General features: G+C 37.8%; 1 protein-coding gene across 14 annotated transcripts; it reads left to right on the top strand.

The window, feature by feature from the left end:
- Nucleotides 1-41,306: 41,306 nt before the first annotated feature.
- LOC105059651 (probable cyclic nucleotide-gated ion channel 6) lies at nt 41,307-76,827 on the top strand. Of its 14 annotated transcripts, XM_010943148.3 has the most exons (12): nt 41,307-41,612; nt 41,993-42,407; nt 43,439-43,590; nt 45,103-45,231; nt 45,365-45,379; nt 45,463-45,557; nt 54,152-54,728; nt 65,448-65,660; nt 73,036-73,337; nt 75,191-75,302; nt 75,444-75,680; nt 75,808-76,827. In XM_010943148.3, exons 6-12 carry the CDS (start codon nt 45,496-45,498, stop codon nt 76,483-76,485), a joined length of 2,181 nt encoding a protein of 726 aa, XP_010941450.1. In that variant the 5' UTR covers nt 41,307-41,612; nt 41,993-42,407; nt 43,439-43,590; nt 45,103-45,231; nt 45,365-45,379; nt 45,463-45,495; the 3' UTR covers nt 76,486-76,827. The 14 variants fall into 14 exon arrangements, with proteins under 14 accessions (XP_010941450.1, XP_010941403.1, XP_010941421.1 ...); XM_010943101.3 differs by lacking the exon at nt 43,439-43,590; XM_010943119.3 differs by lacking the exon at nt 43,439-43,590 and having other exon boundaries at nt 45,456-45,557.
- Nucleotides 76,828-144,179: the final 67,352 nt, after the last annotated feature.

Below are 144,179 nucleotides of genomic sequence, written 5' to 3'. Positions count from 1 at the left end.
AAGATAAGGGGCGCCCAACTCTTGAGCACCTCCTCCTTATTTTCATGCATGGATCACCAGAAAAGGATACACAATATATATCCTAAAAGCCATAAAAATTCTAAAAAAAATTTGGATAAATTTGGTGCAAAATTGAAAGAGTTTTGGATTTCTAAAACTCTATCTCATAGAATTTAAAATCCAAACTTATTCCTCTTTGATTTGTTCCAAACCACCTTCCATGTAAGAAAGAAGAGAGGAAACCTTTTGTGAATATGGGAGAGACCTGGGAGAGGGCTTTTGTCACACAAAATAAGAGGAGATTGGCGTTGAATGAGAGAGAGGGCGTGGGGAAGGCTTATGTGGCGCAAGGTGGAATCCTAGTCTTACTAGGATTCTATTTTATGACATGTTTTAATTTGGTTTCTCAAACCAAATCAAACCAAAATTAGATCAACCTAATTAAAATAGGTCTTTACTCAATTAAGAATCTAATTTAATTAGATTAAATTATATTTAAATCTGATTTAATTTTCTAATCAAATTAAAAATTAGATTGACCCAAGTCCTAGTTGAACTAGGACTAGTTTTTCCTTGCACTTGGCTTATCCAATAAACCAATTGAACTTGATCCAATCAAGCTCAAACCAAATCTAACTAAATCATATTTAATTAAACTTAATCTCAGCCCATTGGCTTAATCAAATTAAGCCAATTAATAATCGAATTGCTAATCAATCCTCCTGCAACACTTGCACTGGGTTAAATATCAATCGTATTGATCATTTAACCCTAAAATGATTCTTAATCATTGATCAACCATCCGATCGGATCATGAACTCTAATGTATGTGACATCATAGGTCTGAACCTAAGCTGGTAGTACAGAAATAAATTTCTGTACCAATCGAAGTGACCATCTAGTAATGGTACCCGATGACCGGATAGGTCGAATGTGTAGAACAATATCCTTAGAATCCATGCGGATATAGTTTTCATATAATTCATCCCCTTGATCAAAATGATCATAGGATACCTCAGAGTTCAACTGTCAACTCTGATCAGGTTGTCCACATTGTATTTCAAAATATCAAATCCATCTGATGGATTATCCTGACCAAAGTTTTGCTAAATTGAAATACAGCGACTCATTCTTCTCCAACTCTTGGGGTGGTCTATCCCATCTCGATCACACTCTGACTTCGCAAGTACTTGACTGTGCCCAAAAACTTTTCGTTCCTGAATTAGAAATTCAGTTAGTCCAGTACCAAAGCACAGTGAGTTGCTTGCAAGTCACTGAGGCAATCTCAGGTCTAAGGGATACTTATACCTATATCCCATCAGAGACATTCTCGACAGCAGAATACTCTGAAGTTGGTCATGTTCAATGATGATGTATCAGTACATCTCACCTGTATGCCATACCAATGTCTCCACACTCTTTGGTTAAGAGGACAACCAACCCATATGGCCTACAGCGACCTATGCTCGATAAAAGCTGTCGTCCTTATTAACAGCCTATCATTTGATCGTGAACTATTTTAAGGACTAATCGATAAATCCTCTCTTTATCGAATCTAAATAGTCCTAAGGACTTCATCATAACAACGGAGTTCATTTGAAGATGAAAGCTTATGATGAAAATACCAAATATATTTTATTTATTAACAAATCAATTATAATACTTGGTTGCTCAACCGTCAACAGCTTGACGATTGACTTTTTGGGACACATTTTTCAACACTACCGACTTAGGTTCGAACCTATGGATCATACTCAAAAAAAATTTCTGACTAATCATGTGGCTGATCAATGATTGAGAATCGTTTAAGGACTTAATCGTCAATTCGATTGATGGTTAACCTCATGCAAAAGTCATAATAAATTAATTCATCAAGTGTTAGTGAATTAATAAAGAATTAATTAGTAATTGGATTGCTGATTAGCTCAATTTGATTGAGCAAAAAGAATTAAATAAAATTTAATTGAATTAGATTCAATTAAGTTTGACCTGATTAGATTATGAGATGACCTAATCGCTAAGGGAGAATTATCCCTGATTTGATCAGGACTTTGGTTCAATTAATTTTTAATTTGATTAAAATTTGATTAAAAATTTATAAATCTAATTAAATTAAATTTTATATATTTTATTGGGCTAAACCAGATGTGATTGGATTTGGATTCAAATAAGAAAACTTAGAGTCCATATTGGACTAGGAGTCTTCTCCCTGCACCAACCCAATTTGCATGCCATATATCTTCATGCATAAATTTATTTTATGTGAGATCTCTTCACACCAAAGAGTCCTTTCTATTCTATATGTCACATTGAATTCTGATTTAGTTTTTATAAAAGAAAGGTTCTTAAATTGGATTTCAAAATATTTCTTATCAGGAAAATCTATTCTCATCCAGATCAATCTCTCCATGCCAATAAATTCTTTTCTCCTCATATGTATGACATTTTAAGGAGACATTTTTTGGAAGATTAGTTGGAGAACTGATTTACCATAAAAAATATGAGAAGAGGTATCTCATATTTTTTTTGGCATGTTTTGAGATATGAAATTGTGAAGGGAGGTGGAATCCTATAAGAGTCCAGGATCACTAGGACTTTTCACCCCACCTCCTTATATGCCTATAAAAGAGGCTTTTGTGATTTCTTTTGTGTGTGTAAGATATCAGAAGAGAGATCTTCATGTGAAGGAGGTTTGGGCATGGTTCATAATATAAAAAATAGAGAGGAGGGTCCTCTCTCTTTGAATGTGCACAAAAATCTGAATTTTAAGTTTTTGATTCTAAGGGTTTGGGAAGAGAGCATAAATTAGAAAAAAATTATTTTCTTCTTTATCTTTCTTTCACCTCTTCATCTCCTCTAGAAGTTCATCTTCAATCTTTGAAAAGGTTTGAAAAATTTGAAGAAAGGATCTAGATCAGCTAAGAAAAAAGTTTTTACGCGAGCTAGCACTTCCAAGAAGATCGATCAGATCGGAGCTTTAAGTGAATTTTTTATAGAAACTGGATGTATGTGTGGCTATGAGCAACTAGCAAGGATCCTCTCTACCATGTCTTTTAGTAGTAAAAATCATCGATCCATGATCAGATATGGAGTTCTGAACTTAGATTAGAGATCTACTGCTCACATGCATGCATGCTGATTTTATCTTCGATATTTTTTAGATTTTATATGCAACATTATATGTTATAGATCCTAGAATAGGTTAATTTGATGATTAGATCATATTCATATTAGATTAATTTGATTAATCTAATAGTCTTTCACTGTAATTTTTGAAAAAAATTTTGAAATACATGCATGAAATCGTCTACATTCTCTAACATCTTTCTCATTGGGACTCACTAAGTCGTGTGATACGCCCAAGGTATGTGATATAATTTTTTGACCCATAACCCTTTAGCTTGTACTAAACGGGCCTTGAGTCCTTGTATCAAGGTCCTATTTGTTATCTCAGCCTCACCATTGCTTTGGGAATGAGCTACCGAAGTCAGTCTGTGGGAGATGCCCAGCTCTTTACAAAATTCTATAAATTTCAAATTATCGATCTGGCACCCATTGTCGATGATGATGGCTCGAGGTAGGCCAAATCAATAGATGATTGACTTCCACATGAAATCAAGAACCTTGGCCTCAGTGATGGTCACCAATGCTTCCACCTCTATCCATTTGGTGAAGCAGTTGATCGCAATGAGCAAAAATTTTTTCTGTACCACCGCAATGGGAAAGGTCAAAGGATGTCTGTCTCCCATTGGGCGAAGGGCTAGGGTGTGGTGATCAAAGCTAGAGGGGTCGAAGGTCGGCATTGAATGTTTGAGTTTCTCTAACATTGATCGCATTTGCTCACTAGGTTGGCAGCATCCTTCTGTATGGTTGGCCAAAAATATCCTTACCATAGTATCTTATGGGTGAGTGCCTTGCCCCCCAAGTGATTGCCACAAATCTTCTCATGAACTTTTCGTAAGGCATATTCCACTTTCAAGGGACGAAGACACTGAAGCAAAGATAGAGTAAAGGATCTTTTATACAACCAACCATGATATATGAGGTATTGTGGCACGAGATGCCTTAGCCTCTTGGCTTTGTCTCAATCAGCTGGCAGCACTCTATCTTATAGATATTGAAAGATTGGGTCTATCAAACTTAGCTTAGGATCTGTTTGCATCACCCGGGGCTCCTTAATACTCAGCTTCTCAAGGATTTCTAGATATGGACTTCTTTTAGGTCAGTCGTATCGAGCATCGTGAGCTTAGACAAGAGGTCGGCCCTCACATTTTTTGATCTCATTATTTATTGGATATTCATGGTGATGAAATTCGGGGCAAGATCCTTGACCTTTTGTAGATATTTCACCATATTCGGCTCTCATGCCTCATACTCTCGCTATGCTTATCCGATGATGAGCTAGGAGTGACTATGAACTCTTAGATGTCGAACTCTCAATTTCTTTGCCATTCTCAGACCAATCACCATCGCCTCGTACTCAGCTTTATTATTTGAGGTGGAAAATTCAAAATGCAATGCATACTCTACGACTACTCCATTTAGACTAGTTAAAATTAGTCCAGCTCCAGAATTCATGGTATTTAAGAAATCATCCACATGAAGAATCCAACATTCTTCGGGTGTCGGAGCCGTCAACCCATCGCTCTGTTCTTCGTCTGGGATGGTGCATTCCAAAATAAAATTGACCAATGCTTGAGCTTTAATAGATGGCCTTGAGAGATACTTTATGTCGAATTCTCATAGCTCGATGGCCCTTTTAGCCAGCCACCCCAAGGTATCAGACCGATAAAGTATGGACCTAATCGGTTGGTCGGTAAGGACAACAATTGTATGTGCTTTGGACATACGGGCGTAACTTCTTGGAAGATATCACAAAAGCATAAACTACCTTTTTTAGTCTAATATATCTCAACTCGACATCATGCAGAACTCGACTGACATAATAGACTGGCTTTTACACCTTAGCCTCCTATTGGACAAGGACCAAGCTAATCATCAAGGGTGAAAGTGCAAGGTGTAGGTACAGCACTTCTCCAAACTCTGATTTACTTGAGAGGAGAGGTGAGCCAATGTATCTTTTTAGTTCATCAAATGTGAACTGACACTCATCTGACCATTAAAAGTTCTTTGCTTATTTGAGAGCTTTGAAGAATGAAAGACTCTTTTCTATTGATCTCGAGAGGAATCTATTGAGAGCCTCAATCCTTCCAATTAGGTGCTGTACCTCTTTGATCATCTTTGGAGATTTTATCCCTTGGAGAGCTTGAATCTTCTCAAGGTTTTCTTCAATCCCACACTATGATACCATGAAATCTAGGAATTTACTAGAGGTGATGCCCAATGTGCACTTGCTGAGGTTGAGATTCATTTGAAAATGCCATAGTGTGATGAACGTCTCTTTAAGATTGGCGATGTGGTACTTGGTGACTCTGCTTTTAACAAGCATGTCATTCACATATACCTCCATATGTCTATCGATCTGCTCCTTGAAGACTTTATTAATGAGTTGTTGGTAAGTTGTACTTGCATTCTTTAGACTGAATGGTATGATCTTGTAGCAAAAAAGACCTTGATCAGTGACAAAAGAGATCTTCTCCTCATCTTTGGGGGTCATCCAAGTCTGGTTATATCCGGAGAACGTGTCCATGAAAGATAAGAGCTGATACCCTGTGGTTGCATCTACCAGTTGATCAATCTGAGGTAAAAGGTAGCTATCCTTGGTAGAGTTGTCAAAACAGGTTGGCCTGCCCTGATCCGCCATACCCTGCCTCTAAACGGGATGGAGTGGGCTGGCCCATTTAACTGGCAGATTAGAAAAATCTCAACCAACCCAATCCATCATGGACTGCGGGTTAAACGGGCCAATCTGCAAAATTTCCAAAACAAAAAAAAATTATGAAACAACTATATAAATAGAATTTCATATTCAATTCAAGTTCCAATCAACCTGTCAAAGTGTCACATCTCAATTCATAATTTCACATTCACAATGACAAAGTAAAAGACTCTAATTCTAAGTCTTAACTATTCAAAGCAAGTGCCAAGCATCATTGTTTGTGTTCTTCTTCAAACTTAAGAGTCATAAAATGAAGTTGTCAACTTAAATACTTAATACAACCGAAACTTAAAAGACCTAAAGTCCTGATTTTTAAACTAATTTAGAGGTAAATCAAAGTCCCAAACAATTATCCTTCATATCATCATTGTGGTCCTCATCATTCAATTCTTCATCCTCTTCCTCTTCTTCATCAGTTATCTCTTCAATAACAATAGAACCCTCCTTTGAAAGAGATGTTTTCACTTTTATAGCTAAATCATCATCTTCATCTACAAGTACCACAATAAGAAGTCAAGAATCAACATCAAAGCAATTAAAATCATAAAAAGCTAGAGTAACCAAAATGAGAAGCATTAGGCTGCCAAAAAGTCAAGCTAAACACAAGCCAAAAATAAGAAATCAACTATCAAAAAAAAATAGCAGGGAGTAAAAATCAAGTAACATTTAAAGTATGAGACAAGCTTACCATTAGAAATAAAACCATGCAGTCAATTATGAATACAAAGAAGAATCTGTACTTTCTCTGGAAGCATGCTACTTCTATATTTGTTGAGCACTCAAGCGCTAATGGAAAAGGCCGATTTTGATGCAACAGTAGTAATGTGAATAGCCAAAACATCACTTGCCATTATTGAAAGAATTAAAAACTGATGCTTATAACTCTTCCAATAGTACAATACATCCAATTCTTCATAGAATCCAAACTCAAGGTTTGGCCCCTCCAAATAGAGATCCAATTGAGATTTTCTAGCATTTGTAATAGTTTGGCTCTCAAACATTTTAATTTTCTACATCAATTTCAAACACAAGTTAGATATATAATTAATAAAATAAATATGAATATGAAAAAAAAACTTAAAAAAGAGCATAAGATGGGACACTTACATCAAGTATTTTCTTGCCTTTGTTTCCAATTAATCCTCCACTTAGCATTGGCATATATGCATGTGTTATGGATGGAGATTGGGAAGAACTAGTTAGTGTTTTTATAGAGTTGGCATATTACTCAAAAAACTTATTTAACTTTGTCCTCACCTCCTTCACCAAATCTTTTGCTTTACTTGCATCAATCCATGAGTAAAAGTACTCCAACATTGTAAGTTTGATGCATGGGTCAAGAACAGTCCCAAATGCAAGTGTAACACTATGTTGACTCCAATATTTATCAAACTTGTCTTTCATCCTCTTGCACATTCTACTTATCACCACATCTTCATTCCTCTCATTTTCCAACAACAAGCACTCAATCTTCCAATCTTGCATGAAATAAAGATCGGAGGTAGGGTAAGAAGAATTAAAAATCAAGTTCCTAGTCTTATAAAACGGCTCTAGAAACTCACATATTTTCTCTCCTCTTGTCCACTCAAGGGATGTAGGACAAAATTTATAGTTCTTACCAACCAATTGGAGAAAAGCAAAAACTTTCTTGTATTTGATTGCACTCTCCAACATCAAATATATGAAATTTCAATGGATAGATACATCCAAACATAAGCCAATAGAAGTGTCAATACCACCAACCCGCTTAATATATTCATCAAATTTTTGCATCCTACTCTTTGAACCCTTCATATACTTGACTGATTCTCTAATCTTAACCAAAGCATCATTCTCTATTTTCAACACTTCTTGAACAATGAGGTTAAGAATGTAAGCACAATACCATACATGAAAAAACTCACCACCACACAATAAACTATCATTCAAACAAAGCTACTCTTTTAAAATATCTTACATATTATTATTACTGGAGGCATTATCTAAAGTCAGAGAAAAAACTTTGCTCTTAATTTTTCAATCATTCAAAAATTGATACAACTTTGCAGCTATTTCAACCCCTATGTGTGGAGGAGGCATATAAGCAAAATTCAAAATTTTACTATTTAATTTTTAACTATCATCAACATAATAAGCAGTCAGAGTAATATAATCCTCACTAGTGCATGCAATCCATACATCAGAAGTCAAGCAAACTCTATTGGGAATCTTAGTTAAGAGTTGTTTCAACTTCTCTTTCTTCCTCAAATAAATTTTTTGAATATCACTACAAATAGTATTTCTAGAAATATGAACAATATCAAGATTGATATACTTCACCCATGCCCTAATCTCAGGATACTCAATAAATAAAAAGGGCAAATCATGTTGAATAATGACAGATGCACACAATTCATAAGAAATTTTTTGATCTATTTTTCTAGATCTTTATTTTCTATCAGCATCAATTATCATTTGTCCTACATCACGAAACTTTCTCATAGGACATTTTAGAAGATGACAGATCATAGAAGAGGTCCCATATTTTTTCCCATCATATTTATACTGTCTTTTACATCCATTACAGGCTGCCCTTTCTACACCATCTTTGCCTTTCCCTATTTTTGTGAAATAATTCTAAACATCAGAATATTCCCTCATCCTCTTATGTGATTTCTCAACCCTAGGTTTACTTTTTCTTTTACTATTTAATTTGGATTTTTCAGGCACTTCATCATCATCCACATTTACAACTTAATTCATTATACTCATAGACCCAATCATAATGCAAGGAATCAGCCACAGGCCCACACAATAGAGAAACAAGATAATAATCTACCAACCAACAAAAAAAAATCAATTAAGATAATAATCAAACAAAATAAAAGCATAAATAAGAGATTCAAATAGCAAAATCAGCAGCAAGTCCAAAGATTCATAGCAGGTACCAGGTTGTAAAATAAGCAGATAATGGAAATTGGGTGATGATGTCCAGATGCGACAGCACCAATAGCAGCTCTCTCGATCTCTCCTCTCTTTCTCACATAGATGCACTATAGAGGGGCTGCTAGTATGGATAAGACTCGATAGTTGGTATGGCTCACACAGGCAAAAAAGTTGAAGGAGATCTGATTTTAGATTTGAAAATAATTTTGATATATAAAAAAGAGAGATGGGCTAGTCCGCCCCGACCCGCCCCCAACCCGTCACAACCCACAACCCAAATGGGATAAGTTATTTAATCCACTTTTAGATGGATTGCTAAAACATGAACCCAACCTGTCTCATTTATATAACAGGGTAGGCCAACTCGATGGGCCCAACCCAAATTGACAGCTTTAGTCCTCGGGTCACATATTGTTGAGGTCGGTGTAATCAATGTATACATGCCACTTTTCGTTCATCTTTTTGATCAGGACAACATTGGCTAACTACTTCGGATAGTATACTTCTCGAATGAACCCTACCTTTAGAAGCTTATCAACATCTTCTTGTGTGGTCTTTTATCACTCAGAGGCAAAGCTGTGTTTCTTTTGTCTAATCGAATAGTGCTTCGTATCTACATTGAGCTGATATACTATGACCTCTAGATCGATACCTGACATATCAGAAGCTGATCAAGCAAATACATCTGCATTAGCTTGAAGAAAAGAGGTGAGGTGCCGATGATCCTTTTCACGTAAGTTTAAGCCGATCTTAACAATTTTGCTTGGATCCTTATCAATTGGCACTGGGATTTGATCTTCGATCATATGGCCTCTTTGTTCAGTTAGCTCATCCCATACATCAAGCTCATCTATCGATTGTTCCGCTGGTGATGCTCCATGTAAAGTTGTCATGTAACATTCTCTTGCTAATTGTTGATTTTCTTGGAGCTCGTCGATCTCATGAGGAGTAGAAAATTTTACTGTCAAGTAATAGATCGACACTATAACTCAGAGGGTATTTAACCCAAGCCGACCTAAGATGACATTGTATACTGATAGACTCTTTGTTACAAAGTAGTTTATTTCAATAACAATCTATTTTGGAGCTTGTTCGACTATCGTGATGAGAGAGATGGTTCCTTCTATAGGGATCATACTATCCAAGAATTCGATTAGGGGTGAGTTCCTCTTCACCAATCATTCGAAAGTTAAGTTCATTCAAACAAATACATCATAAAATAAAATATCTACTAAACTTTCATTATCAATCAAGAGCCAATGTACATCATCATTTGAAATGTTTAAGGACACAATTATGGGATCATCATGTGAACATTTTATTTCCTTCAGATCGGCTTTGGAGAAGGTGATTTCATCATAGATCTTTCTTTTCTTCGACTCCTTTTCTTCAGTTCGATCAGCTTGGTTTGGAGGTACTGTGGCTGAGCTGCCCTCCAGATAGAGTACGGATCTCCCTACTACTGGTTGATTCCTGTGGAGGTCTTCTTGCTATGGAGGCTCACTGCATGGGTTCTCTGAGATTCGTCATTCATCAATATAATGCCAAAGATGTCCCCATCAGATCAATGCTTCTATTTTTTTGTTGAGCTACTAGCATTCCTTTGTATCATGTCTGTGGTGCCGGTGGTACCTATAATACTTTCTTGGTTTTCTTGCTCGCACCGGTGTAGTCATCCTCCTCAGACGGGGGAGCTCTTCTTGGTATTCTATCTTTATTAGTATCTAAGCTCAGAAGGTGTTCAATGGAGTAAAGTAGTAAAATCTCCATGAGGAGGGGGGGCATTCTAGATCGGTGTTGTCCTGCGGAAGTCCTAGCTCGATTTTTTCAAGGTGGAGTCCAAGAGCGATGAGGCCTCTCCTCAATGCATCGATGCTACACATGTCGATAATCTTTCTTTTTTCCTTATTCAGTGTTTGACCATGATCCGCCACCACGGTTCTCTCCTTGTTGATCTTAGACTTCTTCTACTTGGGCATACCTTTCCATTCACTCCAACATTTCGGCAAAATCCTTCGGATATTTTTTGTTAAGCAAGAAGAGGAGGTCATTTTGAAGAAGTTCAGCCTTTAGTGCAGTCATTACCACAGATTGATCTAAGTTCCGCACTTTCGAGGTTGCAACGTTGAAATAATTGATATAGTCCTGAAGTGGCTCATTCTTCCGCTGCTTTATACTGACAAGAAAATCTGAGTTGCGACACTGCCGGCGACTGCTGACAAAGTACGCAACGAACATCTGACTTAGCTGATGAAAGGAGTCCATGGTGTTTGATTGCAGGCTCGAATACCAATGATGAGCGGCCTTTCTTAGAGTCAAAGAAAAAGCTCAATAGAGGGTCGCATCAGTTGCTCCTTGTAGGTACAAGAGAGATTTAAAATTTTTTAAGTGGTCCACCGGATCAGCAGTTCCATTGTATAGCTCCAACTGCAGCATCTTGAATCAAAACGACAAGGGTTCGCTCATGATCTTCTGGGTGAACGATGGGTCGGTGTTAAAACCTAGATTGACATCTGACCATTATGGTGCCTGTAGCGCATCGATCCATTATTGCATCTCCTGATGCCTCTTTTTCAAGTCATCCTCTCGAGTTGGAGGGTGATGAGGAGAAAAATGATCAGATATCGAGTTTCTTCTCAAGATTAGAGTGGGCGATCGTCTACGCCTGTGCTAGGTCAGGATATCAGGATGGCTTGGACGGCTGGCACCCACCCTTGGGCTATGGAGAGGTCAATCAGCCGATCTTTAGTCAGTTGTGGATTTTTTGGGGAACTTAGTGTTCTGCTGCAACTCCCTCATGATGGTTGAAAGGTCTTGCACCTACTGGATGAGATTATTGTACTGATCTTGAGAGATCGCTGGCATAGCGGATGGATTCTCTAGGATCGACGGTGGCGGCACGTTCTCTGATGCAGCATTGTTGGCCTGCCTACCATTAGAGCGGTGTGACACATTTGACGCATCCCTTCGTGTCTTCATCACGATCTATGGCAAACTCTCTTCTCTCAGAATAGAGCCCCGAAGTTAGTCGGGGCCCTTCCTCTAGCACCAAGTGTAGCTCCTGATCTCTGTGCTCGATGTCGGATCACTGAGGTGAGGATGGTCGAGGTGATACTATCACTGAAGCTTTATCCGAATATCTGCAAAAAGTCCTCACCGAGATGTTCTCTAGTGAAGATCCTCCAATGCTCAAGTCAGAAGATAGAGAACAATGAGAAAGAGAGAGTGGGAGTCAAAAACTTACTTTTAAGGATCTCTGTGCCCCTTTATTTATAGGGAAGGAATTGAAATCATATACATCTCAGAGTCGTGATGGCTTTTTGGATTTGGCATGCAGATTGATTTGGAGAAGTTATTTCATGTTGTACGAGACTCGATCGGGGAGGAATCCTTCTTTATCTGAATTTTTTCAATTTAGGAGAGAGGTGGACTCTATCGAAAGAAACTGTAGCTCGATCATAGACCAGTGAAAATAGTTCATCCACAGCTGAGGTGAAATCCTAAGCACAAATCGAGGATTGAGAACTATTGTTGCTAGCTTGATGGGGTGTATTTGGCAACTTTCATGTCTATTACATGTGCATGATTTGACCAGTGCCCATCTTCCATAGTTTGGCCAGTGTCGAGGATGCATGTAGCCGAGACCGAGGTGGAGACCCACAACAGCAATTGTATATAAATTGCATTGCAATTCAAAAAAATTAGTTGAGAATTATCCCATTCCAAGTTTTTCAGCACCAGAGGATCAACAAAACTGTTACATCATCAAAAAAGTCAGATGGAACTCCCTATATCTCAATTCATAAACAAGTGGTAACTATGCTACCATTGGATCATGCATCTATCTGCTTCTAGCTTTTCCAAGTCCCTCTCAAAGCTGAATAGAGAATTCTTGGATTTTACACTCTTCTTCTATTGATTTCTTCTATCAAGATGTTAATTATTTCATCAATCTTGCTGCGATCAATCCCCACGGGCGTTTGACTTCGATGGAGAGCTACCTGCAAAATAAATCCACCGACTGAAATTTATTCGATGGAGACCCTTTGATGTCTAAGTCCATGGAGAGTGGTAAATAAGAGATTGAGAACGAAATTTGACAGAATTTTTGCCCAAAAATTTTCCTTACCATCGTTGCTCAGTTACCTTCCATTTATAGGCGATTCATGAGTCGTGATTAAGCACATGGGGTCTCCCTTATTATGGCACTATAGGGTAGTTAATCTCTATTATCGGGTCATAATTATGGAGTTAGTGGGTAGTTTATGTCCACTAACGGTCATGGTATGCAGTTGTTGGTCGGTGATTCTGATATACCGATCGGCCATCGACTTCTCATATTTTATACTGAAGGATCATCGATAGTACAGTGTATCGGATCGTTTGGACTGATTGTCGTCTAGAAAGGTGATCGAGAGTTATCGATAGGCAGTCAGCTTACTGATAGACTGTCGGCCATTCTTCATGTTCTATGATATCGATAGGATATTAGGGTGATGAATCCTGTAGATGCTATAGTTGAATCGATAACTCTCGTGGTGGTCTTGTTTTGATGACTGGTTGGACTTTTCGGTCTGGTATCCATTGCCGATATGGAATCGGAGGTCGAACTCGAATCAGGGGGAGTAGTTCCAATTATCCCAATAGTTGCCCTCCCACTCCCAAGTCCAAGATGACCTGACATATTGGATGATGGGAGTCAGCCTATCTTTTGTCACGACTTCGAGCTTTGATTCTATGGTCATTTCGATTGCAGACATTAATGATACTCTCAAAAATAGAAAATCTTTAACCATTTTGTCATTTCGATGATTGTGTGATCATCGTAGGATATCAAATCGAGAGGATGGTTATTTAATATTGTAGTCGATCAAACAATGGGATGATTCAATTGATTTGATTTTGATCTATCAGCTGTCGCTATATGTCTGACGATCATTGGTTAATGATGATTCATGCGGATCATGCCGATGTATCTTGATCAGGTGGTAGGTGCATCGAAAGGTCTGGATGATGATCAGTCCTAACATTGCTATGTGTTAGGATTCGAGAGAATCTTGATTTGAACGAACGTATCTCAACCATTGGTGGGTTCTATATAAAGGTCGCTTTCTTCCTTCATTTGAGACTTCTGCAACTCTAAGTATAACACCTTATCCCTAAAATCGGACGAGCATACTACACCCCACTCTTAAATAATAAGGGTGAAGTAATTTACTTTTCTGATTATCTACTCCTTTATAAATATAACTCAATCAATAACTCAAATTTACTAGTTCAAGTATCTCTATTTACTCATTTTCTTTTGGAGATCAAACCCTTAATTTCATTCATCAAACTGTACTTAATACATATAAATCAACAATATAATACATCTAACTTTTACTGATTTATACAACTCAAAATATATAATACATCCCAAAATATAACCATAAGTAAGCTCCCCCCAAGTTAGCATAGACAATCCAAAATACTGCTACTAATGTTCTTTATGCTGAGCCATGATACTCCAGTCTGTTAGAAAAATAAAAAGAGCAACATAATGAGACTAAAGTCCCAGTGGGTGTGTATCCATCTAACAATAGAGAAATAAGATAGCTATAATACTTATAATATCATATATAGCATGCTGTTGATAAGTTTTCAAACATGTGCATATTAAATAGGAATAAACCATGTAAAAGAATATTTTAAAATACAAGTAACTTTTAACATCAACTATGCCATGCCACACTATCTTATACCATTAGGACAACACACTCTCGTAGATGGACCACTCTTATGGGTAGCCTGCCTCATCACCAATAGGACAACACATCCCATAGATGGACCACTCCTATGGACAGCCTGCCTTATTATTATTCAGATAACACACTCTCATAGGATTCTTTATGAGTAGCCTGTCTTATCATCCATAGGACAACACACTCTCGTAGCATTTCTATGAGCAGCCAGTCTTATTATTATCTCGACAACACATTCTCATAGGTTAATGATTCCTACGAGTAACCTGTCCTCACTGATATCAGTAAGCCCCCATGGATATTTAAACAAGAATCAACCATGTGAAAAATCAAACCATCTAAGAGATCACTGTAAAACATATTTAAAATCACAAAAACCATGCTAGTTAAACCATATGCACTTATACTTGCATATGCAATATACTAAAAGCTGTTAAGAAATATTATTTTTGTTTCCATGTTTGTCCACAAGTATATAAGCTGTCAAATATTAAAAGACTATCTTGTTTTTTTTTTAAAATAACCCTTTTTACACAACAATAGTATATTGAAAACACCATATTAGATGGAATCCACTCACCTCAACCAGTAATTGAACTACCTTGCTGTTTGGCTTACTCAAGGCACTCTTTGAGTTCCCTTTTTCCTTTCCTATCAAGTTAATACATGCTAATTAATACTACGCTAACATGATATAATAATATGAGAACACACACTTTGCTTTCAAGGCTGATTCTTAGCTCTTCTAGCTCTTATTTCAATCTATCTACTTGCTTTCTTACCTTTCTAGCTTTCATTTTTTCCCATGCTGTTTGCCTTACTTAAAGTTAGCTAGTTCTTTAACATAGCTTAAGAGTTTATCATAATTCGATCCATTTTACTTTGCTAGGGTTAGCTAGACTTCTGCATTAGTCAAGATTCCAACAAACTAACCATATTTCACTCTTACCAGTGATCTTAAGTTCAACTGATATAATATCAACTAATTGCTAAAATACTTTAGACTAGATTCCTTAAAATTAATAGTAGCAACTAATCCTTTCAATTTAGATTTAACCCATGATTTAATCCACCAAAATATCAAGTCTTGTAGCTATTATTCAAGGTTCAATTCCAATTTAACGTAAAGAATAAAATTTTTACCTCAATCGATTAGAATCATGCTGCCAGCAAGACAGATTCTTCCTTTTCACCCAGCGGCGCTTCTTCTCCTTCAACTTGATTTTCACTAGAGCTTCTATTCTTAGCTGAATTTTTCCTTAAATTCAACTGAAAAACCTAACTTCTTCAGCTCCTTTCCCTCCTCTATTCTTTCTGCTATCTTCTCTATTTTTATTGAAATCCAGAACAACAAAACTAAAGAAAAATCGATGAACAGCCCTTTAGAAAATAAAAAATTAATAAAATATCTTACTAGGTGTCAATCCCTTGAATTAGCCAGCAATTTACTTAGCTTTCCTATCCTTTAATTTATATCAAATAGCTACTGAATCATCTCCATGAAAATATTTTTAAAATCCAAAGTTCAGCCACTCAGTAGAACCCCATCGTTTAAGCCTTCCCACAGAATTAGCCGACTCACTTAGAGACTTAGTTGGCTCAGTCCAAACTTAGTCGACTTAGTATAAAACTTAATCGATCCAGCTACATACCGATGCAATATTTTCTGATATACTTTCTATTATCTGTGACTTAGCCGATCTTTCTTAAAATTTTGTCGACTCAGTCCCCTAAGTTTAAAAATTTACTGTAAATCATTAATTTATACTTCAAAATTGCCATACTCTCAAATATTATCTTAATTATCCTCCAAAATCTCATTCATTTTATGCTTAACCACCATAATTTAGCTTCCATACCACCATTATCAACCTAATTTTTTTTAGTCATTATCCTTCTTCATTCACAACTAAATTTAGACTTTATTACTATGAATCTACTAACATTCAAATACTTACATATAATATGACTAATATGCTAGGCCATATGCATTAATCATACTAACTATAAATGAAATTTTCTCTAGCTCTACATTCATGATTTAGGATATTATATTTCTCCTTCTTTTAAGAAATTTCATCCTCAAAATTTGCATACTACAAGATCAAAATATTAAAAATACAAAACTCTTATTTTATCCTTAAGCTCCATATAAATATAATCATTCATTCAGTTATTGATATCATACCTAACTCCTCATCAAGAGTAGCCTGCACCATCTGTTGCCATTCTTGTTTTAACATTTGATCTTGCTGACATAGCATCTTACCTATTGATACCAGTCTCCACCTTACTTGCTTGTACATCAGTAATATAATTGTCATCCTCAATCTAAAATCCCAATGAAGTACTAGGCCTTGATTGGAGACCTCTAGATGAAGCCTTATTAGGATAATTCCTCCTCCGATGACCCATCTATCCACACCGATAACATCCTCTAACTCTTTCCGATACTCTGCTTCCTACAGGTTGAGACACCACCCTCTGTTCCATTCTTTTCTATTTTTGGCTGATGGAAGTAAAAGAACCCATGTCCGACCCTACTGGTATTCCGAAATTTTGATTGGATTGCTTAAAAATATTAATTTTCTTTGATAGCTGACTTTCTCTTATACTCAGAAAAAAACTCTATACACTTCTTTTCCTTTTTTTTTGTCTATGATTATAAAATTCTTTTTCAACTTCCTCTACCCTGCTAGCTCCCATAACTAGCTCTGCAAAACTACTATAGTTGTGCATCTTTATCTTTGCCTTGATCTCAAGACGCAACCCATCCTGAAGCAATCAATATTTTTTTTTCATCCACAACAAATACTGGAGCAAAGTGGGATAGCTCAACAAACTTGGCTTCATACTTAGCCACTGTCATTCTTTCCTGAGTCAAATGGAGGAACTCTCTTCTTTTTTGATCCTGATATACCACCGAGTAATACTATTGATAAAATTTTCTTCAAAATCATTCCAAGAGATAACATAGCCTTGCGGCTGTCTATCGACATAGGATTTCTATCAATACTGAGCCCGACCTTCTAAAAGAAAGGTAGCAATACTCACTTTCTGCTTATTAGTACTTTTCATTAAGGCAAACACCCTTTCCATTCTCTGGATCCATTTTTCTGCTTCTATTGGATTTGTAGTATCCGAAAATTCTGTAGCCCCCAACTTTCTAGCTCTCTCAAAATTTTTTTCTATACCTACACTTTGAGATTGGAGGCTAAGAGCAAAAGTTATTGCACTAGTGACAGTCTTGATAATTATACCCACCAATTCTTGTAGTCCAGGAATGGGTGCCTGAGCTTGAGATAGGGATACTGATGCTGGGGTACTGGATGGAAACTCAAAAACATGATCATACATTTGTGAAGCTCTTATCTCAACTCTCAGGGCAACAGATGAAGCATAAGATGATGCCCTATAAGGTCCGCCACTCTTATCAACTCCTCTTGATCTACCCTGACCTCGACCTCTACCCCTACCTGGGGTAGTTGCCCTCCACCAAGTCTTGATCTCATCTGCACCATCTTCCTATAAGATGCAATTAATATAATTAAATTTATTAACCTTTAAAATACCCCAATGATAAGCAAATCTTAAAATAAAACATCTACTATTATTCTTTTAAATTCTTCCTCTAGAATGCTCTTATAGATAAAAAATACCATTAAAATGAGACTAAGACCAATTAAGAACATCCCAAATAAAAATATAAATTTAGAAACAAATACTGCTGAAAAGAGTCTTTAAAAGACATTGAGTCGACCCATAAATCAATCAATCGAGTTAACCACTCAACCCACCTTACACTATTTGCCAAGCAACCAAAGTGAACTAATAATGCTATGCACAAGCCCAAGTATATCCTTAATAATCCAGCAAATTATCCATTCTCAATAATCATATCCTTAAATTCTGCTACTATGCCATCACATCCCTAATGATTATAGTCTTAAGTCTTAATTTCATCCATACCATAAGCCCTAGTGGTCGTAAACCATGGCTTATCATGATTCTCAAATGATCCTTTGCTTTCTCCCAATTGATCACAAATTTTTGCTCTGAATAATACTTTATTACAAATATAACCCCAAATAATCATAATCCTTATTCTGATACCAAACTTGTAATACCCCATCTCTAAAATTGAGCGAGCATGCTACACCCCACCCTTAAATAATAAGGATGAAGGGAATTACTTTATGATTATCTACTCATATATAAATATAACTCAATGAATAGCTAAAATTTGCTAGTTCAAGTATCTCTATTTACTCATCATCTTTTGAAAATCAAATCCTTAATTTCGTTCATCAAACTGGCTTAATACATATAAATCAACAATATAATACATCTAACTTTTACTGATTTATACAGCTTAAAATATATAATATATCTCAAAATATAACCATAAATAAGCCCCCCATAAGTTAGCATAGACAATCCAAAATGCTGGTACTAATGTTCTTTATGCTGAGCCATGATACTCCAGTCTGTCAGAAAAATAAAAAGAGCAACATAATGAGACTAAAGTCTCAGTAAGTGTGTATCCATCTAACAATGGAGAAACAGAATAGTTGTAATGCTCATAATATCATACATAGCATGCTGCTGATAAACTTTCAAACATGTGCATATTAAATAGGAATAAATTGTGTAAAAGAATATTTGAAAATACAAGTAACTTTTAACATCAACTATGCCATGCCACACCATCTTATACCATGAGGGCAACACACTTTCATAGATGGACCACTCCCATGGGCAATCTGCCTCATCACCAATAGGGCAACATATCTCATAGATGGACTGCTCCTATGGACAGCCTGCCTCATCATCATTCAAACAACACATTCTCATAACATTTCTTATGAGCAGCTTGCTTTATTATCTATAGGACAACACACTCTCATAATATTTCTATGAGTAGTCTGTGTTATTATTATTATCCAGACAATATATTCTCATAGGTAAATCATTCCTACGAGCAGTCTGCTCTCACTGATATCAGTAAGCCTCCACGAGCATCTAAATAAGAATCAACCATGTGAAATATCAAATCATGTAAGAGATCACTATAAAATATATTTAAAATCACAAAAGCCATGCTAGTTAAACCATGTGCACTTATACTTGCAGATGCAATATACCAAAAGCTATTAAGAAATACCATTCCTATTTCCATGTTTGTTTACGGGTATATAAGCTGTAAAATATTAAAAGACTATCTTGTTTGTTTCAAAATAACCCTTTTTACACAACAACAACACATTGAAAATACCACAATTAGATGCAATCACTCATCTCAACCAGCAATTGAACTACATTGCTGTTTGGCTTACCCAAGGTACTCCTTGAGTTTCTTTTTTTCTTTTCTATCAAGTTAATACATGCTGATTAATACTATGCTAACATGATACAATAATATGAGAACACACACTTTGCTTTCAAGACTGATTCTTAGCTCTTCTAGCTCATATTTCAATTTATTTGCTTACTTTCTGACCTTTCTAGCTTTCATTTTTATCCCATGCTGCTCGTCTTACTTAGAGTTAGCTAGTTCTTTAATATAGCTCAAGGGTTTATCATAATTCTATCCATTTTACTTTGTTAGGGTTATCTAGACTTCTGCATTAGTCAAGAATTCCAACAAACTAACCATATTTCACCCTTACCAGTGATCTTAGGTTCAGTTGATGCAATATCAACTAATTGCTGAAATACTTTAGACTAGTTTCATTAAAATTAACAGCAGCAACTAATCCTTTCAATTCAGGTTTAACCCATGATTTAATCTATTGAAATATCAAATCTTGTAACTGTTATTCAAGGTTCAATTCCAATTTAATGTAGGGGACAAAATCCTTGCCTCAACCGATTAGAATCATGCTACCAACAAGATAGATTCTTCCTTTCTACCCAACAGTACTTCTTCTCCTTCAACTTGACTTTCACTAGGGCCTCTATTCTTAGCTGAATTTTCTCTTAAATTCAACTAAAAAATCTACCTTCTTCAGCTCCTTTCCCTCCTCTATTCTTTCTGCTATCTTCTCAATTTTTACTGAAAACCAAAACAGCATAACTAAAGAAAAATCGATGAACAGCCCTTTAGAAAATAAAAAATTAATAAAATACCTTACTAGGTGTCAATCTCTTGAATTAGCCAACAATTTACTTGGTTTTCCAACCCTTTAATTTATATCAAATAGCTATTGAATCATTCCCACAAAAATATTTTTAAAATCTTAAAGTTCAGCCACTTAGTTGAACCCCACCGTTTAAGCCTTCTTGTAGATTTAGTCGACTCACTCAAAGACTTAGCCGGCTCAGTCTAAACTTAGTTGACTCGGTATAAAACTTAGTCAACCCAACTGCATGCTGACACAGTATTTTCTGATACACTTTCTATTCTCTGCAACTTAGCTGATCCATCTTAAAACTTAATCGACTCAGTCTCTTGGATTTAGAAATTTACTATAAATCATCAATTTATACTTCAAAATTACCATACCTCTAAATATTAGCTTAATTATCCTTCAAAATATCATTCATTCTATGCTTAACCACCACAATTTAGCTTCCATGCCACCATTATCAATCTAATTTTTTTTTTCAATCATTATCCTTCTTTATTCACAACTAAATTTAGACTTTATTACTACTAACCCATTAATATTCAAATACTTATATATAACATGACTAATATACTAGGCCACATGCATTAATCATACTAACTATAAATAAAATTTTCTATAGCTCCACATTCATGATTCGAGATGTTACACTAAGAACCTGAGAATTCTCTCATGAGTGTCAAGAGCTTCAAGGGGATCACCTTCTTCTTCTTCATATTTTTGGGATCTTCAAGATTTCTTTTGGCTTCCATGTTGGCCTTCATTTTCTCTTTCCCTTCTTCACTTTTTTTTTCGATTTTCTTCACTACTGTTATGGCTAGTAGTAGTAGGAAGGATAAGGATAAGGTTAGGAAAGACAAGGATAGACCTATAGCTTGGGTCTCTAGTCCAAATTTTCTTCGCTACTGTTATGGCTAGTAGTATTAAGAAGGATAAGGATAAGGTTAGAAAAGATAAGGATAGACCTATAGATTGGGTCTCTAATCTAAAACCCTCTTGAGATAGTTGATTAGTTAGTCCGGTTGACGACTCCCTTCCGGGTCCAATCATGGAAGCTTCTTTTATAACCAAATCTGGAGTTCTTCAGCTCTAGGAATGATATTGTATCCCGAAGTAATTTTGATTTTATGCGCCTAATCTAGATGACTGGATGAACTCCCCTCCTCTTGGCCAAGTGGCTATTTACATAGAGAACCTTCAGATTGGTCTTTGTTTTTCGATTTCGGATTTTGTTCGAAATATTTTTGATTATTATAAGATCTATCCTATCCAACTCACCTCAAATTTTATTTTGATCATTATTAGTTTTGCTTTGTTGTGTCATCTGATTCAAACCAATCCTAGAGTGTCTATTTTTTTTATCTTTCTTCATACTTCATCCACACAATAAGGCCAAGGGTTGGTGGTTCTTTGGCCCGAGGCAGGGTCAGCATTTTATATCTGGGCTCCCTTCTTTCATTCATGGATGGAAAACTTAGTTCTTATTTGTTTCTTCCTTTTCGGCCTGGGGCTTTCCTTCTTCTTGGGGGGAACCAAAGGTGAGCCCTAACAAGAATAACAAAGTTGATATTGACAACTAAGAAGACTTTCAATATTTGAAAGACATGGAAATCCCTCCATAATGAGAGCTGCTGATGGAGCAGAGCCTATATGATGCTGAACTTAGTTTGGCACCTTCCGTAGGTATAGCATAGTACTTGTCTTTAATCTTTTGTTTTTTCCATTTAGCTTCAAAAATTTGTGGCTAAATCATTGTCACTTTCTATCTATAGGTATGCCGCTATTGGTGGATGAGATTCGATGGAATGCCATAAGAAAGAGGCCAGCTGCCAGTGCAGGTCCATCTCGGGATTCGAAAAAGACTCAACCCGATGCTTCTTCGGTGGGTATTTTTGAAGCCCGCATGGATCCCATCATTGCACTATCAGCTCCGGGGGTCCTACTATTAGCGGAAGCTCCTCCATCGATTGAGCATTCTAGCGATCATCATGATGACGATGTCACAATCATTGATCCACCACAAACCAGTGTGGTGCCACCGATGTCTTAGGTGCCATCATCATCCTAGTGGTCCTCTACACCCAAATGGATGGCGGCGCCAGTCGATCAGCCGTCTGCTCAGGAGCATGGAAAGATGCCACAGATTTCGACTAGCGGTGAGGCTCTGAAAGATTTTATAGAACATTTTGACATTTAGGTACCCGCAGACGAGTCGGCCCTGAGGAACCTGAAACTGGCCAAGTGGCTTTTGGAGGTTGCACTTCTCTCGACAGACTGGGAGAGTAGAAAGGATCGGACCATATCTAATACCTTTTCTTCATTTTACCCCACCATTCTTAGCGTAAGTCGATATTTCATTATCTATTCGCTTTTATTCTATCGACCTTGTAATTCTAACTGTTATCTTTTTCAATTGGTGCATGATGCATCGACATTAGAGACAGGAGTCTGGGGCTACTAAAACTCGATCGGACATTGACCGATCAGGTTGCAAATACAAATGCCAACAAGAAAATCACCAACAAGCTTCTTCAGATGGTGATCAATCGAGAAAAGAAATATAAGGAAGAAATCTCTCACTTGAAGGCTAAGTTAGCATCGGCTCAACAAAACATTGCCTCCCAAGAAACTTGAATTCAACAAAAGAAGAGTACAATCAGTCGACTTCGAGGAAAACATGATGACTACTTTCATGAACTAGAGAATGAGCAAAAAAGGTATCAGACGATCGAAGCAAGGTTGGCACTGATCGATGTCGGGTCGGCAACCGCAAAGGAAGTGGTGAAGACCACTCAGGAGGCTCTTAGTCAGGCTATCAAGGACTATAAGAAATCTGAAAGTTTCAAACAAGAAGTCCGTGAAGAAAGTGATGAAGCATATTGGATAGGGTTCAGGGATGGTAGAGATGCTATTGCAGAGCTTTATCCAAACCTAGATCTGAGTAGCATCACTGTCCCGACTCCAAAAAAAGAGGCGATAGGGGCAACACCGATTGCCGAAGAAACTACTCCAATTGCTGAAGAAATCGCACCGACATCTATCCAAGTAGAATCGGTTACTATCAGAGTCCAGAAGGTCGAAGCGATAGCGGTGACTGAAGCAGCAGCATCGAAAATTACTTAGTGAAGTCGAGTGGCAGTCGGTGAAGTTTTCTTTTTCTTTTTGTCACCGAACTTTAGTCTGATTTTTGTACCCTTCAATTAATAATGAAGAAAAATTTTCAAGTATTGAATATTTTTAGACGTGATCATCATTATTTGTTTTTTTTTTGGATGACCGACTAGTTCACCAGACATGACTGTTGCTAAGTTAGATGAATAACAATCAGTGATCCATCAACCGATGTCGTAAAGTTTGCCTTTTAGTCGTGCATTAACCAACTAATCTTTGGGCATAATTTTTGTAACCAGACATCAACCGATTAGCTTTATGAATGTTTGATATATGAAAATCAATTGAATATCCTTCGATCGATCGAAGTCGGGTCGGATTGTAAATTAACCAACGGGTCATCGGTCAAATATAATATTTTTGTAATAAGATATCAATCGATTAACTTTATAAATATTTGATATATGAAAATCAATCAAATATTCTTTGACTGATCAGAGTCGGATCGATATGTAAATTAATCGATGGATCATCGATCAAATATCATATTTATAGCTAGACGAATATTCAACTAAAATCTGTTGGAAACCAAATATGTCATTTCGAATATATTATATCATAAAGATAATTTTACTGATAATACATTCGTAGAGTGTTGGCATTCCATGTTCGGAAGATAGTCATTTCGTCGAGGGTCTCAAGTCCATTTGCACCCAGACAAAAGATTTCGGTTACCCTGTATTGGCCATTCCAATTAGAAGATAATTTTTCTTATTTCAAAGATTTTGAAACTTCTGCTTTTCTTAGAACCAAGTCTCTGGGTCGGAAGAACTTCAGTTTAACCTTTGCATTGTAATACTGGGCCACTCTTTGTCGGTATATAGCCATCCTTATTTAAGCTTGTAATCGAGCCTCAGGGAGTAAGTCCAAGTCAGCTCTTTAGCGACCAGAGTTACTTGGCTCTGCATATTGTTCGACTCTCATTGATGGTAGTCTGATCTCTAATGAAATCATTGCTTTCATTCTGTATGCTAGATTAAACGGTGACTCTCCCGTTGGGATGCAAGGAATCGTTTGATAAGTCTATAAGATTGGATATAATTCTTCTACCCATAAACCTTTAGTTTCATTCAATCTGGTTTTGAGACTATATAGAATTGTTCGGTTTGTCACTTCTACTTCTCCATTTGACTGCGGATGACCGATAGAGGTGAGTTTGTGGATAATATAGAATTTTGCATAAAATTTTTTAAACCTTTGATTGTCGAATTGTCAGCCATTATTGGTAATAATAATGTGTGATAATTCGAATTGATATATAATAGACTTTTGAATGAAGTCTTTCATTTTGTCTTCAGTAATTTATGCTAGAGGTTCAGCTTTCATCCATTTGATAAAGTAGTATACAGCAATAATTAGAAACTTTCTTTGACCAGTTGTCAGAGGAAAAGAATCAAGTATATTGATTCTCCATTGTGCGAAGGGCCACGGTGCAATGATTGATATTAACTGGCTGGTCGGTTAATATCGAATGTTGGTATACTTTTGACATACTTCATACTTTCGATCAAACTCGATAGTATCTTTCCTCATGGTGGGCCAGTAATACCCCTATTGTAAGACTTTATAAACTAGTGATTTATCCCCCAGGTGATTTTCGTAAATCTCTTCATGGACTTCTCGGAGAGCATAATCAGCTTTGGTAGATCTTAAGCACTTGAGCAATGGAAGAGAAAATGACATTTTATACAATTATCCATTCATCAACACATATTACGAAGCTATCCATCTTAATTGTTTAGCTTCTAATGAGTCTCTGGATAGAGTTTCTTTGGTCAAATATTGAATAATTGGATCCATCCAGCTTGGTTCTTCATTTATTTGTTGCACTTCTTCGACTTTGTCGATATTTGGTTGTTTGAGATATTCGATAAACATTCGATTGAGCAAACTTAAAGAAGTAGTCGCCAGTCGAAAAAGTATATCGATGCATATATTTTTTGTTCTAGGGATGTGAGAGATCTCAAAATACTTGAAGGTTTGGGTGAGATCTCTCAATTTTTGAAGGTACTTTACCATGATCGAGTCTCGGGCCTCAAATTCATCTTTACCTTGTTCAGTGATCAATTGTAAATCGATGAAAATCTTCAATTTATCCACACCAAGTTCTTTTGCAATCTTTAAGCCGGCTATCAAGCCTTCATATTTGATTTCATTATTTGAAGCTTTAAAGCTGAATCGAAGGACATATTCAGTCACTATCCCTTCCAAATTAGTGAGTATAAGGTCAGTTTCACTTTCTTGAGCATTGGACGCTCCATCAATGTGCAATATCCAAACAGAATCTGGTTCGATTGTCGTGCTCTCAATTTGCTCAAATTTGTCATCAGATTTATCGTCGGACGTGGTACACTCAGTGATAAAGTCAGTCAAAATTTGAACTTTAATTGATGGTCGTGGATGATACTGTATATCAAATTTATCGAGTTTAATTATCCACTTCATCATCCGATCGGAGGTATCTGGTCACTGCAAGATTGCCTTCAACGATTGATCTGTTAAAATGACTACTGAATGTACTTGAAAGTATGGTCGAAGTCATTGGATTGATATAACAAAGGCATAGACCATCTTCTCTACCTTCGAATATCTGATCTCAGCATCGTGGATCACTCTACTTGTGTAATAAATCGGCTTTTGAATTTGATTTTTATCTTTCTTGATGAGAATCAAACTAACCACTTCTGAAGATGTAGCTAAGTAGAGATACAGTATTTCTCCCTCCTTTGATTTTGTAAATAGTAGAGGAGAAGCCAAGTACCTTTTCAAGTCTTCAAAAGTCTATTGGCATTCATCCAACCATAATAAGTTCTTTGTCTACCGTAAGGTCTTAAAGAAGGATAGACACCTTTGTGCCGATTTTAAAATGAATCGACTAAGTACGGCGATTCTTTTATTCAGCTAATGTACCATCTTTTTAGAGTTAGGATGCTTCATGTTAAGGATGGCCTTTATCTTCTCTGGGTTAGCATCAATTCTTCACTAGGTCACAAAAAATCTAAAGAATTTTTTGACTGTTACATCAAAAGCACACTTAGTCGGATTCAGCTTCATCTATTGTTGTCAAAGTATGTCGAAAGTTTTTTTCAAGTCTTAGATGTGATCATGTGTTTAGACGCTTTTCATAAGCATATCGTCGATATAGAATTCCATATTCTATCTGATTTATTCCTTAAAGATTTTGTTGACCAGTCGTTGATAAGTTACTCTGATATTTTTTAAGCCGAATGGCATCACTTTGTAATAGTAGATACCTTTATCATTCGCAAAGGCTATGTTCTCTTCATCTTCAGACATTATTTGGATCTAGTTGTATCTCGAGAAAGCATCCACAAAGTTTAAGAGTTTATGCTCCGATGTTGCATCAACTAGTTGATCAATCTTTAATAAAGAAAAACTATCCTTTGGACAAGCTTTATTCAAATCGGTATAATCAATGTAGATTCACCACTTTTCGTTGGCTTTCTTCACCGTCACGATATTGGCTAGTCAATTCGGATGGTTGGCTTCCCTGATGAAGTTTGCCATAAGAAGCTTATCAACTTCTTCGTTGATGATCTTTTGCCTTTCAGAGACAAAACTTCTTTTCTTTTGTCTCACCGGTTTAAATTTTAGATCAATATTTAATCGATGAGTTATCACATCCGATGGAATTCCAAGCATGTCGGCCATCGATCAGGTGAAGATATCGGCATTCCTTCTTAGTAAATCTAGTAATGGCTCTCGTACCGACTCAGGTAGAAGTGATCCAATTTGAATAGTTTTTATCAGATCATTTTCTCTTAGTAGGATCGAAACTAATTGTTCAACTAGCTTACCACTTCCTTCATTATCTCTTTGATATAGTTTGTCAATCGAGAGAGGGTCTTCAAATTTGCTGTCGTCGACAGAGACCACGAAGCAGCATTGGGCCAGTTGTTGAACTCCTCGCATTTCTCCGATCCTTTTTCTTATTGAAAATCGGATAAGAAGATGGTATGTCGAAACAACCGCTCTCAACGCATTAAGTCTCAATCGTTCGAGTATGGCGTCATAAGCAGAAGGCACTTGGACAATAGTAAATGTTAAGAAAATAGTGCTTTGTCATGATTTGGTTCTGATAGTTACAGAAAGAGTAATTTCTCTTTCTACATTAACTGCATCTCCTGTGAAGCCGACTAAAGGGATAGAACTTTATTGAGTTGGTTAGTAAGTAAACGCATTTAAGAGAAGATGTGATAAAATAAAATATTTGTAGAGCTTTCATTATCTATAAGTAGTAATTTACTATCATCATAGATATGATGATAGCATCATCATGAGGAGTTTGTACTCCTCGAGCATCATCATCCGAAAAGAAAATTATGTTGTCTTGTCATTGTTTCTTAGATGATTCCTCTTTAGAACTTACCCCCCAGTCTGTTGGTCATCTTGAGATTATATTGATGACTCCCTCTATTGGTTGATTATTGTTAACCTCTTCAGATTGAAGTTGAGGTTGTTGGTCGGTAGGAGGCTGAGTCGGACAATCGTGTCGATATTTTTCGAGATAGCTCCATCGGATTAGGACTTTTATTTCATTTTTGAGTTGAATGCACTGTTCGATATTATGATCATGATCATGATAGAACCGACAATATTTTTTCTTGTTGTGACTCGTCGGTGGTGCTTTCATCGATGGTAGACGATGAAGATAATCGTCTCTCTTAATCTCTATTAGAATCTGCATACAAGGAGCAGAAAGAAGAGTATAGGAGTCATACCTATAACTGAAGTTATTCGATTTTGGACTCTGTCGGTTGGGTGAAGTTCTCTTATCGGCTGATATCCGACTTGGTCCGACTAGGGCTTCATTCATTTTTTATTTTTTTTCTAATTTTTTTCTTTCGATTAACATCGATCAATAGCGCTCTCATATACGTGGATATATTTGTACGTGCACTCGAGAAGTTTTGCATATGTCCAAGGGAGCATCTTATCCAGAGAGTATGAGAATCTGAAACTTCTAAGCCCCTTCTTCAGAGCTGAGATGGCCATGTCCTCATTGAGGTCTTAGACTTCAAGCGTGGTAGTGTTGAAACGTGCCACGAAGCTTTTTAAAGTCTCTCCTTCATTTTGTTTCATGGAGAAGAGACTGTCGGATGTTTGCAGTATTCTTCTACTGATACTAAAATGAGCGACAAACAACTGCTCCACCTGCTCAAATGAATGAATGCTTCGCAGCTGGAGCCCAGAATACCAAGCATGAGCAGCTTTTCGAATGGTGGTCGGAAAACCTAAATATAAGAGGATGTCGGCTGCTCCCTAAGTCATCATGAGAGCTTTATAGCTCTCTAAATGATCAATAGGATCGATGGAGCCATTGTAAGGCTCCATTTGTGGCATCTTAAGTCGAGTCGAGATCGACTTGTCCAAAATGAGTTGGGAGAAAGGTGGAGAGGTGTGGATACTGAGGTTATTTATAGGATCTCCATTATCCAGTTGAAGTTGATCAAGACGACGGTCTATTTTTTTGAGCTTGCGCTCATAGTCATTGAGCCGTTGTTGTTGAAAAATTTCAAGAGTAGAATCCTCTCCCAAAGAGCTCGAAGGTGAGTGGGGCTGTTTTCCTTTATTTGAGTGGTGATGAAGGGAATGGGGAGGAGACTATCGATGATGGTGAGTACCACGATGAGAGTGTCGGGATGGTTGTGACTCGACATGGTGGGAATGTCAAGCATGTCATCATTTTGGGGGTGGAGAAGGAGATCGCTGTGGAACACGGCAACTTTGCCTAGACGGTATTATACACGGTGCTAGTTCCTCCACCGTAGGCTATTGCTGTTACTGTTGGAGATTATGCACTGCCTTCTTCTGGATTTTCACATGCTGCATCAATGCAGCAAATTATTAGACATCTATAATGATGACCGGATGCAAGGCACTGGGCTCTGTCGATGGTGGTGGAAGGTCTCCTCAGCAGAAAGACTGCCTGGTAGAATCGGTGGAGAGATTCTGTGCTCTCATTTTTGGCATGATGATTATGGGATTGTGCATCTGCCCTCTACTTGACGTGCCAATTTGTTACGACTAATCTCCATAGGCATCTGACTCCGATGGAGAGCTACTTGCAAAACAAGTTCACTGGCCAAAATTTGTTTAGCGGGGATCCTCCGATGTCTAAGTCAGTGGAGAGTGGTGAATAGGAGATTGAGAATAAAATGTGATAGAATTTTTATCCAGGAATTGTCCTTGCCATCGCTGCTCCCTTACCTCTCATTTATAGGCGATTCTTGAGTCGTGGTTGAACACGTGGGATCCCGCTTATTATGGCACTATAGGGTAGTTAATCCCTAATTTCCTATTATCAGGCCATAATCATAGAGCTAGTGGGCAGTTTATACCCACTAACAGTCGTGGTATGCAAGTTGTTGGTCGGTAATTCTGATATACCGATTGGCCATTGGCTTCTCATATTTTATATCAAAAGGTCATCGGTAGTATAGTACATTGAGTCGTTTGGATTGGTTGCTGTTTGGAAAGGCGATCGGGAGTTATCGATAGACAATCAGCCATTCTTTGTGTTTTGTGACGTCGATAGGATATCTGGATGATGAACCCTGTAGATGTTATAGTCGAATTCGTAACTCCTGTGGCGGTCTTGTTTTGATGACTGGTTGGACTTTTTGGTTCGACATCCGTTGCCAACATGAAATCGAGGGGCTAATCTCAGATCGGAGGGAGCAGATCTGATTATCCCAATAAATCTCAATAAAAATTTTTAGATATATATCTATATAAAAGCTAATAGTACCATTGGTTGGATGATAGCTCTCATATGACCAATTATATTGAAATTACATTATAGAATTTCGTTACAGGTCCTTTGCTCAATTTTTGAATATTTTATTTTTTAATTTTTATGGATATACATATACTTGAATGGTTTAATTCATTTATTTATCAAAAAATATCTCAGCCTCTCACCAACGGTGGTGTGGACAATGTCCCATCCTTTGTACTTTGAAACCTCTTGCTTCAACATCTTCCGAGTTCTTTTCCTAATTAATATAAAAAAAAATTTATTTACCTAAATAATGTCATTTTAAACTTATTTACCAGAATGATGCAAAATCGATAAAACATCATTTTGAATGATATTTTTTCATGGCCACGTCACCCCCTATTTTTCACGTAAACCAGGAAAAAAAAATTTAAAAATAGAAATGCCAAAAAATATGGTGATTTTAAAAATGCCATTTGAAATGGTATTTTTAAAAACACCATTCCAAATGGCCTTTTTAAAGCGCCATATTTTTTGGCATTTTTCCCCCCCACAACAAAAAAAATGATAAAAAATGAAAAAAAATAAAAATAAAATTTAAATTTATAAAAAAATAAAAATTTTAATAAAAATAAAAATAAAAAATATCATTTAAAATTAGTATCTCCATTTTAAATTATATTTTTAAAAAATATCTAAAAAAATTGGTGTAAAAAAATTAAAAATACAATTAAAAAAATAAAAAAGAAATAAAAATTATAATTTTAAAATTATTTAAAAATTAATTTTTAAAAAAAATATCCCAAAAAACATCTTAAAAATAGCATAAAATAAAAAATACCATAAAATTAATTTTGTCAAATTAATTTTTTTTAAAAAATATTATTAAAGAAGAAAAAATGAGAATAAATTGAGAAAAAAATAAAAATTATAATTTTGAATGAATTTTAAAAAATAAAAATTTTAATTCTAATTCAAATAAAAAATATAATTTTAAATTATTTTGTCCATTTAAAATTAATTTTTTAAAAAAATATCTAAAAAAACTTAAAAAATTTAAAAAATAAATAATACCATAAAAAATAAAAATGAGAAAAAAATGAAAAAAAAATGAGAAAAAAATAAAAATAAAAATTTTGAATTTTAAAAAATTAAAATTTTAATTTTAATTCAAATAAAAACCATCATTTCAAATTAGTTTCCCAATTTCAAATTAATTTTTAAAAAAATTCAAAAAAATAAAAAATTAAAAAAATAAAAGTGCCATAAAGAAGTAAAAAATTTAAAAAAATAAAAAAATAAAAATTATAATTTTAAATTTAAAAAAATTATAATTTTTAATTTTAAAAATCAAATTACTTTCTCTATTTCAAATTAACTTTTTTAAAAATATTCCAAACAAATAAAAAATAACCTCAAACAAATTTTATAAAAACAAAAAATGGTAAAAATGAGAAAAAAATAAAAATTAGAATTTGAAGTAATAAAAAAAATTAAAAATTTAATTTAAATTCAAGAAAATAAAAAAAAAATGTCATACGAAAAGTGAAAAAAAAAAACAAATATGAAAAAAAATAAAAATTATAAATTAAAATTTAAAAAAATTTAAAATTTTAACTTTAATAAAAGTAAAAAATATCATTTCAAATTACTTTTCCCATTTTAAATTAATTTTTTAAGAAAATATCTAAAAAAAGAAAAAAATTGGTGTAAAAAAAATAAAAAACACCATAAAAAAAGAAAAAAGGGAAAAGAATTGAATTAAAAAAATAGAAATTATAATTCTAATTTAAAAATAAAAATTATAATTTTAAATTTAAAAAATTAAAAATTCTAATTATAATTCAAAAAAGTGGTAAAAAAATAAAATTTGTAATTATTACTTAAAAAAATTATAACTTTAATTCAAATAAAAAATTATCATTTCAAACTACTATGCCCATTTTAAATTAATTTTATTTATTAAAAAATTATAGTAAAAATAAGGAAAAAAAAATAAAAAAAATTATAAAAAATAAAAAAAAAATGGATGAAAACGCCATTCCCTTTGGCATTTTTTAGGCTTAAATTTCAAAAAAAAAATCTCTTCTCTCCTTCTCCCTCTTCTCCGGCTATCTCTGGTATTTTCTCCTCTCCGGTGGCACGGCGGCGACCTCCCGACGGCGGTGAGCTCCCTCCTCTCTCTTTCCTCTTCCTCTCTCCCTCCCTCTTCCTCTCTTCCTCTTCCTCTCTCTCTCTCCCTCTTTCTCTCTCTCTCTCCCTCTTTTTCCTTGGCTGCCGGTGACAGAGGGCCAGCGGCGGGCCGGCGTGCCTCGGCGACGACCCCGACGGCGGGCTCCAGCCCTCCCCTTCCCTTGGCCGGCCCCCTCCTCTCCCTCTTCCTCTCTCTGTCCCTCTTCCTCTCTCTCCCTCTCCCTCTTTTTCCTTGGCCGTCTGCGACAGAGGGCCGGCGGTGGGCCGGTGCGCCCCGATAGTGGCCCCGACGGTGGGCCCCGACCCTCCCCTTTCCTTGGCCGGCCCCCTCCTCTCCCTCTTCCTCTCTCTCTCTCTCTCCCTCTTCCTCTCTCTCTTTCTCCCTCTTTTTCCTTGGCCGCCAGCGATAGAGGGCCGGCGTGCCCCAGCAGTGGCCCCGACGGCGGGCACCGGCCCTCCCCTTCCCTTGGTCGGCCCCCTCTTCTCCCTCTTCCTCTCTCTCTCTCTCCCTCTTTTTCCTTGGCCGCCGGTGATAGAGGGCCGGCGGCTGGCCGGTGCGCCCTGACGGTGGCCTTGGCGGTGGGCCCTGGCCCTCCCCTTCCCTTGGCCGACCCCCTCCTCTCCCTCTTCCTCTCTCTCCCTCTTCCTCTCTCTCTCTCCCTCTTTTTCCTTGGCCGTCAGCGACAGACGGCCGGCGGCGGGTGGCGGGCCCCGACGGCGGCCCGACGGCTGCTCCCCATGGCGGCCCGACGGTGGCTCCCCACGGCAGGCCCTGATGGTGGCCCCCCCGGTGGCCCCCCGGCGATGGGCTGCGGCGGCCTCCTGGCGACTGGCCGCGGTGGACCCCGACGGCAGACCCGACGACGAGCCCCGGCGGCCCTCCGGTGGTGGGCTCGTGCGGCCCTGTAGTGCCCTTCTCTTTCGATCCGCGGCGGTGAGCTCCGGTGGCCCTCCGACGGTGGGTCCGTGCGGCCCTGCGGCACCCTTCTCTTTCGATCCGCGGCGGCGGGCCCGGTGGCGGGCCCCGGCGGCCCTCCAGCGGTGGGTCCGTGTGGCCCTGTGACACCCTTCTCTTTCGATCCACGACGGCGAACCCCGGTGGCGGGCCCCGACGGCGGGCTCCGGCAGCCCTCCGGCGGCGGGTCCGTGCGGCGCTGAGGCACCCTTCTATTTCAGTCTTTTTAATTTTTATTTTTATCTCATTATTTTTTATTTTTTATTTTTATCTCATTAGATTAAGATTTATTTTAAAATTCGATTTGATCATAATTTAAAAATTTTATGTATTTCATGAAAACGTAAACCTGTCAGTTGAGCAATGTAGGATATTCTACGATATCCGTATAAAATATATATTTGATTATATATTTTTGTACGGATACCGTAAAATATATACATTGGTCAATTGATTGTCCAGTTTGGATAGTTTGGGAATTGCATTTAATTATATAGGTAATTACATTATTCGAATGATATACGGAGGGTTCGAGAGAAATTTTGGACAGTATTTTTCTTTAGTTCTCCTCACACATTTTCAGTCGTGTAGGGAGAACTAAGAAAAAATACTGTCGAAATTTCTTTTGGTTCCTTTTGCATATCATTTGATTAATATAGTTAATCTATAGAATTAATGCAATTTTCGAATGGGATAGGATCTATTTATACCTATTTGTTAATGATATGATGCATTTATCATGTAAATCTTTTGAAACGATAAAATAATTAGTAATACTAAATATTTTGATTTTAATTTTGTCATAGATTTTTTTGAGAAAATGGCCAGTACTCGAGTTCGTGTATTATTGTATTATAATGGCATGATACAGAATGATGAAACTGGTATGCAGTACAATCACCCTGCAAATCGGATGATTAGAGTATCGTCATCATTATTACGTCAAGAATTATTGGACCATTTATACAGCAGTATTCCTGTAGACAAAAAAAAATATGAAATAAAATTAAAATAAAAATCTCCTAATATGTCAGGATAGTTAATGCAGAGCAATTATATCTTAGTTCCAATTGATGACGATGAAGATGTCGAAGAAATGCTGACCTTTCTTTTAAAATATGCAGAATATCGATTTTTAGAATTATATATTGAAAAGGAAGATGTACCGAGCTTTGGATACTATAGTCGGCTTTTAACTCAAACGGACAATAATGTTGGGCCTTCCTCACCTTTCGTAACTCCTATGGTGCAAATCGATAGTGTTGAGGCCATATTTGTAGAACAATATTCCACTACTGTCGGTCCTAGTTGTCCAATTATTTAAAGTCTTATAGTGACTTCTCTTGTATCTTCTGCTATGGTGACTTCTCCTTTGTTAGAAGTAGTGGTAAGTGTAGGAGACGACACTCATATAGAGAACGATGACTGGATAGTCGGTGGAATAAATTCTGATAATCTAGATTTTGAATCAGATGAAAGCGGAGATGAAGACTATTGGATGGATGAGGACAGTAGCAGTAATGATAATGATGGTGAAGATGAGAATGATGATGAAGATGTTTAGGCTAATATTAATATGGGAGAACCTTAACCTCGTTTGCACGAACCCCCATAATTTTTTAATGATATAAATTTAGATGATGGTGGTTGTGTTAGTGCTGGTCGAAGATTGAACTCTGACTATCAGTTTTGGGACTCCTCGATAACTGAATTTTCTAAAAGTTTAATATTTGAGAGTAAAGATTATGTAAAGAGAGCTGTTGATCTTTATCACATTATGAAGCATCGGACATATAATGTAGTTCAGTCGCATTCGAAATTATGGTCCGTACGATGTGCATCATCAGATAATACTCAAAATTGTAAATGGAGGCTTCGTGCTGCATTGTTGAAAAAATATGAATATTTTCAAATCATAAAATATGAGGGTCCTCACACTTGTTTGTTTATGGGGTAGAGTCGATACCACAAACATGTCAGTAGAAGGATGATTGGCACACTAGTCTGACATATTGTTGAGAAAGATCTCGATGTCAAAGTTGAAGCTATTGTGGTAGCCGTTAATGATCAATTTTAATATACAGTGTCATACAGGAAAGCATGGTGTGGAAAGCAGAAGGTATTGGTTGATATTTTTGGAGAATGAGAGCCGTCTTATACTAAATTATCTTATTATATGGCTGCACTTCAACATGCAAATCCTAGTACAGTTGTTTCATGAAATTTTTTTCAAACTGTAAATTTTAATGTTCGAGTTTTAAATTATATTTTCTGGACTTTCAAACTATCTATCCAGGATTTTACGCACTGCCGTCTTGTAATCAGCATTGATGGCATGCACTTGTATGGAAAGTTTAAAGGTAAGATATTAATTGCCATAGGAATTGATGCAGAGAATGTGATATTTTTATTAGCATATGCAATTATAGATGAGGAGACGACTGCAAGTTGGAGTTAGTTTCTTTTTCAGCTCAGAACACATATCGTCAAAGATAGAAATAGAATATGCTTAATTTCTGACAGGCATCCAGGTATATTAAATACCATCGCAGATGAGTCTATTGGACGGAGTCCACTACATGCTTATCACCGATACTGCTTAAGATATATCTGCAGTAATTTCAACACTCATTTTAAAAATGTGCAGTTGAAAAGAGTAGTATGGTAAGCAGGAAGTGCTCATCAAGTTCGCAAGTTCAACTTTATCATGGGTAGGATCAGAATAGTGAATGAAGAGGCTTGGAGCTGGTTGTTCGAGATAGAAAAGGAGAAGTGGACGTTGGTACATGATGATGGCCTGCGCTATGGTGTCTTAACTACAAAATTGTCGGAGGTTTTTAATAGTATTTTATGAGGAGCTAGAGATGTACCAATTACAGCTTGTATTCAAATGATATTTTATCGTCTGGTGAAATACTTCAATACGAGGCATGCCCAAGCTTTGAGATATGTAGAGGAGAATTCAAATAATCTTTTTACTCCTCATATTACAATTAAGATTGCTGAAGATCAAGTTAAAGCTAACCAGTATCGAGTAACAGCATTCAACCTTCAAAGAGGTATATATGAAGTGCTTACGAAGAGAGCAAGTGTAGGGTTACGAGGTGGAAAAAATTCTCATACTGTTACTTTAGCTAAAAGAAAATGTTCTTGTAGAAAGTGGAACATGTACAAATATCCATGTTCACACATTTTAGCTGTGTGTCAAGAAATTACTGTACATTTTAGTGATTTTGTGGATGATACATATATAATTACAGCATATATGAATGCTTGAAGCGGTGACTTTAATCCATTACCACATGAAAATTATTGGATGCATACACGTATGTTCAAATGTATTTCTGATCATCATCGTTTAAGACCCAAGCAGAAAGGCAGACTAAAGTCAACAAGACTATGAAATGAGATGGATGATAGGCAAATAAGAAGTAAGAACCATTGTGGCATTTGTAAGGAACAGGGTCATGATCGCCGCCGCCGTCCTAGGATACTTCAACACACTTCAACTTCAAGCAGTGGAAGAAATTAAAGACTCCGAAGATGTATTTTCGTCATTATTTTATGTATTCCTGTGAGATGAACTAAATTTTTTGTTTCAGTTGTATTGTGTGATAATATTGTGTTTAAAATATATTTCTCATAAAATGAATAGCTATCATATCATATTTCTTATTTTTTAATACACTTGTGATAATATCATTATTTTAGATTCATTAGCGTATTATGGCTTACGATCTATGGTATCTCGATCCTCGAGACAGCAGTATTCTTACATTGCAGGAGCACCATCGATCACAGACTATTTTAGATGACGGCGTAAGCATTCAAATCCTATTTACTATTTAAATTTTTTTTAATAGTCATATACATTATCTAATTATTATATTTTATTGCAAGAGTCCAGACACCTTTGTCTATGACGATCTGATGCTGACTTCTGGAGGACAAAGGACATCCCACATAGAGTGCTGGATTATTTACGATATCTTAGATTCTATGGAGTATATCGGATCGATCGTATACAAATAGATGTTGGTCTTATTACTGCTTTGCTTGAGAGATGACATCCAGAGACACACACATTTCATCTTCCATTTGGTGAGACGACCATCACTTTACAGGATGTCAGCATCCTTACTGGACTACCAGTTGATGGCGATCCAGTTACCGGAGTTGATCCCATGCTTACCATTCTGGAGTGGCAGGCTTTGTGCTTGCGATTGCTAGGGTTTGAGCCCGACGTATATTTTTTCGATCATTCACGACTTAGGATTGAATGTTTGGATGATCGTTATCGACATTTTCATATTGTGGATGATGCATCAGAGGAGATGGTGCAGCAGTATGTTAGGGGTCAGGTGCTGCGGTTGTTAGGTGGTGTCCTGTTATTCGATACTTCATCAAATAAGATGAAGTTGATGTTTTTGCCATTATTAGAGGATTTAGACTTCGCTCGTAGACTCAATTGTGGCAGTGCAGTACTAGCTTGCCTATACAGAGCTATGTATCGGGATTCTTATGCTAATCAGAGCGAGATTGGTAGTTATCTTGTATTATTACAGGTATGTGAATTATAAATTTTTATTTTTAATATTCATATTTCACATTGGGTATATCATGTATGATTTTTTTGAAATTTACAGATTTGGGTATGGTAGCGTATGCCGACTATCAGTCCATTACGACGCCAGTTGCTCGAGATGCCATCAGAGCAGCATGATTCTGATATTCCATTCAGACTAGACGGATTATTGGGATATAGGTATAAAAATATTATTTTTATTATTTAAAACTTATTATTTTAAATTTGATAAAATTTATTTAACATGAGTAGATTATGAAACAGATGGAACGTTGCATTCAACGTTCGTCACGTATCGACGAGAGTGGCACGGGTTTATAGGTGCCAGTTGGATACATTAGTTGATACATATAGACGGATAAATTTTAAATTTTTTATAAATATCATTTTACAGTTGTCGTAATCTATTAAAATTTTAGCTTACTAATTTTTTTTTATTTTAACTCTATCAATTTTTGTGGGAGCCATATACAGATGAGATATTAGCTATATTACCGTAGATGTGTACAGTTGGACATGACATATGGACTGCTAGGGTGCCACTTATTTATTTTGATGTGGTAGAGTGGCATCTTTTCAATCATGTCCTGCGGCAGTTTGGTCAGATTCAGGGTATACCAGAGCAGTTTGATACCAGTTAGGGACTTCATCGTATTGATCGACGAGGTAGAGCTCGTATTGACTGACGTATCAGACATGCAGCATATATCGTTCCCGGATATGAGGGCGAGTCATTGGACAGTCTTGGTATACAGTTTTCGGATATGAGGACGAGAGTTCTGCTGTGCGTCTTTTGATAAGACTACAAAAATTAGTTTATGTTGTTTATGTTATATTTTTGTTTTATATTTTACAGTATATTGACTGTTTTATTTTTATTTTGTAGACTGATTCTATGTCGGGTCTTGTGTTGGATGCTCGTCATGCTTTATCTACGACTAATGAGGACGAACGGATTCGGATACTATATGAGATAGAGAGAACAAGTTCTAAAATATTAGTGGCGATTGGTGTTGATCCATATAGCTGTGCATCTTGGTATGGAGCAACCGATGCGTCAGATATGAGATATACGCCGTCATCATATGTTCCACATATGCCATCACCGCATATTCCGCAGATGTCATCATTAGATACTGTACAGATGCCACCGCCTTTTGATCCATAGATGGCAGCGTCTTCTTCTTTCTACAACCCCCAGATGACATCACCGCGTACCAGTTGGCCACATGAGTATGATACTTTCTTTTCAGGCCCATCCGTTTATCTAGATGAGAGGGTTGAGCGGGTCGTTCAGTCCGTAGATGATCCGACAGCATCAGTTATTCCTGAGCAATATGACCAGCAGACCTCCTCCACTGATATAAGGGAGGAGCCGTCACAGCAGGAGCAGGAGCAGCCGGCGAGGACCTTCCTGAGAAGGTCCAAGCGACCACAGGCACCACGACGTCCTTGTGGGACTTAATCTTTTTTAAATTTATACTTAGTATTTTTGTAACATTTATTGTACTATTTTTTGTATGCTTGATATTTTTATTCTATTTAATATTATTAAATATTAATTTTATTTTATATTATTTAATTTTAAGTGATCGGATATTATGTTTTGTGGATATGAATACACATACTCGAATGTGTCTTAGAACATTAGGAAGGAAAAAGTTATGCTAAAAGGGCTATAGAAATTATAACGTAAAGTTATGCTAAAGTTATTTCAAGTGAAGAATATTTTCTCATTTTTTACTTCTTTGTTTGAAATATTTTTTTAAAAAAATAATTTGAAATGGAGAAAGTAATTTGAAATGATATTTTTTATTTCAAATAAAATTAAAAATTTTATTTTTTTAAATTAAAAATTATAATTATAATTTTTTTTAATTTTTTAAAATATTTTACTTTTTTATGCTATTTATTTTTAATTTTTTATTTTTTTACATATTTTTTTAAAAAAATTAATTTGAAATGGAGAAAGTAATTTGAAATGATGGTTTTTATTTGAATTAAAATTAAAATTTTTATTTCTTTATATTCAAAATTATAATTTTTATTTTTTTTATTTTTTGTGGTATTCTTTATTTTTTAAATTTTTTAAGATTTTTTTAAAATATTTTTTTAAAATTAATTTTGAATGAATAAAATAATTTAAAATTATTTTTTATTTTAATTAAAATTTAAAATTTTATTTTTGAAAATATATTTAAAATTGATATTTTTATTTTTTTAAATTTTTTTATGATATTTTTTAAAAAAATTAATTTGAAAAGGAGATTGTAATTTGAAATGATGATTTTTATCTGAATTAAAATTAAAATTTTTATTTTCTTAAAATTTTGAATTATAATTTTTATTTTTTTTAATTCTTTTTTATGATATTTTTAATTTTTTTATAATAATTTTTTCATATATTTTTTTAAAAAGATAATTTGAAATAAAAAATTAATTTTTATTTTTATCAAAATCATAATTTTTATTTTTTAAAAAATTTAAAATTAAAATTTTTATTTTTTGACCATTTTTTTATTTTTTTTTAAAAAAATTTAAAAATGTCAAATAATATGGTGTTTTTAAAAATACCATTTGGAATGACGTTTCTAAAAACGTCATATCGAATGGTGTTTTTAATTTTTTTTTTTTTACGTGATCTACATGAAAAATGGAGGTGGATGACGTGGACGATAAAACATCATTCAAAATGACGTTTTATCATTTTTACATCAAATCAATAAATAAATTAAAATTTATATTATTTATATAAATAAATTTTTTTATATTATTAAAAAAAAAGCACTCAACATCTTTCTGATGACCTCCAATCATTTAGAAGAAAGCCGCAAGTCCCATGGGAGGAGTGAAGGCTGTCTCTCTCTCCGCCTCTCTCTTGCAATTGAGACCTCTCGATGCATCCGCTATTCATTTTCATTAACACGTCCCTTCAGAGCCGACTTGCATCGAGTCCTAGCCTTTTCTCCATTTTATCATGTGCAAAAGACCTAATCCGAACTGGCACAAAAACAATTTGCACCGGGTTCGGGTTGTCTTTTGCACGAATGAATGACTCACGTTCGTGACTTCAACCGTTGGATCCCGCAATGATCAGTTCATGATCTTCGCTAGCTTTGACTTCAACCGTTCGATCTTGGGGGTTTCTTCGGGTGGCCGTCAACGAGCGGTGACCGTTCCGTTCCCTCTTCCCCCACGTCCATTCTCGCACACATCTCGATTCAATCTTCCCCCACGTCCATTCTGATTCAATCTCGTCCCCGAGAGGAATCGAGAAGAAGGGAGGGGATTTGCTTCCAAAATCTCTTCGGATGATCGATTGATAGAACGGTAACGATTAATCAATTTTTTTTTCTTTTTCCTTTAATTTCTTGCTTTTTAGGGCTAGTCTTTAGTTTCTTCTTTCCTTGCGATCATCGTGATCGTTTCTTCTGAGTTCGTGCTTCGATTGGTTTTGGTTTCTCAATCAAGAAAGCATCCCCCAAAAAAGTCCAGTTCATGAAGCCTGGATGATCCTTTCCTCTTGTTTCTTTTATTTTTGGTTTTTTAATTTAGGGCATTCAAAGATTTGAGGGAAAGGAAAAATAAATGGAGATTGGTAAGGGAATCACTCTCTTTTAGATTGCTACTAGATTTTATTGTTTTCTTCGGATATAATTCGAAGCGCCTACGTGAAAAGTAATAATGTTTTATTTTAATTATGGAAACAGGGCATCTTATGAATGCGTGAGAGTGAGTCATTATACATCTGAATTAGACCAGATCGCGGCATATGGAATCTTTATGATTTATTTACTGATAAACACGTTGATGCAAATTTTGTCGAAATGATATCTTCCACATACATGCATGCTATTTCCAGTGACGACGTGCGCAACATCGCCCTCTGGTTTCTACCTGATGACTGCATGAAATCAAGCTTTAGGAAAATGACCTGATCTTCCGTTAAATGGTTTTGGTGTGGGGTTTGGTTCATTTAGGTTGGGTTCATGTTTGGGTCGAGATTCATTGTCTTACATGTGGTGGTTTTTCTATTCTCTTCTGTTGATCTACTTCAGCTTATTAGGCAAACGCGTGTATGAGGCAAGGAGTTGGGATAATAATCAGGATTGTCAGGATGAGATGGTAAGAACAACTCTTTCATTGCTTCTTGTTCTCAATATCATCATGTTTGTGATATCATTCCCTCTTGATTTCGTGCTGTGTTTTACCCGTAGAAAAATCTGCCATTTCAAATGGATTACAAGTTGCAGGTTCACAAAGCACTTGAGCTTTCTCTTTCATATATTTAAATTTCTGATTGTTTCTTCTTTACCTTTTAAGGGTTGCTTTTTTGTGTCATGTGCAAGATGATGATTCTCCTTGTTTATGAGACCATTTGATGTGCTACAAATCTGATGGTAGACTCTATCTAATTTTTGTTTTTAAAGAATTTTGTCCAGATCTTGAGATTAGGTCATGCTTATAGTATGGTTAGCAGTTTGTTGGAACATTTTCTTGCATGACACCTATCCTTATTGACTGTGTCTTAGAAACCCCTTGCTTGAAAAGTGACAAGAAGCTTGCCCCATTGTTGATACTATTCATTCTGATTTTTAACTCAACATGTGTGTACCTAGGCAATTCAAGGATGAAGCCATTTGATATTGTCTGTTTGAGCAATTACTCTTTCTTCTTTGCTCTGCTCAGTTGACCTGCTACCTGCTTCTGTTTATGAGAACTGTGACACCTCTTAGGCATGTTTAATTCCTTGCCTTTCTACAGAAAGCAATGAACTACTCTTTTAACTTTTAAGTTTGCACATCTGACATCTATGCCATGACTTGAGCATAAGGTTATTAATTTACACACACATGTATACATATATATATATTATCAACATATACATGTATGTGCATGCTTAGATCTATGTATGTATGTATGGATGTACATATTTTAGGCCCACTTTTGTTTCTCTAGCTGTGTCCCAATCTTCAATCAAGGCCTATACTACTTTTGCCTCTGCCTAGGATTGTCCTTTCATGTATCTTCTTAAGAAATATCATCCTATTGCAGTAGTTCTTGCTAAGAACAATGCTCATATGGTAGCAATTGTAGCAATTCAATGCAGAAGGTCATGGATTACTCATACATCGTTCCCTTGTTCGATATTGAAGGCTGCAGGTTGAGTAGAACTTGGAACTTTTAATTTCTTATGAGCCCAAATGCGTTTTATGTTTTCTTGCCAATGAATGATGGCCCTTGTATGGACACATTAAATTGAAAGCCTAGACAAAGTCAGCACCTAAGAAGAAAAGACCATATGCAGGTAATGCTTAAATAGTCTTTGTGTTTTGGGATCTTATTTTCTCTCAAAGCCTTATCCCTTTCCTCTCTTTACCTTGTCCAACTCATTTCTTTGTTTGTCTTTAGCTCTAAGGGCCAAGCATCCTCATTCATTCATTGGTTTTAATAAGTTTCTTAAGTGATCCATTGCATCTCTTGAGCCCTTGTCTACTCTTGTTTCCTTTCTTTTAAGACTCTGATGTGCTAATGAGTGTAATTGCTTGAGTTATTGTTTGCTTTTGTTGCCTTGTCTTTTAAGACTTTTGCAGTGCTAATGAGCATACTATAGTGATATTCTGTTAGAAGTTCAATTTTCAGTTTTCTTGTTACGGTCACCAGTATAAGATATCTGCAATTACTTTTGTCCAAGGATCACGATCTTGGTGCATCCCAATGCATCTTACCACTACCATATTTTTTTGATGAGAGAATGGGATCTGGGATGCACCCAAGACATTGGTTCTCCCATGAATTGGAACAAGCCAATTATCCCTGTTGGTACTGGTCAAGATTGACTAGTTCACTAGTTAGATTGCCTGCTACCAAGTACCAACTAGGATAGCTGGGTCCCACTCAAAGAAAGAGAGAGCCCCACTGGCTCTCTTTTGTATATCTTGATTTAGGCGCGGGAGAGAGGAAAGGAGAGGGAGGAGGGAAATCATGCTTTTTTTTTGTTTGGCCATGAAATTTGATTAAAAAAGGTCATTACCTTGTTATATTTGTGATAATATGGGTCTTGGGAGGGGCGAATTGGGGACACACCTAGTCTTTGGCATTTTTTTTGACCAAGTGGTTGCCCTAGGACTTGAACCCATTCCACTACACTTGTCAGCCCAAGCCTCTTAATGAAATTTGCTTATTTAATAGAAAACAAGAAGGGGTCTTGGAGGATTACCTACTCGAGAGGCTCAAAACCTATTTAAGAGCCTAAGAAGTCTTAAAAATCATTGAAATCAACGAATATTAAACAATAGACAAACCAAAAAAATTGAAAAATGGGATTTGAAGGTGTTTCGGTATTGTACTGGCCACTGGGGCACCAGCCCATCTTGAGTGTTGGATGAGAGCATCCTGGTAGCATACTAGCTCGGGGCCAGATGAGGGTGGATATAGGTGCCAGGTCTTAAATCCTTGCTCTTGTCACAATTGGTACATCACTTTCTGATTTCTTTTGGATGTTTATCGATGAACATGTCTGCGTTAAGATAATTGCTAGATCGAACTCAAGGAAATTGACCTGATGTTTCAGGTGAAGGTTTTCACTTTATTGGAAGTAGTTTGGCATCATGGGAGTTCTTTTCTTTTCTTTTTTTTTTAATTTAAATTACATGCATGTTTTGCCATGTTTTAGATATCTCATCATGACCATTTGACTTTAATGGTGGTCTGTTTTGCTTAACTTTAAGCTTCAGCTGTTTCAATTGTGGGTCTGATTCCGAGGTTACATGTGCTTTCATCATTCAAGTTCCTTTTCTTGTTGCTGACAAAAATTCAGGTTTAATCATCGAATGTAGTCTCCCAAGTCTCAAGTTCAGCCCAAGCTTTAAGTCAGGCAATGTTGCATGGTTACTTCTGCAGCATATCAAGAAAGTGATTTCTATCTTGTTCCACCAGAACATTATAGGTAAGACAATAAGTGAGGCTGCATGTTGAAATGTCAAGGCAAGATAGACATGTTCATAGGATTATCAGTTAATATTTTAATTTGTTAGAGATGCCTTGATCTTGTTGAAACTTCTTATTTGTTTGCTGCGCAGGAGCCGTCATACAGGGTACTGGATGCTTCTTTGATCTGATTTAGCTCAAGTTGTGTATTAAAATCTCTTTTTAATGGGCACAACTTGGTAGTTTGCAGTTTTCTGTCTTCGTGATACATTGGTGATACAAGATGTTTGACTGTACTAGTTACAAGTCTCAGTATATGGATGGGCAGAGAGAGAAATTTGTAAGGTGTGGTTATTCAGTGGCCAAATTCCTTTTTACTAATTTTATCCCACTACTTCATGTAGTGATTTATTATAGTAGCTGTATCTGTCTTTTATATATGAGTAAGTGGCCTTTGAACAGACCAATAGTTTAGATTTCTTTTTCTTTTCATCGGTAGTTTATGTTATTCTTTCTTGCATTGCTGGTCTATTTTCTACCAAATATTCCTTTATTATGTAACAAAAATAATTGATTATATTGTTTGCATTAAAGAAAGGGCTTGCATTCAAACTTGCATCTAGTTATGTTATTAATTTACATATATTGGATTACTTATACGCATTTTATCTATGTGATACTGTGTGATTGAGATTCTATGCTTTTTTTTTCTTTTTGGTGCTCCTCATAATGGATTTATTTAGTCATCCCCAGATTGCTACACTTGCTGAATAAATTATGTCATATCAAAGATGATAAGCTTCAAGAGTTATTGTGATGGATTTAGAGGCTTGCAGTAAATCAGTAGCCAAGATTTCTTATGCACTACCAACCCTTACTATAACCATTTTCGTTTCTTTCCGACCTTATTTTGTTCTGCATGGGATCTGCGAGATGACAATTGGGACAATGTATAGATGTTGGGGGATGTATGATTTAGAGAATATTCATGTATCACTTTGTGATGTACGTTCCTCGTCTTCTTTTTGCTTTTATCTATTTAATTTTTTGAATTTTGTTGTATCATTTTCTTGACATGTCAGACTTTCAAAATTGGACTTCGTTCCAATTGGTGTTTTGGCCAATGTTGCCAATGTATCTTTTTCCTTGTCAAATGGTTCGTAACTTAACAAAAATGCACTTTACTATCCTTTTTATGGTCTAATAGAACAAAATGTTTGGCTTTGTTTGGTAATGTTTATTCTACTTCTTGGGTGGTATTCTATGGTTCAGCTTTCTTATAATTTATGCTACTAAAATCAGGTTTCCCACTTACTTGACTCATGATACATTGATTTGACATAGGTCGTGTCCTTGATGACTTTGCTAAATCCACATATACCATAATTGTGAATATCTGACTCGATGTACTTGATGCCATTCTCTAAAGAATCCTGAGTCATGAGTCAAGCCATCACATATCTTTATATAAGTTTGTCACTATGAGGAGAAATATCATGGGCCCTTCTTGGAATTGTAATTTTCTCCTTGATTTGATCTTAAAGTTATTCAACTTTTCTTTTTTATTTTTTATGCATGTCTACTTGTGTTTCATTTCTTTTTTAGCGAGGTACTCACTTTTTTGATGGTTTCCATTTGCTCCTTCTTATGTTATATGATTTACATATCTTATTTTCTTCAATTGAACACATAGTGTTTTTCCTGTAGACTACTTGTTTGTTATTTTAGGGTACAGGGACATAGGGTTACTGTTGCTGATTTCTTTTTGCAAGAACTTTTCTAGCTCTAAACATGCCATATTTTTGAAAGTAAGAAATTCTTTACTGCTTCCATATTTACTTGGAGTCATTTTGCTTGTATTTATTGAACCTTCCAGTCCATCAATTTCATCTTCTTTTTTCGTCCGATGCTTTCTTGTTCTTTCTTTTTTCTTTTTCATCTCGATGTTCCTACACTATCTTCTAAGCCTATCTTTGAACTAGGGATCTATGATGACCTTATTTTGCCATTTCTTGTAAGCTGGCTTGTTATTTAACACTTTCATCATTCTTTAGCATCCCATCTGTACTCATCAACTTTTGTTGCCATATTTTAAGAATATTCTCTTTACATTATTCTAATTTTATCTATTAGTAGGTTGAATTTCTACATAGCATGGTTAGCTTGGGCTTGGTAGCTGGCTATGAAACTTAGGGTTTGGACTTGGCCCAAGTCCATAACAGGCATTACTAACTAAGTCTACCATTTGCTAAGGTCCAAGCCTGGATTATTTTATTAATAACAAAATAAAAGTGATTTATGTAATTGCTCCTTTGTTTATTATGTTTTAAAAAAATGATAGAACTTTATTTTCCATTGAGGTGCAACAACAATGATGATTTTGCAATTAAAAAAATCACCAGCTATAAGCATGAAACTTAGTAGCTAAAAGTTACTAGTTACTAGTTAATGATTAATATGTATACATTTTATGTGTATACACAACCATGTACACACATGTGCATATACATATATGTATGTGCATTCAAGCATGCATGTATGTATGTAGACATAGTTCGCTGTGTGAATTTTGGTTTTATACTAGTTTGAGCCTGTTGGGCTCTGGGCCTTGTCCATTCCCATCCTTACTTTTGGTGTACTCCATCTTTGGCCGTAGCTTGCATATGGCCGATTATACTGCTACCTTGTAGGTTTGCAACAGAATTGGTTGCAACACCCTTGCAAGATAAGAAGAGAGAGTTCTCACAAATTTGTGCACTGTAATAATGGAGTTCATGTGGGTTTGTAACAGACTTGTTTTACTTCATTCCATTGCTGTATAAAATGCGTTATGTCTTAGCATTCCATCTTCTTGCCTTCTCTTATGGAAAACGTCCATGCTTTATAGTCCTATTTCTTTGTTGTAATTTTTCATGTGCAGTACGAGTCTTAGTCTTTTCATGAGGCAATGTAATATTCTGTGTCAAATTGCCATTGCCAAGCAACTCCAAACCCTTCAAGAGACCCCATACATGGCTTTTCTTCTTCTTTGAGGAAGAAAGTTTTCCAAAACTTGCAGTGAGATCTACTAAATTGATGTTTACTTAAATGGGTTGGTTAATTGCAAGGAACGATGTATAGTTGCATGGAGCAGCAATACCTTTACCCTTCTGGTGTACATAACTTGCCATGGTTGATTGTAATTGTCTTTCTATGTGGCTACATTTGTTAGGTATTAGTAAACAATGCTTCCATGGAATGTCCGCATGTAGTCTCTTTGTTGTTTCATGTCCTTGTCATTCCTTTCACCTACATTATGCTGTTTATGTGCTTAAATAGGCTCTTCAAGCTGAGGACCTTAGCCTCTCCACCTTGATGCTGCCTTTGGGTTGGCCATTATGATTATACTCTATTCACTTAATAGTCCTCATTCGGCATGGTGGTAATTATGTATGTTAATGATATGATTTTTGGTTTATCATGTCATTATGATTTTTTTGGTTAATAGAAGATGAACCTTGGTGCAATGGTAAGGTTGCGACGCTATGACCCTAGAGGTCATGGGTTCGAAACACGGAAAGAGCCTCTCCACACATGGGTAAGGCTATGTACATATGACCCTCCCCTGACCTTGCAAATAGCGGGAACCTCGTGACTAACCCCCTTTTTTAATGATATGATTTTTTTGTTAAAGATGATTCTTTGGTTGCAGCTCTTTTGGGACCATTTTTTATGCTAGCTGTTTGGAGATTTTTGTGATTATACTTTTGTCACCTGAGAAAAGTTCACACGATATGGTGGTTCCTTTGATGTATCTCACTAGGATGATCTACATTAATGATGACCTTTTTCCCCATTGCTCAGTTGGTGCACCAATTTTGTGAGTATGAGTTGAAGGATGTTAGACGGTTTTGAAGGTTGCTTCCCCTACCAGTTTCAGCAATACTATGCCCACATCTTGATCAATTGTTTTAATTAATAGATACATGAGGATATCCTAATAGAGTTTAATTTGGATTAATTTCACTAATCTAAATGTTTTGGATTAATTTCACTTATCTAAATGTTGTTGAGTTCTTTAGAATATGACTTAGCATTTTTATCATGTGCGTCTTATTATCATTTCCCAGCATAGCATCACTTATTGTGGAGATCTAGTTTATTAGGATGGCTTGCTTTTTTAACCAAGGTTCACACTCTCGTTACTGAACTGCATGCTGGTAGGAGACCAATATGGTATGATACTAGTATTGTACCATGAGACCAATTTTTTTTTGTTTTTTATTGTCAAGGTTTTAAAGATTTTTTTATTTAGTTTTGGATGGACAATTGGGTTTTATGAGTTTGTTTTTGATGCTTAAATGTAATATACTTTAATTTTGTATGTTACATGCTCAAAGGATGGTCTGACTATATAATACATGTTAAATTAACTAAGTATATCTTTGAATATGTAAAGTATTTATACTAATATCGGAAATGTGCTGTACATGCATCTGTTAAATTCCAAGTTGAGTGTTGATATCCCTTATTTATGTTTGAGTCACATTCATAGTCGGGCTTTAGGACTTGAGTCCAGCCTTGGTATTGTGCCCACCTAGAATTCTAGTTTCCTGTTTATACTGGATAGGCATGCTAGACCTCAAGCATGATACTAATTTTTGAATCTAACTTCTCCATTATTTTTTCTATTAATTTTTATCAAAAAATATATTTTTTAATAAAATAAAATAAATATAAAAATAAAAAAATCATTGCATAGATCTAACTAAGATTTATGACATATCAAGAAATCATGCCAAATACAAAATTTTGACATGGTGTTCCTGTATTTTTCAATTTCTGTCCATTCATAAGATGTAATAGAAAAGGTAAGATGAAGGTAGAAAAATCTGGGTCAGACCTCTTGCTCACCCCAGACCTCTCGCTCACCCTTCCATTTCTCACTCTTTTTTTCCTCTGTTCCTCTCTTATCTTGAAACAAAGGGAGAAAAAGGCTTTGGATCCTTTCTCCCTCAATCATTGAGGCCTCGAACTAGTATAGGACCCATACTCGGCTGAATTGCTTGAAATTAAGAGGTTTCATGCGGTTCAGCCTAGTAAGGACTGGTATGTACCGGTTCAGGTGTAATTTTGTATTGAGGCCATGAATTGTCTCATTTTATGGTTGGTACGGTATGGTATCAACTCGGCGGTTCGATCCGTTGTTGCATATCATATTTTTGCTAGTGTGCACTTATGCACATTCTTTGATATCTTCTAAGGACCATCATCTACTTCTTGCTCTCTTTATCTTCTTCTTTGAAGCATTGGTCTTTGTTGATCAAAATGAAGGTGCTTGAATCATGTTCTACGATGATTTCTACATCCTCCATTATAATTCACTCATCAATTAGAGTGCAAAGATATGTTCTTCTTTCATATAGTCAAAATTATCTATTGACTCACAATTTTGATGTTTTTTTGGCTTCATTGCCTTCCATTTTATTTGGCTAGTGCATTCAGTAATACCAATTTATTTCGGCCATTATCTCCCTCATAGATTAGACATGCTAAGATAGATTGCCACTACATCTACCACCTCTATTCACATTTCTTTTCTTGCTTCTGCTCTAGTAAGTAGCTAATAGATTTCTTCATAAAGACTCATGCGTGTAGCTGGTATTTGAAATTTAAACTCTTTGTAAGGACCCATGCGGATGTGTTTAGTCCCTTATTGGTTATATGTTAGGTAGATCTTGGGTATTTAAAAGGATCCCAAATATTACTTTATGGCTAGCCTTTCTGGATCAGGTTGTGGGTCCATATAGACCTTGCTCATGGTCCATATGGAGTAGGGACACTATAGTACACATGGATTGCCAAACTGACTCGCATAGGATGGTTTGACCTATATCAGACCAAATTGATGCCTAGACAGAATAGTTTAGCATCACATATTAGTTCACCTATAAAGGGGCTTCGTTCGATGGTTTGATCACTTCGATGGTTTGATCACTTCGATCGTTCAACACTTAGATGGTTCCCCCCCACGTTTGTTTGATTGTTTGAGACTCAAGAGTGCCCCTCTGTATGATCGTTCGAGACTCGAAAGCATCTAATTTACTTCATCGCTGAAGTCTTTAGTAAATCTCCCCCCTCTCCCTCCATCCCTCAAAACCCTAGCTAGGGTTTTCGAGAAGCAGTCCGTTCACTCGCCGTCAAGCTCAAAGCCCTAGCTTTCCCATTCCCTCAGTTGTTGGAGAATGGAGGAATGAGGAGCTTTGAACCCTGCTTGTCTCCCTTGTCTTGCTTGTTGGGTGTGTGGAGCTCCATCAATCCATTGCCGAGTTCCTCCTTTGAGCATTCCCCGCTCAACACCTTGCACTTTTGGATTTCTCCTCCCTCTCTCTCTTCCTTCCTCTCCCCTCTCTCCCTCTCCTTCCTTTTCAACCCTCTCCCTCTCCCTCCCCATGGTTCTATGTGCACCATGCTTTGGCATGGTACGAACTGGCATTGCACTGTACCTATCATCGATTGGGAAGCCTATCGATATCGATTTTTCCAACGTTAGCAATAACGCCATTTGGGACTGACTAAGGGATTGATTATGGTGTTTGTGATTAGAATTGGATGACTTGAACCTTAATGGTGAAGATGCCAGGATTTAAATTGAGGGAGTATGTGAGGACTTGTATAGGCATGTATCCCATATTGTCTACATATTTGGAAGATGTTGGGCACTTATATAGGGCCAAGGATCTCAAATAATACTTTCTAGCTAGCTTTTTTCGGTGAGGTCTAGGGTCATAATACTCTTAAGCTATGATTTATCTTGAATTTTGAATTGGTTTGGTATAGACACTATGTGAGATTACATTTAGTTGAATTTGTATTAGTATATGAGCTGACATGACATATTTAATTGGTATATACATGACGTGTTGCTAATGTAACCATTTATTTACTTATTTTGTATGTGAAGTTTTCCAATTCTTTTGATTCTTTTATCAGCACATTTTAATTCATACCAACATCAATGTCAAAATTAGGAGTTAATAGATTTGGTGAATGTCTTTCTAAGACTAGGATTTTTTTTTTAGATGATGAAGGTTCTTGTAAGCATAGGTCACTCTTGGACAATTAAAAAATAATAAATGAAATCTATTTATTTGATAATTGCATGATTGTGGAGTTGGCCTTTTACTTGTTCCGATCATTATGGGTAAAATGTGACGAAGTTGAACTAAGGTTCTCAAAACCGGCATTGGGTGCCACACTAGATAGGAACTAGGTCGGTACATATTGTTTTGCACTGATACATAGTCTGCTGGTAACGTGTTGATACCCTGATCAAGAAGGAGAGGTGGAGGAAGGGAGGGGCGTGACTGGTGCGAGCATTCGGCGAGGGTGATTGACAAGGGCATTTGGTGAAGGAGATTGTGAGGGGCTATCAGTGGAGAAGCTGCTCAGGGTCAGCAACGATGGCAACATCGGAATGGAGGGGGAAGGGTTTTGAAGACAAGAAAGAGAGAGAGAGAGATTGTACTCACAAGGTGGGGGATAGTCACAAGGTGGGGGATTTTACATGAAATATTGTTAGGCCTAGATGAGTTTGGACAGAGTTGGTCTAAACTCCAAATCGAGTGGAACCAACGGAATCCGGCTCTGGCCTGAAGTGAACCTGCATATGGACTCGGTTCTACATCGATTCAGTTTTGTACGCTCCAAACCTGGCGGTTTTAATTGGTATTGCAGAACTTAGTTTCAACCATATTTTTACTCATGGCACTTGATTGGCTTCTGTATTTTCTTATTGCATTTCCTTATTATCATCTTGTCAATTTGCTGAGGGCTTAGAGTCTGCACTGCCTGTTTGCCACATCCTTATTTCTTCAATACGATTAATAGTTCTTTCGGGTCAAGTTTTTCAAATGAAGGCTTAATAAAATTAAATAGCTGGAACTTATGAGCTGTAGATAACAAGAAATTTAGGTAATCTGACAATTTCTATAATGTTGTGCAAGTTCTTGAGTTGATGCTGGTGGTAACACCTTCTAGAAGAATGATTCATCTTATTAACTTAATCTTTTTTTAGTTCTAGGGCTGCCATGATGTGTCATTTGTGAAACATTGGGAAACATAATAATATTGGAAAACCAGAGAGATAACATATCATGATCTTAGAAATATGAGTGAAATCGGAGGTTTTGTTTGATGATGCATAATAATAACAAATTAATCATCAAGACAGGCTACGGAACCATACCATATTAATATGTATCAATAGTTTAGAAAAGCTTCTGCCATGTGGGTCCTGTATGGTTTTCTTGGGGAGACCTGCACATGAAGGACAGCAGCACAGTCAAGCAATGTGTTGGTGTTGTTCATGTATTCACATCTGTAGGTACAGCATGATTACTGAGAACTTTTTGACATTTTCCACATTCTCTGTTCTTGGTTGCTAATTTTCAAAAGTTTATATCAGAGGATATAGCTTTAGTAATCAGAAAAAATTTCTATACAGTCTCTTTCTCTCTCTCTCTTTCTCTTTATTTCTCTCTGGAGTCTGTACTTCGATTTATGAGAGATATTACAGGGGACCTACATCCTAAGGTTTCTCCAAGGAGAGAGTTGAAGACAGATGAAACATGTAATGTGGTCATGGCAAATAAAGGCACACACATGCACACGCGCGCGCGCACGCACACACACGGAGAGAGAGAGAGAGAGAGAGAGAGAGAGAGATGACGATGATTGTTCATGATTTATTGTCCCAACGAGATAAATTGCAGTATCTTTGTATTTATGCTAAATATTGTACTACTGCAAACAACTTTCTTTAATGTAATACTTTGCTGATAGAACTTTCCTTTCAGCCAATATAATCACAGAAATCTGTTATTGAAGATGCAAGCAACTCCTTTTTTACTTAGTGAACTGACATTTAGATTTGGTGTATGCTATGTGCTTTGTTGCAGGCTGGAGGAGTCTAGTCCTAGGGTATCTTTTGCTTCTGAAACAGGCAGAATGAACAAGCGTGCTTTCAACATTGAGGGATTTTGCCCTGGATCAAAGAACCCATCAAAATCCTTCAAGAGAGGAATGAGAAGGGGATCCGAACGACTTAAATCAATTGGTCGATCTATAGGATTTGGTGTTTCTAGGGCAGTTTTTCCGGAAGATCTTAAAGTTTCTGAGAAAAAGATATTAGATCCTCAAGATAAATTTCTTCTGAGAATGAACAGGCTTTTTGTTGTATCATGTATTATTGCTATAGCATTGGATCCATTATTTTTCTATCTTCCTGTAGTTGACAAAGAAGCAGTTTGCATTGGTCTAGATAGAAAGTTGGCAATCACAACAACCACATTGCGGACGCTCAATGATGCTTTCTACCTTCTTCGTATGGCTCTTCAATTTCGTACTGCTTATATTGCTCCGTCATCTCGGGTTTTTGGTAGAGGTGAACTTGTGATTGACCCTGCACAAATAGCTCAGCGGTATTTGAGACGCTACTTCATGATTGACTTTCTTGCAGTTCTACCGCTTCCACAGGTTTGAAGAATTGGCATATGTTTTTTTTTAATGTATTTCCATCATTTCACAGAAGCCATACAACTCTTCATATTCAATTCTCTATTTCCAAATTTTGTGCCTGTATTTGTTTGGCTTTTAGAATTGTTCATCTTAGATTCTGATAATACTTACATGTGCAAGTATTGCATTTGTTACCTTGTATGCCATTGTTTGTTATCACTGTTACTTACCCAGAAAATATCTTACAACTTGAATAACTATTCTCTGGAAAATCTGAAAGTTCTGGCATTGATCACAATTGTGGACCATCCATGATAAGATGTCAGAATTCATACATCACCCTCCGCATGTTATCAGGAAACAAACTGACTAACAAACTACTTACCCTCATAAAAATTCTGTATTTTTTTACAGATGTATGGTTTTCCTGGACAAATCATTAGCTTTGACTTAAAGAACAAGCCTCATCCATTCATTCATTACTAAGAAAAAATGCCAGCAATAAGTATTTTGAGAATTGCCAGAAGGACTTCAGTCTGCAGACTGGGACCCCTCTGCGTGTGCTGTGGGGAGGTTCTGGGTTCAAACCTGGAAGGTGGCATTCTTGCCATTTTCTTGAAAAAGAAGCTCATCTCAGACTGGTTTTGCGGATTGTAAAAGTTCAGTGCTTTTTAGCTATTTCATACGGAATTTCTATTGTTTATAGTTTACATGACAATATTTGTAAGTTCCATGATCTTTGCTATCTAAAAATATAAGCATCAATCTGATTGATTAGAATCTGGACTTCGTTGATTCTTTCTTTGGTCATATGGCATTACTTTGGCCACCTTAGAATAACCTTTGTCCAAACATAGTGACATTTGGCAATGGAAACTTAGATCTAATTAAATTCCTGGTTTTATTGAGATGATGAATGCATTGTTTACAATCTACTTACAGAACTTTTACAGAAAATATCAAGAACAGAAACTTTGTATATGTTGAAGAATTAGTTTTAGTTTATTGTACAGCGATATAGCGAATCATACACAATAGCTCATGACTTTTAGCACTCTCTGTTAAGAAGATATATTTATATGAGATGGTGTTATAATAATATATACTTGTATGTGGTATGATTATCTTTGTATAGGACTCCTGGATTTGCTTGCATACTAATTGATCAATGGAGAGAAGAGAAAGTAATTATCTATTCTTTCTTTTAGCCTCTCAAAGGGCTTTTATAGGCAACTAGATACAATGTACTTGGACACATACTAGATACAATATACTTGGACACATACAAAATATGGTGAGATCTTAATATATGGTTATAACCAAATATGATTATAACCATACTAAAAATATAACTACATACTATATTTCTTTTCTAACACTCTCCCTCAAGCTGGAGCATATATATCAAACATTCCCAGCTTGGTACATAAAGAAGAAAAACAAGTAGGCCCAAGAGCCTTGGTAAGGATATCAGCTAACTGATCCTCTGATATTGTGTGGGGAGTAACAATCTTCCCTGACAGAACAACATCTCGAACGAAGTGACAATCGACCTCAATATGTTTAGCCCGTTCATGAAAGACAGGATTGTTTGCAACGTATATAGCAAACTGATTGTCGTAATGCATCACCATTGGCTCAGAACAGGATACACCAAGTTCTCCTAACAAAGATTTGATCTATATCATCTCATAAGCTGTGTGAGCCATCACTCTATACTCAGTCTCAGCACTTGAATGGGCCACCATTGTTTGTTTTTTTATTTTTTCATATGACAAGATTTTCTTCAACAAAGATGCAAAAATATGATGTGGATCTTCTATCACTCACCAAGCTAGCATAGTCACAACCAGAATAGGCTTCAATTTGTAAATGTCCATTTCTTTTATACAAATGACCTTTCTTTGGGGCTCTTTTAATGTAATGCAAGATTTTTAACACAGCATTCTAATGACATACTTTAGGCTTTTGCATATATTGACTAACTACCCACACTACGAAGAAAATGTCAGGTTTTGTGACTGCCAAATAGATAAGTTTTTCCACTAGTCTACGATACCGAATGATATCCTCAAAATCATCTCCAGAATCATCAATCTCTAACGGTAATTGAGAATCAATAGGAGTATAACTTGGTTTACAATCAAGTAAGCCTGTCTCCATCAATAAATCGATGGCATATTTTTTTTGAGAAAGAATCACTCCTTGTGACCCATATGCTACTTCAATTTCTAGGAAATACTGAGGTTGGCCTAAATTTTTAGTGACAAAATGATTTTCTAAATGTTCTTTGATCCGAACAACCTCATCATAATCACTTCCTATCAGAAGAATATCATCCACATACACAGCAAGAACAACCAATCCCAAAGATGTTTGCTTCACAAAAATTGAGCGATCAGACTTACTGCAATGAAGTCCAATTTTGCTAACTACCTGGCAATACTTGTCAAACTAGGCCCTTGGACTCTACTCAAGGCCATAGATAGCTTTCTTTAGCTTGCAAATTTTCTCCCTCTAGGCAACATATCCTGGAGGTTGCTCCATATAAACAACCTCAGACAAATCTCCATATAAGAATGCATTACTTACATTCATCTGATGTATTTTCTAGTCTTTGTTAATTGCAATGGAGAAGAGAATTCAGACTGAGTTGAGATGAGCAATTGGAGAAAAAGTCTCAAAATAGTCAACACCATAGATTTGGATGTATCCTTTAGTGACAAGATGAGCCTTAAAACGCTCCACGATGCCATCAGGTTGTTACTTGATCGTAAAAATCCATCGACATGCAACAGGATGAACACCGGACGGTGGTGATACTAACTCCCAAGTGCCATGACTGACTGTAGCAGCCATCTCTTCATCAATGGCTTGTCTCCATCTGGGATCAGACTGAGCCTCCTGGTAGGTTCTGGGAATAGATATGGAAGATAGAGATCCAACAAAAGATCGAAAAGAAGGTAGAAGATAATCAAAAGTCATGGAGGCAGATATTGGTGCAAAGTATCAGATCGTTTATCTTTTCTTAATGCAATGGGCAAATCTGAATCTGGGAGATGGTCAGCAGGAATCTCAGACGGAGATGACATAGTCGGTGGTGGTAAAGATGGAGGAGCTCTTTTTCTGTGATGACTGTAAACCTGCAAAGGTGAAATAGAAATACTAGAAGGTGGAGCTATGGGAGTATTAGGAGGAGCAATAGATGGTAGAGGAACATCGGACGACTCAGAAGAGATGGGAAAGAATGGAGTGGTTTCAAAGAATGAGATATCAGCAGAAACAAAGTGTCGTCTAGAAAGAGGATCATAACATTAGTATCCTTTTTGAGTATAAGAATGTCCTAGAAAGATACAATGAACAGATCGAGGCAACAACTTGTCTTTGCCAAGTTCAAAGAGATGAACGAAATACAAGCATCCAAACACTCGTGGGATGAGTGAGAAGGGATCCACAAGAGGGATAAAGAATAAAAAATGAAGATTTTCTATTCAATATATTTGATGAAGTCCTATTTATAAGATAACATGCTGTAAGAACAGCATCATCCCAATAAGGTTTAGGTACCTGCATATGAAACATAAGAGTTCGTGCTACATCTAAAAGATGTCTATATTTTCTTTCAACAACTCCATTCTGCCTAGAGATGTAAGGATATGAGGTCTGATGTATTATATCATGAGAAGCACAAAAATCTGAAAAATTGGATTGTATGTATTCAGAGGCATTATCAATGTGAAAAACTTTAATAGATGTAGAAAATTGAGTTTTTATTTCATGATAAAAGTTTTGAAATATAGAAAAGACTTTAGACCGATACTTGAGGAGATGCAACCAGATCATTCTAGTGTAGTCATCGAAAAAAATCACATAATATCTAAAATCTAATCGAGTTATGACAGGACTCGGACCGCAGATATCCGAATGGATTTGCATAAAGGGAGAAGAACAACGCTCACTAACAGAAAAAAGAAAGGACACTTTGTGATGCTTTCCTAACTGGCAAGCTTCACGTTCAAGACTATCCGAAGACCTAAGGAGAAGATTAAGATTCTTCCGGACTTCTGTAGATGGATGATCAAGACTACAGTGCCATTGATAAGGTGAAATGGAAGATGACAACATCGCACAAGCAGGAGATGAAGTATCAGCAAGTAAACTCCATCTATCTTAACACTGCCACCAATCGTCTTCCTTGTGTTGAGATCCCGAAAGAGACAATGAGAAGGATAAAAAGTAACAGAGCAGTTTAAGGATTTAATAAGGCATCCAATAGATAACAAATTCAAATAATATTTAGGAGCATATAGGATATCTATAAGAATGAGAGTAGAAAAAAATCTCATAGTACCATGTCCAAGAATAAGAACTGAGGTGCCATCCGCAATAGTGACGGAGAGCACATGAGACGATGGAATGTATGTAGAAAAAATATCTCTGTTACCTGACATGAAAAGAAGCATCTGAATCTAATAACCAGGACATCAGGAGTGACTGTAGTAGCCATTCCAAGAGTAGGAGACACAACTGGTGGAGTTGAAGATGTGGAGGCATTGGTGGACTGAAGAAATTGCTCATAGTCAGTTCGTGAAATCAGAATCGAGTCATCAGCGGCAGGAGAGGCACCAACAACTTAGATGAAGCTATAGATTATGCAATACTAGCAAGACGAGAGGCAGGAGGCTTTCCAAATTTCAGCCAACAATGCTCAGCAGGATGATTTGAGCGTTCGCAATATGGACATGGTGGGAAAGAGTTACATCCATGTCCACGACCTCCACGACTCCTTCGGCCGCTATGAGTACCAACAGCAAGAGCAGTATTCTCCATAGATGGAGACGATGTAAGCTGCAACTCAGTAACATATAGAACTCGACTCATAGCGTTGCTCAAGGTGGGAATGCTATCATCAGCTATGAGCTAAGCTCGAACATGAGAGGGATTAAGCCTGGAGAGGAACTTCGCTATATAGAATTTCTCACGCTGCTGTTAAAGAACAGAAACATCAGCAGTGAGAGGATGATATTGGGTAAGCTTAGTCTTCTTTTCCTGAAGAATGCTGTAGTACTCCTGGATTGAGAGATCCTTCTGCTGCAAAGAGAAGATGTCTGAGTAGAGAGAGTAAATCCTCGAGATATTCTTCTCTTGAAAGTATGTTATCCTCAAAAAATCCCACATCTCTTTCGTGGTGGACAGAAATATCACAGTATCAGCAATATGAGGCTCTAGGCTATTTAACATCCAGGTGAGAACAGCATAATTAGCATCTTGCCATTTGCAGAATTCTACTAAATCAGCACTATCAACAGGTTTTTTGTTAAGACCCCATCATGTAGCGGAATGCATGAGACCAAAGAAGGTAATTGGCACCATTAAATTTGACACTGGTACCAAGAGGGTGGTTCTCAGATCCTTCGAAGAAGAAGTCATAAAGAAAATCTAGAGGATCTGCCAAAAGGGAGAGGATGTAGAAGAATGCAATGCTCAAAAGGGATCTCCGATGACTGTTACAAGAGAGAAAACAGTCCGCAGCATTGATGAATTTTAAGAAGAAAGGCTGATACGGAGTCGATGAGATCTGATGATGATAGGGAAGTGATGGAACATTGATTCTGGATGCATAATAATCATCACCGAACAAAAATTAGAGAGAATGACAGCAACGGCAGCAGCAGAATGGAACGATGATGGGGCGGCAAGGAGAGAAGATGGCTACGACAGATTTAGATGTGTAGCTGGTGACATCTAGGGAGAATGGCAACATCGTCAAGGATGATGTTGAAGGCGTGGATGCATCAAATGAGGACGATGCGAATGAGGGCGAAGACATGGTGTCGATCGGTGAGAGATTGATTGGTGATGAGGCGGCCTCACCTTCTTCCTTGCATGGATGATCACAGTCCGGTGCTCCTATGGTGATCTGCTCCTTTCTCGACGACCAGAAAGAACTCAACAGTGTGGGAGAGATGTGAGATGGCGAGATGGAAGGCTATGGAGGAGGCGGTGGCTTTGATTAGGAATAGGGTTAGGCTTTGATACCATGATCAGTGGAGAGAAGAGAGGGGAATTATTCTATACTTTCTTTTAGCCTCTCAAAGGGCCTTTGGAGGCAACTAGATACAATGTACTTGGACACATACCAGATACAATGTATTTGGACACATATAAAGTATTGTGAGATCTTAATATATGGTTATAACCAAATATAATTATAACCATACTAAAAATATAACTACATACTATATTTCTTCTCTAACAATAATAAAAAATGCCTGGTATTTCTAGGCAATCTAGAGATGAATCTACTTCCCCTGTTACTGTGTCAACATTTTTAGCAGACATTTACTAACTTTGCAGGAAGTTTAGAAGATTGCTCTCTACTCGCACGAGCTTATACTATAACCACTATGATAGCCTTCCCAACCTGTGAACTAATCTTCTAGATTTCATGGTCCACCATTTTCTTGCGTAAAGTTGCCGCAACAAGGAATTTTTCGTCAAATTTGGATGGCTGAAGCCACTTTAATCTACCCAAATTTTTGATGCAGGGGTCTGCTCGACATAGAATTATTCTCCACAGCCAACCCATTTGGGGAAAGGCTTGGATGATGAAATGAAAAGTCATTTAATCTTTAAAGCATCTCTTGTCGATTATGACAAAACATGATGAACATATAAAAGAAACATCCTTATGGATGATTGTTTTGTCGAAAGAAAGAAAGAAAAAAATCTAAGGATGTACATCTATCAGAAATATGTGTTGAGGGTTCCTTAAAATAAACTTCATGTTCTTCAGTATGTTACGGTGCCATAGTGGATTAGAATAGCAAAACAGTATAAGAAGGTACTACGTATCTAACAATTTATTGGTAGGATTTTGGGATGATTCCCTATTAAATCATGATTCCTCTCTTAACAGAATCTAATGAATTCTACTAGGATCAATGCTCATATGGGTTTTAGTATGTGTCCAATGTTTATTGCATTCTTCATGTGGCATGTTATATGTATTTTAGAAACATTTTCACTAGTTCAAATATATTCGTTTATTCTTTTGGTTGAATTCACCAACTGTGAATTAAAGGTGATGTTATTGATGACCATGATTTTGAAAAGCTAGCCTTGAGGCTTAGAAGCTTATGTGTCAAGTGAGCCGGGGAAAAACTGTGTCAGGCTTCTGCCTTGGGGTCAGTTGCTAAGGCTTGGCATAGATAAATTAAAATGAACCCTTTACAATAACCTTTAGGGCAAGAAAGAGGCATACAACTCTTCATTTCTGCATATGCTATCCTTTTAAGATTAAAATCATTGCAATATAGGTTATAACTTCATCAATTGTTAAAATAACGATTATGCCCTCAGGAAAGATGTAAACTCATTGCATTTCCTCATGTCTGTTCTCTATAATATTTTAAGGTTCTAGCCTATGCTTGACACCTTAAGCTCTTGATTATTGATGGAAGTTAATTGATGGTTTGGAGCAACCCGTGAGTGATACTCCTACTGTCATTAATGTTATCTATAATTAATTGAATTAAATATTTTGGCCTTATGCTTTAAAGTGCCTTGAGGCTTACGCTTTGTTAGTTTAAGCTAAACCACCTTGCCTCTATTTTTAGCTCTTTAAATTTTTTGAGAAATGCTTTTAGCCTTGTAAAGCAACTGTTGATGAGGTGGCTATCTGAGATGCGGTTTGCTCAATAAGTTTGGTATATATTTCCTTTAAATGTTTAGCATAATGATCAATCTGATCTTTGCGTAGTTGGCCAGTTTGTTTCATTTTTATCAAATTTCCACTACTCTTCGTGCCATAAACTGGTTTAAATTTTTAAATCACTTGCTCTATTACAGTCTTCTACATATGCAGTCTTGCATGGGGAACTGTAATCAGGCCAAACAACCTACCAGACCCACTCCACAGTCTATATTTTGCTGATCCATGAGGGTTTTGCTTAAGCATGGTTTGGATTCTTTCCACTTGGAAACTTCTGGATCAGCAGCTCAATTTATAAATCAGGCATAATGATAAAAGGAAAATTTGAATCTCTTGGTATTATGTTTTCTAACCTGTCCAGCAGTTCTTTGACCAGTGATCTGTCATCCATGGGCATCTGAACCTCTTGCATAACTTTGGCGCAGTACCTGTAATAAAAGAACTGAGAAGTTATATTTGGAAAACTATTTGCCTTATGTAACTCATTTTATGTAACATTAACTACATGCCTTGGCCCATCTGTATGGCATTAGCTTGTGATTTGAATTAAATAAAGTACATTTTACAATTGATTTTCATTTTTGACATCATGTTTTAGTGGATGCTGATTTTTGTATCTAAAATGGATTTTGCATAAGAGAGATCACTTATCATAAAACATAGACGGGTAGTTGTTTGGGAGGAGAAGCACCTACTAGCAGTGCAATCTAAGCATGGCTTTGATGCAGCAAGTTGCACCCATCTCAAACTTAGATATCAAACCAAAGAGACATATTGAAACACAAAGTTGATTTTGTTTAGGTTATGAGTACATAAAACTTAAGCCAATCATCTTTGAATGAGAAGTGTTTGTGGAGTATATGAAGAATGCCATTGTGCAAATTACCATATGGTCCGAGTGTTGTGCTCCATTCATTTTTCCCCTGTTTTATATATTATAGAAAGAAAAAGCATAGTTATTCATTGCCATCTATCCAACTGAGTACCAACTAGTGATTATTTTATTTTATATGTATATTGATGCCGACTGAGTGCTTGTGGAGTACCTGAAAATGCATGAATAGGAGTAACTTCTAACTTTGTGCTAATGTATGGTCAGAATGATCCGTGTTGGTTGGCATGCCTATATTGTTGGTTTCCTTCTTGTTCAATCCTAATTTAATGAATTAGAAAAACTACTTACTGTGACTATTACTAATTTTGAAGTACTTTAACAACCTCATGTGAAAATCTGTGACTTATCATGTATAACTTATGCATAACAAACTATCAGTACTGATTTTCAGGCCATTAGGTTGTACTTTTTGATGTAAGTGTGTTGTTGGTGCAGTTCTGATGACTCCCATTGTTTCCAAGCTCCAATAAGTGACTCCAAGTTCAAACTGAAAGCTCTCTCTCTCTCTCTCTCTCTCTCTCTCTTTCTCTCTGATATTGTCATGCAACACTATGTCACACATAATATTTGTGTTAGGAGGCTTGGTTAGTCTGCATTACATTTTCATTAGCCTACTGAAAAAATGACCAAATGCCCCATGTGCAATTGCCTGTCATTTGAAAAGCATAAGGGTAATGCAGATGCATTCTTGGGTCAGAGCCGAAATCATATACTCATATTAGAGTAATTAGCCCTTCTTCTGTATGCCATGTTTATGCCAAAAATAAATTTGTGTCAGATGCAATCTTTTAGAACTGAGTTCACATATAAAAACAATACCATAGAGGAATTGATTGTGTTATGACATTTTTTTACTTCATAATAAGGATTCAAACCTTGAGTATTGACACTCTATTTATTGCCATGCACTATGCTCAGGCAGGCCCCCCCCTGCATGTTGGGGGGTGGGGTGGTTGTGAGGCCTGGTCCCTCAACTCCGATCTTCTTTTTAGTATTTATTTATTTATCTATTTTTTAATTTTCATCTATTTCAGATTGTTCTTCGCCTCCTAAACCCCACCTGCCCCTCATCCCTATACCAAACTATGGTTTCTGTAGCATCAGGGCTCCTGCAGATCTTAAATCATGGGAGCTTTCTTTCAAAAAGTGACAGAGTCTAAGATCTCATGATAAGAAAATGAAAACTCTTTACTTCATGTTAGGAGTCTAAATCTGGGGATCTTCTTTATCGCATGTTATATCAGTAGCAATTAGAGGCTACAGATCTGATCCCATTTATTTCTCAAAGCCTTCCCATGCCTCTCAGGAGAAAGGTGGGAGCTTCTCCAACAATATACTTTTTTAAGATCACGAAAATAGCTTGTGTCCATTCATATAGGATTAGACCTTTTGCTGACAATTGATTGCTCTTATTAATCTGTTGTCATATTTTTTTTTTTTACCCATTCATATCTATAATTTCCAATTCAATCTGATATTATTGAACTGAATATCATTTTAAAGGTAAAGATTAAAAATAAAGAAAAAACAATAGGATAAAAGATCAAAACTTTTAGGTGATAACAATGACATAATGTACGTCCATAATATATTTATGTGGAAGGTATATACCTTATGTACATGCAATATTATAATTTTCTTCTATGTAACTCCCCCCAGGGCCTGCGGGTGAGTGGAACCCTGGTTCTTCTTTGCTGTGAGATATTATCCTTGATATGGGTTCACATGCCTTGATACACCTTCATACAAGTGCGCCCAAAAAAAAAAAAAGAAGAAAAAGTGCCGAGCGGTAAGGGATTGATATGGAGTTGATCTGTCTCAATATAGGGCATGTTGGTTTGGCTGATTTCAGGCTGAACGGCTCCTTTTTATGAGCTGAGGGCTGGTATGGTACAACAGGCGGATGCAGGGCCCATACACCTAGTATTACAATCCTTGCTCTTTATTGTAGTTGCGACATTTAACCACAATAGTAGCTTCAATTTGTGGAGAACTTTAGTAGGTTTTGTTGGATACTAATGTTTTTTAAAATGCTCACACTATTTAATTGAGCTTTTAGCATGAACACATGCTGTTTTTCTTTTTGATAATTTTTATAGGCTAATACTAGTTATATGACCTTCTGCAGATTATAGTTTGGAAATTCCTGAGTACTTCAAAAGGTCCAGATGTGATGGTTGCAAAAAATGCATTGCTTGCTATTGTGGTGCTTCAACTTGTTCCCAGATTTTTCCGGATTATCCCATTAACATCAGAGTTGAAAAGGACAGCGGGCGTCTTTGCTGAAACTGCTTGGGCTGGTGCTGCATACTATCTGCTGTGGTATATGCTTGCTAGCCATGTAAGTACAAATTTGATTGGTTGACTTTCTTATTCATGGTGACTTTTTATGTCACGTATGGGAGTTCAGTATAGAATATTTTTATGTTTGGAAGTTCAATGTAAAATATCTTTTGGAGATGATGAAGTTCAATGTAAAATGACCCAGAATCTCATCCAATCAGACTGGAATAATAGCTAAAACATGGCCATGGATTTATCTTGTTGATTTTTTATGATTGGGCTTATGTTTGAGTTTCTTTTTGATGGACATATTTGTGCCACAGATGTTATTTCATTTCTCCATATAGAACCATGTCTCCTTCCCACCTCATCTAGACCGTTTTTGAGTAACAGGTAGCCATGGAATGTTGCCCCTTGATTGCATGCACTTAAATTGGTAATCAACAAGATGCTTCTTCTACATATCAGTTAACCTTCCACTATTCATGGCAAGCTATTCTCCTGTCAGGAGTTGCCTTTACCATGAAGTTGGTATTAGTACAAAGGGTCAATGACTTGATATTAGTTTTGGAGCCAGTTTACAAAAATTTGTTGACATATGATGGATCTCATTTTTATCTGCAAACCCACCCTTTACAGATGACATGGTCTTGCTTGCTTAAACTGAAGCATTCTCTGTTCAATTATGTTCCAAAACAAATAATGATAATTAGAAGCATCTTATGATTCAAATTTAGGAAGAGTTTGGCATCTTACATTGTCATAATTGTGGTACTCTGATGGAGTTGCACAAGCCAATATTTTAAGTTGTTGGAGTGAGACCAGATAAGCAAACTAGTCAACAGTACATTTTTATCACAGATAAATAGGCTATTTGCTTAATTACAGCCTAACCTATTAATTATAATGCATGATCTTTTGAGAGGGTTTTGAATGACACCTAGAAGCAAAATAGACAATATATTAAATTTACACAATCCTTGTCATCAAGAACGATTATTTCAGGAACAGTACAATGAATCAAGGTAGACAACAATTTTTTAACCTGATAAACTTGATCATAGTGAACTACCATGAATAAACTAGCACTTTATCTTATTATGGACCCTAAAAGCAAGGTACTGCAAGGAACTAAAAGCTCAGAAGTTATGATTCTTCAAAGTCTCAAGTTGCAGTTGACCATGAAAGACTTAAAAAAAAGGTGTGGTCCTTGTAATAAGGTTCTTCAGAATAGCATAGGTAGTAAGCATAATCCTAGACCTAAGAATTTCTAATTGGTCTCAAAAAGTAAAGAAAATACAAACCAAGTAAAAAGGATTCTATGCCACAGCAGTTAAAGAAGAATTTGGTCATCCCTAATATCTGGTGGAGGCCATGGTTCAACATATCTTTGTCACATAAGATAGGCAAGCTCAAGGAACGGACCTAGCTGGACCTGGCCTATTTCCTAGGTAATCGACCAATGGGCAAGGCAATTGGCAGACAAAATTGTTGTAGTTTTTCAATGTATTTTAATAAATCATCATATTGACATGCTTAAAGATATAAATGGTCAACATAGACAACTAAAGAACTTACAAAATATATTCAAATGTACATTAAACATAAATAGAAGCTAGTAGAAGTAATAACACATATCCTTGATCTCTTAGCTTAAAGGTAGTATAAGCATGAGTTTTGGGTTTTGAATGAAAGATTTAGTGCCACTCTCTTCGCAGTCAAGCTTTTTGCCTTACCTCTTTTTGATACAATTTATTATTTCATTTATCTCCAATTTGATTTATCTCACTTATTGGTAATTATGTGTTATTTATTAAAAGAAATTAAAAGAAAAAAATTTCATATATCTATATGGACACATGCAGTGTCTGTACGCGCACACACATATTGTTTATGGGCATAGATGTACCATATGTGTGTAATATATTTTATGTATGTAGACATATATGTATTCATATCCATAAACATACACGTGTACCTTCACCTTGATGTACGAATGTATATGGATGTATGTAGGGTGCAGTTCGAATACAGATAGCATGTAAGGGTGGACTTTAAACCCACTCTAGAATCTAACAAGTGGATGTGATCTAGCCTAAAATGTCCATAAAAAAATTCATATGATTTGGATAACCTTTGCCTACCTTTGAATTTACCACAAAATCTAAATACCATGACATGTCCTTTGAAATTATTTATTAGGGCCCCCTTGATGAATAGACAATGGAACTTGAAATTAAATGATTTTTTTTTTTTGGTTCATAGGTATCATAAACCATGCATACCATATCTAACAACATAGATTTTTCATTTTGCAACCACCATCATTGAATTTGATAGTTGGTGTGTAAGTCCTCTCCTTGCACCCGTGCACACATATATGCATGTATGCATATATGTAATTAAATGTAGATAATACATGTACATGCGTACATATTTGCATATGTGATCTTCCACACAAAGGTCACCTAGGCATCCAAAGGCCCATCTATAACCCCAGATAGTCACCCATAAAAAACAATGGTCCTACGTGCCCCTACATGAACTCCCTAGGAATTTCCTTTTTTGATGCAATTAATGATGAATGCATGTTGATGTAGAATAAGCTTTTGGAGCTAGGATCTAATAGGGTTTGGGAAAGCACTGAACCTATAGGTCGTGGGAAACTTGATGCAGCCCATGAGCATTAAATACTGCAAATAAAATATATGCGTGCAGAAGTAAATTTTGAATCTGAACAGATCTGAATGTTCCTTTTTTTTTTTGATGTCAGTTGGGACAGTGAGAAAGAGAGTAGAAGGTAAAAGTAAGGGTGCTAATTTATCTTGCCCCGCCAAGTACCTGACCTGACTTGACCCTAATGGAGTGGGTTTTACCTGACCCATTTAAAATCAGGGCAAGGATGGGTCTTCATTCTAAAATCTACTGCAGATTTGGGGTGGGTGCAAACAATGACAATGCCTGCCTTCAAGGTCTGCTGAATCATGCCAAACCAGTTGTTTCGGGGTGTATCGAAATGGATTGTTTAGTTACCTTCATGGTTTGTTCCCTCAGTTCAAAATAGAGGGAGGGGAAAAAAAAGAGGGAGAGGGGGGTCGAAAGTCCTTATCAAAACAGAAATCTCCTGTTTCATTTTGAAATAGGGGATCTGTATTTTTTTTCCGATTTTGAAATTGTTTGCCAATTTCAGTTTGAAATTGGCAAAAAAGGGGATCCCTGTTTCGCAATGAAACAGAAGATCCCTATATTAATGAGTGCTTTCAAGTCCTCTCTCTCTCCCCATCCCTCCCTCCCCCACCTCTCTCTCTCTCTCTTTTTGTTCCTTCTTTCTCCTTCTCCCTCTATCCCTGCATTTCCAGCTCTCCTTGTGTCAGTATGCCTTGGAATGCCATGGTACAGAGCCATGCTATGCTGAACTGGTCACTGGCTGGTAACCCCTCTGGTACCGATTTGGTGAATCTAGCTTGCCTCGAACTTGATCCGATTATATACAAGCCTTGATGATTATGATGATAATGAAGAAAGTATTATGATCGATCATGAGAAAGATAAATTATGTAAAAGGCTATAAAATATATGGTTTGTTGTTTGTTTTTCTTGTTGATTGCTTTTCCTAGTTTAAGGGATATTTCACTTCCTAAAGAACGATATTTCTGTTTGCTGTTTTTATTATCGTGGAAAATTTGGTTTGTTGTGTTCTATATCTTTGATTGTTTTGTTCACATTGCCCTATTTTTTCTAGTGAGGGGAAGGGTAGACTGCTTATCTTAAAACAGAAGATCGATCACACAGAAGGCCTGATATTGCCCTATTTGCACAAAAAGAGAGACTTTATTAGGTGCTATGGGAGTTTAGTAGGAGGGGTGGTAACCACAATTAGTTAGTAAGAAGGTAGGTGATGCGGCATTTAGAAGTAGCCATTGAAGTGAACGAATTCGAAGGAAAGAAGTAAGGAAATGAGATCACTCTTTCTTTCCTTTGAATGCTTTGAGCTACTGTCTCTTGAAGCTTTTGTTATTGTTCCTGGACTTTGGCAAGGTTTACCAAGTGGATTTTGAAAGAAAGGTTGTTGGGAAAAGCCTGGGTCAGGTGTGAAAGGTATTCGGTTGCTGCTAGCTCTTAAGAACACCCATTGGCATTGACTACATGGGAATGCAAGACTTCCGGTTTCGTGTTTAATGTTATGCAAAGTACCGAGATTTACTTTTATATTCTTTTTAAATTTTTTTTTGATTTGCATGCAAAAAGTGATTTTTCAGTTTTACCCATCCTGATCAGTCCCGACCTGGCCCAACTAACTATATTTGCCTCATCCCACCCTGATGCAAGTATGAGGCAGGTATGGGTATGTGGTTCCCAATTGTGGAGCGGGTATGGTAAATGGCCTACCTGACTCATACCTGCCTTGCAGCCTCCCTAGGGAAAAGAGAAGAAATAGGATTTTGAATGGAGGATGAGATGAAGTGTAGAGAGAGAGAGAGACATAAATTAAGGAAAAATCCTCCAAAAGAGCTACTTCATTCGAAATATTCCATTAGTCCTAGAAAATACATCATTCACCATGGAGCTTTGCTTATGGACACTTGAACAACCTCAGTCCATGTTTATTTACAATGAAAGGATTTCCAACTTACTTATAGTGGACCATAAAACTCTAATTTACACAATTAAGACCTTAAAAAGGATGTTGAATCAACTGAACTCTATTATCTCAAAACTACTTGCATCACAAAATTAACAAAAAAAACATTCCACAAAATAGTAGTATTTATATTTCTATGGAACCCTACATGGAAGCACTTTGGAGCGTAAAATAATGATTGAAAAAGCTCTGCTAAATTAACCCAGAACTAAATGGGATATGTTGGTTACAATCCCATTTCATGTAGATAGAAATCAAAAACCAATTAGAAAAATAACCTTGAAAGTTAATATGAAAATTGCTAGAAGGAAGATAAAAAGCCAAAATTATGAGATTAAAATATAAATTTCTGCAAATTAAGTTATCAAAATGCTGACTCTGTAAAAGGCTTTAGTTCATCTATGAGTTTTGATTAGAGTTAGATTGAAGTTGGAATCTATTCCAAAATAGACACTGGAGATGGAGATGAACCTAAGGAAATATGGAACTGAGGTTCAATAAGTCATGTGCCTGGAAGCAGATTTCTGTATTGCTGTCATTTAGGGCTAAGGTCTGAATTTTTGTTCCAAGCGAACCAGCAAGGTTAGTTTTTACCAGGCATTTGGAATATCTAAACTTTAGGTATTCTGCTGGATGTATAAAATTGTGGGACTATTGGGGTGAACAGGTAGGAAATATTCATTGGGTGGTTCAGATTAATTCTTCAAAGATTAGGGTTTCAGGTCAAAAGAATGGAAGGCTAGGTCTAGTGTTTTAAACTTTAAGGATTAAAAAAAAAAATCAGAATATGAAGACTTTGGCATGGATATCAAGAAAAATAGCAAATAGAGAAAAGGGGAAAAAATAGGTAATATTTAGTGGCTTGCACCACTCTAGGTCTCATAATTAGGCTTTGAAAATTTTAACTTCCATTGCAGAATGACACCACAAGAAAGTAGAAGCCTTCAATTCTTGATTCTTAATCAACTAATAGAAAGATGGAAAAATATGTCCTACTTATTAACTTACAGGCTGATATATATGTCAAAAAAAATTAAAGAAAACACCAAACAAAATTATTCGAGTCCTCACCACTTCAATTATTAAAGTACTTAATGTTATGCCCATCTTGGTGATGGTCTGGAATGCTGTAGTGTTATATCTTACCATGTCATGTTGTGCTAGCCATGTGGCAGCTATAAGATGAGAAATGGGTACATGGTGGTCTTTATTGGTTCGTGCTGGTGCATGTATAACTATTGTGCATTGTCACAGATTGGTACCCAGAATGTGGAGGTGCATTCCTTTATATTATGCCTGTACATGCCCATCATATTACGGTCTACGCAGCACAGACTGATGCAATACGGCAGCTGAACCTTTGGATTAGATAAGGTAGAGTGGTGGTTATGAGGGTTGGCTGCTTCAGTGCCCCATAAAATAGTCAAGACCACATGGATATTAAAAGGTTATATTGCTTGTTTTTTTTTTTCCAAAGCCTTCTAACAGCATAAGAAATCCCAATAATGCCCGAAGAGCTCTCACCCTGTGATATTTTTTATTGAATATAAGATCTCTTATTCACAATCCTTCGGACTTGGGCCTCCTCAACAAGGCAGTTCTTCGGAGGAGCTGGTCAGTTGAATGGTTCTCCAAATTTGCATGCAAACATCTAAGGCTGCCCAGCTTAATTATTCTCCAGTGATCACCTTTCAAGAGTCCTAAGGCAGGATGAGACTTATTCTTTAGCAGCATCACACCCCTAACAGTTTCTTTAGTTGATAAGAGTTTGCCTTCTTACGCAAAGTAAGACTTTTAGTCTGTCTAGGAGACCCAAACCGATCATTGGCCAAAAGAATAGGAAAATGACCAATTTTCCTTCTTGCTCCTTTCCCCCTGCATCCCTTTGTTCTTTTTCTTTTCTTTTCTGTTTCTTTTTTCTTTCTTTCTTTATTTATTTATTTATTTTTTTTGCGGGCGGGGGGGGGGGGGGGGGTGAGGTTGGTGCAGGGGGTGGGTGTCAAAGGCTGCTTTGTGGAACCATAACAAATAACTTCATTGCGGTAATTATCATTATTATTCCAAAGGAAACTGTATTAGTTTTGCCAGAAACTTCTGAAACATATTGAATCTTCAGGAAATAAATTTGGGACATTCTGCCCAAAGATAAATTACCTCGGGCAAAATCTGAAGCCACAGTTCTACTGGATTGAGCCAAGATGTATCGACAGTATCATTTTATAATGGACTTCATAATGAATATACACAAAAATGAACAGAACAGACATGCAGGGTTTTCTGTATTTTATTCATTTGAGTTTTCACTTAGATTAATAAATAATAATTAACTTATTTCTATTACTTGCATATATAGGGAATGAAATATGTCCCTCTTTATTAGGAACACAAAAATGAGTCCTAAAAATTGGCTTTAGTTTTTATAAATTATTTTTTCATTTTTGTTTCTGTTTTAATTACTTGTCATCAAAGAATTCATCATATTGGTTCTTTTTTTTTAAAAAAAAAATGAAGAATTCATCATGTCTTAGTATGAGCATGTGCATCCATATGGACCATATCTCATGTTTGCACAAATGTATATTTTAAGTACAGCATATACGCATATATCCCTGGAACTGCCCCATGTAGACAGAAAACTTCATTCAATGGATTTCTTTTTCTTTGTCACTGTAAATTGTCTGACAATAAAACTGCTCTACGGTCTTAGGTGTCCACTCATGTACCAAGTCATATCATCAATATTTATGCTATTATTGTTATGAATATTATTATAATATTGTTGTATTTGCAGATAGTTGGTGCTTTCTGGTACTATTTAGCTGTGGAACGTGAAAATGACTGCTGGCGTTTAGCTTGTAAGAATGTTAAAGGGTGTGATGTGTTGTACTTGTATTGTGGCAGTGAGGATTTGGAATTGTTTGCCGGATGGAAGAATGTTAGTTCGAATGTTACTGACGAGCAATGTTCATTGGATGATGATTCACCATTTAATTTTGGAATCTATCAGCAGGCCTTGCAATCTGGAATTGTTTCATCTTATAAATTCGTTTCAAAGTTCTTTTATTGTTTATGGTGGGGTCTGCGAAACCTGAGGTAAGCCCCTTATTTTGCTATTACTGACATAGAAAATGATTAGCATTTCATAGTTGCAGTTTTAGTTGAGCCTTTAATTTGATTTGTTTTATGGCATGGACTATTTGTCCATCCACCAATTGGGATTTGTGTGGGGTCAAACATGCAAGTTTTCTAAACCTTTTGAGACAGCAAAATCTATTAACTGTCACATAACAAAAAACATCGAGGCCACACTCTTTTTTGGAATCTGTATGTTCATACTGTCAACTTTAAAGGTTCATTAGCCGTATTGGTGCCAATGATTGCATAAGAGGCAGTATTTTCAACATAGAAGGTCCAAATATGCATGAACCCATGTCAGTGATCCTCATCATCACTGCCCATTTTGTTTCTAATGTATTTTAGAGTATCATATGCTGCTAAATGAGTTCAGCTCCCCCACAGTCATTTCCCTGAGCAGTTACTGTTACGCCAACTTGTTGGTTTGGCTGAACTGAACATCCTTAATGGGGAACTTGAAAGCTCTCCCAAACATTTCTCAGCTTTAGACCTAAATCTGCCTGTTTATTCATCAAGATAGTTGGAGGATCTTATGTACACAGGTGCCACTTGCTTATTTGTAGTTATTTTCGTTGTAGTTTTGGAGATTCTTGTGCTGATTCCCTGTCTATCAATGTGATATTTGGTCTAATATCAGCCTTAATTATTGGTTTTGGAACCATCATTATCAGATTAGACCACTGTGGCATTGTTATTGGCCAAATAATAACTAGTTTTAATTGCATTTGAGTCAGTCAGCAACCTCATGGGGTCATGATCAGTGGCATCTCATCAAAGCTAGAGGTGCAAGGAACATGCTAGATGCTTCATTCTCCCTATCCAACTTTGCTTTCATCATCTCTCAACCCATTTTTGCTTCTTACTAACATCATTATTTAGTAACTATATTTCCTTTTCCTCCACTTTTTAACCCCTTTAAGCAACAAATGTTTCTGCAGTTCCGTGGATATTTGTTGCACAATTTAATCTTTTAGGTTATTACATGATGATTCGTAATGCATAGTAGACCTCGAGTCACCTCATGGTTTCAGGCTGTAGGTCAATCATCAACCTTTCCTTCCAGTCTTCTTGTCTGTGAGATCTACATGATAGTTTTTCTGGTGTGGGTGGCCTTCACGTCTACACATGCAAAGTTGACTGGAAGAGAATGACTCTGAGAGTTGAGTCATGAAGAAAGTGATTTTGAATCTGTCACAGAGATGTGTCAGAGAATATTTGAGGATCATGGCGAGCCGTGCTCTATCATCTGTTAAAAAATTTTATCAGAAATTGCACATTGGTGTGATGGATGGACTGCTCTATTGAGCATAATGAAATCTTTTTAATAGGTCATATGCAATGGCTAACCAAAAAAACATGTACAATTAGAGGAGATGTTGGGACCTGCCTTTTTTTTATGGTGCTAGTACATTTGACATTGCATCTACAACTTATTCATATATTTCACGTGCTTAAAGTTATACAAATTACCAACATGGGGTATTTTATGAATTTGGGGTTGGCTTTTGTATCCTGTTACCTTTATGATTTCATTCACAACACCTTCAGCACCCTGTTAACTACTTCATTACCTGAAATCAACCTTCCAACTTTATTTGGTTTTGTGACCACACTGGTTGAGTTTGAGATTTGCATAGAAATAAAATATGCACTCGCATTTAGAAAATGTCATATAGTTTTTTATGCTTGCAGAATGAGATGGTTAACTTCAGTATGGAAATTCATATATTACATCCAGCATGCAGAAGTTGTCTAAAACTGACCTATATTGTGCTAATGTATCTTAACCTTTGCTGTAATGCGTGCAACAGTACCCTTGGCCAAGGACTTCAAACAAGTACTTTTCCTGGAGAGGTTATCTTTTCTATAGCACTAGCTATTCTTGGACTCATTCTCTTTGCACTCCTTATTGGCAACATGCAGGTATTTCGATGCTTTATAGTGCCGCATTGGCATTGATTAAGATCTGAAAAGAAATCATGGTCTGTCTGCTTCTTTTAGTACAACAGACATTCTCTGCTCTTTTTCTTCTTGTTCTGATCGTCTCTGCACTTTTCATTTCAGACTTATCTCCAGTCTCTGACATTACGGCTTGAAGAGATGAGAGTCAAAAGGCGTGACTCAGAGCAGTGGATGCATCACCGCTTGCTGCCACGTGATCTCAGGGAGCGTGTTAGACGATATGATCAATATAAATGGTTGGAGACACGAGGAGTGGATGAAGAAAGCTTGGTTCAGTGCCTGCCTAAGGACCTTAGGAGGGACATTAAGCGCCATCTTTGTTTAGCTTTAGTGAAAAGAGTAAGTGATACTTTTTCTTGTTATTCTAACCTTTAGCTGAGTGATAATATAAATCTCTCTCTAATTTTCTTTTGCTGCTAACTCTGTCAAAGGTCTATAATCTTGGGTCCTTTGTCCTGGTTGGTAGGTCCCTCTGTTTGAGAACATGGATGAGAGGTTGCTGGATGCAATTTGTGAACGGCTGAAACCAAGCCTGTATACAGAAAATACTTATATTGTAAGGGAAGGTGATCCTGTGGATGAGATGCTTTTCATCATTCGTGGTCGCTTGGAGAGTGTTACAACTGATGGTGGAAGAAGTGGGTTTTTCAATCGAGGTTTGCTAAAAGAGGCTGATTTCTGTGGTGAGGAACTGTTAACCTGGGCTCTGGATCCCAAATCTGGCTCCAATCTCCCAACTTCCACTCGGACTGTAAAAGCTTTGACAGAAGTGGAAGCTTTTGCCTTAGTTGCTGATGAATTGAAGTTTGTGGCTAGCCAGTTCAGACGGCTTCACAGCAGACAGGTACAACACACATTTCGCTTCTATTCACAACAGTGGAGGACATGGGCAGCCTGCTTTATCCAAGCAGCATGGAGACGCTATTCAAAGCGGAAGATGGCAGAACTCCGACGCAAGGAAGAAATGGTGGGAGTAGGTGATCAGATGACTGGTGGTTCTAGCCTTGGTGCAACCATCTATGCATCCCGATTCGCAGCCAATGCTCTTCGCGGAGTTCATAAACTCCGGAGTAAGAGTGTGAGAGAATTGGTGAAATTACAAAAGCCTCCTGAACCTGACTTTGCAGCAGATGATGCAGAGTAACTCAATTTTTGGCGCCTTATGGTGAAGTAACTTGAGAAGGGATGAAGGCAGTGGGGTCTGGTGTTTGTTTTTCTTGGAACTGATAAGGCCCTTCTTTCAGTAGATCTACATCAATGTATAAAAGCTGGAGAACAACTTAATGTATGGTGGTTCTTCAACTTGATTACAGTGATAAACCAGCAATTTGTAGTGCTTCTAATGTTGCAACTTTTTATTTTGTACTTTTCTGTCAAGACACCAGTTTGTTAAAGTATAGTCCACATCTGAGTGCTTGAATGGTGTGGGAAGGAAATGAAAAATTGTGGAAATTGGGGCCACATGGCATAGGCCACTTATTCTTTCCATCTCAATTTCCTAGGGTTTTATTTTGTGATGACCGCTACGTATTCAGGCCTATTCTTTATTTGCTGAACTAGTATTTTCACTTGAGGGCTCACTTCATTCTGGTGGAGGGCGATTCAGCCATAGTGATTGGTTGGATTGAGATGCAGTGTGGAGATTCCAGTGTCCATCAGCTCCTACAGGACATTTTACAGGACATTTGGCAGATGATAAGGGAGGGGATCTCATTTCTTGTTAGGAATATTTATCACAAGGTGAATGGGTTACTGGTTAGATGGCATCTTATGTCGTCAAGCACTTCGGTGACATTGTGTGGATCAAAATTGTGGCCACCTCGAAAGCTGTAATGGGTTTGGGTTGAATTTGCTTTTGCGGTATCAAGGATAATGTATTGCATAGTTCTCAATATTGGAAAAAAAACAATCTAATTAATTAGGTAATTGTTTTGATTATATGATTTGAAGATACTATTGTAAAGGAAATAAAAATTGAAAGAAATAGAAGATTGAAAAGAGGTTGTTGAGATCAAGGCATGTGAAAATATTGGAAAATGTGATTTGCTCCCTCCATGTGGGTTTTTAGCAATTTTATCCTCGAGGTACTATAATCCAGCTCAATCCGATCCTTCTCTAAACTAGTGTGAGGTACTATAATCCAGCTTAATTCGATCCTTCTCTAAACTAGTGGAGAGTGAGGTTGATTTAGAAGACTTTCTTCAGATGTTCAATTAAGAAAAAGAAGTGGAAAAGAAAGAAAAAATGTCTCTCTTAGAAAGAGAGCAAGTGAGATAGCACCAATATATAGAGAAGAAGAGAGTGAAATTTTGATTGATTTCAAAACAATCGGATCCGGAGTCTATTCATAGACTTTGTTTGGATTATCAAGGAGGCATCATGATTTAGAAGAGATGATATTTCAGAAACAACGTATTTTTTCGAAAATCAATATTTTCTTTCGAAGAGTTGTATCTCTTTGGAAAGCATCATTTTTAAAAAATATTTTAAAGTTTTTAAATAACTAAAGTTTAAGTGATAAAAATTTAAATCTTTTTCTTTTTTAAATAAAACTTCAACAACCCTCATAAAAGATTTAAATTTTGAAAATCATAAATAAGAATATCTGAGCATCTTATACTATATTACAGATGAGGTGTGTTTTAGACCTAAATCTTACTTAGTGTTGATAGTATCTACTTAAAGCAACAATAATGTATTAGACCTTAAACTAGGTCCTTTATCTTAGATTCAACTTATCACTCAAATGGATCTTGCACTTAGTATCTTGATTTTTCATTAAGAATTTTGTTAAGATTAGTCCAAATGCTTAGTCGTAGCTTATATGATGGGTTTTATATAAAAGTCCTCCACGGATATTTGTGACCTAAATCTTGTAGATTTCCTATCTTGGACTCATTAAGAGCATAGCTTAATCTTTGAAATTTTATTTTGTCACTGAAAAGAGCACTCAGTACAGAGATGGGAAGAGATGCACTATGAGAATATGCTCTGGCACGATCACACAATTGATTTTATTTCTACCACATTGAATATAATTTATGGGATCTCCAATCATAGAGGTTGGATATCCACTGTCCATGACCACACAGTGAGCTTAAGCCCCATCTCCCTCAATGATTCGAGGACTCCATTCTCATATAAATCCTAGTTTAATGGATCTATCAAGTTTTTCTCAGATTTGACAAATTTCGAAGAAATGACATTATTTTTTTAAAAAGTTGTCTTATAAGTTCATGATGAATCCGGATATGTTAGTTCATTTTTTTATTAGTATTCTTTTGATTAGTTAATATTCAATGACAACCTTATTATCATTATGGATTGATATGGCTGGAATTGGCTTAGATGCTAAAGATAGCTTTGAGATAAGATTTTTAATCTACTCTATCTCAGTATAGATGGTATCTAGAGCAATCAACTTGGCCTCTATAATGCTCTAAGATATAATGATTTTTCTAGAAGATCTCTAAGATACAACAGCACCATCAAGAAGAAAAAAGATATCTGATGGTTGATTTAAGATCAAGAAAATCAGTTATCCAATTTACATCATTGTAATCCTCAACCACCTTAGATTATTGGGTCTTTTCTGCGCAGCTTAGGTGGAAGGCAAAGAAGGCATCATTTCGGGGGGGCCCGAGCCATCAGTGAGATATCACTCTGGAAGAGCTAGAATTCTAACCTTGTGTCAGGACCTACGGGCCAAGAGAGTCAATGTACAATAGATTAATGAGATTGATTTAGATTTTGGGTATATCTGCTTAATCTCTCTATAGCATAGGCAATATCAGCTCTTGTCCTATTTGGCACATAAAGAAGAGAACTTATCTTTTGGGAGTATTTAAGTTGATTAATTGGTTTCTCCAAATTCTTTTAAAGATAAACACTTGAATCATAAGGAGTAGATATAAGTTTTCGATTGGAATATCCAAATTGTTCTGTCATTTTCTTGATGGAATGAGAAATAAAGATAGTTATCCTTTCAAAAGATTTGATTAGCTTCATCCCAAGATAACATCAATTTCTTCTAAATCTTTCATATTAAAGTGATTCGAAAAAACTATTTGATTTCAGATATGATTTTAGGAGAAGTTTCAAATATCAGAATATCATCGATATGTAAACAAAGGATCACATAATCATCATGATGATTTGGGAGTAGAAACACTTGTTATTAATTATTATTGATTGAGAAACCAAAAGAAAGGATAGTTCTATTAAATTTTTCATACCATTATTTAGGTGCTTGTTTAAGATTGTATAGGGACTTAACAAGTTGGCAAACCTTAGTCTCTTGACCCTTAATAATGAATCCCTTAAGCTATTTTATGTAGATCTTTTTATCTAGATCTCTATTTAGGAATGCAATCTTCACATTCATTTGATGAATTATTAACTTATAAATGAAAGCAATGGCAAGAAGGATTCTAAGTATAAAGATTCTAGCTACAGCATAATATGTATTAAAATAATCTAAACCCTTTTTTTATTTATACCCCTTGGCTACTAATCTAATCTTATACTTTTCTTAGAGATGTCACTTATTTGAAATTCATTACTAGGAATCTATTGATGGTGCTATCTTAAGAGTACCCTACAAACATTGCATCTTTGGCTTTAGGACTAATTTTTGTTTTCTTAGGTTTAAATATACCTACCTTAGCTAGGCACCCCCATATTTTTAAGTAATCTAATCTAGGACTTCTATCCTTCCAGAGTTCAAAAGGAGTTTTACTTCCATCCTTAAAAGATATTTTATTTAGGATATTACATGTTGCTAATAAGTCATCCCCTTACAAGTTCTTGGATGTACCTAAATTGATTAACATTGAGTAACCATGTCCATTGGTGTATGGTTTTCCGTTCCACTACACCATTAGACTGCGAGGAGTAAGGAGGAGTCATCTCATGAATGATTCCATGGCCTTGATAGAAAAAATATCATAGTATTTGAGATATACTTTTCACCTCGATCTGACCTAAATTTTTTAAAGATATTCTAAATTTGAGTTTTACTTTCAACCTCAAAAATTTTAAATATATCTAGGACTTCATTTTTAGACCTAATTAGATATCTGTAATAATACTAATAAAATCATAGGAAGAATTGAAATTTTGGTAGTCACACACATCACTATGAACTAAATCATGAATGTTAGAACTTCTATGACTAGATTTGAAAGGCTTTTTGATACTTTTGGCTTGAACATAGATTTCACATTTGATTTTCTTTTACCAAAATGGATCTTAGGGATTAGGTTTAAGTTGATCATGTATTAGATCCAATCAAAATTAATATGACCAAGCTTTACCTCGCCAAACATTATAAAATTCAAGATTTAAAATGAAAGAATGATTTTTATTAGAATATTTAGAAATTATACTTAATTTGAACAGGCTTTCAGATACAAAGTCGGTTCCAACAAACTTATTATTATGAGTGATTACAAACTTATTAGATTCTAATACAATTCTATAGCCTCTAGATACAATAATAGATCCACTAGTTAGGTTCCTCCTAATATTAGGGATGTACAACACTTTGTTAAGGAGTAAGATTTTTTCACATGTCATCTTCAGATCCATATGATTTCTTCTTGACATTTGTGCTACGGAATCATTCCTAAGCATTAGACCTCCACTACTTAATTCCTAAAAGGTAAAGAACTAGGAGCGATCAAAATAACATGTACATTAAGCTCTCGAATCAGGCCACCAATCACAAAAAGAATGGATAAAGAATACCAAAAGATTTTTTTTTTTTTGATGTAAAGGGAGGATAAGACCACCCGATTTATTTATTAAAATATAAGTAAAGAGAACAATCGTAGGGACAAAATGTTGCCTGCAGTCGAGGTGGCTAAGGCAACACATTTGGAAACAATTACAGCATTTCCAAGACTCCATGTTTTACTGCCAATATGTAGGCTATAGCTAGTCTTCTGTAATGGAATATCGAGCCATAACTTTGAGTTCCTCAGTGCTTCTTCATCAGTGATTATACATGAGATGAATACTTGAGGATGGTTACCATGTATTTTCTCATAGTACCCCCATTCCATTTTGATGCCTCATCTCCAACCTTTGACTCTAAATGAGCTCTGACGTTGAAAGATCCTACTGCCTTAGAGCTCCTGTGATTAGGATGCTAATGGTCTCGCTGCTCCTTGCTGCATCTTATGACGTCCATTCTTGTAGAAGAAAAATAACATTCTCCACAATTTTAACAGGTGCTTTTGCTTCATCCTTAAAAATTCTTTGGTTTTTTTTGTTCCAAAGACACCACATTATGACTAATGCTATGCAATCCCATACCATTCTTCTCTCCACTGTTGGTATCTGCCATCGCCATTGTGTCCATAAGCCTTCAATGGAACAAGCAAGGGTAGAAAGTGCCATAGAATTGTGAAATACTTCCATACCATTCTAGAGAAGATGTACTTAATAAAGATGTGCACTGCCGTTTCTTCCAAGCAACCACATGTCTTATACTTCATCGATGCAGGCCAGTATTTTTTTGCATAGATTGTTAGCTATCAGGATCTTGTTGTGGAAGACTAACCAGTTGAAGATTTTTATCTTCTTACAGCAGCTTCCAGTTATGTTTAGCAAACTGAGAGGAGATATCTCCGTTAGAAAATAAAAGGTATGCATTTTTGATAGAGTAGATGTTGTTCTTCGACCACTTCCAGAGTACTTTATCCTTTTCTCCATTTAATTATATTTCATTGATCATTTGTTGTGTGTCTCGTGATAGTCTTAAGATTTTGTTGGGGTGTTGAGTGCATCTTCCATCGATATTTTTGGCTTACTTGATAACACATATTCTAGAGGAAGGGTCGAACTTAGGGGACTGCATAGATGCCAATGGTCATGCCAGAATGCCACTCATTTTTCATTACCCAAATTGAAACTCACACTCTGGAAGAACCACCATTGGATCTTCAAAACATATCTCCAAGGGGTGGAGGCTTGAAGAGCTGTAGAAGCAGTTGCGACACTAGGAGATTTAAATTTGTAGTGTGAATCATGTATGATTTTTCTCCACAATCTCTATTCTTCCATAAAATACCTCCACCACCATTTTAACAAAAGCAAGTGATTGAGCATTCTGAGATTAATAACCCCAAGCCCCCCCAGTTTTCTTGGTCTACATACCTTCTCCCATCAGTTTTCTTGGTCTACATACCTTCTCCCATCTTACCAAACTATGACCTCCAGTGTAGCTGTTGTGTCCTCTCCATAGAAACCATCTTCTTCTTACATCAATTTTCTTGATAACCTTGTTGGGATTTTATGGTGTCCTCGTAGCCTTGGAGGTGACCACAAGTGGAGTCGGGGTGATAGACTCCAAGTTCGCTAGGACGAAAGTGGTCCTAGAGTGGAAGCAGAGCATAGCTTCCATGGGCTTGAGGTTTGTATTGGTGAGGACTTTAAAAAGCATGGTTGGGGCTTTGGATACTTGGAATGTAAGGTGGAGTGAGAAATCAAGCAAAGAAATTCTGCCATCAATGGAGTTGGCTCGGATCTTGAAGGAGTTGACTCGGATTAGCTCGAGCCGGCTCAGACCTCTGAGAGAGCTAGCTCAAAGGCCAAACAAAGAGCAGCATTTCATGGCACACTACTAGCATGGCAGTCGAGTCGACTCAGGGTCTGACCGAGCCGGCTCGAGTCATAGAAAGGAACAGTGCGAGATTTCTGTTTAGCCCTAGGATTAATTTTGATCCTAGAAACTTAAGGCTTGGTTTGATGGGGCTTAAGGGGATTAACTCAAGAGATGAGTGCATGATCAGATCATAGGTGTACATGGATTTGGATGAGTGCATTTGGATTAGTCTGAAAAGTTTTTCAGCTGGAGTTTATTAGGATTTGTATGAAAATCCTAGGGTATATAAACCATGTATGATAACATATTTTGTAGAACTAATATAATAACTTTTCTTCCTCAATCTCTCTCTCCTTCTCTCTATTTGCATGCCAAAACCCTAGCCACCATCTTCAAGGAGGGATTCTTGCAGCCACCCCTCTTTCATGTATTGCTGGTATATTCCTTGTCTCATATCCTTGGGTTCGTGTGCACAACAATTGATATCAGAGCCAGATTGTAGTATGAAAAAGGAAGAAGATGTCAGGAGTTGTTGAAGAGACCAACGAGGTTCTTCGTCAGATTTTTTGTTAAGATATTTTTTCTTCAATCAGATCTATAATGTTTGTGATTGTGATTTGAGACATTATGAGTAGCGGGATGAAGATCAATTTTGAAAAGTTTGATGAAAAAAAAAATTTCTCGATGTGGAGAACTAGAGTGGAGGATCTGTTGATTCAGTAGGAGCTAGATCTAGCTTTAGAGAAAAAGTCAGAAGGGATGACAGATCAAGCTTGGAGTTCTCTGAAGAAGAGGGTCTCTTCGCTGATTTGATGGTGCTTGACTGATTCGATGTTGTACGGTATGCTGGAAGAGAAGATGCCTAAGGGATTATGGTCTTGGTTGCACATCCTGTACATGAGGAGGAACATGTGCAACAAACTCATGCTGAAAAAATAGCTTTATAGCCTTCGGATGGAAGAAGGTGGACATATACTAGGGCATATTCAGCGGTTTGACCAGTTGAGTATCAATTTACTCAATTTGGATGTGGCTTTGGAGGAAGAGGATAAGTCCCTATTGTTGTTGTGCTCGCTATCTGGGAGCTTTAATCCATTGATGATAACTCTATTGTACGAAAAGGAGATACTGGTCTATGAGGAGATAGTGTCGGTCCTTCGAACAAACGAGCAGAGGGAGCGGATGGTGAGAAGTAGTATGAGGGTTTTCTTAGATCCCATGATGGTCAATGAGAGGCACAAGAGGGGAAAGAGAGACGCGAGGCAGTGGGAAGGCAGAATTCTCCAAAGGGTCATAAGAGGTATAGTGCTATAGGTGCAGGAAGTTAGGTCATCTAAGGAGAGATTGTCCACAGAGGAAGGAAAAAAGAGAAAGTTCCAGGTTGGAGTCATCCAGTGCAGTAACTGAAAGTAATGTATCAGATGATTTACTGATGTTGTTGGTTGGACATAGGGAGAAAGTAGATCATTGGGTGCTGGATTCGGCCAGCTCTTATCACTGTTCATTTCATCAGATGTGGTTTATTTTGTACGCACAGGTGGGTGAGGGGCACCGAGTGATACTTGGAGATGGGAGCTCTTGTGGTGTTGTAGGAGTGGGTTCCATCAAGCTAAAGATTTTGATGGAAGGGTGCGGACATTGATAGATATACATCATGTCTCAGATCTCAGGAGGAGCATAGTATCACTTGGGTACTTGATGGAAAAGGACTGCACTTTCAGAAGCAATTCAGGGGTTCTAAATATCTCCAAGGATGATAGGATTATGATGAGAGAGAGGAGGCTGAGGAGTTGTTTGTACCAGTTGGAGGGATCTGTTGTGTCCAGGGAGGTCGAGGTGATTACTTCAGCCACGGAGGATTAGTTGGAGGTCCAATCAATGCAGATTGGATAGTTGATGATTTGCTTATCAGATCTGCCAATTGTGGGGTCATCGGATCACAAGGAGGTGGAGCACAAATGATTGGTGTATCCACACATAGAGGAGGAGCACAGGAGAGAGATTTCTTCATGGATGATGAGGAAGATCATGGCCATAGCACGGGCTCTAGGTGGAGAAGTGCAGAGGGAGGTTGAGTTTTTCAGATGCTCGAGCAGTGGTGTGCAGGCACCAGGAGATGACCTAGAGGTGATGCATCAGAGTTTGATGCTATAGTGGCGACGGAGGACCCGAGGATCTATAAGGAGGTTTCCACCAACCTGGGCCATGGAAAGATCAGAGGCAGGGAGTGGAGTTGTAGTCACTCCAGGAGTTTTTGATGCTGTGGTAGAGCATGTTGTAGGAGCTGCAGTAGTCACAACCACTAGGATAGTGGTGATTAGAGCCACTAGGACAATGACGGATAGCCATAGGCCGTATTGCTGGAACTGTGGCTATTGGAATTACAAGTGGAGTAGTGATGGTTAGATCTACTGGAGCAACGATAGGTGGAGTTGCTGAGTGTCATGACAGGTGGAGTCGCTGTGGCAGCAATGGATGTAGCTGCTGGATCAGTGGTGGGTATAGCCATTAATGAAAGGACCAACAGAGAGGTACTCAGACATAGGATGAGGTTTTTAGTCATAAGGGAGGCGGTGGTGGTCTCTCGGATAGCTTCAGGACTGAGGTATACTACGATGGCAAAGAGATCTGCACAGTTAGTTTCACTCCTCATTGGTCAAATCATGTAGAGAATCGGACTTGATGAAGAGCAGTGATCGCCAAGGCTTTGACGGCACAAGGTGGAGATTGTTGGGATTCTGTGGTGTCCTTATAGCCTTAGAGATAATTACAAGTAGAATTAAGGTAATAGACTCCAGGTTCATTAGGATGGGAGTGGTCCTAGGGTGGAGGCGGAGCACAGCTTTCATAGGCTCAAGGTTTGTATTGGTAAGGACTTCAAGGAGCTTGGTTGGGGCTTTGAATACTTGGGACGTAAGGTGGAGTGAGGAATCAAGCAAAGAGATTTTGCCATCAGTGGAGTTGGCTCAGATCCTGAAGGAGTCGATTCGGATTAGCTCGAGCTAGCTCGGACCTCTGAGAGAGCTAGCTCGAAGGTCAAACAGAGAGCAGCATTTCATGAAATGCTACTAGCACAGCAGTCGAGCCAACTCAGGATCTGACTGAGCCGGCTCGAGTCGCAGAACAAAATAGTGAGGAATTTCTGTTTGGGCTCGGGATTGTTTTTGATCCTAGTGATTTAAGGCCTGGTTTGATGGATCTTAAGGAGACTAATTCAAAAGATGAGTGCATGATCAGACCATGGGTGTACATAGGTTTGAATGAGTACATTTGGATTAGTCCAGAAAGTTTTTCAGCTAGAGTTTATTACGGTTTGTGTGGAAACCCTAAGATATATAAACCATATATGATAACATATTTTATGAAACTAATACAATAGCTTTTTTCTCTCAATCTCTTTCTCTTTCTCTCTGTTTGCATGCCAAAATCCTAGCTTCCATCTTCAATGAGGGATTCTTGCAGCCGCCCCTCTTTGGTGTGTTGCTGATGTATTCCTTGTCCCACATCCTAGGGTGTGTGTGCACAACAAACGTAAGTTGGTATATTCATTGATGACAACCAGTAACTTGGGATGGCTCCTAGCACTATATTGGTTATAACCAGTCGGCCTCCAATGCTGAGCATTTTACCTTTCCAAGAGCTTAATTTTTTTCAATCTTTTCAATTAGGAAATTTCAATCCGATGCATGTGTCTTTCTATAGTGTAATGGAAGGCTGAGGTATCTGATCAGAAATTTCATTTGTTTACACCCTATTAGGCTTGCAAACAAAACTCCTTTCTTGCTGAGCCCAACTCTAGCCATCGACATCTTCTCGTAATTTGTTTTTAAACCTATTATCAACTCAAAGCAGTATAGGAGGAATTTTAGATTCCTCACATGATTCCTATTTGCCTTGCATAATACAAGAGTATCATTTGTATATTATAAGCATGTGATCTTTCTTACCGTATCTGCCTCACCAATGTCTTTTATAATATTGTTTGAAGCTACTTTCTCCATCATCCTGGGCAAGATATCCACAGTTAAGATGAAGAGAAGCAGTGACAATGGGTCCCCCTGCTTTAGACCTTTGTAGGTTACGAACCAATTTGTTATCTCTCCATTCATGTTTATGGCCATTTTGCTACTTAGGAGAACACTTTTGATCCAACTACACCACCGTGGCCCAAAACCTCTAGCTCTTAGCATTTTAAAAGCAAATTCCCAAGTGATGTTGTCAAATGCCTTCTCATGTCCAACTTGTATACAAGTCCTCTTCCTTTAGTTCTTTTGCAGTTTGATATGATTTTTGAAGTGCTTAAGAAGCTATCATTGATTTACCTTCCCTTTATAAAAGCTGATTGTGTTTTGAGATATGAGACTATCCATATGTGTTGAGACTCTTTGGCTTCGGACTTTTGTAAAGATTTTCATGATTCCATTTGCTAAACATATCATCCTACAATCTTTCACTGATTGGTTTTATTGTTTCTTGGGTATCAAACAAATGAATGAATAATTAATTCTTGATAGATTGGTTGAACCCTTGTATACCTCCTTGAAAAATCATCATAGATCTACTTGATCACCACCCAATATCTTTGATAAAAGGAAGCCAGAAAACCATCTGAGCTCGGAGATTTATCCTTGGCTAAGCTGAAGATGGCCCCTTGATTTCCTCCTCCATAAATGAGCATTCTAGCTCCTACAAATTGCTTGGTTCCTTTGGATATAACATGTTCCAATCTACATCAATCTCAGGGGCTTCTCCCTCCTGAAAGAGCAAAAAGTAGTATCTCAGCATCAAGTCCTTTACTTGATTTTGATTTTGAGCCACCTCTTCTTTCCACTCTATGTTGTTAATGAGATTTTTCCTCCTTTTAGCAGTTGCACAATGGTGAAAGTATTTTATGTTTTTGTCTCTACATTATTGTCATTGTACTCTTGCTCATTGTTTCCATAACAATTCTTCTTGTTGAAGTAGTTTGTCCAAAGATTCTTTTAACTGCTTCCATTCTTCACTTTCCTCCTTGCCCAGGCTTCTTATCTCTTCCAACATATCTAGCTCTTCTATCTTATTCTTAATCATGTCCTTTTTTTTTATTATATTCCCATTTGTAGCTCTATTCTAGGTCTTGAGTTTAGATCACAAATACCTGAGCTTGCCCATCATGTTGATCGTTGCATCGGATGACTAGGGTGCAGAGTCCCACTATTGCCGTATCATATCATCAAAACCTGGCATGCATATCCAGAAGGCCTCAAACCTGAATGGCTTCCTTGGTATGGGTTGCTTCATCCACTCTAGGTATGGTTTGAGGTTGTTTTGTGCATAGGCTCCAAAGATGCATCATGTTGTTGATCTAGCCACTCAGTTAAGGCTAGACATCAGTCTAAGTTTTTCATTGTTAGCTCTTCTCTATGGTTGGACCATATGTAACAACGTTCTTGCAACTTGACCTCGATGAGCTGGAGATCATCTATGAATTTGTGGAAAAGTCTTGACATCTTTTTGCAGTTTCCTTTCCCCGACCTTCTCTTTTGAAATCTTGTAATATTAAAGTCACCCATTAGCACCCACGGCCCTACCCACTTTGTTATGATCTCTTTCATTTCATAGAGAAAATCTACCTGACCCTCTACATCATTTGATCCGTTGACATTTGTCAGTAACCATTTGTCAAGTCTTTCCTCATTAGCGATGTCCATTATTGTGCTGATGGAGTATGCTCCCTCATGGAACACTGAACCATTTACCCTGAGGACTTCCACATTATAATGATCCCTTGAGCTGAATCCACTACATTTATGCACCCCCAAGAGTCGAAAGCTACCCCTCCTATCGATTGTGTTGTTCTTGAACTCAACTGATCAAGCTTTGATTCCTACGTGCAGATGATGTTACCCCTGGATGACTACACCAACTCTCTTACCATCCTTCTCTTTCCTAACCTTCCCAATCTCCTTACGTTCTATGATAGTATTCCCATTCAATTGGTTTAAGAACACCTACTACTTTATTCTAAGGTTTCACTGGCACTTGTTTGTGTGTTAGCCAGTTTGTTGTAGCTGCACTCTGATGCCAAATCCCATTATATAACATATGCTCAAAAATAAGGGGCGAGTATTGGTTTAGCAATCTCACAAAAATAGACTTTAATTCATTATAGAGCTCTATAGAAAGGTACAAGGAGCTCAATTCCATTACAGCATAAATCATAATTAGATGGTGGTTTTTACAAAAAGCAACTTCCCACCTCTCTTTAGAGTATTTATCCCTACAATAAATATCTTTCCAGAGCCAAAACACTATCTAAATTCCTAGCAAACCCAAAAAGAATACCCGCCCTGATTTTACTCCTTCCATAAATCCACCAAAGTGCATCTACTTAGTTCCGGCCTTCAATTTTTTGGTGATTTCTTCCTCCTTCCCCATGAACTTTATTCTACATAGTGTGCCCAAAGGGTTTAACTTCAGTGGTAGTGAGAGAGTTCAGATTGAGGATATCATTCTGGTGCAAGGCTTTCTTCTCTAATCCTAACATCTTTATTTTGTTCACATGTAAGCAAGGGCTTCGCTTTGCCTCAACTTGTGGAAGTCGCTTTCTGACCTTAGAGTCCAAGGCAATCATAGCCTCAGTATCCATGTTGAGGATATCTTTGTGCATGTCAATGAAACTCGAGTCATCTCTCTTGTTCGGGTGTTCCACAGATAAGGCCTTCCGAATCAAGAAGAATACTTTTGGTACAGAGATCAGATGGTTAGCTATCATAGTTCATCTATCTACCAAAGCTCATTTGTCCATCCAAGAAGCCACATAGTTGAGACATGGTTCTTGGGATTTGGTGCTAGCTTCACTTGGTGTTCAGGTTCTAGGCCATCCGGATAGGACATGGGCGAGTTTGAAGGTTTCTTTATGTATTCCATTAACAATAAGGATCGATTCAAATTCAAATTTCTGATTAATGATAACTTTTCCTATTTTCATTTGAACTTTGGGTGAATGTGATGCATCCCTGTAGTGCACCATGTTGTCGCACTCATGAGCACGAATCCAAAAGAGACATTAATGGGTTAGTGCTGGCTCCATGGATTTCAGTGGAACCCAAGTTGATATCCCACCCTCTCGATCCCACCCAGCTCTTTGGATCTAGACTCTTCTCTTGTGTGGTGATGTGGGTAGGGTGGAGTCTTCGTCTGATATTTCAAACCAAATTTCTACGTTCCATAGCCTGGCTATCTTCTGAAGTTTGCTGATGATGCCTCCATGAACCATTGGATGGAGACCTGCCCCTAGGGCCATTCCAAAACTCCAATTTATCGTCATCCATGCCATTTGATCTCCCTAGGACTCCGACATTGTGTCATCAAAATGGGGACCTACTTAGCAATGAAGTTGATGACTATAGTTGTGATCACCTGGCCCAATTAGGCCCAGAATCAATCCACAGCCCAAATAAAAAAAAAAAGAAAGGAAAACAGAGGAGAAGACTCCCAAAGGGAGTCTTCTTCCTCTGTTCACCGGCTCCCAATCGGAGTCGGAAAGAGCCCCCTCCGGCTCTATTTAAGGAGGAAAATCCTCCTCTCTCTCTCTCACTGGAGAATCTCGGGTCAATCGGCGGCGATCGTCAGAAAAAGTACTACGGATACCCTTACTGTGCCATCCTAGTTTCTCATCGGAAAGCCTCGCCGGCGTCGAAGGTAAGCTCCGACCCTCCTTCTTCTCTTCCTTCCCCTTCTTTCCGAAGCTTCATGCACCCACGCCGGCCATCGGGGTCACCAGAAAACCCATGAAGCGTGAAACTCCTGTTCGACCGACCACGTTTCTCTCTTTTTCGGCCACCGACACCGTCGATTTCGACGTCTCATCCCCGAGATCGGACCCCCCATCCATCTCCCTCTCTATCCTTGAGTGTTTGGCTGCCGGCGACCGAGCCATGATCGAAAATCATGAAGGAGGGGATGGATCCCCTATTTTTCGAAAAAAAAAGAAAGCCTGCCGGCCGAACCCCATCGCCGACTGACTTCGCATGGTCGGCCGCCGTTGCCAGACCTCCGGCCAAGTCACCATCTCGTCGAAGCCTGGGCCACCAAGGGGGGGACCTCACGGTCTTCCCCTGTTTCAGCCAAGGGAGGCCACGGGAAGAAAAGAAAAGAAGAAGGAAGAAGAAGAAGAAAAGAAAAGAAAAGAAAAAGGAAAAAGAAAAAAAAAGAAAAAAAATGCAAAATAAAAAAATAAAAAAAAAGAAAAAAAAATAAAATAAGAGAAATATTTTCTCTCTCCCCTCTTTCTCCCTCTTTCTCTCTCTTCTCTCTCTTTCTCTCTCTATTTTCTCTCTCTAAAAAGAAAAAAAGAAAAAAAAAAAAGAAAAGGAAAAAGAAAAAAAAATATAATAATAATAAAAAAATACATGTGAGAGAAAGTTTCTCTCATCTCTCTCTTAAGTCTTTCTCTCTCCTCTCTCTACCTTCTCTCTATATTTTCTCTCTCTAGATTTTCTTCCTATTTTCTCTCTCTAGACCCTTTTATCTCTTTTTATGGATTTTGTCTCTCTAGGATCATTCTCTCTCTGATTGCATCACAGACCCTAGGATAAACCTAAGATGAAAATATGATGATCTAAGACTGCTCTGAAATTCGTGCAGTAAATTAGATCCCGATCCAATCCTTATTCGAAATTGATAACATCAATCATGGTTAACTATATTAAGTCACCCTGATATGATCACTGATAATCTCAATTATGATTGCCACTTTTGAAGGATACGAAGATTCTCTCTCTACTTTCTCTCTCTAAAAAGATCTATGAATCCTGTATCGAGTCATGCCTTCATCTTTTAGAGACTCATATTGACTCTAATAAGATGATCCAAATTTGCTTTGATATCCGTGCTGTATGTCAACCTCATTTCATCATATCAAGTATCTTTCAAATTTATTATTAAAGAACCCTATTGATTGATCTTGACTTTAATTCGATCTGTGCTTCATGATTTCTTGATCAAGTCACTTGAATCTGACCCTCAGATCAGAGATCCTGAATTGCCCTGGTATCTGGATGGACCGACACATCCAGACAACAGTCCTCTTTCCTTATGATTTAATCTTATTATATTTATGGAATAGAAATTGATGATGATTTGATATTTTAAATAGGATTAGCTGATTCTTTTAACGAAGTCTGAAGATCTAAGATGAATGAGGTAAGTGGATCTTATGCTCCTTATTTATTTTTAAATGATCATATTTTTATGTAAAGAATTGCTATTGATGAAATCATAATTTTTCATAAAATAAGGATCGGCATATGTGATATGAAAAAGCATGTTTTATTATGAGCATTGATTTCATGAATATGTCTTATGAAAATAGTATGATTATGAAGCATGAATTTCATTGTTATTCCATCTATGTATATGTATGCTTTAAAAAAAAGATATAATGATTTCAAAGGCTCTCAGATGGCTATGAATGAATCTCTTCGGGAAGGTCGACATCCAGAGCTAGCATCTACACGAAACATGGCCCTGCCAGCGGGTATAAAGTTGGCACATGAATTAAGAACTCTGTCGATTAAGAAACATGGCCCTGTCACGGGTATAATAGTGACCTTAGCACGAATATCTGTGAGTAATATTTTGAAACATGACATGAATACATGATGAAAATGATTTACGATTCATGATTGTGAAATATACATGATTTATGCATGCATGATGAGTTTATAACTTGTTTTGTTATATGCTCTATAAAATACTTTATTTTGTATTATCTGTTATTTTCTAAATATTGCATTATCATGAAAAACTTATGTTTGATCCGATAAAGAAGTGCAAGTTCTACTTACTGGGCTAGTGTAGCTCATATTCTTTTTATTTTCTTTTTGTTTGAACAGAAACAAGGTTAGGATCAGCAAAAAGAATCTAAGCTTGAAGATCGGTATAGCAAGCTTGAAAATTTGACAGCCAAAGTTTAATTTATTTTAAAATCATGGATTTGTAGTTATTTATGAATGTTGAGATTCGGGTTGGTACTTGCTTTTGGATTTAGATGCTCTGAACCAATATTGGTTCGATTATTTGATGAATAATAGAATTGAATCTTTTTATTTGATAGATTTTAGATGATTATGATGGATTGGCTTCGTGTTATCATGGGCTCCATCCCTCGGTAGCATGGTCGTGTTATGTCACGGATTTGGGGCGTGACATTTTATGGTATCAGAGATTAGGTTATAATCATTGGAGATTATGATATAAATGATATAAATGATTAGGATATGATAGAATAATATCAGAGCTTAGGTTTAAGATCATTGAGATTATAAAGTGATATCAAAACTTTATGTATGATGAATAGGATGCGACCGAGTGGAGCATAATGGATAATATCAGAGCTTAAGATTATGATCATTAAGGACGTGATAAAATGATATAAAGTTTAGATTATGATCACTAGAGAATATGACTTAAGTGGTATTTGAACTTAAGGTTATCATTATTCGGGATTGTGACTTTAGTGATATTTGAACTTGAGGCTAAGATTATGAGGAACATGATAGATATAAAAGAAATGATTCAATAATTTGATTTTGAATCAATAGGTATTATGATGAAATTTATTCATAAGTGGCATTTGATGTCTATAATAGAATTGATGAGTTATATCTTAGATTTTAATTAGCAAGGTTGACCTGAGTATGAGAAGTGTTGATCCTAGAATGGAGTGGAAGGTATTGATATATTATGTTAGGTATATTTGATGACATTGGAATGCAAAACCTATATGGATAAAAGACATGATAACTTTACTGATTTTAATGTTAATTTCTTTGCAAAGAAAAGTTGGTTTGAAAGTTGTCTATAAATGATTGTAAGATAAGTCAAAGGTTAACTCAAATTAATTCTAGACATATTGGATTCTTGAGGAGTGATGAAGTCTATGTAATAAGTTCAAACACAAAAGGTGGATGAAGATTCAATTTTGATGTGCTATGCCTAAGAGATAATAATAAAAAGAAAATCTTAAATTTTATCCTAAATTATATATGAAATATGAAAGTTGGATCTATCTTTGATTGATTTAATATACAAATATATTTTTATTTTTGATAGACTTAGATAATTTGGTAAGTTGAGATCAGAGTGCGCAGCAAAAGCGTGATGGTCTGAATTGATTAAAAATATTAATCTTTTAAATTAAAAGATATTATGAAATATGTTAGTTGAAAATAAGGAAGGATTTTACTGATAATAAATGGATGCTAGAGAGAAAATCTATCTGATCAAGGAAAGACTCAAAGCAGCACAGGATAGACAGAAGAGTGGGACAGATAGAAAAAAGAAGAGAATTAGAATTTCACTTCAGTGATCATATTTTTTTTAAAAGTGTCACCTACAAAAAGTGTCATGAGGATTAGGAGACATGGCAAGCTGAGTCCGCGATATATTGGATATTTTGAAATTTTAAATCGAGTAGGAGATGTTGCTTACGAACTAGCCTTACCACTAGATTTATCTAAAGTGCACAATGTCTTTCATATTTCACCACTAAAAAAATTTATACCTGATCCAAATAACGTGATAAAGTATGAGCCATTGCAAGTTCATGAAGACTTAACCTAGAAAATTTTTTTCTCTGAATTATTGATCGAAAAGAGCAAGTTCTAAGACGGCGCATCATTCCGTATATAAAGATTCACTGGAGTAATCATGAAGAGAGAGGGGCTACATGGGAGCTTGAAGATGATATGAAGACGAGATATCCACACTTATTTAAAAATGAAGGTATGTTAAATTTCGAGGACAAAATTTTTTTTAGGGGGGTAGAATGTGATCACCCGGCCCAATTGGGCCCAGAATCAATCCACAGCCCAAATAAAAAAAAAAGAAAGGAAAACAGAGGAGAAGACTCCCAAAGGGAGTCTTCTTCCTCCATTCACCGGCTCCCAACGGAGTCAGAAAGAGCCCCCTCCGGCTCTATTTAAGGAGGAGAACCCTCCTCTCTCTCTCACCGGAGAATCTCGGGTCAATCGACGGCGATCGTCGAAAAAAATACTGCGGATACCCTTACTGTGCCGTCCCAGTTTCTGGTCGGAAAGCCTCATCGGTGTCGAAGGTAAGCTCCGACTCTCCTTCTTCTCTTCCTTCCCCTTCTTTTCGAAGTTTCATGCACCCACGCCGGCCATCGGGATCACCAAAAAACCCATGAAGCATGAAACCCCTGTTCGACCGACCACGTTTCTCTCTTTTTCGGCCACCGGCATCGTCGATTTCGACGTCTCATCCCTGAGATCGGACCCCCCATCCATCTCCCTCTCTTTCCTTGAGTGTTTGGCTGCCGGCGACCGACCCATGGTCGGAAATCATGAAGAAGGGGACGGATCCCCTGTTTTTCGAAAAAAAAAGAAAGCCTGCTGGCCGAACCCCATCGCCGACCGACTTCGCATGGTCGACTGCTGTTGCCGGACCTCCGGCCAAGTCACCATCTCACCGAAGCCTAGGCCATCAAGGGGGGGGACCTCACGGTCTTCCCCTGTTTCAGCCAAGGGAGGCCGCGGGAAGAAAAGAAAAGAAGAAGGAAGAAGAAGAAGGAAAGAAAAGAAAAGAAAAAGGAAAAAGAAAAAGAAAAGAAAAGAAAATACAAAATAGAAAAATAAAAAAAATAAAAAAATAAAATAAGATAAAAATTTCCTCTTTCCCCTCTTTCTCCCTCTTTCTCTCTCTTCTTTCTCTTTCTCTCTCTAAAAAGAAAAGAAAAAGAAAAAGAAAAAGAAAAGGAAAAAGAAAAAAAATATAATAATAATAATAATAATAATAATAATAATAATAATAATAAAACACATGTGAGAGAAAGTTTCTCTCATCTCTCTCTTAAATCTTTCTCTCTCCTCTCTCTACCTTCTCTCTATATTTTCTCTCTCTAGATTTTCTTTCTATTTTCTCTCTTTAGACCCTTTTATCTCTTTTTATGGATTTTATCTCTCTAGGGTCATTCTCTCTCTCTGATTGCATCACAGACCCTAGGATAAAGTTGAGATGAATATATGATGATCTGAGACTGCTCCAAAATTCGTGCAGTAAATTAGATCCCGATCCGATCCTTATTCGAAATTGATAACATCAATCATGGTTAATCTATATTAAGTCACCCTGATATGACCACTGATAATCTCAATCATGATTGCCACTTTTGAAGGATATGAAGATTCTCTCTCTACTTTCTCTCTCATGATCGACTTTCTCTCTCTAAGAAGATCTATGAATCCTGTATCGAGTCATGCTTTCATCTTTTAGAGGCTCATATTGACTCTAATAAGATGATCCAAAGTTGCTTTGATATCCGTGCTGTATGCAACCTCATTTGATCATATCAAGTATCTTTCAAATTCATTATTAAAGAACCCTATTGATTGATCTTGACTTTAATTCGATCTGTGCTTTACGATTTCTTGATCAAGTCATTTGAATCTGATCCTAAGATCAGAGACCCTGAATTGTCCTGGTATCTGGATGGATCGACACATCCGGACAATAGTCCTCTTTCTTTATGATTTAATCTTATTATATTTATGGAATAAAAATTGATGATAATTTGATATTTTAAATAGGATTAGCTGATTCTTTTAACGAAGTCTGAAGATCTAAGATGAACGAGGTAAGTGGATCTTATGCTCCTTATTTATTTTTAAATGATCATATTTTTATGTAAAAAATTGCTATTGATGAAATCATAATTTTTCATAAAATAAGGATCGACATATGTGATATGAAAAAGCATGTTTTATTATGAGCATTGATTTCATGAATATGTCTTATGAAAATAGTATGATTATGAAGCATGAATTTCATTGTTATTCCATCTATGTATATGTATGCTTTAAAAAAAAGATATAATGATTTCAAAGGCTCTCAGATGGCTATGAATGAATCTCTTTGGGAAGGTCGACATCCGGAGCTAGCATCTACATAAAATATGGCCCTGCCAGCGGGTATAAAGTTGGCACATGAATTAAGAACTCTGTCGATTAAGAAACATGGCCCTGTCACGGGTATAATAGTGATCTTAGCACAAATATCTGTGAGCAATATTTTGAAACATGACATGAATACATGATGAAAATGATTTACGATTCATGATTGTGAAATATATATGATTTATGCATGCATGATGAGTTTATAACTTGTTTTGTTATATGCTCTATAAAATACTTTATTTTGTATTACCTGTTATTTTCTAAATATTGTATTATCATGAAAAACTTATGTTTGATCCGATAAGGAAGTACAAGTTCTACTTATTGGGCTAGTGTAGCTCATATTCTTTTTGTTTTCTTTTTGTTTGAACAGAAACAAGGTTAGGATCGGCAAAAGAAATTCAAGCTTGAAGATCGACATAGCAAGCTTGAAAATTTGACAGCCGAAGTTTAATTTATTTAAAAATCATGGATTTGTAGTTATTTATGAATGTTGAGATTCGGGTTGGTACTTACTTTTGGATTTAGATGCTCTGAACCAATATTGGTTCGATTATTTGATGAATAATAGAATTGAATCTTTTTATTTGATGGATTTTAGATGATTATGATGGATTGGCTTCGTGTTATCGTGGGCTCCATCCCTCGGTAGCATGGCCGTGTTATGTCCCGGATTTGGGGCGTGACAATAGTAACAGTATAAGTGTGTGAACCTACCATTATCTTGACCTTTTTCAAGATGTTTGAGATTTCTTATAAAAGAAGACAATATCGAAGCCTATGATGTCTTCCCACCTTAGGCTTGACCGGCTTGCTTGTTGTGGAATTGCAAAGCTTGATATGATACCGATGATGGCCTTTGCCATCCAATAGAATAGGGGCAGATCCTTCAGGGTGATACAAATTTTGTACTTTAGTTTGTATCTAACTCCCCGCTGAGCTGGTTCCAATGACTCACCACTATTGTGAAGACATCACCTCTGATGTGTCCCTCCACCATTAGTTCCAAAACTGTCTCCTTATCCAGGTAAGAGACAAAGAACCTGAAGGAACTAGATCTAGGATTTCAGGGTTAGATCTTGAAATTTTTTCAAAATCAGGCAGCGAAAGACTAAAATAAATCAAAATTTATCTTATAAAATCAGAGAATTTCTAGATCTAAGATCCTATTACATGATTATTACATGCCATTAAATTAGAAATTAAAATATAAAGAGTAAGAACTACATGTTGATCATATCAACATGTTTCTATACTACATCTAATGTATGTAAAATATAATAGATCAGATCTATTACCTTGCAACTTAGACGTTCTAACTTTGTTGATCCGAGCTTGAGGATGATATTGCGAGCCGCACACATGTCCGACCTCTAGGAGTCGTCCACACGAGCCCACGAATCACGATCAGAAGTTCTGATCCAGAAAATTAGCACAGTATGCTAGTACTGCGCTGATCCTTCTTCGATGGTCTATCAGATGCCTCCTTCTTGATTTGGACTCTTACAAAGATGAGAAGTAGGAGAAGGAGTTTTAGATGAGACACTCTCAGAAAATTTATAGATGGAGGAAGGGAAGAGATGAACCCAGCAATTCTAGAAGAAGACCCTCTTCTTCTTCTCTTTGCTCTAACCCAGACATCTAGTTTTGTGTCTATTAGATCTCCACACCCCAAGAGTCTTTTTCTTTGATTTTTGGATGCCCCAAAGGTCTCTTAATGCTCTGTGTTTTACAAAAATTTTATGAAGAAATTTATTTTAAATAGAGAGATATGAAGAGTCTTTGTCTAGGTCAAATACTTAGTCAAGGATTATCCAAACAAGGCAAGACAAGGGGTGCCCAACTCTTGGACGTCCCCTCCTTCTTTTTCTACCATGGACCATCAGAAAAGGGTACATATTATGTGCCATAAAATTCATAAAAATTACCAAAAAAATATGGATAAAATCAGTACCATAAGAAAAGAATTTTGATTTTCTAAAATTCTATCTCATAGAGTTTGAAATTCAAACTAATTCCTACTTTGATTTGATCCACAACCACATTCCATGTAAGAGAGAAAGAGAAAAAAGTTTTGGGCATGTGTGAAGACCTGGGAGAGAGGATTTTATCGCACAAAATAAGAGAGAGTGGCCGTGGGATAAGAGAGAGTGGGCGTGGGGGGCTAAGGTGGCGCAAGGTAGAATCCTAGTCTTACTAGGATTCAATCTATGACTTGTTCAAATTTGGTTTCTTAAACCAAATCAAACCAGAACCAAATCAATCTAATTAAAATAAGTCTTAACCTAATTAAGAGCCTAATTTAATTAGATTAAATTATATTTAAATCTTATTTAATTTTTTAATCAAATTAAAAATTAGGTTGATCCAAGTCCTAATTGAACTAGAACTAGTTTTTTCTTGCACTTGGCTTATCCAATAAACCAATTGAACTTTATCTAATGAAGCCCAAACTAAATCTAATTAAATTATATTCAATTAGACTTAATCTCAGCCCATTGGCTTAATCAAATTAGGCCAATTAACAATCGAATTGCTAATCGATCCTCCTGTAACACTTGCACTAGGTTAAATGTCAATCGTATTGATCGTTTAACCCTAGAACCATTCTTGATCGTTGATTAACCATCCGATCGGATCATGAACTCTAATGTGTGTGATCTTATATATCCGAACCTAAGTCGGTAGTATAGAAATAAATTTTTATACCAATCGAAGTGACCATCTAGCAATGGTACCCGACGGTCGGATAGGTCGGATGTGTAGAACAACATCCTTAGAACCCATGCGGATATAGTTTCCATATAATTCATCTCCTTGACCAAAATGATCATAGGACACCTCAGAGTTTAACTGTCAACTCTGATCAGGTTGTCCACATTGTATTTTTAAATATCAAATCCATCTGATGGATTACCCTGGCCAAGATTTTGCTAAATTGAAATACAGCGACTCATTCTTCTCCAACTCTTGGAGTGGTCAATCCCATCTCGATCACACTCTGACTTCGCAAGTACTTGACTGTGCCCAGAAGCCTTCCATCACTGAATTAGAAATTCAGTTAGTTCAGTACCAAAGCATAATGAGTTGCTTGCAAGTCACTGAGGCAATCTCAGATCTAAGGGACACTTATATCTATATCCCATCAAAGACATTCTCGACAGTAGAATGCTCTGGAGTTGGTCACGTTCAATGATGATGTACCCTTATATCTCACTTGTATGCCATATCAATATCTCCATACTCCTTAGTTAAGAGGATAACCAACCCATATGGCCTACAGCGACCTATGCTCGATAGAAGCTGTCATCCTTATTAACTGCTTATCATTTGGTCGTGAATAATTTTAAGGACTAATCGATAAATCCTCTCTTTATCGAACCTAAATAGTCCTAAGGACTTCATCACAACAACGAAATTCATTAGAAGATGAAAATTTATGATAAAAATATCAAAAATATATTTTATTTATTAACAAATCAATTACAATACTTGGTTGCTCAACCGTCAACAGGCTGACGATTAGCATTTGAAACATATTTTTTAACAACTCCCACTTGTCCTAAAGTCACTCGGCATAGTATCTAATACCCATCTTTGACTTAGACAATGAGTTCAGTATTGCATCTTTCCCAAGCTGCTCATGCAAGGGAAAGCCGAGCTTGCTCAAACTCTCCATCAGCTCGATCATGTACAATACATGATCAGTGATAGAGGCACCATCCCACATTTTGGCGTTGAAGATGGCACAACTAGTCTTGTGCCTCTCCACATCATCGGGTATGCCAAAGGCATCCTCCGACACTTGAAGCATGTCCTTTGGCTGAGTCGTCTCAAATGTGTGACTGAACTCGTCGCTCATGGCAGCCAGCATGATGCAGCGCATCGTGGTCCGATCACTGAACCACTTCTAATAAGTGTCTCTGATTGTTCCACATGCATTGGCAGCTGGCTCCTCAGGTGCAGGATCCGTTATCACATATAGGATCCATTCATGCTCCAGGACTATCTTCAACTTTCGGTACCAACTACCGAAGTTGGGTCCCACCAACTTATCATTGTCCAATAATAATCGGAGCGATAGGAAAGTGGCCATATTTGTATAAGAAAAAATTATAACCTAATTAGTAATTGATTCATTAAACCTAAAGATTTAGACTTTAATCAAAAAATTTCTCTCACTATTTTATTTGAATTGATAGCCTCTACCTCTAATTCGAGGAATTATCCTAATTCCTTAGTGAAAATTAGAATTCACTTAGACTGCACACAAGCCCAACTTTGGTTGGCTAACCCATGTACATCTAAGGATAAGTTCATAACCAATTATTTCTCTAAATAATTTTTAGTAATTTTAATTTTGCCCCAGTCCCTAATCAGTAGGCTTTGGCCTCCACTGAAAAGATCTGGTTAAGTCCAACCATTAACATGACCATACTTGGCCCATTTAGCTAATGAATGATTAGGCCTAATTTTGGTTGGCTAACCTAACCACCATTTAGAAAGATGCAGTTAAGAAATCATATTATGAATGATAATTTCATCAGCTGATAAGCACCAGGCCTTTGGACCTCCAATGATTATCCAACTGATGGACCCATTATCATCCACTTAATGGAAGGCTATGATCTAGTTATCACTATAACTATTTTATTTTAAAGACCTAATAATTTTAGAGAATTTAATTGATTTAGAGGATGAGGTCAGATGAACCAGTTTATCATGATCCTCCCACTGGCTTCACCAAGTCAGCTTAAGGGAGACCATTAAAAGGGCTGGTCTAGGAGTACCTAAATCAGTCACACTGATTTACCTAGCTGACATGGGTCAGCTCGAATAGTCAAGTGATCCGATCAAAATATAATTTCACCAAGAGGCCAGATAAGTTCGATCGGTGGGAGGATCTGCCAAAGCTTGCCTTAGACACCATCAGAAATGGCCAGGTAAGCGGGCTACCAATTAAAAACCGCTGGTTTGGTTTACCTTAGACACCAACTGGTTTAATTAGTTTCGATTAGATCAGCCTAATAGTTTGTGCTAGACCGCTTAGCCAAGAATCAAATCTATTTGGTCCTCGTTAAAGATATGGACTTGACCAACTACGGCTATTGTAATTGATCTAGAGAATCCTTGACCTAATCTAAGATAATAATTGATTAGATTTAGTAAATTCTTTAATTAAGTCCATCTTTAATCTAATCTTAGGTCTAACCCAATTAATGGATCTAATTCTCACTAACCCATTAACCCAATGTGTTATGGTTTGTGTCTTAGGTTCTTCAATTCACAATCCTAGAACCTAATCAAACAACTTCTTAATTCTCAATTAAATTTTGGGCTGAGGGTTGGGATTCGGCTTTTCGAAAATAATTTTTATATTTATAAAATATTTTTACAATATGGTTCTACCAACCAAGTTGCATGTTTGATTCATAATCAAAATACAAGTGAAATAAGCATGAAACTACTTTAGATCTAATCTAAACAGGTTCATGTAATTGAAACAATTTCAACTTTAAATTGCGCAAATTTTTCAGACAAATATATTATGGTTCTTTGCATAGAAATTATTAACAAAGAGATTTTATTTTAGATTTAAATATCTTTTAAATCTAATAAATCATAAATTTAATCTAGATCATATCTAACAAATTTATGATTAAAGATAGATCTATACGAACTAGGACAACCTTTGCACTATGAGGGATAAATCTTACAGCAGGACAACCTACAGTTTGTGATTGATCTAAAAATTTTAATTTTAGATTTAACAATTAGATTATAAATTAGATCTAATCTAAGAAATAATCTAAGCATGTATAAATAATCATGTAATAAATAACCTGACTCTGATACCAATTGAAGGAACCAGATCTAGGGTTTTAGGATTAGATCTTGAAAATTTTTCAAAATTAGGCATCGAAAGACTAAAATAAATCAAATTTATCTTATAAAATTAGAAAATTCTTAGATCTAAGATTCTATTACATGATTATTATATGATATTAAATCAGAAGTTAAAATATAAAGAGCAAGAACTACATGTTGATCATATCAACATGTTTCTATACTACATCTAATATATATAAAATATAATAGATTAGATCTATTACCTTGCAAGTTAGATATTCTAACTTTGCTGATCCGGGCTTGAGGATGATATTACGAGCCGCACGCATATCTGACCTCTAGGAGTCTCCACACGAGCCCACGAATCACGATCAGAAGTTCTGGTCCAGAAAATCAGCACAGTATGCTAGTACTGCGCTGATCCTTCTTCGATGGTCGATCAGATGCCTCCTTCTTCTTGATTTTGACTCTTCTAAAGATGAGAAGTAGGAGAAGGAGTTTTAGATGAGACACTCTTAGAAAACTTACAGATGGAGGAAGGGAAGAGATGAACCCAGTAACTCTAGAAGAAGACCCTCTTCTTCTTCTCTTTGCTTTAACCCAGACACCTAATTTTGTGTCTATTAGATCTCCACACCCCAAGACTCTTTCTTTTTAATTTTTGGATGGCCTAAAGGTCTCTCAATGCTCTATGTTTCAAAAAAATTTTATGAAGAAATTTATTTTAAATAGAGAGATATGAAGAGTCCTTGTCTAGGTCAAATACCTAGTCAAGGATTATCCAAACAAGGCAAGACAAGGAGCGCCTAACTCTTAGGCGTCCCCTCCTTTTCCTACCATGGACCACCAGCAAAGGGCACATATTATGTTTCATAAAATTCATAAAAATCTCAAAAAAAATCTGGATAAAATCAGTGCCATAAGGAAAGAGTTTTGGTTTCCTAAAACTCTATCTCATAGAGTTTGAAATTCAAACTAATTCCTACTTTGACTTGATTCACAACCACATTCCATGTAAGAGAGAAAGAGAAAAAAGTTTTGGGCATGTGTGAAGACCTGGGAGAGAAGATTTTGTCACACAAAATAAGAAAGAGTGGGCGTGGGATAAGAGAGAGTGGGCGTGGGGGGCTAAGGTGGCGCAAGGTGGAATCCTAGTCTTACTAGGATTCAATCTATGACTTGTTCAAATTTGATTTCTCAAACCAAATCAAATCAAAATTAAATCAACCTAATTAAAATAGGTCTTAACCCAATTAAAGGTTTAATTTAATCAGATTAAATTAGATTTAAATTTAATTTAATTTTTTAATCAAATTAGAAATTAGGTTGACCCAAGTCCTAATTGAACTAGGACTAATTTTTTTTTACACTTGGCTTATCCAATAAATTAATTAGACTTGATCCAATCAAGTCCAAACTAAATCTAATTAAATCATATTCAATTAGACTTAATCTCAGTCCATTGGCTTAATCAAATTAAGCCAATTAGTAATCGAATTGCTAATCGATCCTCTTGCAATACTTGCATTAGGTTAAATGTCAATCGTATTGATCGTTTAACCCTAGAACGATTCTTAATCGTTAATCAACCATCCGATCGGATCGTAAACTCTAATATGTGTGACCTCATAGATCCGAACCTAAGTCGGTACTATAGAAATAAATTTCTATATCAATCGAAGTGATCATCTAGCAATGGTACCCGATGATCGGATAGGTCAGATGTGTAGAACAACATCCTTAGAACCCATGCGGATATAGTTTTCATATAATTCATCCCCTTGATCAAAATGATCATAGAACACCTCAGAGTACAACTGTCAACTCTGATCAGGTTGTCTACATTGTATTTCAAAATATCAAATCTATTTGATGGATTACCTTGGCCAAAGTTTTGCTAAATTGAAATACAGCGACTCATTCTTCTCCAACTCTTGGAGTGGTCAATCTCATCTCGATCACACTCTGACTTCGCAAGTACTTGACTGTGCCCAGAAGCCTTCCGTCGCTGAATTAGAAATTCAGTTTGTCCAGTACCAAAGCACAGTGAGTTGCTTGCAAGTCACTGAGACGATCTCAGGTCTAAGGGATACTTATACCTATATCCCATCAGAGACATTCTTGACAGCAGAATGCTTTGGAGTTGGTCACGTTTAATGATGATGTACTCTTACATCTCACCTGTATGCCATACCAGTGTCTCCACACTCTTTGATTAAGAGGACAACCAACCCATATGGCCTACAGTGATCTATGCTCGATAGAAGCTATCATCCTTATTAACAGCCTATCATTTGATCATGAACAATTTTAAGGACTAATAGATAAATTCTCTCTTTATCGAATCTAAATAGTCCTAAAGACTTTATCACAACAATGGAGTTCATTAGAAGATAAAAATTTATGATGAAAATATCAAAAATATATTTTATTTATTAACAAATCAATTATAATACTTGGTTGCTCAACCGTCAACAGACTGACGATCGGCATTTGGGACATATTTTCCAACATAACCTTCTTGTGGCCACCTACCTCGTAAACCATGAGCCTGACCTCCTTGCTCTATGAGCAAGAATGGTGGCTACGTCATCTATCTTAATCGGTCTTTCAAATGTTTCAACCATAGTTGCTCTATCTAGGTATTCTAAGATATCGGCCATTTTAGCACTCACAAGTTTGGAAGATCTTTTGTGAAAGTAGGTCTCTCCTATTCCTATGAAGTTGGTGTATTGCTGTGATCCTCCATCTCCATATCCCACTCTTTTCCTCCCAACTGCGTTGGTCTTTGCTTATTCCTACACCTTCTCACCTGGTTTCCAAAACACAAACATTTATAGTACTTTATCAGGTTTCTACAAGAGACCTTGAAGTGTTCCCGATCTCTACATCAAAAATAAGAGTCCTTTTTGAAAGGAAACCCACATTTTGTAGCTACTTGTTCGTTTCCTTTTCCTTCCCTCTTGAAATCTCTCGGTGCACCTCTATGTTGTGGAAGACAAAAAATATGCATATTAGCAAAGGGATTTGTTGTCATACCTTTAGTTCCAATGCGAGTATGGTCACTATTGCACAACGCCTCCACATAGGTTTTGGGTAGAGTCATTGACGCCACCCTTTTCCAACCACTTTTAGTGAGCATTATCTCCAAGGCTTTGCAACACCACCAAGATTTTGATATATTTTTTTGATAGAATCAATGAGTTACTGTAGTCCAACCTCCTTCTGGATCTAGGCGTTGTGGTTTAATGAAGATGCTACCGAACTTTTTCCCCCTCCTTTGCCTTCTTTTATGTTTTGAGGTGCGTACTGGGCAAGCATGGCCTAATGAAGCTTTGTTAACTTTGTCTTCTGGACCTGAATCCACTATTGTTGGGCAGATGTAGCTTGTTGATGTGCTCTCAATGGGATAGTGTTCACACCCATGAGCCAGACCTTTTTTTCCATTCTATCTCCACCATAGTAACTTTGGTTTCCTCAAGTTCCTTTCTTCATTAGTCCATGCTGTGGTGGTGCCATCCCCCATCTCCCTCCTCTTGTTGCCTCCCTCATCTCCCAGCTTCTTCCCCATCTAGGAAGATGTCCAACATATTTTGCCCATTTTCTCTCTCCTTTCCCTTTGGAGTGTCTCACTCTAGAAATGTTTAGCACTTGCCTCTTCATCTTTGCATGCTTTCTCTATTCAGGGTCAAAGGTTTTGACATTCTAATATGAAGCAAGGTCTGACACCATCTTCAACTATATTCACTTGAGGTTTAGGTGCTCCTTTCTTCCATGGTTCAGTCTTTCTATGGTAGTAGTTTTTTGCCATATGATTTATCTATCTACATGTGATGCGGAAGTTTTCCTTCTTATTTAGCTTATGATTTGGATGGTTATGACTTCTAGAAGGTTTGGAGAAAGAGACTAGATTTGAAGAATTTAGAGATTTTTTCTTTTTAAAGAATTTTTCTCAGGGTTTGAAATGACTTTGCTTGGATTCGATCAAATTGATCTTGGTCCAAAATTAAATTTGGATTTATTCTTAAGTCAATACTTTTTTCTGATCCTAATAGAGTTTATGATCTCTAATAGGGTTAAGTCATCTTGCTTATGACTTAAGTCATGAGCAAAGTTCGACCAAGAAGGAGGAAGTGAATCAATCAAAGATTGAACTTTATAACTTTCAAAGAATTTGCAACTAATTAGTTTGGCCTTTCTAAGAAAATTTTGAAACTCATGGATTTGGACATTGATAGATTTGAAATCTGTCATTATATATTTACAGAACTTGGATACAGTGAACCAATCAAGACCAGTATCGTCCATTCCATATTTTACTTCAAAAGCATCCCAAAACTCCTTACCTAATTTGATGGGAAGGTACATATTATATAATGAATTGGATAGGGTATTAAGGATCCTATGATGGTAATGAAAATCAATTTCTTTAGAAGTTTTTGAATAAGGGCTAGAGGATTCAGAATCTTTAGGATTAAGAAAGGTTGATCCAAAGGAAGGTTTAGGATCTGATATCTAAGGTAGAGATCAATTTTAAAGTGGTGAACCAATATTTTACTTAATTTTGTTATCTTCTAAAGAGTGATCGACTAAACTTCTCAAGTTTAATTGCACTATGATCATCAAGAAAAAGTCATTTATGAAATTTTGGTTGTTTAATTTATTTTGCGAACACAAGTTGCAAGGAGTTTAGCCTTATATGTTTAAATAATTAATTAATAGCTTATAATGATACAATTTTAGGGTTTAAAATAAATATTATAAGGAACAATAATAAGAGCAAAATTAAATAATTATACAAAAAATATGCAAATAGAATAACTTTGCGAAATAGAAATATGTATTTTGATAGAATGACTAAGAATTTGCATAATTTTCAAAACAACAAAAATTTTTGCATAATTTTTAAATAAATAGAAAATTTCTGCATAAATTTTAAAGATATAAAAAATTTTTATAGGTTTTAGAGTTGCAAAAAAATTTTGCACAGAATGTAAAGCATGAAAAAATTAATTCAAATAGAAATATAGATTGTAGAAAATTTTTATATGGATGTTAAGGTAGCAGTAAAATTTTTGTACTATTTTTTAAGTTGACAAAAAAATTTTTGATAGATTTTAAATCTGCAAAAAAATTTTGCATAATTTTTAAAGTTTCAAAAAAAACTCTACAAAGAATTTAGAACTGCAAAAAAAATTTAAAAGATGATAGAAAATCAATTTGCTCTATTTTCCAAGCAAATAATTTTCTTAAGAAATCTGAATTTGTAAGGAGAACAATCTATAATTGATAAAGACTAAATTTCTGATATTATGCAAGCAACCAAAAGTAATTTTCTAGTTTTATCAAGATCACCTTCTTAGACTATTGGAAAAAATGACCAAATTGCCTAGATAATTGTTATGTTGTTTATATGATTTTAAAATACTATTTCAAAGGAAATAAAAATTAAAATAAATAGAAGATTGAAAAGATCTTGTCTAGATTAAGGTGTGTGAAAATATTGTCCTAAGAACATGATTCACCCATTATGTGCAGATTTTTGGTGGTCTTCTCCCCAAGATACAACAATCCAGCTCAGCTCAATCATCCTCTAAATCATTTGGGGGGGATCCAAAAGACTTCTTTTAGATACTCCATTAAGAAAAAAGAGTGGAAAAGGAAGAAGGAAGAAAGAAGAAAGAAGGTTTCTACCTCAAAAAGAGAGTGGGATAGAGCACCAATATATAGTGAGAAGAAGAGATAGTAAGTTTTTGATTGATTTCAAAATAGTTGGATTCTGGGCCTATTTATAAACTCCATGCATCCTGACTACCAAGGAGGTGCTGAAGAGATACGATATTTTAGAAACATCATATTTCTTTGAAAATCAATGTTCTCTTCTGAAGGTCATATATTTTCAGAAAGAACCATTAATTTAAAAAAGAGTTTTAAAGTTTTTATATCACTAAAGTTTTAGGGATAAGAAATTTAAATCTTTTTCTTTTTTATATAAAACTCCAACACTCAAAGCATTCCAATTTTTTCTTCCACCCGACAATGTAGATCTCGAAAAGATCACTGCACGATTCAATGGTTGATGTCACAAAAGTAGATCAATCATTCTTTTGCACTGAATTTGGTGGAAATATGGTCAAGATTTTTTTTTGATAAATTATAGGAACACCCCATTAAGTTTAGTTCGATTTTATTTACATCTCCTGCATTTTAAAAGTATCAAACTGACCCTTTTAGTTATCAAAATATTTTAATATGGTCCTACCATCTATCTCCATTAACGGTATGGTATCACATAGCCATTATATGATACCATCATTTAATAAATGCCCAAACTATCCTTAACATCAAACAAATCCCAAATCAAATGGGAAGAAGAAGAAGATATTTTAAATCATGTGGGGAAGAAAAGGAGGGGTGTGGAGGGAGAAAGAGACCATGGATGATCTCAATCAAGTTCTTCCATTTTATAATCCTCTCAGAAAGGAAGCAAAGGAAAGGACAGAAAGAAGAAAACATACAACCCCATACCCACACCAAACTTTTCTTTTTTCCACCATTTCTCCACCTCCATCTGTCTCCCATTCTTCAAAAAATAGAGCAAATGGAGTAAGAAAATAGAGAAAAAAAATAAAGAGGGAGAGAGAAGATTAGATGGATTGGTATTTTAATTGATTCCAATCCATATTACTTTTCTTTGGAATTGGATATAATTTTTGAATGTCAATTTTTGTGGTTTTTTTTTCTTCTTATGTTTTGATGGATCCTTTTTTGGTTATTACTAACATATTTAAATTTTTAGATGCGGAGTTGTAGTTTGTGTTTCTACCATTTCTATCGATATTACTGAGCATCTACTTATCAATTTTTTTTGGTAGAATCTACTTATCATTTTTATTTTAATTGTATAGGTTAGTTTTTGTTGAATTTGATAAGACGGATTCATCCTTAATATATCTATGGAGTGGTTCTGCTTGGTTAAAATGCTATATTGGGCATAGACCTTTTCTTTTGCTGCGAAATTAATAGTAACATAGGCGAAACTATTTTAGCTTCACTATTTGTCCAATTTATTTAGATGGTTGCTTTCATTGTCACTTTCATGCTGTCATATTTCACTTTTGTGCATTTCCATTTCACAGAATGTTTCATCTAATATTTATTTAAGTCAAACTTTATTTCATTTTAGGGCATTGAACTTTGATTAGACCACTAATTTTTAACTAGTTGTTTGAGCTTGACATTCTAATTCTTGATGAATATTATGCACTGACCATATTTGTCATATTTCAGAAAATGCTGGATCCGTCTTCTACATAAAAAATAGTCTCAACAAGGTTTATAGAAAAGTTATTGGTTCTTCCATCTGCAATATCATTAGTTAAGTGTATTTATGCATGTATATATATGTATATGGGTGTATATGTAAGTGTATATGCATATGCCAATTCAGCTAGTCTGTAGAGAAACTCTCTTTGAACTGGTATTAAGGGCCTCTTTACTAATTTGCTTTAGTGGGATGGAAATAAAATCTGCCTTCAGAATGGTCCCGGTGTTCATACACAATCATTTTTGTAGCTGTTTATACTGTTTTTATGAATAGATTTGCTTGTCTATATGTTTTGGCAAACCAAGAGGCATGCTTTTGCATAATATATACTAGTTGGTTGAGTCATATTCATTTCTTTTTAATAACTTCTTTTTTTCTTTCCAGATTGTTTGGGAAGATAGTCAGATCCAAGGTTTTTTGTTAGGGGCAACAGTGATTTTTCTCCTTACCCCTCCTGCCTTTCCTCCTCACCTGTTCTCCTCCTCATCCTCCTCCTCCCAATGGCAGCCATGAGGCAAATTGACGCCGCCATCCCCTTCCATGCTGACCTTTGCAACCCCACTCTCTCCCCCCATAGTAGATCCCTTCACCTCCACCCCTTTCTCACCAGTAATCCCTTCTTCCCCCTCCTTACCTTACTCTCTACCCATTTTTCCTCCTCGTCTTCTTCTTATATGAGCAACGGATATTTTTATTTGCTGAAATGACAAACTCACAACATTTATTAGTAAGTAAACAGTAATACTATATTTGAATATTTTGATAAATAGAAGAGTCAGTTTGATATTTTTTAAGATATAGGGGGTGTCATTGAAATCAAGTTAAAGTTGGGTGTTCCTGTAGTTTATCCTTTTTTTTCAAAATTTTATTTTGTAATTCCTAGAAATTTAAAAAGATTTTTTAGAAAAGGTCAAAATAGATGGGTTATCTAATGCCATTTTTCTCTCGATTTCTATATTATATCCATGGAGAGATTTAAAAAGAAGTGCGAAGTTATTTCTCTCGGGAGATTTTTTTTTTAAAAAAAGTCAAAATTTCTACAAAAGCAAAATAACAAGATTGATGATAGGGGGAACAATACATAGAGTTTCATACCTCCACCTTTTTTCTGTTTTCTTGACAATCCAGCATATGTAAAATGTGGGCCCATATCAGCTAGATCCATAACTCCTGGTTTTTTAGCATTCATTACCTGTCACTCTCTGCTACTTCAATCAACCGTTCAGAAACGTTAAGCCATGAGTGGTACTGTCCAGCTCTTATCTTTCTTGGCTATGTGTGTATTGATCTCGTTCACCATTTTTTTGATGTAAAGGGAGGAAAACCTCCTTGAATATATATATTAAAATATTTATAGTAGTTGTATAGGGGCATTGTTTACTGGTTTTGCCTATAGCTTAGACGAAAGGGCCCAGTCCGATATCTTTACATAATCTGAGAACTTTCAGAAAAGCAGAGTCTGAAAATTTTCAGAGTTTAAATGGAGTCTGCAAAGCGACCCAGGACAGAGCCCGAAAATTTTGCAGAGATATTGATTTCTAGATAGTGAGGCTGAACTTTGAGCTTCTCCCTTCCTTGGACCTACGCCTGTTAGTTTTTCTTAACGCTGATGCGCCGATCTTCAAAACCAGTTGGTCATTGAAGCTCTTGCATGATTTCTTAACTATCCCATGACCACGTCCATTGTTAAGTGTCCTCATTGCCTTGCTACTTTGTTGATAATGTCTGTGATTTCCTCGTTGCTTTTCGACATCTCAATGGATGTCCACATTTTTAGAAGGGTGGTGACATCTTCGATGAGTCTAAGAGGTGCTTTTGCTTCTCGTCTAAATATACTTCTATTTCGTTCATTTCAAAGGCACCACATCACCGTAGAAGCAAGGCAAAGCCATGCAGTTCATCACTTTGCTCCTTGTATCCCTTGCCTACATTGTGACCATTGTTCTTCAATGGTGCCAAGTATCATCGGAAGAGTTGTTGCATTTGTGAAGTATCTCCACACCATCCTGGAGAAATGCATTCAATAAAAATATGCATCGCCGTTTCCTCCAAGCAGCCACACAATATACACTCAAATGGAGCCTGCCATTTTCTTTTGGTTAGGTTGTTTATCGTTAAGATCTTGCTTTGATATACTAACTGGTTGAATATATTAATTTTTAGTGGCAGTGGTAGCCTCTAGTTAGACTTAGTGAAGTGAGAATTGATTCCTCGTTTAAGAAGAAAAGGTAGGCATTTTTAATAGTGAAGATCTTGTGTTTAGATTAGTTTCAGTCTACTTCATCTTCTTCTTTGTTCGGTTGTATTTCAATCATAGATTGAAGATGTCTTCTTGTTCTTGCTATGCTTCCTAAGTTTCTATCAGGGTGCATGATCACATCTTCCATCAACGCTTCTGGTTTATTAGTCAACACCAATTTCATAGTGACGAACATAGCGTGCTATGGACGTGCCAATAATCATACCATAATGCGATCTGATGCCGATTACCCGGCAAGAACCTTACACTCTAAAAGAGCCACTTCTGTAGTTTCAAAATATCTCGTCAGGATGGGGAGGCTTGAATGGCCGTAAGAGTTGAAGAAATGCTAGGAGGCCTTGATCTATAATATAAATCATGAATAATTTTCCTCCATAGCCTCTGCTTATCCGAGAAGTATCTCCACCACCATTTTAACATCAGGCATGTATCCATCGGCTATTCTATAAAAATAATATTTTTTTAAATTAAATTATCAAAATAATATTATTTTCAAACTATTTACTAAAATACTATCCAATAGAAAGTCATCCTATCATAGGATGATTTCTATGTTGACTCAGTAAAATCGTTGCCATGTGAATCAATGAGTGGAGACTTAGACTCGTCTTATTATAGGGTGCTTCAATAGGTCACCCTATCGTAGAGCGACTATATGAATCACCCTATCATAAGATAACTCATTAACAGAGCCCCGTTGGTCGTTGCACATGCAATCACAATCAAGGGGATAAACACTTCGCCCCTATTGGCCATCCTCACTCATTTTCTTGATTTCATAAACCCTCTCTCTCTTTCTTTCTCTCTCTTTCACATCTCAAAAGGACCTCTGTGTCGAGGTTCCAATGCCCACCTCAGATCTCTCCACATCTTCGCCTCGGTTCTCCTATTTCTCTCTAGTTCCTAGGTACGGCCGTTCGCTTTCTATGTTGAAAATTTAGACTATTTCTTACCATTTTCATGGCCTTTTGGAGATGAGATTTTGGTTCCAAGATCCTCTCTCCTCTGGGTTCATTAAAATTTTGTTTTTATTCCCTCACTTTTTTCACTTCCATTGTCTTGATTTTTGTCGGTGCTCTTTTATTTGCTGAAGAGATTATAGAATTGAATGGAGGTTCACTTTTACGGGAGCTACAAAGGTTATAGGTGGTGTTCTTTTTTTTTTTTCTAGTTTGATTTGGGGTTCCATTTTATATCAGAAAAATCGAGTTTTTGGGAAATTTGCTCTGATCGTCTCTAGCATTTGTTTGTTTTATCAGGTCATGCCTTGCTTGGTTGGTTTCAGGTGTCTTTTAGCTGACATTATTGAATTATTTTGGTTGCTAAATTTTATTAGGCATGAAATTGATTTTTCCCTTTTTTATGGTTGCTTTCTCTTTTACTAACTACTGAAACATGATCCTATGTGAGATCTATTCATAGACACTCGCATTATTTTTTATTTTTTTATTCTTTATTTTTTTTATGACTGTTGGGCATAAAATTTCCTCGGCCGAAGTTCTTGGCAGGGTCGACCTTCGCGAGGCTCCGTCCACGGCTTCTGCCGCAAGAAAGACTCTGTCCGGACTCCTACGGGAGCCGGACTTCGCCTGTGACTTTAATTGCAGGAAGACTCCGCCCGGACTCCTACGGGAGCCGGGCTTCGTCCTCGACTCCAACGGCTACAGACAGACTTCGTCCGGCTCCTACGGGAGCCGGACTCCGCCGACAACTTCAACCGCAAGTAGACTCCGCCCGAACTCCTACGGGATCCGGACTCCGTCCTCAACATCAACTGCCGGTAAGCCTTGTCCGGACTCCTACGGGAGCTGGACTTCTCCTGTGACTTTAATTGCAGGAAGACTCCGCCCGGACTCCTACGGGAGCCGGGCTTCGTCCTCGACTCCAACGGCTGCAGACAGACTTCGTCCGGACTCCTACGGGAGCCGGACTCCGCCGACAACTTCAACCTCAAGTAGACTCCGCCCGAACTCCTACGGGAGCCGGACTCCATCCTCAACATCAACTGCCGGTAAGCCTTGTCCGGACTCCTACGGGAGCCGGACTTCGCATGTGACTTTAATTGCAGGAAGACTCCGCCCGGACTCCTACGGGAGCCGGGCTTCGTCCTCGACTCCAACGGTTGCGGACAGACTTCGTCCGAACTCCTACGGGAGCCGGACTCCGCCGACAACTTCAACCGCAAGTAGACTCCGTCCGGACTCCTACGGGAGTCGGGCTTCATCCTCGACTCCAACGGCTGTAGACAGACTTCGTCCGGACTCCTACGGGAGCCGGACTCCACCGACAACTTCAACCGCAAGTAGACTCCGCCCGAACTCCTACGGGAGCTGGACTCCGTCCTCAATATCAACTGCCGGTAAGCCTTGTCCGGACTCCTACGGGAGCCGGACTTCGCCTGTGACTTTAATTGCAGGAAGACTCCGCCCGGACTCCTACGGGAGTCGGGCTTCGTCCTCGACTCCAACGGCTGCGGACAGACTTCGTCCGGACTCCTACGGGAGCCGGACTCCGCCGACAACTTCAACCGCAAGTAGACTCCGCCCGAACTCCTACGGGAGCCGGGCTTCGTCCTCGACTCCAACGGCTATAGACAGACTTCGTCCGGCTCCTACGGGAGCCGGACTCCGCCGACAACTTCAACCGCAAGTAGACTCCGCCCGAACTCCTACGGGAGCCGGACTCCGTCCTTAACATCAACTGCTGGTAAGCCTTGTCCGGACTCCTACGGGAGCCGGACTTCGCCTGTGACTTTAATTGCAGGAAGACTCCGCCTGGACTCCTACGGGAGCCGGGCTTCGTCCTCGACTCCAACGGCTGCAGACAGACTTCGTCCGGACTCCTACGAGAGCCGGACTCCGCCGACAACTTCAACCGCAAGTAGACTTCGTCTGGACTCCTACGGAAGCCAGACTCCGTCTTCTATTCCGACTGCGGGAAGATCTCGCCCAAACTCCTACGGGTACTGGACCTCGCTACCGACTTTAACCGAACTTTGGCCGACCAGTCTGGACCCCCTGGCAGGCCACAGTAACGGACAACACTGCTCCACTCCCTGCGGCGAACCCTACGCAGCTCCATTACTCCCTGACAGGCCGTATTAACGGCCACGATTCTGCTCCACTCCCTGCGGCGAACCCTACGCAGCTCCATTACTCCCTGACAGGCCGTATTAACGGCCACGATTCTGCTCCACTCCCTGCGGCGAACCCTACGCAGCTCTATTACTCCCTGACAGGCCATATTAACGGCCATGATTCTGCTCCACTCCCTGCGACGAACCCTACGCAGCTCCATTACTCCCTGACAGGCCGTATTAACGGCCACGATTCTGCTCCACTCCCTGTGGCGGATCCCGTGCGATTCCATCATTCCCTGACGAGTCACGACAGCGGATGCCGCTCCACTCCCCGTGACTGATTCCACGTGGCGAGCCACGGCAATGGCCACGATCCCACTCTACTACCCTCTACAATAAATTCCTCCTGACTCTGGGCGGCCCACTACGAGACAGTTACAGGCGTCGCTATCAATCTGTTGCCCTCTCCGTCTATAAAAGAGAAACCCCAGATACGTTATTCTATGAGCTCTAATTCTTTACCTCAAAACTCTGCTAAATTCTCCGTTCGAGCACTCCATTCTTGTTGAGGCAGAGAACTGACTTGAGCGTCGGAGGGTCTTGCCGGAGCAACCCCACCTCCGATTTAGACTTCCTTTGCAGGTCCCGACGGCGACCGCGACTCCCTCGACTCCAGCTTCTCCGGCGCAAGCGGGTTTTTGCACCAACAGGATTGGCGCTAGAGGAAGGGGGCGTGTCTTCACAGTACCCTTGTTCTTAAAGGAGCGCTCAACGGATCCACCTCCGGTCATCTTATCCGGCACCCACTCCTCCTTTCCCCCACTGGATCCTCACCTGATGCCTTCTCGCGAGACATTCGCACAACTACCCATGGCCTCCGCAGCCATATCTCGGACCCCGATCTCGCCCCTGGTTTCCCAGGCCCCGCATCCTCCGGCTATGGTCGCCGACATGGGGTGGCCGGACGATCGGCCTCTGACGAATTCCGTCAACACCATCTCGGAAGGATCCCAGCGGGAAACAACCAACATACCGGCTGTATCCCCCAAGCGGCAAAAGGTTGAAGAACCCATAACCTTTACCGAAGAAGACACCCAGGGAGTCCAATTCCCTCATAACGACGCAGTCGTAGTTTCCTTGAATATAGCAAATTATGACGTCCGTCGCATTCTTGTCGACAGTGGAAGTTCGGCCGACATCTTGTTCTACGATGCCTTTTCAAGAATGTCCACTCTTAACGGTCATCTGAGGCCGATTAGCTCCCCCTTAGTAGGGTTTACCGGCGACGCCGTTCTGACGGAAGGGATGATAACTTTGACCGTGACCGTGGGTCAATATCCAAAGCAATCCAGGGCTCTGGTGAATTTCTTGGTGGTGAAGGCACCGTCCGCCTACAATGTAATCCTCGGCCGACCTGGCCTCAATGCTCTCCGAGCTGTCGTATCAACCTACCATTTGAAGTTGAAGTTTCCCACCAACCAGGGGATCGGAGAGGTCCGGGGAGACCAAGCCCTGGCTAGACACTGCTACAACATCGCCTTGCAAATAAGCGATCAATCTGACCCCTGTCCCATCGATGGACTAGATGCTCGCGATGACCTCACCGAAGAGAGGGGTGCCCCAATCGAAGATCTGGTACCGATCCCTTTGAATAATGGGAACGCGGAGCATGTAGCGCTAATCGGCTCCAACTTGGGGGAGGAGGTGCGGACGCATCTCATTGATTTTCTATGAAGAAATGCGGACGTTTTCACTTGGGTTCCAGCGGACATACCGGGGATTAACACGGAAGTCATGGAGCATCATCTGGCCATCGATCCGAAGTATCGACCAACGAAAGAAAAAATCCTGAGTCATGCCCCGAAGAGGCAGAAGGCGATAGCCGAGGAAGTGGATAAGCTCCTCAAGGCCGGATTCATTAAGGAAGTCAATTATCCTGATTGAATTTCCAATGTTGTCCTGGTCAAGAAAGCAAACGGCAAGTGGAGGACAGCTACCCCCTTCCCAGAATAAGGCTTGTCCAAAGGACAGCTACCCCCTTCCCAGAATCGACCAACTGGTGGACGCGACCTCCGGCCATGAGCTCCTCACCTTCATGGATGCGTTCTCCGGCTATAATCAAATTAGAATGGCGCCGGAAGATGAAGAAAAGATAGCTTTCATCACTAATCGTGGCCTTTACTGTTACAGGGTCATGCCTTTCGGCCTCAAGAATGCGGGCGCAACCTATCAACGGTTGGTGAACAAAATCTTCAAGGAGCAGATCAGTCGTAACATGGAGGTCTATGTGGACGATATGCTCGTAAAAAGCAAGTCTTCCAGAAATCATGTCGCCGACCTCGAGGAGACCTTCGACGCTCTTCAAAAATATAGAATGAAGCTGAACTCCACTAAATGTGCTTTCGGAGTAACCTCAGGAAAGTTCCTGGGCTTCATGGTATCAGAGCGTGGGATCGAGGCCAATCCAGAGAAAATTCGCGCCATCCAGGAGATGGCCGCCCCAAAGTCGATCAAAGAGATTCAGCGCCTCACGGGGAGGATAGCGGCCCTTAATCGCTTCGTCGCAAGGTCGGCCGAACGGTGCTTGCCCTTCTTTCAAACCCTCAAACAGCCGAAGAACTTCTGTTGGACCTCGAGTGCCAACAGGCGTTCGAAAAGTTAAGAAGCTACCTTGGCTCACCCCCGTTGTTGGCAAAGCCTGAACCTGGGGAGGAACTATTTTTGTACCTAGCGGTCTCTCCTATGGCCCTAGCGGCCGTCCTTGTCAAAGAAGAAGCGAAAGTCCAGCGACCAGTCTACTACGTTAGTCGTGCGCTGAGGGACGTCGAGACCAGGTACACCAAATTAGAAAAACTGACTTACGTCTTGTTGATTGCAGCTCGGAGGCTCCGACCCTACTTTCAAGGGCACACCATGACACCACTCACCGACCAACCAATCAAGGCGGTCCTGCACCAGGCAGATACCTCCGGGAGGATGGCGAAATAGGCGATCGAGCTCACGGAGTTCGACATCAATTATCGACCCAAGCCAGCAGTGAAGGCCCAAATACTGGCAGATTTCATAGTAGAGTGTACCATCCCAGAGGAGGCTGAACTTGAATAAAGCAAAGGTGACGACCTGAAGTCCCAACCGAACTCCCCCGAAGAAGAGGCCGATCCCGCTAATCGCTTTTGGGCCCTCTATGTGGATGGATCTTCCAACATGTCGGACGCAGGTGCAGGCCTGATCTTGGTCAGTCCAGAGGGAGTCATCACGGAGTACGCTCTGCGTTTCGAGTTCCCCGCAACAAACAATGAAGCGAAATATGAGGCTCTGATCGCAGGACTAAGGATCGCCAAAGAGCTGGGAATAGGTCAACTCCGGGTACACAGCGACTCCCAACTGGTGGTGGGACAAGTCAGCGGGAGTTATGAAGTGCGGGAGGACAGTATGGCCAAATACCTTGAGAAAGTAAAAGAGCTTACCCCCGCCTTTAGCAGCTTCAACATTAGGCAGATTCCAAGGTTGGAGAATACTAGAGCTGACCTTCTCTCCAAGCTGGCAACGTTGGCTCCGGCCGAGTTGCCCAAAGGCGTTCTCTTTGAAGTTCTGAAGCACCTGAGTACAGAAGAGTCGCGGCCCGTGATGGAGATTGACCACGAACCCAACTGGATCGACCCACTGATAATCTATCTCAGAGATGGAGTCCTCCCCCAGGATGCGAAAGAAGCTCGGAAGCTCCGAAATCAAGCCTCCAGATACCTCCTTTTTGAGGGCAAATTGTACAAGAGATCATACTCTTTACCCCTCTTAAAATGTCTCCGGCCCTCGGAAGCTGACTACGCCTTGTGGGAAGTACATGAAGGAATTTGCAGAAACCATTTAGGGGCTAGATCTTTATCCCACAAGTTGCTCCGCCAAGGATATTACTGGCCAACGATGCATCATGATTCGATTGAATATGTCAAAAAGTGTGATCGATGCCAGAGATACGCCAACGTCCAGAGACAGCCCGCCATCGAGCTCACACCCTTGAGTGCCCCATGGCCTTTTGCACAATGGGGGATGGATATCCTTGGCCCCTTTCCCATGGCGTCTGGACAAAGGAAGTTTCTCCTTGTAGCGATCGACTACACCAAATGGGTTGAAGCCGAACCACTAGCGAAAATCACAAAAGCAAAAGTGCAAGATTTCGTCTGGAAGTCGATCGTGTGTAGGTTCGGTCTGCCTAGAACCCTAATCACTGATAATGGACGGCAATTCGCGGGAGCAAAATTCGTCAAATTCTGTGAAGATCTAAACATCTCCCACAACTTCACATCAGTAGCCCATCCCCAGGCGAACGGCGAAGCTGAGGTGACTAACAGAACCCTTTTGCAGGGGATTAAGACAAGGCTTGAAAAAGCAAAGGAAACTTGGGCGGACGAGCTTTATCATGTGCTATGGGCATATCGAACTACCCAGAGGTTACCTACGGGGGAGACCCCCTTTGCTTTAGCTTTCGGTACGGAAGCCGTCATCCCAATCGAGCTTAAACTCTCGTCGGCATGAGTCGTGGCATTCGACGAACATCAAAATTCACAAAGTCTTAGAGCCAACCTCGACCTGCTGGAAGAAAGATGGGAGAGTGCTCGGGTTCGAATGGCAGCCTACAGACAGAAAGTTGCTCGATATTACAACTCCCGGGTCAAGAACAAAGCCTTTAAAGCAGGAGATCTAGTGCTTCGACGAGCTGCTGTCTCGCAACCTCAGGACCGGAGAAAACTCGCCCCAAACTGGGAAGGACCGTATGAAGTCAAAGAAGTAGTCCGGCCAGGAACTTATTATCTTAAGGAACTCGGAGGAGCCGACCTCCCGCGACCGTGGAGCTCGAAAAACTTACGGGTGTACTACCAATAACTTCATTTTAATTGAAAGTTGCATACCTGTATGTCTTTGAACAATTCGCACAAATTGTGTCAGAAACGAAGGGGAAACGTTGTCCCGACAAAGTCGAAGGCCCGGTTCCATTTAGACCGGATGGGGGGAGAGGCCCTGCAACGCCCATATGCACCCCCACAGCCCTGTTAGGGACAGGAGGAGAACCTCGCCCTAACTTGAGCAAAGTCGAAGGCCCGATTCCATTTAGACCGGATGGGGGAGAGGCCCTGCAACGCCCATATGCACCCCCATTGCCCTGTTAGGGACAGGAGGAGAACCTCGCCCTAACTTGAGCAAAGTCGAAGGCCCGGTTTCATTTAGATCGGATGGGGGGAGAGGCCCTGCAACGCCCATATGTGCCCCCACAGCCCTGTTAGGGACAGGAGGAGAACCTCGCCCTAACTTGAGCAAAGTCGAAGGCCCGGTTCCATTTAGACCAGATGGGGGAGAGGCCCTGCAACGCCCATATGCACCCCCACAGCCCTGTTAGGGACAGGAGGAGAACCTCGCCCTAACTTGAGCAAAGTCGAAGGCCCGGTTCCATTTAGACCGGATGGGGGGAGAGGCCCTGCAACGCCCATATGCACCCCCACAGCCCTGCTAAGAACAGAAGGAGTACCTCGCCCTAGCTCGAGCAAAGCCGAAGGCCCGGACTCCTACGGGAGCCGGGCTCCGCCCACGACTCCAACCTCAAGGGGGACTTCGCCCGGACTCCTACGGGAGCCGGGCTCCGTCGCCAACTTCAACCGCTGGTAAGATCTGTCCGGACTCCTACGGGAGTCGGACTTCGCACCTAACTTTAATTGCAGGAGGACTCCGCCCAGACTCCTACGGGAGCCGGGCTCCGCCCGCAACGTCAACTCCGAGAGGACTCCGCCCGGACACCTACGGGAGCCGGGCTCCGCCCACAACGTCAACTCCGAGAGGACTCCGCCCGGACTCCTACAGGAGCCGGGCTCCGCCCGGACTCCTACGGGAGCCGGGCTCTGCCCGCAATGTCAACTCCGAGAGGACTCCACCCGGACTCCTACGGGAGCCGGGCTCCGCCCGCAACGTCAACTCTGAGAGGACTCCGCCCAGACTCCTACGGGAGCCGGGCTCCACCCATGACTCCAACCTCAAGGGGGACTCCGCCCGGACTCCTACGGGAGCCGGGCTCCGTCTCCAACTTCAACCACCGGTAAGATCCGTCCGGACTCCTACGGGAGCCGGACTTCGCACCTAACTTTAATTGCAGGAGGACTCCGCCCGGACTCCTACGGGAGCCGGGCTCCGCCCGTAACGTCAACTCCGAGAGGACTCTGCCCGGACTCCTACGGGAGCTGGGCTCCGCCCGCAACATCAACTCCGAGAGGACTCCGCCCGGACTCCTACGGGAGCCGGGCTCCGCCCGCAACGTCAACTCCGAGAGGACTCTGCCCGGACTCCTACGGGAGCCGGGCTCCACCCGCAACGTCAACTCCGAGAGGACTTCACCCAGACTCCTACGGGAGCCGGGCTCCGCCCACGACTCCAACCTCAAGGGGGACTCCGCTCGGACTCCTACGGGAGCCGGGCTCCGTCGCCAACTTCAACTGCCAGTAAGATCCGTCCGGACTCCTACGGGAGCTGGACTTCGCACCTAACTTTAATTGCAGGAGGACTCCGCCCGGACTCCTACGGGAGCCGGGCTCCGCCCGCAACGTCAACTTCGAGAGGACTCCGTCCGGACTCCTACGGGAGCCGGGCTCTGCCCACAACTCCAACTTCAAGAGGGACTCTCCGCCCGGACTCCTACGGGAGCCGGACTTCGCACCTAACTTTAATTGCATGAGGACTCCGCCCGGACTCCTACGGGAGCCGGGCTCCACCCGCAACGTCAACTCCGAGAGGACTCCGCCCGGACTCCTACGGGAGCCGGGCTCCGCCCACAACTCCAACTTCAAGAGGGACTCTCCGCCCGGACTCCTACGGGAGCCAGACTTTGTCACCAACTTCAACAGCTAGTGTTCTTCGTCCAGACTCCCACGGGAGCCGAACTTCGCCTCGACTTCAGCGGAGAAAAACTCCAAGCAAAAAGGAAAAAGGAAGGCAATGGACCACAACAGTGACAATTGGAAAACAAACAGCGGCCAAGGTGCAGAAAACCCTGTCACAGCAAGGATTGGGGCTCCCGTCGGGAGTCCCAGCTTTCAAGGAAGCTTTCAACGCAAAATAGGACAACTTACTCAGGCTGACAGAAGCTCGGACCCCCGAACTCAAGCCCTAAGAGGGACCCCAAGCCCGAATGGCCCCGGGCGAGCCGCGGCCATTGACGGAAAAGATGGGTTGGTGCAATGGCAATCGAGTACCTCCGAACGGCATAAAAATCAAAAAGGAGCTCGGCAAATGACAATCCAACACGAATAAAAGGGGCCACCGGTGACCTTAGGATGATGTAAAAAAAAAAAAAAAAGAGAAAAGGAAAAAAAGAAAAGAAGGAAGAGAGAAGAAAGAAGAATAAAGAAGTTCGACAGACAACTATTCGATGCAAGATGCGGACGAGGTAACAAAATCTCCTTTTCATTTTTCAACTAACAAGATGTACGTTACAAGACCCGATGGGCCAGAAAAAAAAAATATACATCATTGCGAGTCTCGCGAACACGGTTTGGAAAGGATACACCGGAGGCCGCTTCAAGCTGCAAACCTCTCTTCCCATTTCTGTCCTTCCCAGCCGCGTTGTCCAATGCGTGTGACGGGCCCATCGGCTTTCGCCCCGCCTTGTTTCGCTCCACCTACGAAGTCCCAACCTTAGAGAGAAAAGGATGGGATAGATTCCCAGGGGCGGTAGGGGCAACGGCAGCGGCGACGAAGACCTGTTTCAAGAAGAACCGGAGCCAACCCGGGGGCAGCGGTGGCACCAAAGATATGCGTCATCACCGAATGCTCTGTGACAGCCCCCTTCGAAATGACGGAGACCCTCAGCGGTTGCTCGATGGCCAGAGAACTCACCGACCGTAGTTCTCCTCCTTGCCTTCCTCCAAGCCCTTGGCATCCCCTTGAGGATGGCCTCCGGGGTGGAGGACATAACGGGGAAACCCCTTGGAGAAGAGTAGGGGGGCTGAAGATGGCAAGGACCGGCGTGGAGGACGCTCGGAGTTGGCAGGGGCACCAAGGAAGTGGCTGAGTAGCTAGGCCCTCAGACGAAAGAAAGGTGCCGTCCTTTTGGCAGAATGAAGCCCCGAAGGAAGGGTAGGGGGTTTAAATAGGCAGCGGATCTTAGCGCAATTATGGTGGTGGGTGTCCCTAGACCAGCCAGTGCTTACCACGTGTCCCGCGTATCCCACTCGCCGCTATCAAGGATTGACTATTCACAAATTTCCATGGCGTGACGCTTGGGGTCACGTCTCAGTGGAAGTTCCGAAAAGACTCTTCGGGTCGCCATAATCGAAAAAAGGACTCTGGCGTGCGCGCATTAAATGCCAACATATCCAAGGACGGTTGCGCCCGGACGTCAGGGGAAGAACTTCGGCCGCGATGACTTCTCCGTACTCCCTTTATTCGAAATTCGAACTCGGAAGTATGGGGACTGGTGTTGGGCATAAAATTTTCTCGGCCGAAGTTCTTGGCAGGGTCGACCCTCGCGAGGCTCCGTCCATGACTTCTGCCGCAAGGAAGACTCTGTCCGGACTCCTACGAGAGCCGGACTTCGCCTGTGACTTTAATTGCAGGAAGACTCCGCCCGGACTCCTACGGGAGCCGGGCTTCGTCCTCGACTCCAACGGCTACAGACAGACTTCGTCCGGCTCCTACGGGAGCCGGACTCCACCGACAACTTCAACCGCAAGTAGACTCCGCCCGAACTCCTATGGGATCCGGACTCTGTCCTCAACATCAACTGCCGGTAAGCCTTGTCCAGACTCCTACGGGAGCCAGACATCGCCTGTGACTTTAATTGCAGGAAGACTCCGCCCGGACTCCTACGGGAGCCGGACTTCGTCCTCGACTCCAACAGCTGCAGACAGACTTCGTCCGGACTCCTACGGGAGCCGGACTCCGCCGACAACTTCAATCGCAAGTAGACTCCGCCCGAACTCCTACGGGAGTCGGACTCCATCCTCAACATCAACTGCCGGTAAGCCTTGTCCGGACTCCTACGGGAGCCGGACTTCGCCTGTGACTTTAATTGCAGGAAGACTCCGCCCGGACTCCTACGGGAGCCGGGCTTCATCCTCGACTCCAACGACTGCGGACAGACTTCGTCCGGACTCCTACGGGAGCCGGACTCCACCGATAACTTCAACCGCAAGTAGACTCCACCCGGACTCCTACGGGAGCCGGGCTTCGTCCTCGACTCCAACGGCTGTAGACAGACTTCGTCCGGACTCCTACAGGAGCCGGACTCCACCGACAACTTCAACCGCAAGTAGACTCCGTCCGAACTCCTACGGGAGCCAGACTCCGTCCTCAACATCAACTGCCGGTAAGCCTTGTCCGGACTCCTACGGGAGCCGGACTTCGCCTGTGACTTTAATTGCAGGAATACTCCGCCCAGACTCCTACGGGAGCCAGGCTTCATCCTCGACTCCAACGGCTGCGGACAGACTTCGTCCGGACTCCTACGGGAGTCGGACTCCACCGACAACTTCAATCGCAAGTAGACTCCGCCCGAACTCCTTCGGGAGCCGGGCTTCATCCTCGACTCCAACGGCTACAGACAGACTTCGTCCGGCTCCTACGGGAGCCAGACTCCGCCGACAACTTCAACCGCAAGTAGACTCCGCCCGAACTCCTACAGGAGCCAGACTCCGTCCTCAACATCAACTGCCGGTAAGCCTTGTCCGGACTCCTATGAGAGCCGGACTTCACCTGTGACTTTAATTGCAGGAAGACTCCGCCCGGACTCCTACGGGAGCCGGGCTTCATCCTCGACTCCAACGGCTGCAGACAGACTTCGTCCGGACTCCTACGGGAGCCGGACTCCGCCGACAACTTCAACCGCAAGTAGACTTCGTCCGGACTCCTACGGAAGCCAGACTCCGTCTTCTATTCCGACTGTGGGAAGACCTCGCCCAAACTCCTACGGGTACTGGACCTCGCTACCGACTTTAACCGAACTTTGGCCGACCAGTCTGGACCCCCTGGCAGGCCACAGTAACGGACAACACTGCTCCACTCCCTGCGGCGAACCCTACGCAGCTCCATTACTCCCTGACAGGCCGTATTAACGGCCACGATTCTGCTCCACTCCCTGCGGCAAACCCTACGCAGCTCCATTACTCCCTGACAGGCCGTATTAACGGTCACGATTCTGCTCCACTCCCTGCGGCGAACCCTACGCAGCTCCATTACTCCTTGACAGGCCGTATTAACGGCCACGATTCTGCTCCACTCCCTGTGGCGGATCCCATGCGATTCCACCATTCCCTGACGAGTCACGACAGCGGACGCCGCTCCACTCCCCGTGACTGATTCCACGTGACGAGCCATGGCAATGGCCACGATCCCACTCTACTACCCTCCGCAATAAATTTCTCCTGACTCTGGGCGGCCCACCATGAGACGGTTACAGGCGTTGCTATCAATCTGTTGCCCTCTCCGTCTATAAAAGGGAAACCCCAGATACGTTATTCTATGAGCTCTAATTCTTTACCTCAAAACTCTGCTAAATTCTTCGTTCGAGCACTCCATTCTTGTTGAGGCAGAGAACTAACTTGAGCGTCGGAGGGTCTTGCCGGAGCAACCCCACCTCCGGTTTAGACTTCCTTTGCAGGTCCCGACGGTGACCGCGACTCCCTCGACTCCAGCTTCTCCGGTGCAAGCGGATTTTTGCACCAACAATGACCTTTAAGTGTTTTGGCCCATGCTAATTTTCTCGATATTATTTTATTTTTTTATTTATTATTTTTCAGATGTCTCTATAGAAATTGCCTTAGGTTCCTCCATATTGAAATTTTAGGGTTGAATTATCTTTATAATTTATTTTAGGAATTTGAATTATCTTTTAAAATGTGAGATGATGATATTGTATAAAGAATCTATAAATAATGCCTTAAAATTTTATATGTTCATGCAGTTACTTCTCACAATATTTTTAAAAAAATAGATTCAAGACTTGTCACTGTTATCTTTCATTAGGATGGGAGGATCAGTTGTGATGCTAACGGTGCATATTATGATAGTGAAAGAATCCGGATGACCAGATGGATCATAATGCAACATAACAAGAACTTGTATGGGTCTACTATGCTATCACAAGATGGAACCCCAATCAATGTAGAGTTTTTTTTGACATATAGATTTTTGATTCATATTGCTGGACAGTATTAGCTATATCTATTGAAGATGATCAGATCATGTACATCATCTTGGACATTCCATCAAAGAAGATTTTTTTGATAGTTGAAATTTTTATTGAGCCAACAGTGGTAGGAGTTTCGGGTGCTGGTGAACAGTATGTGAATATGTCTTAGCTTGTATTTGTCCCACTTACGTAGTTAGGCATGAGGGGATCTTTGTTGGATGCACCTCCAATGGCCGATGAAGCTGGGTATGAATATGGAGGCATCTCTGTATATACGGTTGGTGGACCAACACCATCCATAACTGATAGTTCTCAATACATGGTAGGGACAGAAACTGCGTATCAATATAAGAGTAATGCTGTATTTGATGATGCGGAGGTCGGTCCTAGTTATATAGCAGCTATCATGAAGCATGTAGAGCATAAATCTAACGATCTTGTACTATTAATCAGCTGCATGCATGCCATTCCCAGGTTGGAGGATTGAGAATTGTAATGGTCGATACAACTTTATTCAAAAATAAAGTTACTGTTAGTTATGATCCTAATCCTACTAATGATGAAGATTAGGATGATGATGTGGAGTCTGACGGTAGTGATAGTGGGGTCTAGTATGGAAGAGGATGTCCCACCACATGAGGCATCCTTTATTCCTAAATTTGGGCTTGTTGATGTGTCCAACAATGATGAGGCTACATACCATGGAGCATTGTCAGAACATCCATTCTTTGATGGAAATGAAGGGTTAAGAAAGAGAATAATATTTGAATCGAAAGAACAGATCCAATGCACCATGAAACAGTACACCATTCACACCCACCATCCTTTCAAAGTCATCGAGTCAGATAGGATTAAATAGAGCATCGTATGTAAACAGTCTGATAGTTGCAGCTAGCATCTCCAGATATATTGTCGGATCAAGATGCAATGATGGGAGATTACGGTATATAAAAAGCCACACACTTGCTTGAATATAGATGTGATGCAAAATCATCCATAGTTTAATGCATGCATGATTATCGATATCATTAGAGGATAAGTTACAATAGAGATATCCATATCCATATCAGTCTATCAGGCTTGCGTACGTGATACATGGCAGTGTGAGATATCTTATAAGAAGATATGGGTAGCTAAATAATTTATTATTAGCGAGCCGTTTGGAGATTGCATGGAGTCCTACAATATATTAGGTCCTTGGCTAGCTACAGTTTGTTGTGCCAACGAGGGGACTATGGTAAATTTTGCAAAAATTTTTATGATAGAGCCGAGTACAAAGGTGTTCCACCATATTTTTTGGATATTCGATCCATGCATTCGAGGCTTTCAGTTTGGTCGCTCACATATTAGTATCAACGCAATGCATCTGTACGATCGATTTAAGGGTACTCTCATGATAGCCATGGAGAGGGACGGAAATGAGAGTATCTATCCTCTAGCATTTGTCATTTGTAAAGATAAGAGTCGTAGTAGTTGGTCACGAGTTTTATGGTGTTTGCACCGTTATGTGGCACACGTCATATACTATAGGGATCAGCTTAACCAGTAGTATGACAATCAGATGATGTGGGTGTCTTACACACCTAAGCTATTGGCCGCATTATCTGAGGTATGTTGATCGAACCAGTATGTATGGAGGATATGTACACCACTTATTTACTTCGACATTGTAGAGATTTATTGTCTGGAGTACGTGATGCGATAGTTTGGAATGCATCAGGGCATCCCCCCACCATGTAACATTCAGGACGGCCTCCATAGTCTAGATCGACGAGGGCGGCATCGCCATGATTGGGTTTGATTGCATCGAGAGCATATTGATGCATGGGAGTGGCGGAAGGAATTGATTGTAGCTGATCTAGCGTGCTCCCAGTGATGGATTATTATGATCCATATCTGGAGTGGTATAAGAGCATTACTAGATGATTCATCTCGTTATTGATGAGTGAGCGGCTCAAGATGAAGTTCCATCCTTCGGACAGTATGATGGATATTATGATAAGTATATTTTGCTTTTTGTCTCATTTTATTATGTCATTCTTGTTATACTTATGAGTAATATCTATTTTCCTTTCATACTAATAGTTTTAGGGAATCACGTCGCTATACCATCGGACAAAGAGTGGCTTCCACTCGATCACTGTTGGATGTAAAGATCGAGTACTTGCTGATGTTATGGATGGCCTTATAAACACTATGTAAGTCATCTCTAAGGAGAGATGACTTCATATGGCACTGTCGACGGATGATCCGAGTACCTCATCATATGCCTAGCGCATCTCATATCCTGGCTTCTCAGACTTCGACATTCTTGTAGATGATGCATTTATATCACAGAGCATGAGTAAGGTGGGAGATACGTCATACTAACTTGATGAGCAGTACATTGATCATACACATGGGAGGACCAGAGATAGGAGTAGACCGAAGATTTTTCGAGGCATATGTTAGACACATGTTGATAGATCGAGCACGACAGCACCTTCCTCTCCATCGATCGATACCGTGCCTGAGCCATTACAACAACAGCTAGAGGTGATACACGTCTATGAGAGGCAGAGCAGAGGAGGCCCCAATACCTTAATATATGCACCTCTCGATAGTTATAATAGTTGTACATACTTTTTTTTGTTAACAAATTTTATAATGATCAACTATTGGTTTACATTATTTTGAAATTAATATTATAAATTTTTTTAACCTAGATGCACATGCTAGAATATCTGTTGGTTGCACAAAAAAAAATATTGTTGAGCTTCATATAGGTTATATGGTTGGAATTTGAGATTGTCCATCATCTCTGAGATATCCTACAATGTTAATTATAAATAAATTTTTTAGATGACATATACGAACTTAGATGGATTTTGATATATTTGGAGATCAACTTTCTTCTGACAAAAAAAAGAGAAATGCAGAGATTAATTACCAGATCAAGAACTCTTACTTCTTCCTTTCTTCTCTTTTTAGCCATTTTGGATTTGTGGGGACATACTATTTAAATGGAGTATAGCTAGGAATCCATTGTGCCTCAAAGTCCTTTTTTTGCCTCAAAGTCACTAACTGATAACAGCTAAAAAACACAAGTAGCATGAGGTTTTATTCCACAGCTCCAAGATAAAATTAAAAAGATATAACTTAAATGGTTTGCTTTGTAGATGCTAGTCAGAAGAATTCAGTATCAATTTTTATATTTTTCTACTCTTGTATAACCAAGAATTCAAACCCTCTTAGAGATGGTGGTCGATAGCTCATTGTTGAGCTTGATATAGGTTGTAATTTCAAGGTCGTCCTATCATAGTGTGATTCATATAGTCGCTCTATGGTAGGATGACCTATAGAGTCACCCTATGGTATGGCAACCTATAGCGACCCATAGCACTGCCCTACTATGGGTCGCCCTATGGTGTGGCGACCCATAGAGTCACCCTATGGTAGGGTGACCCATAGAGTCATCCTATGGTAGGACGACCTATATAGTCGTCCTACCATCAGGCGACTTAAAGTTGGCCACACATCCCCCCAACTGGTGTTAATGTTGGTGAGTCAACATAGAAAATGGCCCTATAATAGGACAACTTTATCTTAGACAGTATTTTAGTAAATAGTTTGAAAATGATATTATTTTGATAATTTATTTTAAAAAAAATATTATTTTGGTAAAAAAATCCATATTCATCATACTCAAGTTTATAACTCTCAGTCCTCCCTATTTCTTTAGTCTACAACCTTCTCCCATCTTCTTAAGCTGTGTCCTCTTGTGTATCTATTGTGACCTCTCCACAGAAAGCATCTTCTCATCGGATCTACTTTTTTGATAACTCATTGCTCCTAACACCACATTGACTAGGATTAGATGCCCTCCTATACTTAGCATTTTACCTTTCCATGAGCTTAATTTGTTATCAATCTTTTCAATAAGGAAGTTTCAATCTGATACTTGCATCTTCTTGTAGTTCAAGGGGAGGCTGAGGAATCTAATAGGAAAACCTGTTTGCTTGCATCCCATAAGTCTAGCAAAGCACTTCTCTTCCTCCTTACTAAGCTCGATTCCAACCATCGAAGTTTTGTAGTAATTATTGTTAGTCCTATTATCATCCGAAAATAGTAAAGTGAAAGTTTAAGATTCCTCACATATTTCCAATTTGCCCTACAGAAGATCAACGTGTCATCTACGTACTGTAAGCATGGTATCTTATCTACTATTTCCTCCTCTTCGATACCTTCGATCATATTGCTTGATGATGCTTTTTTCATCAACCAAGGCAAAATATCCACCGATCGAATGAACAAAAGTGGTGACAAAGGATTCCCTTGCTTTAACCTTTTATGCGTTACGAACCAACTTGACATCTCTCCATTTATATTTATTCTCATCTTACTATTTTGAAGTGTTTATTTTATCTAGCAATGCCATCTTGGCCCAAATCCTCTGGCTGTGAGCATTGAGAAGAAAAAATCTTAGGTAATGTATTCAAAGGCTTTCTCATAATCCAGCTTGTAAATAAGGCCCCTGTCTTTATTTTTTTTGTAATTTAACACAATTTCTGAAGCACATAGGTAACTATCATTGATTTTTCTTCCCTTTATAAATGTCGACTGTGTTTTGGATATCAAACTATCTAGATGTGTCGATAATCTTGTGGTAAGAACCTTTGTGAAGATCTTCATTATACCATTTTTTAAACAAATCGGCCTATCATCTTTCACTGATCTATTTTCTTGTTTCTTGAGTATCAAGCAAATGTATGCGTAGTTGATCCTTGATAGGTATTGCCCAGAGGTAACAATCCAAGAGGGTGGGGGTGGGGGATGAATTGGATTATTAAAAAATTTAATCAAATTACACTCTAAACATATGTGCTTTATTTAACTTAATTCAACTTAATATGATTGTGTAGTGTATGCAGCAGAATCAAATATGTATGAAGCTAAGCAAGAATTAAACAAAACTAACCAAGAGTTAAACAAATTTGGTAAGCAAAGCAGCAATTAAAAGTATGCAAGATATATAAAGCAATAAAGAAAGAAGTACAACTCAAACATACAAAATTTTATAGTGGTTCGGTACAACCTAGAACCTACGTCCACTCCCCAAGCTTTCATTGAAAATTTTATTATAATCTCTCTGATTACAGTGTATTTATTTTTTCAGACTCATAAATAAATTTAGTTAATTTTTTGAGATCACCAACTAAAGTCTTACATCAATAATTTTTTGGGCTCACTATCAATCCAGTTGATTTTATGAGCTTACCAACCAAAACCTTACATCAATAGTTTTTCAGGCTCACTATCAATCTAGTTGATTTTATGGGCTCACCAACCAAAACCTACAAAGTCCAATTTTGAGCTTGGACGGACCTGATCCTAAGTTTCTTTCTCCCAAAAAAATTTGTAAAGAAAACAAAATACAAGTATAAGAATTTCAGTTCAAAATAAAAATAGAAAAACTAAACTCTTTTGGGCACGAAGAAGAGGCTGAATGATCAGCTCTTTCGAAGATTGAATACTTTTCTTTGAAGCTTGAGAGGATGCTTGAGAAGTTATGGAAAATATCTGTTAAATGCCCTCTAAATTTAAAGCTTAGTTCCTCTCTTTTTCTCTCTTTTTGATGTGTAATGAAATTTTCTTAGTCTGTAAATGATTTCTTTTTTAAACCCCACTCATCTTCCTTCCAAATTGATTCTCTAGCCTTAAATAATCTTCGAGATAGATGTAGAAGAAGTTTTAACCATTGGAAGGGCTGATCTAATCGTTAAAGATAAAAACTAGCTGTTAGAATCAAATCTGCATACTTCTGTAAATTCTTCAAAATTAGCTATTAGGCTTCGAGTCGACTCAGATAGGATTTGAGTCAACTCGAGTTGTCTGTGAGTCCACTCAATTTTTTTTTCAAAAATATAACTTTTTATCTTTTTCTGAGAACTTTAGCTTGGATATTTGAGTCGACTCAAAAGTTCGCTCGAATTTCTGCAAGTCTACTTGAATTTTTATTAGTCTACTCAGATTTTCTTCTCTTTTTCTTTTGGGTCAACTCGAATGACACTCGAGTTGACTTGAGTGCATGTCAGCTGAAATACTAGCATACCAAAATCATCTTTCTTCTATTTTTTAGCTTCAGTCGATTCGAATAAAATTTGAATCGACTCGGATGATAGTCAATTGAAAAATACTGAATAAATTTTTACATGAGTAGTTTTTTAACTTCAACTTTTGAGAGCTTCTTTTACCATGATTTTTATGATCTTTTTCATTATGAAGGCTTCCAAAAACTTCTTGTTTGAGGTTCATTTAGCTGTTTAGATCCATTCTTTGAAATGCTTAGCATTTGGGATTTCTTCTATGAATGATTTTTTTATTTTAAGCATTTGGGAAATCTTATATTCACGCATGAAATACAAGATTAGTATTATAATCACTCAAAATTTTAAAATCATCAAAATCAATCATAGGATCAACAATCTCTCTCTTTTTAATGATGATAAAATTTTAAATATATGTGCAATAAAAATAAATAATATATTTCAATGTATTTTATCACACTACAAGAAAAAAATATTTTTGCAATAGAATTATTTATGACATAAATATTTTTATCATTGCTAATAGCATTTACGATGAAAAATAAAATTAATCATAAATAATAAAATATTTATGATAAAAATAATTTTTTTATCATAAATAGTTGCATATTAGTGACAGAATAAATATTTCATCATAAATATGAATTATTTATGATGAATATTTTCATCATAAATAATACATCATTTATTTTAATTTTAAATTTCTAAATATTCATGATAAAAATATTTTTATCATAAATAATTTAAGTATTTATAATAAAAAATATTTTTTATCGATAATAAATTTATTCTCAATAAAAATATTTTCATCATCAATATTTGAAAAAAAGAAAAAATTTAAAAAATTCAAAATTATAGATTATTTATGATAAAAATATTACATCATAAATAATTAAGTATTTATGATAAAAAAAATTTTCATCATTAATACTCTTTATTTATGATGAAAATATTTTTATTATAAATTGTTGATCCAAGAATTAATTTTGATGATTACAAACTATTTGAAGAGACTATTAATGTGTTTTCTATCTTTGAAGATTATTTTTGTAATATTTCAGATAGTCCAAGAGATTGAGTTTGAAAAGTTTTATCAAGTGTGTCAAAAGTTAAAATTTCAGTAAGTTGGAGAAGCTTTTGAAGGCTTTTGAGAATGTCCAAATTGATTTGAATCTACTTGAGAGTGTTTGAAAGTGTTCTGATAAATTTCGGACCTTAAATATATGAAACATTAGGTTGGAACAAAATGGGACAACCCATCTGGATCATTCTCTTTCATTGGGCAGTCGACATGTGTCATTTTGGCTCATGACACGCAGTAGGATGACCCACCTGAGATGATCTATGTGATTGGGATGACCCACCTGGGATGATCCTTGAGACCTTGAGACCAAAATAGAAGGCTAAATTTTTTGTCTGGCCTATTGGGATGCCTCATAGGATGTCCCAATGCCAGTGGGACACCCCATGGGATGTCTCATTCTGGGCGAGCTTCATAACGGCTAGTTTTCAGCTCATTTTTGATGCATTTAATGCACATTAAATACTCTCCAATAGCTCAAAACTAACTTTAAGATATTCTCAAGGGTAGATAGTGATTATAAAAACTCTCTTTTTGCTAGCATTCAAGCTCACATCTGTGAAAAGCTCATTCAATCCTAAAAGAGAGAAAAGAAGCATTCAATTACTTCACCAACCACTCTCCAGCAGCAATCAAGTGTGAAATTCATTGAGGGTGTTCAGCAAAAGCTTCTTCTCCTTAAGTATTGTGTTTATTTTGCATTCATTGTATCTATTTAAGGAGATTGTGTGCTAAATTTTTTGTACTCTATTTTTTTGAAATTATATTTGAATATTTGAGTTTTGGGAGGTTTCAACACTCGTTTGGATTGATCCAAACCCTGAATCGGATTGTTGAGGGTTGGCTTGTACTTGAAAAATAAGTATTCTTACTTGGATAGGAAGGGTCAGAGTGTTCGACGTGTTGTATCTTTGAATCTATTTAGTGAATTATATTCTCAAGTAGGGACTTGGGGAGTGGATGTAGGTGCAAGGTTGGCACCGAACTACTATAAATTTTTATGTTTGCTGTGCTTACTTCTCTTTACTTATTCTTTGTGTCATTTACTTGCATTCCTTCTTTTGTGTTTGAATTTATTTTTATTGAATATCAACCCACTTCACTCGATCTCTTTAGCACATTGTTTTAGTGTACTAATCTTTTAAAATTTTAAAAAGACCCAATTTACCCCTCCTCTTGGACTCCATTTCTAGGCAACAAGTGGTATTAGAGTCTGATGCTCTAGTCCTTGCTTGATTTAACCATTAAGAGCTAAAGATCTATGACAGTCCAATTTGGCACATCTCTAGCTGAGGGGCAATCCATAAACCGACCTTCACTTTTCAATGGGTCAAACTACACCTATTGAAAAGCTCGGATGAGAATTTTTCTACAAGCACTTGACTATGACTTGTGGAGTGTCCTAGTAAATGGACCACACATATCCACTAAATTAATTGATGGTGTGTCTCTCCTTAAGTTGGAAGGTGAATGGGATGAAATTGATAAAAAAATGGTTCAGCTCAATGCTAAAGCCATGAATATTTTATATTGTACTTTAGATGCTAATGAATTTAATCACATTTTTACATACAATTCAGCTAAAAAAATTTGGGATAGATTAGAAGTCACATACGAAGGTACAAATCAAGTAAAAAAATTTAAGATCAATATGCTTGTGCACAACTACGAACTATTTAAAATGAAACCTGAAGAATCAATAACTCAAATGTTCACACATTTCACTGACATCATAAATACTTTAAAAAGTCTTAATAAATATTATTCTAACAGTGATCTTGTGAGAAAAGTACTCAGGTCCTTACCAAGATCATGGAAGGTAAAAGTCACTGCAATCCAAGAGGCCAAAGATTTGAATACTCTACCATTGGAGGAGCTATTTGAATTTCTAATGACTGAGAAACTGACCATGAAGCAACACACTAAAGAAGAAATCAGAAGAAAGAGGACCATAGCCCTCAAGTCGACAGCTTAGAAAGAAGAAGACATAAAAAAATCAGACAATAGCGAAGAAGATAAGGACTTGGCCCTGATCACCAGAAAGTTTAGATGCTTCATAAGAAGAAAAGGACAAGGGACAAGGAGAAGACCACTAGTCAAGGGGGAGCCAAGCAAAGAAAAGAAAAAAGAATAGTCCATCATGTGCTATGAATGTAAGAAACCGAGCCATTTCAAATCAGAATGCCCCTAGCTCAAGAAAGGCCAAAAAAAATTCAAGAAGAAAAAGGCCATGATGGCTATATGGAGTGATAGTGATGACTCCATTACTGATGAAAAATCACATAAAAAAGTCAACCTGTGTCTTATGGCACATGAAACTAAGGTATCATTCGAAACTCAACCTGAATTTACTTATGATGAACTGTTAGAAGCTTTTCATAAACTTTTAAATAACCTAAAAGAATTAGGTACTAAAAATAAAAATCTAAAATCAAGAAACCATGTATTAACTAAGAAAAATGAAGAAGTTGATAAGAAAAATAAAGAATAGAACTAAAGAATCAGTCTTTAATAAAAGAAAAGGATGAATTTTCTAGTCAAAATGAAACTCTTGTAAAAGAAAATTAAGATCTAAAGGAAGAGGTAACTAAGTTGAAACCTATAGTTGATAGATTTACATTAAGTTTAAACAAACTTCAAATAATTATTGATAGTCAAAAAGCTGTATATGATAAAGCTAGACTTGGCTATAACACTCTAAGAAAATAAAAATTTTTAAAAATATTTTTGTTAATGCATCAAAATTGCCAAATATCACTTGTTTTAAATATGGCAAGGTAGGGCACAAAGCTTATATATGTTTATCAAATAAATTTGATGATAAAAATATTTAGAAAATATGAGTTTCAAAAAGAACCATTGTGACTAACCCCAAAAGACCCAAGTTAGCTTGGGTACCTAAGGTTAAAATTTGATTTCATGTGTGTAGGTGTGTCTTGTATCCTAAGCAATAAAATGAAAGTGGTATCTTGATAGTGGATGCTCAAGACACATGACTGGTGATGAATCTCAATTCATCATATTGGAAGCCAAAAATGGAAGGATGATCACCTTTGAAAATAATAGCAAAGAGAAGATCTTCGGTATTGGCAACATTGGTATCACTCCCTCCATTTGCATTGAAAATATTTTACTTGTGGATAGTCTTAAGCATAATCTTTTAAGTATTAGTCATTTATGTGATAAAGGTTACAAAGTAGTTTTTGAATTATCTATGTGCATTATAACTAGTTCTTTTGATGATAATATTAGATTCATTGGGCATAGGCATTGCAATGTTTACATGGTTGATTTGGATATTCTTTTCATGCAAAACATGCAATGTCTTGTGGCCATGAATGCTAAAATCAATGAGACTAGTTGGCTTTGGCACCGTAGGCTTGCACATATTAGTATGCACATACTTTCTAAAATCATTAAAAAAGATTTAGTTGTTGGTTTGCCAAAAATTAATTTTGATAAAGATAAAATTTGTGATGCATATCAATTAGGTAAATAAATAAGAGTTTTCTTTAAATTTAAAAATATTGTTTCAACTTTTAAACCGCTAGAACTCTTGCATATGGATTTATTTGGTCCTACAAGGACAACAAGTCTAGGAAGAAAAAGATATGATTTTGTAATAATTGATGATTTTTTGCATTTTACTTGGGTTTTATTTTTAGCTTCTAAGGATGAAGCATTTTTAGTATTTTTCAAGTTTTATCAAAAAATTTTAAATAGAAAAAGTTTATCAATTATTTCTATTCGAAGTGACCATGGCACTAAATTTAAAAATAAAGATTTTGAAAAATTTTATGGTGAAAAAGGCATAGATCATAATTTTTCAGCATTTAGAATACCTTAATAAAATGGAGTTATTGAAAGAAAAAAATAGAACTCTAGAAGAGATGGCCCATACCATGCTATGTGAAAGCAAGCTTTCAAAGTATCTTTGGGCAGAAGCAATTAACACAGCATGTTACATTCTAAACCATGCCTTAATAAGATCAATTTTAAAGAAAATATCTTATAAATTATGGAAGGATAGAAAACCTAATATAGATTACTTTCATATTTTTGGTTGTCGATATTTTATTTTGAATAATGACAAAGATAGCCTGGATAAATTTGATGCTAAATCTGATGAAGCTATCTTTCTTAGCTACTCTACTTCTAACAAAGCCTTCAGAGTATTTAATAAAAGAACACTAGTAGTGAAAAAGTCAATTCATATTGTCTTTGATGAAACTAATGATCTTCCATCAAGAAAGAGAAAGGGTGCTGATGATGTAGGTATCATAGAAGATGGAATGAAAGAGCTCACCCTCAATGATTTAAATGAACAAAATAAAGATCAGATGGATGAAAAATCAGAGGATGAAAGATCAATGATCAGAACATTCAAGAACAATCTCCAGATATAGGTAATCTCCCAAGAAAATAGAGTATGTCCATAATCACCCTAGAGAATTAATAAATTGATGATCCGACACAAGAAGTAAGAACTAGATCCTCACTTAGAGATGTTTGCAACTATGTAGCTTTTGTTTCACATCTAGAACCTAAAACAATTGATGAAGTTGAAAATGATCATAACTGGATAATGGCCATGCAAGAAAAGTTAAATCAATTTGAAAGAAATAATGTATGGACACTAATTGCTAGATCTAAAAATCATCCTATAATAGGAACTAAATGGGTATATAAAAATATTTGCTCTTGTTGCTAGATTTGAAGCCACAAGAATGCTATTTGCTTTTGCTTGCTTTATGAAATTTAAATTATTTCAAATATATGTTAAGAGTACTTTTCTAAATAGATATATTGCTGAAGAAGTATATGTAGAACAACCTTCTGATTTTAAAAATCATAAACTTTCAGATTATATATTTAGGTTAAACAAAGCTTTATATGGGTTAAAATAAGCTCCTAAAGCTTGGTATGAAAGATTAAATAAATTTTTATTAGAAAATAATTTTTCAAGAAGAAAGATTGATACTACTCCTTTTATAAAAAAAAGAATAAAAAAATTCTTGTTATACAAATATATGTTGATGATATTATATTTAGGTCTACTAATGAAGATCTGTGTCAAGAGTTTGCCAAGCTCATGCAAGGAGAATTCGAGATGAGCATGATGGGAGAACTCAATTTCTTCTTCAGACTCTAGATTAAACAAATGAAGGAAGGGATCTCCATCACCCAAAGTATATACACAAGAGAATTATTAAAGAAATTTGGAATGGAGAGCTCAAAAATTGTAAGTACACCTATAATCCCTTCCTATAAATTAGAAAAAGATGAGCATGATAAAAATATTGATTCAAAGCTCCATAGAGGCATGATAGGCTCTTTGTTATATCTAACTACTAGTAGACCTGATATAATATTCAGTGTATGCATGTGTGCTAGATATCAATCAAATATTAAGGAATCTCACTTAAATGCTATTAAAAGGATCTTTAGATACTTAAAAGGAATACAAAATCTAGGTTTTTGATTTTCAAAATAATCTTCTATGGATTTAATAGGTTACTCAGATGCAGACTTTGCTAGATGCAAACTTGATAGAAAAAATACTAGTAAAACTTGTCAATTTTTAAGAGTAAACTTAATCTTCTGATTTAGCAAGAAGCAAAATTCAGTGGCTTTGTCTACGATCGAAGCTGAATATATTATAGCTGGAAGTTACTGTGCTCAAATTCTATAGATTAAGCAACAGCGCATAGATTTTTATATTGAACTTAAAAACATCCCCATAAAATATGATAATACTAGTGCCATCAATTTGATCAAAAATTTAATTCAACACTTTAGGTCAAAATATATTGAAATTAGACATCATTTTATAAGAGAACATATTCAAAATAATGACATAACACTTGAATACATAAATATTGAAAATCAATTAGCTAATATTTTCACCAAAGCACTTAATAAAAGTAAATTTTATAAAATTAGAAGAGAATTAGACATCTTAGACCCTTTTGCTTGAATTTTAATCATAATTTCACTCTCAAAATTTATTTAAAATTTTTTAACTTTATTATCTTAATTTTGGGAGTCATCTATTATTTTTTAAAAATTTTTCAAGATAATTAAAAGTCATCAATGTTATTCAAATACCTTCTTCGATTTTTTTTTTCATTGAAATATTCAATCAAAAATCATAAATTTATCTAGTTTCCTAATGACCCTCTCAACTCTATATGACCAATTTTAAATTTTTTAGTTTGAATTTTTTCTTTTTTTTAAATAATTTTCCCATCCCCTAATGCAACCCTACATGGGGCATCCCATTTATGTGGGTAGGCTCTCTTTAAGTGAGCCGACCCAAATCCTGTTCCATTAAAAAAGGGTTTCGGGATGTCTCAAATCCAAAGACTCTTCTTCTCCTTCTTGTCCCAACCTAGGAACCTCATCCTAGATCTCTCAAAAATCTCAAAATCTCTCAAAATCAAGATCTGCTCTCCCCAAATTTACTGCTCTCACGGCTCATTTTTTTTGATTTTCTTAAATTCCAAAATCTAACCCTCAAATTCATGAGAAACTTTTCAAAAATCATCTTCTCCACTTAGTTTCACTTCAATCGGCATCCTTCTCTACCCTCTTGACTATTATCCACCCTCTTCTTGGGACATGGCCCCCAAAATGAGAATGCCACAAAGAAGAAAGTCAGTGAGATCCGTGGAAGCAGAAGAAAGGAGGAAGAAGGCAGCACATGAGCCGACCCAAGCATCCCCTCCAGTAACTCCAAGTAAGATTCTATTATCTGCAAGGAAGGTTGCCTTGGATAGAAATGTAGACTTCAAATTTTGAGACATGATGGTTTTTCAATTGGAGACAAACTAGTAAAGCAAGGGTGAAAATCTTTTCTAAGTTTGTCTGAACCAGTTTATATTGATTTGGTGAAAGAGTTCTATTCAAATTTGGTTTTTACTGAGGGTGTTTTAAAGTCTACTGTCAAGGGAGTTCAGATTATCCTAAATGCAACTAGGCTAGGAAGATTCCTTCAGATGCTTTATGAGGGTAGCTACCTAGATAAGCTATCCAAAAAGAAAATTGGACTTAGAACTATTCTTAGAAGAGATAATGTGGAAGGTTTTCTGAAAATTAAAGTCAAGGATCTAAGTGTAGAGATGAGGCTGCTCCATCACATGGTGTCTAAGATTTACTTCCTCAGAGGGAGAAGATATGATCTGATGATGGGGAGAGACATTTGTCTGATTCACCATGTAGTTTCAGAGACTCCCCTGAACCTTTCCTTCCTGATGATAGATGCCATGAGGGAAGCCTTGAACAGGTCCAAGGCTCCCTTGCCCTATGGTTTGGCCTTTACTATTATTTTTAGAGAGTCAGGAGTTGATTTTGAGGGAGAGATTGTTTGTAGACTATCATATACTGACACCTACAACAACCACTCTCTTAGGCTTATAGATTTTGTGAGAGTTGATGGCCGGTGGGCCAAGGGATGAGCTGCAGCAGTTGAGGAGAAGGATGATGAGGAGGAGGAGCATGCTGAGGGGGAGGATCCATCTTCTCCTGTGCCTAGGCCGAGTCCAGTTGTTCACTATATTTCAGAGCCTGAGGCAGGATCCTCGATCAAAGTACCCCCATTGAGTCGTACCGTGACTACTTTTAGCTTGGGAGATATTGATATGGGATAGCTAGCTGAGAGAGTGGCAGAGATTTTATCTGTTCTACTGTAGCGATTTCAGGATCAGCTTCTTCAGTAGTCTCACCAGTTCCAGTAGCAGATTCTACAGTAGGTTCTCCAGCAGCAGGCACAGCAGCAGCCATAGTAGTTTCACCCAGCTCCACCGAGTGCCTTCTCTGATCCTTATTTGGACTCTTCTATTATGCCACACATTTTCTCTTTGATGGAGCTCTTGTCTGACTTGAGTACTAGACTGGAGGGTGTGGAGAGCTTCCTTCTCAGATTCAGTAGCAAAATTTTCGATATAGAGAGGGAGGTCAAATGGATTGTAGTCTCTCTCTTCACTGGAGTGGGCACATCGACTTCTTCTATGCCACAGATGGATGACCTAGCTTGAGAGATAGAGAGACACCATAGTCAGCTTTGTTCCTCTTTTGAGCTGCTTCAGACAGACATAAGAGACTCCAGGGATTCTGTGACAGCTGATCTGGATGGACTCAAACTTACTGTGAGGGGTATCTTATCCTAGTTAGATGATATTAGGACTCAGCTTCAGTCTAGATTCTCTACATCTACTGAGCCTGCATTCGTACAACCCATTGCTTTTCATCCTCTTGCTTCTTCATCTCGGACCAGACCCTTCGATCGAAGATGAGGCTGATCCTGTGTTATCTATCTTGATTCCGTGCTCGATGCCCAGTCTCTCTGACTTTATCATTTTGTATTAGATTACTTACTTATATTTTGTAGTTTGGATATATGAGAGCTTTATACTCATTATGACTCTTGTAACCTCTCTTTTAGTGTAAATGAATGAGGTTGTTTCTATTTGACTCATTTCTCTTTGGATGAATGAATGTTTATTATCATGTCTCTTTGGATGAATGAATGTTTATTATCATGTCTTTTTGGATGAATGAATGTCTATTATCATTTCTTTTTTGGATGGATGAATGAATGCTCTATTTCTTTGATACTTGACTTAACACCATGAAAATCTTATTCTCCTAGTTATTCTTTTTGATGATGTCAAAAAGGGGAAGAAATAATGGTAAATGATGAAAGTGGTGTACTTGTTATAAAAATGAAGAGAAATAATGATAAATAAAAAAATAATTATGATAAAGGGGGAGAAATAATGGTAAATGGTAAAAATGGTGTAGTTGTTAAAATCTTTTGCTCTTTTTAAGTTTTTTTTTAAAAAAAATTTGCTCTAATGCAATACTCTATACTGATTCGTCCATTTTTTTTAAATCTAATACATCATTTTTTTTATCTTTATTTTGATAATATTTAAAAAAATTACTCTGATCAACCTATTTTTTTCTTAAATGCTCTACTAATCTTATTTTTGCACTGATACCAAATTGATTCGATATATCCATTTTTGATTCTTGCTCAATTTGTCTCATTCTTACCTTAATATCAAAATAAGAAAAAGAGAAAGAAATATTCTCTTTCATATCCATTGCTCCGATACTATAGTCAAGGAAGAAAAAGAATTTACACGCTTTATATAAGAAAGGGGGAGATTTATTTTTAAATGATCAAAATAATCTAGTTCATACAAGAAAGGAGAGGATTTTGATCGAATAAGAACAATTCTTAAAAATTCTGTAATTCTTTCACAAATGGTTTTAGCTAAATGAATTAAATTATTAAAGTTTGCTGAAAACATGTATATTATGATCCTCTATATTGAATCATTGACATAACTCTTCTAGTGCTTCACAAATCCAAATTCTTTGAGCTTTAAAGATATTTTTTATGTATACTCAAATATTTTATCATCATCAAAAAGGAGAAGATTGTTGCTCCAAGAATTAATTTTGATGATCACAAACTATTTGAGGAGACTACTAACGTATTTTCTATCTTTGAAGATTATTTTTGTGATGTTTCAGGTAGTCCAAAAGATTGGATTTAAAAAGCTTTATTAAATGTGCCAAAAGTTAAAGTTTCAACAAGTTGGATAAGTTTTTGAAGACTTTTGAGAGTGTCTAAATTGATTTGAATCCACTTAAGAGTATTTGAAAGTATTCTGATAAGTTTCGGACCTTAAATACATAAAAAATTGAATTGAAATAAAATGGGACAACCCATCTGGGTCATCTCCTTTTGTTGGACAGCCGACACATTTTATTTTGGCTCATGACATGTAGTGGGATGACCCATGTAATTGGAATGACCCACTTGGGATGACCCCTAAGACTCTGAGACCAAAATATAAAGCTGAACTTTCTATCTGGCCTATTGGGATATCCCATGGGACGTCCCAATGCCAGTGGGACGTCCCATTCTGGGCGAGCTATGTAACGGCTAGTTTTCAGTCCGTTTTTGGTGCATTTAATGCTCATTATGTGGGGAAAATTCAGTGCAGGGGTAAAATCATAATTTTAAAATTTTTTCAAAATCACTATTTTACAGCAAAAATTATTAATTAATCTAATTAATTAATAAAAATTTATCCTACACTAAGATCTAAATATGATATATCACATGCATGCATTTAAATTTGAAATTCGAATTTGAACAGTAAATACTTTACTGTAATGTGTTCAGAACACAATACCTTTGTACGGGTAGTAGATCGTCGTAATCTAATCACCGTCGAAAGACTCTGATCATCATGATGTAGCCACACAGTGTGTCTGACCTCTGTGGATCGTCCACACGAAGCTCCCGATCTGATCGACTCCTCACGAGTGCTAGCTCGTTGTAGAGCCCTTTCGACGGTCGATGCTGATTGAACTCTTTCGATTGATGTCTGTCGATTCTTTGG

Source organism: Elaeis guineensis, chromosome 2 (genome assembly GCF_000442705.2).
Source record: "Elaeis guineensis isolate ETL-2024a chromosome 2, EG11, whole genome shotgun sequence".
Taxonomy (NCBI): domain Eukaryota; kingdom Viridiplantae; phylum Streptophyta; class Magnoliopsida; order Arecales; family Arecaceae; genus Elaeis; species Elaeis guineensis.
This window is presented reverse-complemented; position numbering and strand designations above follow the sequence as displayed.

Coding starts and splice junctions, on each gene's coding strand:
- LOC105059651 (XM_010943101.3), top strand. CDS start 45,496: ATGTTTGACTGTACTAGTTACAAGTCTCAGTATATGGATGGGCAGAGA. Junction 54,729..65,447: donor CAGTTCTACCGCTTCCACAG/GTTTGAAGAATT, acceptor GACCTTCTGCAG/ATTATAGTTTGGAAATTCCT. Junction 73,338..75,190: donor TGGGGTCTGCGAAACCTGAG/GTAAGCCCCTTA, acceptor TGCGTGCAACAG/TACCCTTGGCCAAGGACTTC.